Source organism: Manis javanica, chromosome 17 (assembly GCF_040802235.1).
Source record: "Manis javanica isolate MJ-LG chromosome 17, MJ_LKY, whole genome shotgun sequence".
Taxonomy (NCBI): domain Eukaryota; kingdom Metazoa; phylum Chordata; class Mammalia; order Pholidota; family Manidae; genus Manis; species Manis javanica.
The window spans coordinates 5,110,699-5,218,105 of record NC_133172.1 but is presented as its reverse complement, the minus strand read 5'-3'; the positions used below and the strand labels follow the sequence as shown (position 1 = coordinate 5,218,105).

General features: G+C 50.8%; 7 protein-coding genes and 3 long non-coding RNA genes across 25 annotated transcripts; 3 read left to right on the top strand and 7 right to left on the bottom strand.

The window, feature by feature from the left end:
• Positions 1-3,926: 3,926 nt before the first annotated feature.
• Positions 3,927-10,477, bottom strand: SIGLEC10 (sialic acid binding Ig like lectin 10). The gene is made up of 11 exons (XM_017680745.3): positions 10,179-10,477; positions 9,716-10,099; positions 9,290-9,574; positions 8,983-9,030; positions 8,610-8,873; positions 7,550-7,597; positions 7,179-7,436; positions 6,806-7,090; positions 6,411-6,501; positions 6,187-6,316; positions 3,927-4,629 (listed from the first exon to the last, which is right to left on the bottom strand). The coding sequence occupies exons 1-11, from the start codon at positions 10,213-10,215 to the stop codon at positions 4,369-4,371; spliced, it is 2,091 nt and encodes a 696-aa protein (XP_017536234.3). The 5' UTR covers positions 10,216-10,477; the 3' UTR covers positions 3,927-4,368.
• A 5,306-nt stretch (positions 10,478-15,783) lies between these two features.
• LOC108409927 (sialic acid-binding Ig-like lectin 14) lies at positions 15,784-20,896 on the bottom strand. 2 transcript variants are annotated; one of them, XM_037026011.2, is made up of 8 exons: positions 20,675-20,896; positions 20,323-20,377; positions 19,881-20,264; positions 19,400-19,678; positions 19,100-19,147; positions 17,763-18,020; positions 17,529-17,664; positions 15,784-17,420 (listed from the first exon to the last, which is right to left on the bottom strand). In XM_037026011.2, the coding sequence occupies exons 2-8, from the start codon at positions 20,351-20,353 to the stop codon at positions 17,363-17,365; spliced, it is 1,194 nt and encodes a 397-aa protein (XP_036881906.2). In that variant the 5' UTR covers positions 20,354-20,377; positions 20,675-20,896; the 3' UTR covers positions 15,784-17,362. The 2 variants fall into 2 exon arrangements, with proteins under 2 accessions (XP_036881906.2, XP_036881909.2); XM_037026014.2 differs by lacking the exon at positions 20,675-20,896 and having other exon boundaries at positions 15,785-17,420; positions 20,323-20,446.
• LOC118973828 (uncharacterized) lies at positions 18,673-21,063 on the top strand. 3 transcript variants are annotated; one of them, XR_005063347.2, is made up of 5 exons: positions 18,686-18,773; positions 19,078-19,133; positions 20,313-20,404; positions 20,512-20,650; positions 20,904-21,063. It is a non-coding gene; the product is annotated as an uncharacterized lncRNA (long non-coding RNA). The 3 variants fall into 3 exon arrangements; XR_012126575.1 differs by having other exon boundaries at positions 18,673-19,281; positions 20,904-21,060; XR_005063344.2 differs by having other exon boundaries at positions 18,674-19,133; positions 20,904-21,058.
• A 1,469-nt stretch (positions 21,064-22,532) lies between these two features.
• LOC140847010 (uncharacterized) lies at positions 22,533-33,875 on the bottom strand. 2 transcript variants are annotated; one of them, XR_012126576.1, is made up of 3 exons: positions 29,905-33,875; positions 25,368-25,415; positions 22,533-22,647 (listed from the first exon to the last, which is right to left on the bottom strand). It is a non-coding gene; the product is annotated as an uncharacterized lncRNA (long non-coding RNA). The 2 variants fall into 2 exon arrangements; XR_012126577.1 differs by having other exon boundaries at positions 22,558-22,647; positions 24,746-25,415.
• A 20-nt stretch (positions 33,876-33,895) lies between these two features.
• LOC108385571 (uncharacterized) lies at positions 33,896-36,344 on the bottom strand. The gene is made up of 5 exons (XM_073226362.1): positions 36,336-36,344; positions 36,069-36,191; positions 34,725-34,894; positions 34,307-34,648; positions 33,896-34,083 (listed from the first exon to the last, which is right to left on the bottom strand). Exons 1-5 carry the CDS (start codon positions 36,342-36,344, stop codon positions 34,026-34,028), a joined length of 702 nt encoding a protein of 233 aa, XP_073082463.1. The 3' UTR covers positions 33,896-34,025.
• A 6,643-nt stretch (positions 36,345-42,987) lies between these two features.
• On the bottom strand, positions 42,988-49,526 carry LOC108385578 (uncharacterized). The gene is made up of 3 exons (XR_005063343.2): positions 49,201-49,526; positions 48,894-48,960; positions 42,988-46,025 (listed from the first exon to the last, which is right to left on the bottom strand). It is a non-coding gene; the product is annotated as an uncharacterized lncRNA (long non-coding RNA).
• Positions 49,527-51,294: 1,768 nt separating this feature from the next.
• ZNF175 (zinc finger protein 175) lies at positions 51,295-58,465 on the top strand. 4 transcript variants are annotated; one of them, XM_073225842.1, is made up of 5 exons: positions 51,295-51,447; positions 52,658-52,829; positions 54,022-54,148; positions 54,410-54,505; positions 55,794-58,465. In XM_073225842.1, the coding sequence occupies exons 3-5, from the start codon at positions 54,049-54,051 to the stop codon at positions 57,665-57,667; spliced, it is 2,070 nt and encodes a 689-aa protein (XP_073081943.1). In that variant the 5' UTR covers positions 51,295-51,447; positions 52,658-52,829; positions 54,022-54,048; the 3' UTR covers positions 57,668-58,465. The 4 variants fall into 4 exon arrangements, with proteins under 4 accessions (XP_073081943.1, XP_017498553.3, XP_017498554.3 ...); XM_017643064.3 differs by having other exon boundaries at positions 52,658-52,917; XM_017643065.3 differs by having other exon boundaries at positions 52,658-52,917; positions 53,988-54,148.
• A 348-nt stretch (positions 58,466-58,813) lies between these two features.
• LOC108385572 (beta-1,4-galactosyltransferase 3-like) lies at positions 58,814-73,263 on the bottom strand. The gene is made up of 7 exons (XM_017643061.3): positions 73,109-73,263; positions 63,635-63,915; positions 61,883-62,118; positions 60,414-60,601; positions 59,733-59,855; positions 59,449-59,553; positions 58,814-59,357 (listed from the first exon to the last, which is right to left on the bottom strand). The coding sequence occupies exons 1-7, from the start codon at positions 73,261-73,263 to the stop codon at positions 59,204-59,206; spliced, it is 1,242 nt and encodes a 413-aa protein (XP_017498550.3). The 3' UTR covers positions 58,814-59,203.
• LOC108385576 (cytoplasmic tRNA 2-thiolation protein 1) lies at positions 73,253-77,489 on the top strand. Of its 8 annotated transcripts, none has more exons than XM_037025915.2 (5): positions 73,253-73,376; positions 73,667-74,059; positions 74,179-74,308; positions 74,629-75,163; positions 76,259-77,489. In XM_037025915.2, the coding sequence occupies exons 4-5, from the start codon at positions 74,656-74,658 to the stop codon at positions 76,786-76,788; spliced, it is 1,038 nt and encodes a 345-aa protein (XP_036881810.1). In that variant the 5' UTR covers positions 73,253-73,376; positions 73,667-74,059; positions 74,179-74,308; positions 74,629-74,655; the 3' UTR covers positions 76,789-77,489. The 8 variants fall into 8 exon arrangements, with proteins under 8 accessions (XP_036881810.1, XP_036881814.1, XP_036881813.1 ...); XM_037025918.2 differs by having other exon boundaries at positions 73,263-73,376; positions 73,825-74,059; XM_037025914.2 differs by having other exon boundaries at positions 73,329-73,497.
• Positions 77,490-80,906: 3,417 nt separating this feature from the next.
• SIGLEC5 (sialic acid binding Ig like lectin 5) lies at positions 80,907-92,621 on the bottom strand. 2 transcript variants are annotated; one of them, XM_037025912.2, is made up of 9 exons: positions 92,350-92,621; positions 91,890-92,270; positions 91,391-91,669; positions 91,131-91,175; positions 90,364-90,621; positions 89,988-90,275; positions 89,680-89,779; positions 88,883-88,964; positions 80,907-81,812 (listed from the first exon to the last, which is right to left on the bottom strand). In XM_037025912.2, the coding sequence occupies exons 1-9, from the start codon at positions 92,384-92,386 to the stop codon at positions 81,525-81,527; spliced, it is 1,758 nt and encodes a 585-aa protein (XP_036881807.2). In that variant the 5' UTR covers positions 92,387-92,621; the 3' UTR covers positions 80,907-81,524. The 2 variants fall into 2 exon arrangements, 1 of the variants encoding a protein (XP_036881807.2); XR_012126643.1 differs by lacking the exon at positions 80,907-81,812 and having other exon boundaries at positions 88,917-88,964; positions 89,680-89,861.
• Positions 92,622-107,407: the final 14,786 nt, after the last annotated feature.

Below are 107,407 nucleotides of genomic sequence, written 5' to 3'. Positions count from 1 at the left end.
CCTTCCTCCCCCAGCTTGTAGACCCTTGAGGATGGAGGAGGCACTCACCCACCTCCGGAGTTCAGCCGGGCCTCCTCTTAGCCCTGCCCATCTTTCTTTCAGACCCACTATTCCCGTGGGAAGTCCTTGAACCCTGCCATGTGGGGGACAGCCATATGAGGTCCCCCATTCCTCAGGAGACCCTAGGCATCCTTCAGTATCCAGGGGAGATGGCCTTCAGGGACACCTCTACTTTCAGATCCGTATTCCTTCCCCCTTCCTTTCCTCAACTCTTTGGGCCCAAACGCTCACTACTGTTCTCCCCTCCCCACCCCCGTCTTTTCAGGTGTTTTATTGGCACTTGAAATTCAGGAGGTCATCCTTAAGCCACCCTACGCTTTCAGTACCCCCAGCTGAGTGTCTTCCATGCCAGCAATTCCTGGGCTGGATGCCTTACCCTTAGGCCAGCAGTCACGGGTCAGGCCCAAGTCCCATCTGGAGCCTTGGAGCTGGGCAGTTCTGCCGCCACCTCGTGCAATGGCCCGGATGCTTGGCAAGAGGTTACTGGAGTTCAGGGGTCAGATGTTTGGGCTCCTTGGGAATGAGTCCCTCTAAGTTCACGTGGTTGTTATGAATGGATTTCAGACTGCTTGAAAGTCTGGATTTGCTAGTAGCTTCTGCTGAAGTGGCAGGGGGAATCTGGAGGCCAAAGGGAAGTGGAGAAAGACACTTTGACTTGCATTCTCTCATTGAAATTCTCCACCTTAAAAAGTGCTCAGTATAGCTTGTTTTCATGTTTATTTTTCATTCAGAGAAATACACTTTTTGGTGTGTAGTTCAGAGTTTTGATGAATGCATAGCCATGTCACCATCACCACAAACAACAGAATACCCCTGTCATGCCCTGAGATTCTCTTGTGCTGCCCCTGTGCCATATCTATAAAAAAAAACAAAAAACCCAGTACCTTCCCGGAGAATGATTTGGCATCATCTAGCAAGATTGACAAGGCTCATCCCTTTAGGACCTGAGTTTGAATTGCATTTCTGCTATTTTGCTGTGTGACCTTTGGCAAGACCCTGTCCCTCTCTTAGCCCTGGCTTATAAAATGAGATGATTGCATTGGATGACCCCACATCATGAGTCTGTTATTCTATTACACCATGTGTACTGACTTCTGGTGGCCAACTTCAGTCCTTGCAGCAGATTTGGTATTTTATTCAGTACCCAGAGGCCTTGGCACACAGGCAAAACCTGTCAGCCTGGGCCTCCTGACCACATTATCCACCAGTAACTACCAAACCGGGTTCCTGGGGTGACTGCAGGGAGAACAGGGGAGCAGAGAAGGGGTAAGTACAGCCCTGTCTTTGGTGTCTCATTCTCCGAAGCTGTCCGCATTCCCTGCAGCCCGGAGCACCAGGCTAATTAAACTGGGCTAGCCCATTAACACCACCTATAAGCTGAGAAAATTTAAGGCAAATTTTAATAAATTTTGTTAACAATAAAATTATATTTTATAACACATAACATTTATTATAATTTATAACAATAAAATTAAATATATTTATTCTAGATATAAATAATAGCCATGTGAGGCTGGGATCTTGGCACATTCTCTATCCTTCTGAATTGAAGGATACCCACCATACTTAGGTAATCATACTTAATGTCCAGGTAATGGTTTATAAAGGGCCTTCATCTGTGCTCTTATTCAGTCATTGCAAACATGCCTTTGAGTAGTATTCATCTTAATATAGAAGGATATCGAGGCTCACAGAGGGAGTCACTGGCCTCCACTTGTCCTGGCAACAAGCAGTAGAATGTGGATGCACTGTAAGTCCTTTGTCTTTCCTTTATACTGCACTTGCCACATCTCTGCTCAGCACCCTCTGTCCAACAGTCCACCTGGAGTCCAATGTAGGGTCATGGCTAAGAGCCTGGGCTCGGGGTCACATTGCCTGGGATTTTATCTTGTTAATCATGTGGCTTTGGGCATATCTGTAACCTTTCAGCACCCCTGTTTGCTGAACTGTAAAATAGAGATAATACCTGTGCAAAGGAACCCTTGGCAAATTCCAACTCAAAATCTTTGTTGTTGATTTTTCTGTCCTCTCCCCTCCTCCGCCTCCTTCGTTATTCGCTGTGTAGTGATCTTCATCTAAGAACCAGACTAATTTGTCAGATTGTCACCAGGAGAGCTTGGTACTACAGAGCTTGGGCCATTTCATCCGCAAAAGGGAATTTGTATAAGCTATGACTAATAAACGGAATCAAATTAGGAGCGTTCTTCAGCTTTCTCATCTGGCTGTATGCTGTAAGAATTTTTACATGGTAACTTTTTTTCGAATAGAGAAAAATCAGGATGTGTCTCCAAAGAGAAGAAAAGGTGTGGCTGGACCTAAGGCCTGTCAATCAGCTCAGATATAAAGAGAGGCTAATGGTCACCTCATCTCAGGAGGAAGCATCTTCTTTTTGTGTAGGATCATAGTTGGACTGGGTGTGGGGTCTTTACTTCTTATAATGATAAACACAATTAGATAAATAAATCATTGGTAGGGGCTAGGAAACCAGAGCAAGAATTAGCTCATTACTACTGATTATTATTTTAGGTAGACAGATTACAATTTTTTGTTGAACTCTTCTGGACTAACATCTGTCTCTCTTAACATTCTGAACCTTTTCTTGTTCCCTTATAAAAAGAACTAGTTCACTAGGGTTTGGCAAGATGAAGGGAGACTTCTCCATCTATGGTCAAAAATTCACTTAAGACTTTCTGTGAGTTCTAGTTTCAGCTTGAGTTTGGAAAATGCCAATGTCCACCCACCATCAGCTTTTTCCTCTCAGTCTAAATCATCACCTTTTGGAACTGAATGCCAAATCTCACTTCCACATCTTTGCCTGCTTTTTTGATCTTGATCCAATTGACTATAGCCCAGGTCGGAGAAGAGGACTTGAACACCTCGCGCTCAGGAGCCCGCTGAGTGCGCTGGGGTCTGCGTCCTTTTCACTCCCGAGCTCCGCCTGCAGGAGGGATTGCCCGGCAGTGGGGACTCCCGACACTGCCATGTCTCCTGTGCGGCTTTAGAGAAGTTAATTTACCTCTCTGTCTCAGATATCTTCACAATGGAGACAGTCTTTTTCATAGGCCAAGTCCTTATGGAATGAGATGGTTATAAATGGTTGGCTCACAGTGGGGATATGTGGTGGGTGCTCAAAAATATTAATTCCTTTCCATCTTTTCCTTCCTCTTACTGCATTGCCATTAGGTGCAGCGTGACCTGAGAAAACCCTATTTGACCTGCTTTTCCCATCTGTCTTCCACTTCACCCATAACCTCTTCTGGGTTTTTTTTCCTTTTCTTCAGCTCTTCCTGTCTTCCAGTTGCATAATTTATCGCTTAAAAAAAATGCAAAGTCCAGCATCTTTTCTGGGCCCCTCAGTTCTCTGCCTGAGAAGTGGGAACCATCCCCCAAAAGAGCTTTCTGCCAAGCAACTAGAACTCTGAGATCTGGGGAAGGAGAAGGGGAAGGAGCAGGCTCTGCCTTGAGAAAGAGGCCCCTCTTTGGGTGGATTCAGAGCATGCTGCTCCCTTCTCTTCATTCTGACTTGAGGGCCTTCTCCGCTGTGTGCCCGTGCGTCTTTGCTCTTCCTTAGAGGTGTGGGTCTAAGAACGCCTTTGCCCCAGCCTCCGCTTGGGGTCCTTGTCTTGCATGTCCTCGGCTTCGGAACTTCCCTCGAGTCCCAGAGCTAGTCATCTTTGCCTGTCCAGGTTGCTTTGACCTCTTTCTGTATCCCCACTGCTGTTTCCTCTTCTGTAAAAATAATCGGGTGAGTTTACTTTAGATTGAGATTCCGCAAAGTTTTCCTGCAAAGGACCAAAACGGTAAATATCTCAGACTCAACTCTGCGTGAAATCAGCCAGAGACACACAAAAGACCACGGAGGGCTATGCTCCAATAGTACTTTATTTGTAGAATTTCATATCATTTCCATATGTCACAAACCGTTCTTCTTTTCATTCCCCCCACATCCCCAAAAAAGCACTCTTGGCTCGTGGGTGGCAAATGGGCAGCGGGCCAGACAACCTGTGAGGTTAGCTTGCTGACCCCACACAGATTGGTTCATCATCTTTAAGAGCCTCCCGCCTTTGAGAAACCGCACCTAGGGTGGTGCCTGGGTATGTCGGAGGCAAAGCTTTCCTTGCTTCTCAGAACCATGTATTTGGAGAAGGCCATGCTGGAGGGGTTTGTGGAGCACTCAGGTCTGGGATGGGATGGCTCATCCTCCGAGGATTAAAAAGAACAAGAGAGAGGGCCTCCTGTTTTCCTCATCCCATCATTGCCCTGCCTTTGTCCCTGGCCTGGACGCCAGTCCCACAGCCCTGGGCACCCTCAGTGGAACTTGATTTCTGCGTAATCCGAGGGGGTATCCCTGGGCTCCTGGGTCTCCCGTGGTCTGAGGCCTGAGAAGTTGAGGGCAGCATAATGGGGCTCCTCATGGTTATTCTCTGGTTCTGGGGGCTGAGTGGATGATTTGGGTCCTGGGCCACCATGGGAAACAAAATATATCTCCTGGTTCTTCGCTTCTGGTGAGTGAGCACCCGGAGGATGGGGCTGGGAACGGCTGCTTGGCTTGGCTTTCCGATTTCGAGCCTAAGGGAACAGAGACCCGTCATTCATTCTTTCTTTCACTCACGTGTTCAACAAACACTTGAGTCCCTACCATGCCCCAGGCACCGATCGAAGGGCTGGGATTACTCCAGGGAGTGAAACAGTCTTTGCTCTCGCTGAGCTGGCATTCCATCTTGGGGCACGAACGAATAATAAACGTTTGCCCCCTAAGCCGCCCTGTCTCTGGCTCTTTGCTGTGGCAGCCCTAGCAGACGGACAGAGGTAGATTCATGGAACCACCACTGCGGTCAAGATGCAGAGCTGCTCTGTCACCATGAAGATCTCACCCTTGCTAACTTTAGAGTCCATCTCATCATCCTCCCATCCCTAAGCCCTGGCAGCTACGACCAGCCCTACAATTGCATCATTTCAAGAGTGTTATAAACAGGGGATCATGCGCATATGACCATTTGAGATTGGCTTTTTTCTTTCTCTTTTTTTGTCCCTGAGCTCTATTCAAACGGCCACAGGTATCAATCGCCTGTTCCTTATGATCTCTAAGGAGTACTCCGTGGGGTAAATGTACCTATTTGGTTCTTTAAAATGTCATGGGCAGAGAAAGCAGGCTGTGGGGGTGGGTGGCAAGAGTGGGGCACAGAGGACACGCAGAAGCTGGCGGTGGTGTGCAGGGGAGAGGTGTCGGTGCTCAGCCAGGGAGGCAGGGAGAGAAGGGGTTCGCGGGTATTTGGAAGGAGGTTTGCTGATGGACTGACTATAGGGTGATAGAGAAGAGAGCAGGAAAGGGTGTCTCCAAGGCCTCGGGCCTGAGCGGCTGGGCAGGTGTGGTGCTACTGACTCAGGTGGAGAGGGTGGGAAAGACTCCGTGGTATAAACAAGTCATGGGTTTGGTTTTGGACTGACTAAGTTTGAGATGCCAGTTAGATACCCAAATAGAGATGCTGCTAAGGCAGTTGGACCTGAGTCTAGAGTTTGGGAATAAGTCCGGGAGATGTAAATTTTGGAGTCATCGGCATATAAATGTTTTCTTATGAAAATATCCAGGATTTGCTGAACACTTATTAGGTGCCAGGTACTAGTCTAAATGTGCACAGGCATAACAGGAACATTTTGAAAACCTAGAATGCTCCTCAGTGATAGGTACTATTTTCTCCACTTCACAGTTAAAGAAATTAAGGCACAGAGACGTTAAAAGTCTGTCCAAGAACACACAGCCACAAAGGTGGGATCGAACCCTGGCAGGCTGATGTCAGAGTCCTGCTCTTAATCACTAAACACACTGCCTCTGAGTGATATTAATACTTACTGCATCACTAGGTATAATCAGTCATGCCATGGCTGGTGGTAATAATGGGATCACCACTACGTGTGGAGCAGTGTGTGTGTGTTTCAATCCTCAAACCAGCTCTCAGGAAATGGAAGAAGAAATGGAAGCTTTGAGGGGGAATGATTTGGTCTAGATAATGCCAGTTAGGATTTGAAGGCAACACCCTTTTCCACCCTGCTGCCCCTCAGGCACGAGGCCCTCGGCAGGGCAGGAGCCAGTGCAGGAGGGAAAGGGGCAGCTGCTGGGCCACTCACCAGGGCACCCGCGGCAGGGACCACGTTGATGTAATCCAGGATGGTGCTTCTCCGCGAGGCCCAGGGCCGTGGAGTCTCTGCCTGGGTCAGAGTCTCTGCCCGGGGCCGTTTCTTCCTCAGAGTCTTCACGCTGAGGAAACAGCCGGCCTAGGTGTGCACCCTGGCACCTGCCGGGCCCCGGGCCCCAGACCCCACACTCCCCCTGGCTCCTGTGCCCGACTCACATGATCAGGATGAGGCAGAGGAAAAGGAGGGTGGTGACGCCAGTTCCCAGAAACGCTCCGCTAGAGAAGGCTTTCGAGTTCAGTCCCTCGTCTGCACAGAAGTGGTCAGCTGCCCTGAACCTCTCTGTCAGCGCGGGGCCTCAAGCCGCCTGCCGCTGGGCACTCAGGCCCCCAGGGGTTTTACCTGCAACCCTCTTCCTTCTACTTCTTGGAAATCCTGTTGCTCCCCAGGCCCAGGTGCCAGGCCTTCTGATTTGGATTCTCCCGTCTACATCCCCAGCCACAGACTCCATGTCCTGCCCTCCACGTCCCCCCAGCTCCTGCACCAACCGCAGGACCCTGCCCTCAGCCCCACTCAGTCCCCACCTCCGGGGACATGCAGTTGGCCCCCTGACCTGGCAGCAGCAGGACAGCGCTGCTCCGGGCCCCGTGCGCGTTCCCTGCCTCGCAGCTGAGTCTGAGGCCGGAGCCGGGCGCCCCGCTGAGCCTCAGGGTGCTGTGGGCCCAGGGCCCCTGGGCGCTGGAGGTGACCGTCAGGGAGGCGTTGCTGTGGTTCCCCTGCAGCAGCGCCTCCCCCAGCCGCCAGCGCAGGGAGGGGGCTGGCAGGGCCCTGGAGGAGCAGTTGCAGTGCAGCCCCGGGTCCTCCCAGGAGCAGGAGGGGCCCAGCAGCCGCGGGGGGTCTGTGGGGAGGGGGGAGAGGGCTCAGGGGCACGCCTCCCTCCCCAGGACCCGGGTGTCCTGCCCCCCCGGTGGGAGGCCCACGCTCACGGTGCACAGAGAGGCTCAGAGAGACGTGCTGGGAGCCCAGCCGGTTCCGAGCGTGGCAGGTGAATCCGCCCCCGTGGCCCAGCTCCACCCGGGGCAGCTCCAGGAGCCCAGGGTCTGAGGGCTGCGAGGGGCTGAGAGTCTGTCCGCCCCGGGCCCAGCTCAGCCCGGCGGGGGGGTTGCTGTGGGTGACACAGAGCAGACGCAGGCTTTGGCCCTCCAGGACTGGGAGGGACGTGCCATTCACAAGGTTTTCCGGGACTGGGGGAAGAAGAGGCAGGACAGACGCAGAGCTGAGGGCGCAGCGACCCGCTCGCACACCGTGGTCCTGGGGCTGGTGCCTGGGGGCCCTGGGCCCTGTGTCCTATTCCCACCTGTCCTGTTTGCTCGTGAGACCACCACTGTCAAGTTCTCCGGGGCATCTGAAACAGAGACAGGGGACTGGCTCTAGACGGGCCAGGGCTTCCCTCCGGGCAAAGGGGCTGGTCCCTGGGACTGCTCGACCCCATGGCAGAGACGGGCAAGAAGGGCTGGTCCTTGTGACATTGTGATTCATAATAAGAAACACGTGTTCGGTCTTAGTCCCTGTTCTTCAATGGGGATCCTACAACCCTCGGAATTTCTCAAGTGCTGAGGGCAATAAAGGGCGTCCTGATATTCATGACAAGCCGCCGCTCTGTGAGGCGACTTTTGGAAAGCACCTGAGGATGGCGACTGGTCATCGGAGACCAAGCAGGTGATGAGATGACTGGAACTTTCAGTCCCACCCGTCCCACCCCCAACCTCCAAGGAGGGGAGAGGGGCTAGAGGTTGACTGAGTTCAATCACCAATGGCCAGTGCTTTAATCAATCATGCCTATGTACCGCCAGAAAACCCCGAAGGATGGGGTCATGGAGCTTCCAGATTGGAGAACAAGTGGAGATTTGGGGGCAGTGGCCCACTCAGAGAGTACAGAGGCCCCGTGCCCTCTCCCCTTCCCTGGTCCTGTGCATTTCTTGGATCTGGTTATTCCTGAATTATATCATTTTATAATAACTGGTAATCTAATAACTAAAAGGTTTTTCTGTGAGTCACTCCAGCGAATTAATTAAACACAGGGAAGGGGCCATGGGAACCTCTGATTTACAGCCAGTTGGTCAGAAGCACCGGAGTCTGAAGGGGAGTCGGGGACAGAGCCCTTCCTGGGAGGGATCTGATGAAACCTCCAGGCAGACAGTGTCAGAAATGTGTGGAATTTAAGACACCCAGCCGGTGTCAGAGATTTGCCTGGTGGTGTTGGGGGAAAAAACTCACATCGGAGATGGGATCAGAATCGTTAGCCCCCTAGGCCTGGGGTTCCAGGTCCCTTTAAATCTCTGGGTCCCCGCCTCCAGCCCCTGCCCAGCGCCCCCTTCCCCTCTCCCAGAAACCAGGCCCCTGCTGGCCACACTCACACTGCACAGAAAGGTCCAGCGAGCGACTCTGGGAGCCGAGCCTGTTCTCTGCGCAGCAGGTGTAGCGGCCTGAATCCCCAGGCTTCACCCCAGGCAATACCAGTGCCAGGGTTCTGGGGCCCCAGGGGTGGGACCAAGAAAGGACTCTGTCCTCCAGGGCCCAGCTTAGCGTGGCAGGGGGCATGCTATCGGCGGCACAGAGCAGCCGCAGGAGCTGGCCTTTCTGAGCTGCCAGATAGGGGCTGCTTCCCTGGGGCTCCGAGACTGCAGAGAGAGACAGCAAGACAAGGGGTGCAGGGCAGAACACCGTTTCCCTCACCCTCTTGACCCCAAAGAGGACCGGCCCCGCCCCGCCCCTGTAGACCCTCCGCACCTGACGAGTTGGCCCAGGAAATGCTGATGGCCAGGTCCCTGGGAGCATCTGCAACGAGACCGTGAGCTGGTTTTGCAGAGGAACATGGGGCCCCCACAGCCAGGGAGAGCCCCGTCAGGGAAATGACAGCATGACCATCCCCAGGGAAGATGTGTCTGTGGATGGAGGGCCTGCTGGCATCCAGAGCCCTCCCCAGGCTGAGGCGGCATGCCAGGACTCCACACCTCCCTCGGAACCATCATGTCTCCCCGCCACCCCATCCTGCCGTGCCTGCTCCCCCACCCTCATGTCCCGCCACCGAGCTCACAGGCCACGTTCAGTCGGATGGTTCTCTCTGCGCTCACACCCTTCCTGGGGAAGCCCACTCGGCAGGTGAGGTCGGCGCCATGGTCCTGGGCTTTCGGTGTGAGGTTGAGCACTGAGAAGTGGGAGGTAGTTGGCCTGGTCCCCTGGGAGGAGAGGATGGCCCCCATCCAGGAGAAAGTAGGGGCTGGACATTCCTCAAAGGAGCCATTAAACACACAGATGAGTGTGGCCTGATGCCCCGGCTCCAGCGTCTCTGGGACGAAGACATCTGGCTTCTGTGTCAGGGCTAGGACAGAAAGAGGGCACCATCCTAGCTGGACAGGGGCCCTCCAGGGGATGACCCATGGTCTGTTCCCAGTACGAGAAGCAGGGGATGGCAGAGAGGAGCAGAGGTTCCACCCAGACCCAGTTCAAGCCGGCTCCATACCTGTCACTTCCAGATAGAACTTGTTTTTTATGAAATTATATCGCACTCGTTGGCCTCTCTCCACCCGAAAGAAGTACATTGCCTGGTCCCCTCTCTGGGCCTCTCTGATCAGCAGGGAACAGCTCTGGTTCTGCGGGTGGCCAATGAGCTGGAATCGGCCCTGGGTCCCTGCTTGCACCTGTCGGTCCTGGTTATTGGTGGCCACCGGACTTCCAGCGGTCGTCTCAGTCATGTCCACGAACCAGTAGCCAAGAGCTGGGGTGGCGTCAGTCCAGCCTTCCAAGGGGTAGGAGACAGAGCAGGGGACGAACACACACAGGCCCTCCTGCACTGTCACCAGCTCCTGCACCTGCAGCCTGTATCTTGGGTCAGAAGCCCAAGAAGCTAGGGAGAGACAGAAGCTCAAGCTGTTGCCCAGCCCGAACCCACTCCCCCAGGCCCCTCCGGCCCTTGGCCCACTCACCGCCCCACAGCACTGCTGAGAGCAGCGGCAGGAGCATTCTGCCCCGGAGGCCTCAGACCAGCGCAAAGACAGGCTCGTGCCCAGAGGCTGAGACTGTGCTGGGCAGGCCCAGAAGGGGAAGCCGGGCAGCAGGCAGGTGGCGGAAGCTGAGCTCCAGGGAACTGATGCATAAAATGAGCTTCTGAGTCGGAGACCCACATGGCTTTCTCGCCACTCCCTACCCCCAGCTCGCCTACTCCTACTGGACTCGAGGTCTTTTGTGGGGAGGGAGGCTGCCTGGTGACTGGGGTCACTGAGCTGGCACTTCCTGAGTCACCCTGGTGGAAGGAGTGGAACGTCTGTGTCTAGCCATGGGGTCTGGGCCTGGTGGGGTGGAGAGCAGGGACTCTCCCACTGGGCCCTGGGCCACTGAGGAAGCAGAAGTGAAAGTCTGCAGTGAACCCTTCTTGCCAGGGCCCCTGGAGGTGGTGGGTGCAGAAGAGGGCAGATTTCGGGCAGGGGGCAGGGCTGGCCTCACCAGATAAGATTCAGAATGTCTCGTTCAAGTTGACTTTCAGATAAATAATAGGTTTTTTAGCATAAGTATATTCCGAATATTGCAGGGGACACACTTAAACTAAAATGACCTGTTACTGCTCTCTGAGATCCAAATTTAACCGGGCCCCTTGTGTTCTCATTTGCTACATCTGGTAACCCTAGGCTGGGCTCAGGACTGACCCTTCACCCTCCCTGCTGGGCTTGAGTGCCCCTGGGCCCCCAGGAGTACCGGAGTGAGGGGGACAAACTCTCCCAGCCCTTCTTGAAAGACTGCTTTGATCGGGTAGGGGGCACTGCTGGTCCACTGTGTTGCCATGTCCTGGGCCCTCGCGTGGGGCAGGTGCCAAGCTGAGCCCTGGGGACACACAGGTCAATCAGAAACAGTGGTGACTGGGGTCACTGAGCTGGCATTGGGGCCTGGGCCTGGGGGGTCTGACCTCCAGGGGGTCTGGTTTGGTAAAGGAACATTCTTGGAAACAGAAAAGCACCGGTGTGCACATACTCCCCACTCCCCCACATGCTGGGACAGATGTTTGTGATGCACCTGAGGAAGGAGTGGTCACTTCTTCCTGGTGAAGTCAGGAGAGCTCCCAGGAGGAGGTGACATCTAGTTGTCCCTCTGTTTGCTTTCACATCTGCTGTATGGGTTTGCGCAAGGGGTCGTAGCAAGGCGCCACAGGCTGGGGGCCTTCAACAGCAGAGATGTATTTCCTCACAGCTCTGGAGGCCGGAAGTCCACCATCAAAAAGCTGGCCTCTCTGTTTGGCTTGTAGATGCCGTCCCCCCTGCGTCTTCCCAGGGTCCCCCCTGTGTGCATGTCTGTGTCCCAACCTCTTCTTATAAGGACACCAGTGTTATTGGATTTGGGCTCACTCTAGGACCCCATTTTAGCTGAATTGCATCTTTAAAGGCTCTGTCCCATTCTAGGGTATTAGGGGTTAAGACCTCAGCATATGAATTGGGGGGCCACAATTCAGCTTATTGGCTGGGCTGTTGCCAGGGGAGGAGGAAACCCTCTTCCTCCTGCTTGGTCACAAAGTAGCAGTAAAGAGGCTTATGAACTGGCGGAATCCTCTCTTCCTTGGGGTCTGCAACTGACAAGGGGCAGGGCTGCCCAGCTCCCCCTGCAGCCTCTTGGCACCTCGCTGGGAAGATTCCCACCGTGAGTTTCCCCCACTCAGGCATCTGTACGGAGAACCTCCAACTGAACATGCTTCATGCAGCAGTTTGTCACCGCAAACCTTCCCGGTTGTCTAAATGCCACTCTTAAGTGGCACCACCCTGTGGTCACATCCTAGCGTCAATCTGATCCCGTCCTCTGCTTCCCTCCCATCTCCAACCTATCCACAAAACTCACCAGTGCAGCTTTTTAAACACTAAAACAAATCTGCCCACGTATCCCCATCCCCACTGCCATTCATTACTCTAGCCCAAGAATCTCAATATCAGCTCTGTTGGCGTTTTGAGTCAGATCATTTTGGGGGAAGGCGGGTACTGTAGCTGTTGAACAGCAGCCCTGGCCTCTGCTCCTAGATGCCCACAGCCCTCCCTCCAGTCTCCCGACATTGCCACCTGCCCCCTGGATGGCAAAATCACTCTCAATTGAGGATGCCTGTCCCGGCTCAAGCCGCCTCACCTCTCCCCGGGTTTTTGGTGCATTCTCCATGCAGCAGCCAGAGTTACATTTTAAATGGGAATCAGACCCAGTTCCTCTTTGAGTTACACATTTCAGTGGCTGCTTGTTATATTCAGGAGAAAATCCAAACTGCTTACCATAACCCATGAGGCTGGGCTGAGGTGGTGCCTGAGACCCCCCAAACCCACAGCGAACCCTCCTCCCTGGACTTCTGCATTCCCACGACCTCCACCCTGCCTCTCGCATTTACCAAGCTCTGCCCGCCTGGGAACAGGAGGCTTATTCTCTCTTCCTGCGTCTGGCTTTCCGCTCACAGGCTGTCTCTTCAGAAATGCCTTTCCTGTCCTTACTAACCAGGTCGCCCTCCACATTTCCCCACCCCTACCTCCTCCCAATGACCTGTGGTCTTTTCAGGCCACCTCTGCCCATCCCCCAGCCACTCACGAGGATCTTTGTGGGTCACCCTCACATCTGTCTTCTCTGCCTAAGAATGCTCAGATTTTCTGAGCTTATTCCTTTAAAAAACAAACTGCAAGGCCCATCGCTCTCATTCAACAGGTGTTGAGCACCTGCTCTGTGGTCCCAGACGTTCCCAGGAGGGCAAACGGGTGTGGGGAGGAAGTGAGGTGGGGGTGGGAGAGGGTGTGGAGAGAAGTTCTGGTGAAGTAGGTAGTTAGTCCGGGATTCCGCCCTGGGAGGGGTGCAGCGTGCAGGCCTGAGGGTAGGGTCGGGAGGAGGGCTGCACGAGGCTGGGCAAGTGGGGAAGGCTCCCAGCGGTGAATGAAGAGACCAGGTCTGGCTGGGCTGAGCCCCTGAGGGTGCTGAGGGGCCTTTATCAGGGGCACAGGGTATCTTAGACCAGCATCTTCTTGGCATCTGGGCCACGATGCCATGTGTTCCATGTCCCCTCCTTGGCCTCCTGTGCCGCAGTTCAGGATGCCGCCCTCAAGGGGCGGCCCGCATGGAGCCCCAGGCACCAGGCTCTGGGCAGTCCCTAGTCCCAGAGTGGGCCTCTCTCCAGGTACTCTTACGCAGGTTTTGGACTCATTTGCAAAAGCTCTTCCCAAAGGCGGCGTTCATTCATGTGGGGGCTGGCACAGCATAAGGCTGCACCGCAGAAGGGCTGCCTCCCGGCCAGGGGAGCATTGTTAAAGCCAGTCACCATCCCCTTGGCCACCCGACTTCCCTCAGGGCAAGCCCACCCTTCCCCAAAGGCAAAAAGCCCCCATATCCTCCGGCTCTCCCGCATCACCCAGGCACACTCACCAGCTGATGTCCATGTAAGAAAACGTGTTCCTGGGATGTCTTAGTAGTCCATTGGGGCTACTAGGACAGAAACAGCACGGACCTGGGTGCTAGAGCAACGCACATTCATTTCTCACGGTTCTGGAGGCTGGAAGTCCGAGATCACGGTGCCGGCAGATTTGGTGCCCGGTGAGAGCCCACTTCCTGGCTCCCGGAGGGCTGTCTTCTCACTGGGTCCTCAGATGGAAGAGGGGGTGAGGGAGCTCTCTGGGGTCTATTAGAGCATTGGTCCCCTGCGTGAGGCCCCACCCTCATGACCTGATCACTTCCCAAGGGCCCCACCTCCGAACACCATCACACTGAGGGTTAGGTTTCAATATATGGATCTGGGGGGCACTGTCTGTAGCCTGTGGGGTTACTCAGGGCACATCTTTGCATTGTCTGGGTTGGAGTTGTGTGATATTGCAGGAGCTCTTAGTTGGACCTCCACCCTTTCATCTTAACTCAAGACTGCATATTTCAAAGCAAGAAGGTGAATGAACTACCTACCATAGGAGACACTTGGATTCACTCTAACTTCTAGTAACGGGAAAATTTTGCAAGTTCAAAACTTCATTATCAGATGTAATTGCTACTAGCTGGTGCATGTTTTGACACTCCATGTGAGGTATTCATTTTCCCAAAGGAAATATCTATTCTTTATGTTAAAGCATAAGGCTGGCTGTGATCTGATCCCTACTTATTTTGCCAGCCTCCTATCTTTGTACTCCATTCTTAATTTTTTCCTTAAGAAAGAGGAAAGCGGGCCCTGCTGGCACTCAGAGCCAGGCGCTGGTGTTCTCCCAGTGAGCATAAACCACTGCACAGGGCGTCGCCCCAGACACGCCCACCCCGTGGCCTCGGTGGGACGAGGACCAGTCCGCTCCACAGTCCTGTGTCAGCACAGACACAATCAAGAACAGTGTCTAAGCCACGGCATGACCACATGCCCCGTGCAGGGCGGCACAACGCTGATTATTTACCAGCGACAGCTTTCGCCTGTGCCCTGGGCTCAATGCTGGATCGCCCTGACACTCAGATGGTGAAACCCTAACCCTCAGGGTGAAGGCATGTGGAGGTGGGGCATGTGGGAGGTGATGAAGTCATGACTGTGGAGCCCTCATGAGTGGAATTAGCTCCCTTATCAAAGAGACCCCAGAGAGCTCTCTCGCCCCTTCTGCCATGTGAGGACACAGGGAGAGGACAGCCCTCTGTGAACCAGGACGTGGACCCTCATCAGGCACCAAGTTTACTGGTGCCTTGATCTTGGAGTTCTCAGACTCCAGCGCTGTGAGAAAGGATTTCTGCTCGTTTATCAACCCCCCTGTCTGTAGTGTTTTGGTAGGGCAGCCTGAACTGATTCAGACAGACATCTGTGGGAGCTCAGAGACACTGCTTGGTGAGCCTGGCATATACTCACCTAGCTGAAGCCCTTGTCAAGATACGGAACATTTCCATCCCCTACCAAAGACTTCCACCATGTCCTCCCATACCAATCCCAGTATTCCCAGCATGCCATGTGTGAGTTGAAGCCTCTGCCTTATGGACAGGGGCAGCTTGGAGAAGAGAGCCCCCAACTTCTCAGCTGCATTCACCTAGAAGTCAACAGCTTCAGCACATAGCTGGCCGGGAAAGACATCCGCTGGTAATCTGCCCTCCTGGGAAGACACCATAGCCCTCAGCTTGGGACTTGGAGGAGAGGAAGCCGTGTGCTTTGGGCTCCACCCGCGTGGAATGGAGTTTCCCCCCGCTGAGCTGGGATGGAGGAGGGAGGAGCAGGTGGTAGCTCAAACGCCATTGGCTCTTATGGTTCCTACTGAGTTTCAGTAGATTTTCTTGGATACACGTTTCATCATTTGTTGCCTATCCTTAGGAGAGTTTCCAAAGAACTTAAATGGTTGTTTAAAAAAAAAAGATTTTCACCCGTTATGCTTGTTTGACTGAAGAGTGAGTCCATGAATCACGTCAGAAGTGGGAATGATGTACTTGTCCATCAAGGAGGAACAGATAAACACCATGTGCTGCATATCCACACAACAGAATAATACGGAGAACAATGTGATGAATCATTGACGTGCTCTAAACATGGTTGACCCTCAAAGACCTAATGCTCAGTGAAAGATATTATAGACACCACAGACTTTATATCACATGATTCTATGTTTATGAAATGATCATAGAAATGTTGCTGGAGGTTAAAAGCAGGTTAGTGACTTTTCTGGAGCTATGAAGGGAATGGGTATTGACTGTAAATGAGCACAAGGTGCCTCCCTAGGCTAAGTAAAATGTGTGACAGTGGTTATGCAAATCTATTAATTTCCCCCAAAAATCATTGAGCCACACACTTAGAATGAATTAATTTTATGTCATGTAAGTTATACCTTGATCAAACCATTTTTAAAAGTCTGCCGGGGACTTCTGCTTCTGAGCACGAGAGAGTGACAGGGTCCAGAACAATCTTTCTTACGTAAACAACTAGAATACTGAACACAGACAGGTAAGAATCATGACCTTTGAGAGAAGGAATAAATGAGGTGAGCCTTATGGACACCCAAGTTTTCTGCTAGGATGGCCAAGCAGGAAGGGGCGGCAGGTACCCTAATAAGGACTGAAATTTCACTGAGTTGAGGAGCCGGGCATTGCTGGTTAAAGAGGCTGACAAGACTCGAATGTACAGGTCAGGCCTGCAGACAGGAGACAGCATTGCAGAGAATGGTTCAAGGTCTCCATAAAGGCTCCTGGAACCATTGGCCAGATGTCAGGATGCACATGCACAAGGTGAAGCCCCAAGCAAGGACAATTTCCCAGGGAGAACAGTTTTCAGAGCTCTGTCAGATGGGAAATGCCCAGGGCTCACGACGTGCTTGGACTTGAGCATATTCCCTCCAGCCAGAGAGAAGAGACCTCCCTGAATACATGGGGCATTCAGAAAAAGCTCCCCAAATGCCATGGCATCCAAGTAAAAGAACCAGCCCTGGGATACAGGCACCACCAGAGCTGCCTTAGAAGAGGCTAAAAAGTAAACAGCCTTAAAACCACTGGCCTGATATGGAAGTCATGTACCCACAGAACTCTCATGAGAGACTAGGACAGTCAAGGGGAGTGAATAGCTGAACGGCAGGAAATGTGAGCCTCGAACTCCTTAGGCAATAAAAGTATCTTTCCAAAGTTAATGTAAAGGCAGCCTTTTCCAGACAAACCACAGCTGACAGAATCCATCCCCAGCATCTCTACACCACAAAAAGACACCTGCAAAGGTCTTCAGGTAAAAGGAAGATGGTGTTGTCGAGAAGCCTGAATGTGCACACAGGACTGATGAGCAATGAAATGGTTTCTATGTGGGTAAGTGTCAAACAGCCTGATTTTTCCAATCCAACAAATCTCTTTAAAATTCCCTGTTTTATAAAAATGTATTACGGGCTTCAAAACAATGTATTAGGGGGTTGAATTATGGGCTTATCCAGACCACGTGAAGGTAAGCACATGGCAACAAAATATTACATGGAGTATGATTCAAATGAATAATAACAAATCTGCCAATCTCCTGACTTGCCCTCCCAACCGTTCACATAGAGCTGCAGGGGAGAGTCCTGGAGGTCAGAGGTGGAGAGATGCTCTTTCCGGAGACGAGGCGGGGCCGGGGCGCCGGGCTGCACAGAGCTGTGCAGGGGTGAGCATCGGCCGACAGACCTGAGGCCAAAGCTCAGCAGCCCCCGAGGAACGCGGCTCAGTCCCACGTTGGGGCCTTAGCCCTTGGGGACCTCTGGACCGCACGGGGAGCTGCTCTGAAAGGAGAGACCAGCTCTGTGCAGGGTTTGCTCTGGAGAGGACAAGAGGGGTGAAGCCACCCGTGGTGTCCCCATGTCTAGGACACCTGGAGAAGGGCTGCTCACCTGCTGTAGTAGATCCAGGTGAGGCCGTAGGTGAGCAGGAAGCCAGCCCCCATGACGGCCCCTCTGATCAGGGTGAGGACCAGGGGCCAGGAGCCCTGCTGCTCCCCACAGATTTGGGAGCAGGAACAGGCGGCACCTGGGCGTGGAGGTAGAGGAGGGCGAGTGTCTGTAAGTGCACACCTTAGTCCCGCTCAGAGCCCCACCTGAGAACACAGGTGTCCTGTCTGTACTCACCCTGCACCACTAGGTTCAGGGATACATGGCAGAAGCCCCGCGGGTGCTGAGCTCGGCAGGTGAATTCTCCTCCATCCCCTAAGACCACCTGGGGCAGCTCCAGGACCCCAGGGTCTGAGGCCCGGGAGGGGCTCAGGGCCAGGCTTCCCCGGAACCAGCTCAGCCTGGCAGGGATGTTGCCATTGGCGCCACAGATGAGGCGTAGGGACTGGCCCTCCTGCACTCGCAGGGAGGTGGCATTGACCAGGTCCTCGGGGACTAGGGAGACAGAGAGCCAGAGGGCAGGGCTGAGACCCCTTTCTCTCCCTCCGACCTCCTGCAGACACAGGAATGGACAATAGTATCGCTGAGACCAGCGCTCCCAGCAAGGGCAGGGAAGGGGGAAGATCCGTGCAGCGAGGTGGGGAGGAAAGGCCCCCGATGATCCAGGGCAGGTGCACGGACACCTGAGGAACTGCAGCCAGGTGTAGGCCTGGGGGAGACCATCCCAGCAGGCAGACCGGACGGGTGGGACTGTGCAGGGCACTGGCCCAGGGAGGCCTGGCTGCTAGGAGGGGAAGCCCTGGATGCTTGCCCACAGGCAATGCGCTCAGCTTTTCCCCAAAGGCCACAGGAAGCCATAGGAGGTTCCAAGCAGGGAAGGAAGGGGGTCACACCTGGGGGATGTTGAGACCCCTCTGAGCCCTGGATTGTGGCAGGGGGTTTGCAGAGGAGAAGACTTGATATTGGGAGGCCGAGAAGAGGCCAGTCCAGCGCCCATTTCACTCATGTCCAATGAGAAAAGATGGAGGCCCGAGGTGGGGCTGTGGCCGTGGGGATGGAGGAAGAGTTATTGCAGAAGTTTTCAGGAAGTTGAGTTTGCAAAACTCATGAGTCACGGGGAGCCCTGGGTGAGACACAGGGCTGTGTAAGGGACCCAGGGTGCTTGGTGGGAGGGCCCTCCTTGGGCCGGGGGAGGGCGCTTGGCATGGCCTGGAGGGACAGGGATCTGTGAGGGTTTTCAGGACAGAGGTAGGACTGGGTCACGAGGGAGAGGAGCTCACGGGCTCCTCAGAAAGGGCGGAGGCCTGGTGCCTGGCTCTGGGAAGTCACGGATTTAATGCTCGGTCAGGGGCATGGCAGGGAATCAGGAAAAGGGAGTCAAGGGAAAGTGAAGGGGAGACAGGAAGAGGCCGGAGGGGACAGTGAGTGTCAACCAGGATTCAGAGCCCCTGGAGAGGTCCTGCCGGCAGACGGGGGCTCAGGACCAGAGAGGACGAGACGTGGGCTTCGTCCCTCCCTCACACCCCCTCCTCACTGGCCTCTGGGACCTCAGTTCTGCCCAGGGCCTTGCCCACCTGTGCTATTTCCCCAGAAGACACGGATGGTCAGGTAAGGTGGGGCGTCTGCAACAGAAACCAATGGTTGGCACCTGCCGCACAATGGGATGGCGGTGAGCAGGGCGGTGGGGTCCGGGTGTTCTCTCCAGTGTGTCTCTCCTCGGTGTCACCCCAGCCAGGCCTCCACGGAGAGCCCCCAAGTAAGCAGCCCCCGGGCCCTGCCTGCCCCCTCCCCACACCCACGGCCCCCAGGGGACCCCCTGCCCTGCCTGCACCCCCCATGGCCCCCAGGGGCCCTGGGCCCTGCCTGGAGCTCACAGGACACATTGAGCAGGATGGTTCTCTTGGCACCCACGTTGGCACCGGGGAAGGTCACCCGACAGGTGAGGTTGGTGCCGTGGTCCTGGGGCCCTGGAGTGAGGGTGAGCACCGAGGAGTGGAGAGTCTTGGGGTCCAGGGAGGTGAGGGAGACCCCGATCCAGGAGAAGGTGGGGGGCGTCCCCCTGCCACAGGCCCACGGCACTGCACAGGTGATGTTCTTGGGGTGGCCAGATTCTAGGGTCCCCTGGATGTGCACGTCAGGGGTCTTCATCAGAGCTGGGGAGGACACATAGAGACCCAGGGCCTGGAGACGGAGACCCCGAGTGTGCCCCTAAGAGCAGCCTCTGCCTCGGGCCAGCCAGCCCCAGCGTCCTGTCCCCTGGGTCCCTCCCAGGATGAGGAGCAGGGGGACCCACCCGCCCTGCCCTGTGGCCCTCAGCACCCACCCCTGTGTCCTCTCCTTGACCCCATTCCTTACCTGTCACACGCACATTTAGCTGGTTCGCTCTGTAACTAAATCTCACATAAGACCCTCTCTCTACCCTGAAGAAGTATGTCCCCGAGTCCCTTCTCTGTGCATCTCTGATGTCCAGGGAGCAGCTGTAGTCCCGGGGGTCCCCGAGGAGGCGGAATCGGCCCTGGGTCTCCTCCTGCACTTTACGGCCTGGGTTGTTTGTGGCCACGGGAGCATCCTGGGATTCATCAGCCACTTCCCGGAACCAGTAGCCATAAGCTGGGTTATACTCAGTGTAATTTCTCAGGGGGTAGGAGAAACTGCAGGGCACGTGCACGCACAGGCCCTCCTGCACCGTCACGGACCTCTGCACTCGCAGCTGGAATCTCGGGTCCTGAGCCAGGGACCCTGCGGGGAGACAGGGGTCAGCTGCGCCCCCCTCCCGCCCTCCCCCAGGGCCACTCACCTGCGCACAGCAGCGACAGCATCAGGAGCATCTCCGAGATGAGGCTCTGGGCTTCCTGTGGGGGAGAGAGAAGGGGAAGGCAGTGAGTGCGATACAGGTCACCCACGGGGAGCTGGGGAGGAGCCCGAGGCCTGGGCCAGCCCTGCGCAGAAGAGGAAGTGTGGGGCGAGACCTGTCCTCCCTCTGCAGGGAGCGGGACACCCACGCCCAGACCCAGGAGCTGCCCGGAGAGCCGACCGCACAGACGCGCCCCGCCCCCAGCTCGGCCCTTCCCTCCAGCCCCGGAACTGGGACCAGGGCTTCTGAGGACACCTGAGGCCCAGGACAGGTGAGGCTCCTAAGGCCCTCTCACCTGAGGTGCTCTTCTGAACACTTGTCTGCACGGAGGCGCTAGGCACTCCTGCCTTGACCCCTAAGGGTCACGGCCTCATCTAGCCCCTCGGTGGTGGGTCCTGCACAGGTCACAGGTCAGATTCTTTAGGGCCTGTGTGAGCCTCTGGGACAGAAGGAAAGAAGGGGTCCTGGGGAAGTGAAGGCAGCAGTTATTCATTCATTCATTCATTCATTCATTCCCCTTCTAGACATTGAGCCCCAATTGGTGGGGCTGAAAAGGGCCCTGCAACTGAGTTTGTGTTCATTTACCGCCTCCACACACTCCAGATGCAGAAAACCCACCCCAATGGGTCCCATGCTCTTAGTCTGTGTGGTTTTCCTCCAAACATGTTTCAATATCTGACAGATATTATTTTTTTCATTCTTGTCTCCATAATGACAGCACCTGGACGAGGGGGTACTTACTTCTTGTTCCCTTTTACTGGGGTAAAATGTCTGTAAAATAAAACTTGCCATTTTTAACCCTGTGTAAGGTACAGTTCAGTGGCCCTGAGCACATGCAGTGTTGTGTGACCATCACCATTATTTCCAAAACTTTACATCATCCCTAACAGACACTCCCAGTTACCCAACAGATCTTCACCACCCTGTCCCCAGCAGGGGACCGAGCCCGCCGGGGCTTCCAGCCCAGCCCGTCCGTGTGTTTGCCCCGGGTCTGGGCCTGGACGGCAGTGGGAGCCGTCTACGCTGTGCAGGAGGTGGACCTACGGTCTCTGGCGATGCCCGCGGAGGCCTGTGTTGGGGAGAGAGACGGAGCAGGGAGGTGGGTGCGTCCTGAGGCCCAGGGAGGGGATGAGGCGGCGGGAAGGACCCGGGCCAGGACTGCGAGGAGTCTGGCACCGCGGCGAGCTGTGCCCCGGAGGAAGGACGGACGTGACCCGGTGGTTTGTTGGATGGGGGGAGTGGAGGGAGGTCAAAGTGGGGAACCACACCCCGGTTCTGGCCTGAGAGGGGGGCGCCGGGTCACCCGTGTGACGGGGAACCCAGCAGAGCAGCAGTTCTGGGAGGAGGATGGCGGCTCAGCCTCGGCCACGCTGAGCGGAGCAACCCCGGGGCCGTCCTGGGGGAGGTGCTGGCGGGAGCTCGGGGCCCAGCAGCCCGCGCCGCTCACATGAGGGTCCGCCCGGGACGGGGCGGCGTCCTCCGCGCCCCCCGCCGGCCGGGCCCCCGCCCCCCCGCGGGCCGTCACCCTGAGCGCAGGACCAGGGTTCTCAGCCGGTCGGATCCGGGCGCAGCGCGCGCAGCCTCGCCCCGACCCCTGCCGGGGCCGCGAGCCGACTGAGAGGCCAGGGGCCGGGGCGCAGCAGGGACGCGGGGCCCGGACCCTCGCGGAACCTCCCCGGGCCGCCTGCCGCCCCGCCTTGACCTGCCCGCGCTGGTTCTGGGTCGGCCCGCGCCCCCAGGCCGCCCTCCCGGGGCGGCGCTCACAGGAGATCCAGGACGCAGAGGACCAGGAGCAGGGCCTTCACAGCTGCCCCCGCGACGGCCGCCAGAACCACCTCCGCGGGCTGCGATTTCCCTGCAGGCTCAGGAGGAGGACGGGGTCACGAGCTTGCGGGACCCTGGGCCTCGGCTCCCCGGGCTCCCGGAGAATTCCTCGGTTCCACCTGCTCCGGGCTCAGCCACCCCACACCCCGGCCTTCCAGCAGCTGGACAGAGGGCTCTGGGCTGCCTGCCCAGGACCAGTGGACTGAAGGCTCTGGGGTCCCTCTGCAGGGACAGGCTCCGACAGATGTGCTGGGAACGCATTCTGAGCTCAGCGCCGCCGTGAATACCTCTTCACCTCCCACCTGTACCGGGGGCAGCTGCAGCACTGCCCCTGAGCTCAGGTGGGGTGGTGGTGGGGAGGCGCCGCTGTTGATGGTGACACAACATCAGTGACTGGTCCTCCAGGACTGCAAGGGAGGAAGTAGTTCTCCAGGGCTCTGGGTGCTGGAGAAAAAGAGACAGAGGGTCAGAGAGACAGAGATCAGAGAAGGAGGAAAGATGCAGACAGAGACCAGTTGAGAGGAGCAGACAGACAGACTAGACTGAGAGAGACGGAGGCTCTGGCAGGGGGACCCAGAGAGAGTAAGCATGGGCCCAGAGCCCTGCTTCGCGCCGTGGTTTCTCTGAACTTGGCGGTGGTGATGCATCCCCGTCCTGCCGGGCTTTGTCTGGCTGGATTCAGGCCCCAGCAAACACAGTGAACGGTTTTGAGCTTCACAGGCTGCTCACGCATGTCATCAGCCTTGCCTTGGACTCCATGTCCCCTTCACTCAGAACCCAGACTGACCCTGAAAACTCTTGTCTTTTATTCATGTTTTCATTGGACACCAGTTTACTGATTTAACAAGGTGTCTCTGAGGGGCCTCGTAGTCTGGTGGGGAGTGGGGACCCAGGAACAGATCACCGCACCACTACACCACAGCACCACGTGGCACATGTCATGATGGTGGTGACACTGGGCTAGGCAAGCCCTGGGGATGGCAATGTAAATGAGACTGACAGGTCTGGGAGGGCTTCCTGGAGGAGGTGGCATCTGAAAGCAAGAGAGAGGGGCAAGCAGAGGCAGCAGAATGATGATGAGGATGTGGAAGGGCATTGCAGGAAGGAGGAAAAGAGAGTGCAAAGATGAAAAAGGCCTGAAGGGAAAACAACAGACCTGCAGGGTGGAGGGAGAGAGGGTGGGATGGGGGCTATCAGAGAGGAGGCCACCTGAGGAAAGGCATTGGTTTTCATCAGCTCAAACTGGGAAAAGAGGAGAGATTGGTAAAGACAGCTGCCGGTGTAAAGAGATCCCTAAACACTAAAAACCACCCCCAAAAAAGGGGTGATGGCATACAGAGTAAAACTGCTGTCACTCCCATTATGGAAAAACGGCTAATTCCTCTACCTTGAAAAAAATTTTCTATGAATGAGTAAGAAACAGTCAGTTTACCCAGTAGAAAACTGAGCAAAGGCTATGGGCAAGTCACAGAATAAAAGAAATACAAATGATTCTTCATCCTGTAAAATCATGCGCAGCATCTTTCGTAGGAGCAGCTTAAACCGACACGGGATTCCAGTTGTCGCCTGATCTCGTCAAGGATCTGAAGTCTTCGCCCACCCAGGTGTGGCAAGGCTGGGAGAACATCTGTACTTTCAGTCATTGCTGGGGTGATGTACACTTGTCCATACTCGGTGGAGAAAACTTGGGGCATATTTCTCAAAAACAGAGGGTGGAGAAAAGAGAACCCTTGGGCACTGTCGGTGGGAATGTAAATTTGTGCTCCCACTATGGAAGCAGCATGGAGGATCCTCAAAAAATTTAATCCAGAGCTACTATATGATGCAGCAATTCCATTCCTGGGTGTTTATATGAAGAAAATAGAAACACTAACTTGAAAAGATTCGTGCACCCCCATGTTTCACTGCATTACTTACAATAACCAAGATATGGAAGCAGCCTAAGTGTCCATCAACCTAAGTGTCCATCAGGCATAAAGAAGATGTGGTACATATACACAATGGAATATTATTGCTCAGCTGTAAAAAAAGAAACCTTGTCATTTGTCACAACATGGATGGACCTGGAGGGCACTATGCTCAGTGAAAAAGATCAGAGGAAGACAAATACTGTATGATCTCATTTACATGCGGAATCTAAAAGAAAACAAGCTGTAGATACGGAGAACAGACTGGTGGTTGCCAGAGGGGAGGGGTCGGCAGTGGGTGAAGGGGCAAAGTTAGTCTAGGGCCTCAAAAGGTACAAACCTGAAAATACCTAAGTCAGGGAATGTAATGTACAGCGTGGTGACGCTAGTTAACAATACAATATTGCATATTTGAAAGTTGCTAAGAGAATACATCTTAAAACTCCTCATCACAAGAAAAAAAAATTTTGTGTCTATGTATAGTGATGGGTGTTCACTAGACTGCGATCACTTTGGCACATATAAATATCAAACCATCATGTCGTACACGGAGGCTGATCTAATGGCGTATGTCAACTGGACCTCAACAAAGAAGTAGAGCGTATGACCCAGCTATTTAGTTTTTAGGAATGTACCCCAAAGGCACACACGTGCACAAGAAAGTCCTTCTGAGATGATTGATTGCAGAGCGTTCTTGTTGGTAGAGTAAACTGAGCTCCGTGGTCTCAGGTAGTAGAGACTGCGGACAGAATCAGGATCCATCCGGGCGGAGGACACGCCACAGTCGCGGAGAGAACAGGACCGCCGGCACCACCGAACTCTGAGGACCCTTAGACCCTCTAGGAGAGCAGACCAGGGCCCGGCGCAGCCTGTGGACCCGGGTCACCCCCCAGGGGACGGGCACCTGAGGACGGGCTGGGCTGTGCAGTTTGGATGTTTGCCCACATGAGTGTATTGGCTGCTCAACAGCACTTACACAGTAAGCGATTGTTAGGGAAATAAAACGATGGGGCAGGAGGGGTTGTCAGGGGATGGCTCACCCTGTGGGTGAGCTCGGAGGCCCTGTGTGTGAGTGCTACGCTATGGGGGGCACAAACGTCAGGATGGTGGTGGGCCCCTGGGGACAGCTGCTCACAGAGGCTGTGGGGGCTGAGGAGGACCTCCGGGCTCAGCCACAGGGGCCTGGTCACTGGTGAGGCCAGGATGAGCCAGGGACCCTGCCCCGCCCCTGGACCTCGGGAGGGGGCTGCTTCCTACCTGTACTGTTTCCTGGGAAGGCAGCCACCGTCAAGTTCTGTGGAGGGTCTGGGGCAGAGAGACGCGGATCAAGTCAGTGGAGAGGGCTGGGTGGGCACTAGCCCTCTGTCCCCAGGAGCTGTGTAAGTGGGGAAAGGGTGGAGGTGGGCAACCGGACACATGCAGGCCCTCCTGCGCTGTCACGGACTCCTGCACTCGCAGCTGGTAACCCTGGGGGGACCCCCCCCAGCCGTCAGGCCCCTCCCACCACCAGAGCAGCGCCACCATCAGCAGCAGCGGGAACATGTCTGGGTTGGGGGGGCAGCTTCCCCCGGGGAGTCTGTCTCTCAGGAACTAAAAGCTGCAAGATCAGAGGAGGCCCCAACAGGAAGGTGAGGGCGAGGTCAGGACAGTGACCCTCCTCGGGGGAGGAGCTTCAGGGCCTGGCTCCATCAGGGCCGACAGCGCCCCCACCCCAAGCCATCCACTCCTGGGAACCCCAAACCGGGTGAGGGGTGGGGCTCAGCACCTCTCCTGCCTCCCTGTCCTGCCCTCCCCCTCCAGGGTGGTTTCCCACAAAGCGAAAACGTGTCCCTCCGGCCAGACCCCTTGAGCACAGGCTGTAGATGTCTGTGGAAGCTGGTCCTGCCAGGGAAGGGCCGTGGGGCCGTGGGAGATGGGAGGCTGGGGAGGGGGAGGCCGACGGTCCTCGAGGCCACACAGCCAGCAGGGAGACAAGTGACCAACACCTGGAGCTGTAATTCTGTGAATATTGTGACAGGAGCTGTTGACCTGTGCTTCTGACCTACTGGCTACAGACTGGAGCTTCCCACAGCCTCCCCCTTGGGTCTGGTTAATTTGCTAAAGCAGCTCACAGAACTCAAGAAAACACTTTTATTTACCAGTCTAATAAAGAAGACAAGTTAACAGCCAGGTGAAGAGAGACACAGGGCAGGGTCCCAAATAAAGGAGCTTCTATCCTTGTGGAGCTTGGGGCCTGGCTCGGTGGCTCCTGGAGGCGCTCTGGTTCCCCAAGCATGGAAACTCTCTCCAACTGAGAATCAGGACCCCGTCAAGCAGAGCAGAGGTAAGCCCCTCTCAGGGCTTTTTGTGAGGCTTCATTGCATAGCCATGACCGACTAAATTTTTGACCATTGGCTGATTCAGCCTCCAGCCCCTCCCCCCACCCCCCGCTTGAGGGGTCCAAAAGTCTCTCATTAACATGACAAAACATCCACTTCACCTTTAAGGCTCTGCAGTGTTTTCTGGAACTGTGGACAAAGACCACATGTACCTGGGAAATATTTATTTGGTCATAAAAATGGCCAAATATGTAATGACCAAATATGGCTGTCTTATGACTCATTATATCACAGGTACCAACACCAACTTCATTTTGCTTAGTGCTTCATGGTATATCTTTTGACTTGTTGTGATTCCAATCTTCTGAAGCCTTAAGTTTTGTCATGTTTCTTGTAAACAGGGGGAGGCAGCCTTTCATCCAGTTATCCTGTTCTATCCTCCCAGTGCATGGGTATAAAAACACTCTGTCTTCTGAGGTGAGTTTGACAGGCCAGCACACTCTCTTTCCTGTCCGGGGGGAGCCGGACAAGGAACCAGGACCAGAAAATTAGAAAGAATGGGCAGAAGGGGTGTGAGCACGACTCATAAGGCGGAGGTCAGGGGAGTAGGTGGGAGAGCACGTTAGACAGCAGAGCACCTGGAACATGGTGAACACTCGCCCAGGGCAGCTGCGACCTTCTGAGGCATGAGGTTGAAGGGAGAATATAAGCAAAGGGAACAGGGGTCCCCCTGTGCCACAGCCACCCACTGGCCTCTGTGACTGATTTCTGCCCGGACTTCCCTTACTCAGCATTCCAGAGCCCTGCCTCTGGGGCTTTGCCCACGCAGACCCTTCTGCTGGTGTTTTGGTTTCCTCAGGACACGCGGAATGGGGACCACCAGACTGGGAAGGGTCCACCCCTGGGAACCATCAAGACTGGTCAGAAGGGTCTTACTCCTGAGCACGGAGAAAATACTTCTCCTGTGTAGCCACTGGCTGTGGAGGAAGCGGTAAAATCCTGGGAGAGCAGGACCAGCCCTGGAAGGGGTCTCTGCAAATGGATTTATTGCCAATTTTCAAAATTTGTTAGGACATTCTAATTGTTTGCTTGTTTACGTATATTTTAGAATCGGCTTGTCAGTTTTCTACAAAAGCTTTCACTGAGAATTTGAGATTGCACTGAACTTGTCAATCAATTTGGGAAAACCGACATCCTAATACTGACTCTTCCGATCCATGGATATGGTATGCATCTCCCTTTATTTAGGTCCTCTTTCATTTCTTTAAGCAATATTTTGTGTTGTAACATACAGGACTTGCATATTTCCATTTATTTCACATTTTCATGTTACTTAAAATTGCATCTTTAAAAAAAAATTCAACTACTGATTTCCTCAGCTAATACATAGAATTGCAAAGGAATTTTGTAATTTGAATGAGTGTCTTAACACCTTGCTAAACTCTTTTATTAGTTTTAGCAGCTTCTCTGTGGATAACTTTATTTCCCTATGCACACAGTATAAAGGCTGTCTTAATTCTTACTTCATGATCTGAATAGCTCATATTTCTATTTCTTGCATTCATTGCCCTGGGAAGGATCTACAATACAGTGTTTAATAGACATGGTAAGAGCAGCCGTCCTTGCCTGGTTTCTGATCCTAGAGGGGGGACATTCTGTGGCCTCTGGGACTGACCACTCCAAGCTTTAGGAGAAATTGTTAGCAGGAGCTTTCTGCAAAAACAGCTAACAAAAGTCCTGCCACAAGCACGCATTCCGAGTTCACAAAAAGCATTGTGTCAGGGCTTCCATTAGCTACGCTCTCTATGTACCCTTTCACTGACCCTTCACGTCTCCTTAGCTAGAGATGATCTCCCTGCTTCGTAGAACAGTAAAGGGACACACACAGTGAGAAGGTAACTCACTCAAGAAGCGGCATAGGTGGATTTGAACTCAGTTCTTTTGGACACAAGTCCTGTGGTTTTTCACATATACCAGGAGATGGATATGACTGGCAAGAAGGCCATTGATTTTAAAATAGGCTGAGGGTTATGGGCTAAAAAAATCATAAAATTAGTAAAAGTTGAAGTCCTAGCCCCCAGTACATCAGACTGTGGCCTGCTTAGGAGGCAGGACCTTTGAAAAGATACTTAAGGCAAAATGAGGTCACTAGCGTGGGCCTTAACCTGGTATGACTGGTGTCCTCACAAGAGATTAGGACACAAACTCGCACAGAGGGGAGGCTATGTGACTCAGGGAGGAGACGGCCGTCTAGAAGCGAAGGAGAGACCCCCCAGAAGGAACCAACCCAGCTGACGCGGTCATCTCAGACCTCCGGCCTCCGGAGCTGTGGGCAAATCATTCCCTACTTGCGTGTCTTGATCTCGCAGCACTCGGTGCTGGTGCCTTCCTGTTCCTGAGGCTTGGGAAATCTGGGGACGGTGTAGAGGAGCTCCCCCTCCTCTCTTGAGCAGGGACTGGTAGCCCCCTCAGGAGCTGGGCAGCCTGCAGGGCTGTCTGCCCCGGGGCGGTGCAGACAAGCCTGCCAGAAGGAGGAGGAGGGACTCTGTTCTGGCCAGCAGGGTCTGGGAGGAGGCAGCCAGGGCCCAGGATGGGATGGGGACTGATGGAGCTGTACTCCTTTACGCATTCCCGTATCTAAACATGTTTAATCATTAAGATCCACCAGCCCTTAGTGTTTATACTAATTGCATTGTATTCTTTACAAATATAATGGGAGTGGATCCTGCTATCATATTCCTCTTACAAAATGTAACACGAAGCCTAAGAGATCTTATATACGTGGGCCCTGAAGACACACGTCTATATAAATGCACCATTGAGCCAGGACTCAAAATCAGTTCTTTCAAACCGTAGTGCCAGCCTTTGTCCAGGTGGCATGCCAGAGCTCTATGTGGAGCGATGAAGAAAGCAGACACGTTCCTATACCGTGCAGCTTGCAGTTTTCTAGGAGAGGTGGTTACTCAACAAAGAGAAAAGAAATACTTTGCAGGTTCTAAATGTGTGATAAATATTCACGTCTAGATATTCTGAACTAGGAAGCAGGGGCAGCGGGTGGCATACCCACTAGAAGGCAGACTGGAGAGCAGCTCCTGCCATAAAGAGGGCAACCTGGCAGCGTGCTCCTTGCCGGCACCACCTTCACGCTGCGGGAGTGTGAAGCAGAAGCCCCACGCTGGAGCTCACAGAGACAGAGACAGAGACAGAGACAGAGGCAGAGGCAGACAGACAGTTCTCCAGCCGGAGGAAAGGGCTGTACTGCTGCAGGGCAAATGGAAGCTAGAAAGAAGGATGCCCGTAGTGAGCCAGAGCAGGATGACAATCAACGACAAGTCAACCACGCACGTCTACGGTAGCCAAGACGCAGGAGCGGAACGGATGGGTCTGTTAATACCCAGAGCCAGAATATTTGCAGATGGATGAACATGACCAACCAAAACCAGAGACATCGATTTTAACAGCAAATGAGACCCCACCGTATGATTATTCAATGAATTCGTCCAGGAATATTTATTGAGTCCCTGCTGTGGGAGAGGCACGCAGCATTCCTCGAGGTTCTGGGAACACAACACGAAATAAAACAGCAACAGCAAGCGGCCCATGGGACTTACCTGCGCGAAGAGGAATGATTCTGACTGGCAGCAGTGAGTACTGTGCTTAGTGGACGCCAGGTACTGTTTCAAGCATGTCTCATGGGGACTCTATGGTACAGGCAGTCTTAACACTCCCATGTCACAGAAGATAAACAGAGCTCAGAGAGAGGACATCATTTTCCCAAGGTCACACAGCTTCTAAGTCGGGAATGACGGGATTTGAATGCCAGTAGTCTAGCTCCAGAGTACATGTTTTAAACTCCTATACTATTCTGACGACAAGAGACATTCATTTAAAAAAAAAGTACGCTGAAAATTGGAAAGTAAAGTGGTGGAAAGGATATATCATGATTCCTGACCAGGTGGGAATTCAGCCCACACAAAGGGTTGCATTCCCTAAGATCAACCAAAGAGAAACAAAAAGGGGACTATGGAAATTAACTTTAAAAAAGTGATACTCTGTGTAGCTGTTCCCCCAGTTACTGAGAGAGGAGTTTTGAAATGGTCAACTATAATTGCAGAAATCTAATATATTTTTCCTGGCAGCTCTGCCACTTTTGTTCATTTATTTTGATAAATGATGCTCTGTTATTGGGGGCATACATGTTCAGGATTTTTATGTCTTTTAATGAAGTTGTAGAAGCTAGATGTACACAGTAAATATTGCATGATTCCATTCATATGAATATCCAGGACAGAGAAAACTAATGTATCGTGATAGAAGTCAGCGATTGCTGGACAGGGGGAATGACTGGGAAAGGAAATGAAGGAATTGGGGGGGCGTGATGGATGGAAATGTTCAGCATCTTGATCGGGGGACATGGTTACAGGGTGTATACACCTGCCAAAATTCATTTAACTGCACACTTAAAATGGGTGCATTTTATTCTATGTAAAGTATACCTCCATGACCTTAATCTGAAATAAACAAAGTCATACATTTGAAAACTGCAGGATGGAAATGACAACCTGATCTGCGTGGGGGACCGGACTCTCCAGCTTGGGGCTCATGTTCACCGCCCGCCTTGTACTCACTGGATCTGACCCAAAGTAAAGCCGTTTTCCGATGACCAACACCAGAGGGTAAGGTTCATCGTGCAGGGCAACGTGACCGTCTGGCAGAACAGGCAAAACACAACAGGCAAACCAGCGGAACTACATACACAGTCGCTCAGAAGCAGAAGAGTTAGAGCGGTCGAATCAATTATGTAAAATAACCACATGGGGAACTCGGGGGAGTATCCGATGTTAATGAGGAAATGCCTTAGGGTGCTTAAGTAGGGCGAGGGTGGCACCCTAAAGATAAAAGGCTGAGTGGGAGCTCGTGGCCTCCACTCCCCAGAGCCTGAGCCTTCCCCTGGGTTCCTCCGGACCACGCTTTGTGCTGCCTGGGCTGCTCTCTTCCTGAGGGAACAGCCGGGGCCCGTGAGCCTGGGTATTTGGGGCATGGAGTAGGCGTGCCACCCCCTGCTCCCTGGGAAGAGCGCAGCATGGGGTAGGTGGAGGGGGGTCCAGTCTGTAGGTTTCCCCCAACCCAAGTGCTGGACAGGGGCTGGGATGCTTGGCCCGGCTGGTGAAGGCCGATTCCCTCAGCGGGGTTGCCCCTGGGCTCAGGACTGAGGAACCTGTGAACTGGTGCCCCCAGCCTCTCTGGGCGGTGCCCCGGGGTGTGCCCGCCAGTCCAGAGTCCTCCAGGCCAGGGGTTCTGACCTTCGGCCACCTGAGGTCCTTGCCGCCCCGGGGCCTCCCCCCAACCTGCAGCCCACTCGCACCTGAAGATGGGGCGAAGGCAGAGAGAAAGCGGGGCCTTGATGCCCACTCCCCGACTGCCCCCAGGACCCTGCCAGCCCTGGGGTCTGGTTTACCTGCAGGTAATTCGAGTTTTATGTAAACTGTGACCTCAACACATGGCTCCTCCCAATCAGCCACTAGTGCCTCTCTGTTCCATGTGTGCACCCGCCCCCATTCCAGGACTCAGCCACTCTGTGCCCCACCGCCTGCAGGCCCCTGGCCTCAGGGCCCAGGACCTGTGGCCCCAGCCACTCCAGGTGGGGCCTGAGGTCCCTCTCCCCCAAGCTCCAGGCCTCTGGCGCTGTTATGGGTTGAACTGTGTCCAAAATCTGCATGTTGAAGCCCTAGCCCTCAGGTGCCTCCTCCCCCCAGGACCTCAGAACGTAACCTTGTTTGGAAACAGGGTCTTGCAGAAGTTGCAGAGTTGAAATGAGATCCCTAGGGTGGGCCCTGATCCGCGGACTGCGTCCTGCTTCAAGGGGGAAGTTCAGGCACAGAGGCGCCCAGGGAGTAGGCTGTGTGAACATGCGTCAGAGATGGACTGACGCCTCTACAAGCCGCCGAGGAACACCAGACGCCCAGGAGGCCTGGCCTGGAGTCTCAGGGCCTCAGTGTGGTGCCGGTGCTCTGCGCCTTGGAGGAACCGGGACTCAGGGCAGGCCGGAAAGTGACCGACGCCCAGTGGGAACTGTGAATGTGCCTTTGTTCAGGGCGTGCACGCAGCAGCAGAGCTTTCTGGGAAGCCTCCCTAGAGGGCTCCGGAATAAAGACCAGCGAGCACCTTTACTGCCATGCACCACACGGCAAGCAAGATATAACACTGAGTCATGCCTCTGGATGTCCTGGGTGAGGGAGCCTGGCAGACACCATGTTCTTGTCCACTTTCCCACATCAGGCTTCCAGCCTCTGGGACTGGGAGACATCAATCTCCTTTGCTCACCACCTGCTCCCTGCCCCAGTTAGAGGTACTGTGCTATGGCAGTGCCAGCAAACTCATGCAAGGGGCCAAGCTCCTCTTCCTCCCAGAACCACCCCTGTGCAGCCCCCTGACCTGGCAGCAGCAGGACGGCGTTGCTCCGGGCCCTGTGTGCGTTCCCAGCCTCGCAGCTGAGTCTGAGGCTGGAGCCAGGCGCCCCGCTGAGCCTCAGGGCGCTGTGGGCCCAGGGCCCCTGGGTGCTGGAGGTGACCGTCAGGGAGGTGTTGCTGTGGTTCCCCTGCAGCAGCGCCTCCCCCAGCCGCCAGCGCAGGGAGGGGGCTGGCAGGGCCCGGGAGGAGCAGTTGCAGTGCAGCCCCGGGTCCTCCCAGGAGCAGGAGGGGCCCAGCAGCCATGGGGGGTCTGTGGGGAGGGGGGAGAGGGCTCAGGGGCACGCCTCCCTCCCCAGGACCCGGGTGTCCTGCCCCCACAGTGAGGGGGCCCACGCTCACGGTGCACAGAGAGGCTCAGAGAGACGTGCTGGGAGCCCAGCCAGTTCCAAGCGTGGCAGGTGAATCCGCCCCCGTGGCCCAGCTCCACCCCGGGCAGCCCCAGGGTCTCAGTGCTGGAGACGGGGGTGGCGTTGAGGGCTGGGGGCCCCTGGAACCAGCTCAGCTCTGCAACAGGGTTGCTGTCAGCAGCACAGAGCAGCCACAGAGCCTGGCCCTCCAGGACCCGGAGGGAAGAGGTGGTCAGCAGAATCTTGGGGGTTTTGGGGAGATGCAGGGGGAACGAGAGAAGTGGGGTGGGTGAAGCCAGTACTTCTTTCCTCCTGCGATGTCCACTAGCTCTGAGGGGGGGACCGTCAGAGTCCAGGCCGCAGGCCTTCAGAAGAGCCCAGGATGATGTCCGCAGAGTTGCCCAGACTGCCCATCGGAGGGAGGGCAGGGGCTCGGGGCAGGGACTCGGTGGACTAAGGCAGCTGCGAGGCCAGAGAGGAGCCGATGGGAGCAGGAGGAGGCGGGGCACTGCTCCCTTCGGGTCTGACGGGTCTGACAGGAGGCTGCAGGGGGAACTCCAGGTAGCTGAGGTTCCTGGGGAGTTTCCCCCTTCTGCTCTCCCTGCCCTTGACCTCTGCAGTTGAATTCATCCTGTCACACAGCTTGTGGGGAACTTCACCTGACAGGTGAAGTGTGTGCCATGGTCCTGGGGCCGTGGGGTGAGGGTGAGCACCGAAGACAGGCAGCCCAGGGAAGTGAGGGTGGCTGACGTCCAGGAGAAGGTGGGGGGCACGCCCGGCTCACAGGCCCAGGGTGCAGAGCAGGTCAGGTTCTGGGGGCGGCCACACCGCAGGGTCCCTGGGAGGGGGAGATGGGGCGTGCAGGTCAGGGCTGGTGAGTGGGGGTGGAATTAGGGCCCTTTAGGGGGTGGAGTTCAGCCTGCCTCAAGGGCTCGTCACAGCTGTGCCCAGCACATCCCACCCCCAGGAGGAGCAGACCCTTCATTTTTCTATTCCAGGGCGCTATCCCCAAGACCTATCCCTGGGCCCCATACCTGTCATGCTTAGAGACGGCATCTTACCTAGGTAGGAGTGTTTCCTGAGGTATTTCCATTCGGAAGTAGTAACTCCCGCTGTCCCCCATGTTGATGTCTCTGATGCCCAGGGAGCAATTGTCAGCCTGGGGGTCCCCAACGAGGAAGAACCGGCCCTGGGTCCCCTCATGCTGCTTCTGTTCTGGTTTGTTTGTGGCCACTCGGGGATCATGGGTAATATCTGCCCCTTTCTGGAACCAAATCACGTGGGGAGCTCCATAGGCAGGCCCGGGGTAGGAAAATTCACAAGGCATCAGGACACACAGACCCTCCTGCACCGTCACAGGCCTCAGCAGTTCCAGCTGGTAGCTCGGCTCCTGAACGGGGACCCTGGGGAGAGGGAGAAACCTGGCCTGAGCTCTGGCACCTGCCCCGAGGGGGTCTGCCCGCCCCTAGGCCCGCTCACTTCCGCACCGCATGCGCACCAGCAGCAGCCAGAATGGCGTCCTCGGGGCCTGGGACAGTCCTTCTGGGCGCCCTCTGAGAGAAGACAAATCTGCATGTGTGGGAGGGGAGAGGAAGCATAGACAGGAAGCCTGTGGTGGCATCAAAAGGCCGCAAGCCCAGAAGGAGGAACTTCAGACGCAGGGAGAGTCAGCTGCAAATTGGCCCCTGAGATTGTCCAGCCCGTTTCTGTGTGCGGCAGACGAGCCCTGCGGCTCAGACCCGGGGTTTGCCCGAGAAAGCAGCAGGGGAGGACAAGAGCCCCCAGGTCCTGCCTTGTCGGCCTCCTCCCCGTCTCCAACCCACTGACAAAGGAGGCGACACGATGAGATACTGAAGACCTGAGTGGGCCAGCCGGGGGGACTCGAGGCACACCAGCTCAAGAGCGGTGCTGGAAAGGCGCCTCTCATATTTACTGATCAGGCATCACGTTCCTGAGTGGGTTAACAAGTTTCTAGACACAATGATTAACATGCTTTACTCCAGGAATGTAATTGTCCCCAGGGCAAGAGCCCCCAGGTCCTGCCTCCCGGGCTCGCGCACAGTCGTCTGTACGGGAGAAGCAGGTCCCACCTGGCCGGCTCCCAGACAGTCATGGCCTCGGGACCCCAGTGGGGGTGGCCTGCTATAGATTGGTCCCAGATTAGCCTGTCTGGGCACCAGATGCATAAAAGGGTCCGGAGGAGGCAAGAGAAACAACACATACCTTCACTCACTCATTCATTCATTCATTCATTCATTCAAAAACAAATGCAAAAAAGGATAGACCTGAATCAGTCCTGACCCTTAACTAGCTCCAGCAGTGGGGGAAGACAGGAAAGCTGAGCTTTATCTGGGGTCAGTGAGAAGCTGTGGGGGGCTCTTGAGCAGGAGAGAGCAGGGTCATAAAAGTATCACTGTGATCTCTCTGAGGCCAGGGTAGGAAGGATTGGAAGGGAGAGGCTGGCCAAGAGGCCAGAGAGGAAACTGTTGTGATCGTTCAGAAAGGTGAGAGCCAAGCTTTCATGGAGACAACAGCCTGGGTGGAGGAAGAAAAGAGCAATTTAAGACACTTTCAGGAAGTGAAATGTGAAGGGAGGTCAGGGAGGTCAGCGTCTACCATGGTTTCCGGAGCCCTGACTCTGATATCAGGGGGTTGGAGGTGCCGTGGCCAAAGCAGGGTGAATATGCAGGCAGGGCTGGGCAGAACGGGGTAGGAAAGCCCGCAGAGCTTTCCTGGTGTGGGTGTGTTCACCAATGGGGCACGGGGCCCTGGGGGGGGGGGCTCCAGCAGCACACACACACACACACACACACTTAACCTTACCTGTGGGATGAGGAGGCAGGTGACAGAGATCACCTGGCCAGGGAGATAGGAGGAGAACAGGTGGTTTTCAGCGACCTTGGTGAGAGTTTTGCCAGAAAGGGGCAGGAGGGGGCAGCAGCCCGACTAGGGCAGCAGAGGGGCAGTGTGTGTGTGGGGGGGAGCTCAGCTGGAAGTCTGTGGTCTCTCCCGTGGAGCTCTGAAACCCCACTCCTGCCCTGAGCGCCTACCCCCACCTCCATCACTGCCCCACAGGAGTTTCTTTCCTACCCACGCCATCCCTTGGACGGGGCCAATCGCCAGATCCTTGAAGCACATGGACCAGAGAAAGACAATACAGCTGACCCCTGAATGACACAGGTGTGAATTGCACGAGTCCACTTATGTGCAGATTTTTATTCAGTGAATATATTAGAAAACTTTTTGGAGAACTGCAACCATTTGAAAAAACATTTTCTTTTCTGTAGCTTACTTTACTGTAAGAACACAGTGTATATAAATACAACATACCAGCTATGGGTCAATCGACTGTTTCTGTCATCAGTAGGGCTCCCCGGTCAACAGTAAGCTAGTAGCAGTTAAGCCTTTGGGAAATCCGAAGTTCTATGGAGACTTCCGACTGCTTGGAGGGTCGCTCCCCTAACCCTTGCATTGAAAATACAAGGGTCAAGTGTATTTTCCACTTCGATGGTGGGGGAGAATGTGGCTTTAACTCTTTGGCTGCATCCACAGAAGGGTGATGAGGTGGGGACTGATTGCTTTCTCCTCCCTTCTCAGGCCAGGCATCAAGTCACACAGGCCCTCAGAGACTCGGGTGTCCTGACCAACCTCTGCTCGGGGGTGTCAGGCGCTCAGCTGAGCTCGGGGAGGGCCTGAGCTGCTAGGTGTTCAGGGGAGCTGATCAAGGCAATGAATCAAAATGAAAGTAGCAACTAAGCCTTTCATCACCTACTGTGAGGGTATGTCATATGCTGTATATTGTATATTGTATAAGCAAGAGTCTAAATGGAAGAAAGCCCTGACTCCCCCATGTTCCCTTTCCCCCCAGAGAACAGTGCATGGGTGTTAAAGAAAAATATGATTCTAACTGTCATGGAAAAATTGACTCATGACCTTTATTGAAGGACAGTAAGGCAGACTGTGTTCAGGACCATCAGAATAGGGGCAGGGGTCGCTGCAGTGGGGGGATTCTCGCTAAAACTGGGCAATGCAAACTGGTCAAGGATGAATGCAAAGAGCTCCGAAGAGCTTGGGTAGCGTTCAGCCAAGGAGAGAACCCCTGTCAGGGGCCAGGTGGAGCAGCAGAGGCGTGGGGGCGACCTCACCGACAGGGGAAGCCCAAACAGAAAGTTTCCCCAGTTCCATATACAGCCTGGGGTGAGGTGGGGAGGTAGGAGTGGGAGCACTGAGTCAGAAGAGGGGCAGCATCTTCAGGTTCCCCTCCTCCTCCCCAGAAGGAGGCCTCAGTAACGGTGCCTGAAGACCTCTGCCCGAGGCTTCAGAGAAAGGGGTCCATGAATGAAGGACCTGGGCTTGCCATGCAAACACACAAAGAGCATGACCTGCCAGGGGGCCTGAGTCATTGACAGGAGCAGCTCCCTGCAGAGATCTCTGTGCTCTGGCTGTTCCCCAAGCCTGGTGCAGAAGGACAGCTTTCCCCCATGATGCCTGCCCCCCAGGGGCAGTCTTCATATTTGCCTGTGATTAGGCTTGAAAAATCATATGTAAGTTTTTAACCACCAACTGACCTCCTCCTGTGGTTTTATCCACAGACATACAACCTCCTAGGAAGGTCACTGACAGGTATAGCTATTTGTCACATTTAGAGACAGTGTCATGTATTGGAAGCCATATTTCTCTTGAAGTACATCCACCTTCCCACGGCTTGGAAAATCTGATGTTCAGGGAGCGACTATGGACCCTTGCGTCCCCAAGGAGCACCTCTTCTAGGTTTTGATAGAGTCTGGGGCCAGGGGAGACTAGGGTGTCTGTCAGCCACCTCCAGCCTCTGAAAGTGGGCGTCCAGAGAGCTAAAGTCAGTCCAGGACGGAATAGGATGCATGGCCCTCCTTCACCGGCACTGACAGAAGGATACAGACCGGTCCGCACCATCCTCCGGGGGCCACTGTTAGCAAACAGCCTCTGCCTGGAATCCCGCCTGAGAACCTCTCTTTCAGACCCCTGCCTCCCTCGCAGTGTGGCCACAGGCAATGTCTCTGGTTGCAGAGGACAGTCTAAGTCCCTTCACACCATCTGAATCATCTCTCCCAGCTTGGAGGTGGGGGTGACTGTGCGTGGTAAGAGAGCTGGGGATGCCTTCTGGACCAAAATGTGTGGTTTCTGGCCCCAACTTCTCCGTCCCACAGGAATAGCCCTCTCTCCCTTGGGCCGCTGCCCGAGGAAGTCACAGCCCAACTCCCTCGCCCTGGACCGCGGCGTGGTGGGTGCATCCTTCCTCCTTTACCCTGAAACTACCTCTCACCTCCTGGAGACCAACCCTGCTACCCTAGAAAAATGTGGTGTTTGGGAGTCTATTTTTCCCAAAGAGGTTTGTTGGAGCCCCTCTCATGGGAAAGGGGTGGGAGACAAAGGCTCCCCTGGGCCTGAACCTTCTCTGTGTTGGACGCAGCCCAGGGCTGGAGCCCCCAGGGCCTCAGGAAGCACTGGGCGAACTCTTGAGTTCATCTGCAGGGAGGGACCCTGTGGACAGAGGCTGGTACTGAGCCTGGGACTCCAGACCCAATGAGTAGTTTGGGTTCAGGGTGACGCAGAACTTGCAACCGAACCTTTGCCCCCTCACCTTTCCTGTGAGTCCTGCACAGACACCTGCTGGATCTCTCTCTCTCCCTGGGCTCCCTGAGCAGCTCCAGCCTTTCTGTCCAGCTTCTAGGTCTCCACGGGCGGTGACCTTGCCTGAGGTCACGAAGCTCCTCCTAGTGTAAGCAAGGTCCCCAGAGGACCTAAGCATCGAATGTCTCCCGTCGCTTCCAAAGACAGGGCCTCAGTCAGCCTCCTGACGCCTCATTCCTTTGTTTAGCCGGCAGACACCGAGGCGTATGTTTTTTTACTCTCTCAGGACTGGGCACTGGCTAGCGTCAGAGAGGGACCATGGGTTCTCTGTCCCCCAGGGCTCCATTTGGAAGCCAGCAAAAGACTAGGCAAGAGGAAGAGAGAAAAAGAAAGGTGGGTGGAGAGGAGACAGGGAGAAGAGGAGGGAGGTGGGGAGAGGATGTTGGGAGAGGCCCTTCCTGTCTGCAGGAGGCCGAGGAGCAGGGGATGGGGGCTAATCCCGGGCAGGGAGGGATTTCTGAGATGGGGGAGGAGGCTGCCCTCAAGGCCAAGACACCCAGGGTGTGTGAGGAGCCCCGTACCACGGGCGGGACGGAACACAAGGCCCTATCTCCTGGGTGGCAAGGAGTCTGAGAAAGGAGACCTAGACTGCGAGACCCTTATGCGGGTCACACCCGACCCCCAGGCCTCTCCCGATTCTCCCATCAGGGTTTCCCCCTGCAGGGAGCTCTCCTTCCGGACCAGACAAGCTCCGGTCCTCGGTGAGCCCCAGAAAGCTGGGGGGTGGCGCTGTCCGTGGTGCTGAAGCAGGACTGGCTCCAGAGTTTAGGAATAGCCGCGCTGTGCGGAAGGGTCCGACTAGGCCGGAGCCAGACTTGGGCGTCAGGCAAGGAAATGACGCAGTCCGAAGGACCCCCCCGTCCAGGAGGGATAAAATGTGGGACGGGCCAGCCCTCCGGTCTGAGACCTGGGCTTCCCCTGTGCCCACATCCCTGTCCTCCTTCTTCATCCTGAGAAGGTTCTGAGGGCGACTCTGCCACACCATTGAACGAAAGCCAGCAGCACCCCACCTCTAGGCTTCCTGTGGTGAGAAAAATCGAGCCCTTTTTGCTAAGTTTATGAAAGCCTTTCTGTAGCGTAGAGCAAAATGCATTTCTAATTGATACAATTTATGGGGAGTGGCGATGATTCCTTCAATTCCATTTGAAACCGACAGCATTTTCCAAAAGTGTACTATTCATTTAAATCTCCTGACAACACATGACAGTGCCTTGTATGACTGACTTTTTCCACTAATTCAAGATTAGAGAAATACTATTATATCCTCTCTTCATCTTGCATCAATATTATAAACTACCTTTCTCATCTTTTTAATTTACCATACTCCTCTGTGAGTTATCTATTCAAAACGTTTACACAGAGGGATATTGGAAATCTCCTTATCAACTTTTCTGAAAGTAGTAAGCTCATCCCTCTTATTTACCTTGGAGAAAAACTTATTCTTACCCACAAAATATGCATCCCCAAATTTCAGAGCGTGTTTTACTCTTTTTGACTGTTGCCCCAGGATGAGGGGGTACCCCACTCTGCACAAGTTTGCTATGAATTCAGGAAGACCGAATAAAGACAAGGGCGAGTTGGGGGTGTTAAGAGGGGTGCATGCCGTGTGTATTCTTATGGTGGTCATCCAGCTCTGTACAAGCAGCAGACAGCTCAGTCTCTCCTGGCTCTGGCCCTGTTCCCTCCTGCACCCCAGCAAGGGCTTAATCCTCTCCTGGCACAGGGGCCCCACAGCCTCCCTCCACCAGTCTTCGTTCCCTCCTAGCTCTCTCTCTCGGCTTCTCTTCTCTCTTTCTCGTTCCCCTGTTTTCCTGCCCAGCACCGGGACGAACTCTGTGGGTGGGTCTCTGTGGCGGCTCATGGATGCCTGACCTATTACGTACCAGGAACTGAGGCCCGGAGACCGTGGCTGTTTCCCTTCCCAGGCTCCTCTAGGCCGGTACTCCTGTGACTGACCACCTGCTCCGTCCCTGGTAATCATCCCATAGACTGGCAGACAGGCTCTCTATGTACACAGTGGGCAATATTAAGGCCAGGTGGGTATCCTGGTGAGAAATTTCTATTTTCTCTACATTGACCTTTATGTAAATGACATCACACAGTATGCATTTTTTTCTGGCCACTTGCACTTAATATTAGTTTTTTCCATTTTTTTATTTTGAAGTATGTAACATGTAGAAGATACAAATGGCTAAGTGTGCAACTCAGTGATTTATCAGAAAGCAAGGGTCAGTCATGAAATAAGAATATTCCGAGCTCCCCAAATGCCTCAGCAGTCTATGGGATACAGCAAAGCATGAACTTCCTATTTCCTCCCATCTTTGCCACACTTGCTGTTAAATCTGACTTCTTGATTTTCTTATCTGATAAGTGCAGAATAGTATCTTGTTTCTCTGATTTTTTTCAACTACCAGTGAGTCTGAGCATCTCTTTGGACTTATTTTCCATTCATGTTTCCACATCTGTGCAACAAATTTTCATCTCCTTTGCTTGTTTATGTATGTTGGCTTGTTTTCCTTTCTTTTTGGTCTTTTGTTTTTGTACATTCTAGTTAAAAAGCACTTATGAGCTTAAATGAAGGAAATTATTTCTCCCATTCTGCCATTTCTCAGATCATCTTGTCAAAGGTGTCCTCTGTTTGAGAGAAACATTCATTTTGATACAATCAAATGTATCACATAAATTGGTCGTTTATTTTATCCAGTAGGTAAAACTATTTCTTGACATTTAAAAAATATTCTCTAATTTAAGAATATTTACAATATTATGAGTTACAAAACATACATATTTGGTCATTGACCAAATATATGTTTCCCAGGTAGATCTGGTCTTCATCCACATCTCCTGAAAACACTGCAGAGGCTTCCAGGTGAAATCGGTGTCTTGTCACGATAATGAGAGACTTTTGGAGCCACCCAAGGGCAGGGGCAGCCGGTGGCCCATGACTTAGTCAATTATGACTATGCAATGAAGCCTTCACAAAAACCCGAGAACATCTCTCTCTCTTGCATCCTGCTTCTCTGTCAGAGAGGGCTTCTATAAAAGAGCGTCCTCTCCTTTGTTCTCCCCACATTCTTGTCGTTTTGCCATTGCTTGCTTGTCCCAAATTACAATTCTCTGCTATTCCTGAATAAACACATTTTGCTGGTAAAATAAATGACCGTTTTATTTTTAAGGTTAACAGGCTGTAGGAAGAGTGTCAGAGCCTGAGGTACTTGGAGCTGGGTCCTAAATTCTGGAGTGGGGAGGGGGCTCAGGAGGATGCTCACCCTGAAGCCAACCTCCAAACCGAGGAGGGACGTCCTGTTTTCTGAATGTGGATGCTGCACAGAACCTGACCATCAGTGTCTTTCTTCCCCGGCAGCAATTCAGATGGGAGAGAACCTCTCCTTTGCTGGCCTGCAGCAACTCTGCACAGAGTCCAAGTCTCAGAGCTCGGATGGCAGGAGGGCTGAGATCGGAAGTGCAGAGCACAGGTACAGGAAGCCGCTAGCTCGCCTGTTCCTGTTATGAGCCCTCGCTCTTGCCACAAAGACAAAGACCTCCTTGTCAAATCTTACGGGGATTTTCCATCTTCTCTTCCCTGGACTGCTTGGAGGGATCTTTTGTTTTGGCAGCCGACTTCTTAAACTTCTCAGCTACCTCCCCCAGGGCCAAATGCAAGCATCAGAGGTTCCTTTGAAGAACCTGCGAAGCTATTGAACCCAGGAGGGCCAAGTCCTAAGTTCTCCCCAGTCCTCAGAGACTGGGGTCCTGGAGCTGCCCCCAGTGGAGTCTGGTGATGGAGCGGGGTTCATCTACCAAGCTGACGACCCCTTGGGCTCCCAATGCGCCTCTATTTGCCTCCCTGCAGAGTGAGTTGTGGGAGGGAAGAGGGGGCAAGATGCCTGGATTCCAAGGGTGGCGCTTAAAATTAGTGCAAAAACACAGAGAAAATGTACTTTTCAGAATATCCAAGTGCCGGAGTCCAGCTCCAGAGGGGGATGGTGGGGGTGGTGGTGGTGTGTGAAGCCCAAAAGGATGAGATGGAGTCGGCGCGTGGAGAGACAGGACACGGAGTCAGATGGAGGTGGTCTCTCGACAAAATGCTGATGACAGCTTTATTTATACCATTTTGCACAAGGATATGATTATTTTTTATTATTTTGATGATTAACTAGAATACACAGTTGTTTAATAAGTATAGGCAAGCTTTTTTCTTTCTTTTACTTTCTCATATATTCATGGTTGGTCAAGCGTTAGACAGGTGATTGTTTTTCTGTTCTTTGACCAAAACTTTTCTCATTAACATGTACTCTGTTGTGTTTTACGTTTCTATGCAACACAGTTTCTAAGAAGTGCATGTGACCACAGGAGCGTGCAGTATGTAGCAGCGACTATGGAGTCTATCAGCTCAGGGTGAAATACAGGTCACCTAGTGCCACAGTTAGCTAGGATTCTTTCCCACGAAAATTTTCTTAGAGGCTTTAATAAATTTATAATCAATCTAAAATCATAAACTCATATCTTTACTTTATACGCCTTTATAGGGCACAGTAGGCAGCAAACTAAATTTCTCCTTCTTATCTACATTTTTTCTTCTGTGTAGATACCAAAATCTCCTTGACATATGCTACACAGGTCTCCATGACTCCACTACTGCAGGGACTAAACAAGTTCTTACATGGTGAACAATGCAAGGGCACTCATATCACAGAAATTGTTTCTGTTTTAACTACAAACCTTAAACTATAAACAATCATGTCAAATATAATGTATGATTATTCATTTGATTTTTACACTTTATATGTGAATCTAATAAAATGTTAATGAAGTAGGTAAATGCAAGATGTAGATAGAAAGCATGATTTAGAACTGTAAGAAGGCAGGTGTAGATGATCAGGTTTGTGCTTACAGACCAGGTCTTAATCCAAGCTGAACAAGGGCAACAAAACATCCACAGGTGTAGAAGATTTCTCTCAAAACTGGGGGGGTGAGGTTCTAAGCCTCACCTCTGTTGGCCCCCTTTTTCTCACCTGATGGCCCCCTGCGACTGTGCCTGTCTTAGGTTGTTCCTCCCTTGAGGAATCTTACCCATCCCTGGCTAACCAGCCATCTTCCGGGGCCATACAGGGAGATGTAAAGCTGGTAAGTGAGAGAGAAGTAATATTCTTTGAAAAGGTTAGTTTTTCACTTCTTTGCAGATTTATGCTCCATGGCTTCTCTGCCCAGCACTTGTTTTGAGGTATCTTTACTTCCTGGAAAATAATGGTACTTGGTATTTCACGTATGAGGCACAAATTCTAGTAAAGGGCTGTGATTAGGAAAGAAGAAAAACAAACTATAGAAGTAGCAGAGGGAAGAAAACATGAAATGATTAATTGTCAACAGTTATTCTATTCAATATTTTCTCATGACTCTATTTCTATAAAACTTTCCATCACTAGTTTCACTAGCATAAACAAGGGGGGCATTCTCAGTGGAAATGGGGTGGTCAATGTTTGACTAACAGCAGGTTTCGGTACTTTATGCTAAGATCACCATTTGGCCCTGCGTGTTCTATTCTTCAGGAGCGCTGTCCTGAAGAGCTTCTGGGAAGTTTATGTTCTCATCTTTTCCGTGCTGCTTAGCAAAGGTTAGCTTAGTCTTTGGCAACAATGCAAGTAAAATCAAAGCCAATAGTATAATGGAAAATAACAAAATCAAGGTGGGTAATAGAGGGAGCCAACTGCGAAGACCCCTGATTTGTGGGGGTCTCCTCCAGCCTGAGCTTTGCTACACAACTTGAGTAGCATGGCTCCAGCATCTCCCCCTTTTTTTATTTTTTAAAGCAAGTTTTAAAGTCTTCAGTTTTAAATAGGTTTTTCTTACACTTTTGCTTAGCAGTCGGAGGAAGACTGGAAGAAATAAAACAAGAAAAAGAATTATTAAGGCTATAATTCTTAGATTAATAAAAGATGGAAACTAGGCTTTGGAGGTGGTATAATGCTGCAGAGTGGCAAGAAAAGTCTCGCTACTTCAGAGGCAGAAGAAGAGGATATGTGAGCAGTACTAATATCACTAATAGTTTGCTGCAACTGGCCTATATCTAGGGATAAATTGGTATCATCCCACACTCTTAATAAATGATTTTTTATTTTATCTCAGGAAATTTTTGTATCATTTTATAAATGAGGTGTAACACAAATCTATTTATAGCTACGGTGGCATCTGGTGGTTAAACGTGTCTTTAAATTTTGCACTTGGGTCTTTGCATAAAGCAGGGTCTCTTCTAGGGCATTAACTTTAGATTTTAATTTTTGATCAATAATCTTTTAAGTGGCTAAAGCTAATGATACATTCTTAGACAATGATCAAAAAGCGGCAATATGGATTTCTTGTTCTAGGGGCTACAAAACACTTTTTCTGAAATAAGAGAGTGCTGGTATCATGAAAGTCTTGTAGTTCATAATCATTAAACTACGTAAAATTTAAAGTAACAGGAATTATCAAATATGGGAGATGGTACACAATAGAAATAACCTTTGCATTATTTTTTACAGAAATACAGGTAGAAAGAGTACAATTATTACAATGTATAATGAATTTATAATTTTGCTAATATTCATAGATATATAATTCTAAAATAGCAAAAAGGCATATGAAGTTTGCAAACAGGCTTGAAGTTGATAAACAGCTTTTCTTGTGGGTTTATGCAGTGTTACTAGCTCGACAGAAGCTGCAACTTGCCATAATTCAGAATGTAGGAAAGATTTTTCATTTAGAGATGTAGTTAATATGGGTGGAACTTAAGCATGGCAATAAACAAAGTTTTACTAGTAATAGGCAAACCCTGAAGGCGATCTACAGCTTCGGCTTTTTCCGTCAACTTCTCTATCTGGTCTCAGGTCGTAGGGTTACTTTGTCCAGTTGACCTTGCTAATCACTGCTGCGAGGGAAGACCTGGTCATGACTGGCGAGCTTCTCAGGAATCTTGCAGAGCGAGGCTCTGTAAACGCTGTACTAGAAGTTCTTGAAGGTTTTTTCTTGGGCAGGGACTTTCACTCCGTCTCAGAAAGTTGTGTGGGGGAGGAGGTGGTGGTGGAAACTTGTCTGATGAATCTGTCCGGTACTCACGGGTGTATCTGAGTCCTGTTTAAAAATACAAGCATATCTTCTCCTACAGGTTATTAAAACATCAGGCCCTTTCTATTGCCCTGTAAGCAGGTGTTTCTATTTTACTACAGGTTTGAAATTAGTTGAAGACAAAAATCCGCAAAATCATTTTCTTTAGTTTACTTGATCTTACGTAACTAATACCTATTCTGCTAAAATCTAGTTCTTTACTAATTTAGGAGTAATCAGTGATTACAAATGATAACAGGCTTATAAATGACAATGTTTAAAGATTTGATGAGAGTTTACTGTAAGACAGTTGATATAAGGAAATTTGGATATTTCTGTAACATAAAACACTTAATAACAAAGTTTAGCATCATCTTCTTTGACAGTGCTTTCTAGGTAAATATATATATTAGGTAAATAAGCCAAATTAGCCAAATGTTTTCTCCAATGAGGACTAAAAATTCCTCTGACATGTTCCAGGGGCCCTCTGGAAAATATCAGAGTTAACTAGAGGTAAAAGCAACTTTTAAAATTTGATTTTGGGAAGCTGTCAAAAAGTTTTTAAGGCACTTGCCTAAATAATCTAAATAGAATCATAAATCACTATAAAACAATACTTATTTATTTAACTAAAATGACAATAAAAGATTTTAAAGGCAAATACAAAAGGCTTCATAATTGTTAACAAAATTTAGCTTTTTAGCTTTTAGTCCTTTTAATATTAAGATCTTATTTTTTCTAAATACTTTGACAACTCATTGAGACTTTAAGCATAAGAAACTGCATTGATAAAAACAATTAAAAAACTCTCTGCAATCTTTCAGCATTAAGAGCAGGCTAACAGTTTAAGAAAACTTTGTCCATTTATCTGAAAACAAAATTCTAATTTGCTGTGTACTTGATATCGAGACTCATTTACTTTAATTTCACATAGCATTGTGGTATCAGTTCTTCCATACACTTTCTCCAGCTTTCTTTTACATTAGGTGTTCTCCTTCTTTAAATAAACAGCTGTAAAAACCGAAAGTTTCTGTGATGAATGCCCTTGTACTGTTCACCATGTAAGAACTTATTCACTATTTAAGAACTTGTTCACCATGTAAGAACTTGTTCGTTATGCTTCAGAAGATTGGAGACTGATGAGAATTAGGCTTGGGGTGGATTAATGATTATGCATTGAGCATTGACCCCCCTATACAGAATTTTATTGTGGTTAACAACCATTTGATCAATAAATATGAGAGATGCCCTCTCAAAAAAAAAAAAGTACACACTTCCAATTGTAAAATAAATAAGTAACCGGGATGTAATGTATAGCATAAGGAATATAGTCAAAATATTGTAACAACTTGGTATGGTGATAGCTGGTAGCTAGAATTATCATGTACATAAATGTTGAATCACTGTGTTGTACACCTGAAACTAATGTAATACTGTGTGTCAACTACCCTTCAATAAAAAATAATTTTAATAAATAAATAAATAAATAAACAGCTGTACTTTAGAGGTTACCTTCTTTTACCTTCAACAAAATGAATTTCTATTCTTTATACCTTCTCTATTAAACACACATCTTTTCTAGCAAGCAGAGATATTTTCTTTATTACTTTAAGTAGTTTTATTTAGAATTTAAAATTATTAGGAACTTTAATTTTCAGTGGACACTGAGAAGTGGGCTATTGTAAACTGTTACACTAGCATTCTTAGATTGGCAAATTTATGAACACATTTTATAGTTTCTAGAACTATGTGCTTTATAGCACAATCTCTAAGCATACAGTATGTCTGCTTAATTTCACAAAACTGTAAGGTTTCAGGTTACTGTAAAGATTTTCAAGCTGTTTGTAAGTATACACACTGTAACACCTTAATACATTAACACACTATTATTAAGATGTTTACTTGCTACACTTATTTAGTTTAGTCATTCCTAACAACCATGCTCACAAAACTTATACCAAACAGTAGACAAAGTCAAGCCTCTCTTTAAGCATTTTTTTTGAAAGATTTAATAGATAATATTAACTTCAATGACTTTAGGTAAACTTAGGCAGCTGATAACTATACGGACATGTCCGTTTCAGTTTAATTTAAATTAGCATTAATGCTTAATATCTTTTATTAAAATTTTCTAGAAGTTTTAGAATGCCCAATTTTTATAAGCGCTTGTCTTTAAATCAATTTTTATTAATACCATCTGGAGGTAAAAAAATATTTCTCATTCACACACTTAGACAAACAAACATACAAACTGAGATGCAATGACTACAGTTAGCAACATTTTTCACAAAAGAACATACACACAGACAGACAAACTGACACAAAGATTTGAGTTATTAATATTCACTTGTCTTCTTTCTTTTTAGTTTACTTGATTACAGATACCTTAAAATCTGGAGGCTTTTTAACTAGTTGAGCAGCACTTATTCTAAAAGGATTACACTGGGCTGCAGTTTCTCTAAAATTTTCTTCTTTTTCTGGAGTTAATATTTCATCATAAGGGGAGGCAGAGGCCAGCATCACTTGAGATTTTGTTACAGAGAGTAGCGGTGTCATTCATCTATTAGATAAGGCCTCTAACAATGTCAAAGTGTAAGGTGTCAAGGGACCATAGTCTTTGCATGCAATTCTTTAATTCTTTTAATAATTTATATGGGATGGGGTCCCAGGATACACTTTCATCATCAAATTCTCCTCCAAAAATAATTGGGTAACACATCAATTCTATGCCTCCTTCTTGTTCTGTTTGCTTTAACGCAGTCCTTACTCCAGTAGGAGTCTTCTGATCAAATTTGTGCTGTTTAAGTTCTAAAACCTCCTTGATTAAATTCCACAATGCAAAGGCATCTGTAGGGACCTTCTCAGGTCCGTGATGATAATAATAGACCACCATACCTTCGCTTACTTCGTCCCAGATTTCCATATCCACAGATGTATCTTTAGGAAACCATGGGCAACACTCCTGCACAAAATGTAGAAATTTAGTCAGCTCCTGACGAGACTTTAATTCCTCTTTTTTCTTTCATATGCTTAATGATTTCAATGAAGAGACCTCTTTCTTTGGACTCTCCATGGCTCATCTTCTCAAGTAGTTCTGACTATCTGCCCTTCTTTACCCTTCCTTCACAGGGGGGTCTGCAGCACCCTTGAGCAGAGTCCTATCCGTCCTCGATTAGAGGGAAAGGGAAATGGGAGAACTTACCTTTGAGCCCCACGTTGGGCGCCACTTGCGGGAGTCCAGCTCCAGCCTAGGGGTGGGATGCCTGAAGGTGCAGGACGGACGCAGTCGGCGCATGGAGAGACAGGACACGGAGTCAGATGGAGGTGGTCTCTTGACAAAGTGCTGATGACAGCTTTATTTATACCATTTTGCACAAGGATATGATTATTTTTTAATATTTTGATGATTAACTAGAACACACAGTTGGTTAATAAGTATAGGCAAGCTTTTTTCTTTCTTTGACTTTCTCATATATTCATGGTTGGTCAAGCGTTAGACAGGTGATTGTTTTTCTGCTCTTTGACCAAAACTTTTCTCATTAACATGTACTCTGTTGTGTTTTACGTTTCTATGCAACACAGTTTCTAAGAAGTGCATGTGACCACAGGAGCGTGCAGTATGTAGCAGTGACTATGGAGTCTATCAGCTCAAGGTGAAATACAGGTCACCTAGTGCCACAGTTAGCTAGGATTCTTTCCCACAAAAATTTTCTTAGAGGCTTTAATAAATTTATAATCGATCTAAAATCATAAACTCATATCTTTACTTTATACGCCTTTATAGGGCACAGTAGGCAGCAAACTAAATTTCTCCTTCTTATCTACATTTCTCTTTCTTCTGTGTAGATACCAAAATCTCCCTGACATACGCTACACAGGTATGACTCCACTACTGCAGGGACTAAACAAGTTCTTACATGGTGAACAATGCAAGGGCATTCATATCACAGAAACTGTTTCTGTTTTAACTACAAACCTTAAACTATAAACAATCACGTCAAATATAATGTATGATTATTCATTTGATTTTTACACTTTATATGTGAATCTAATAAAATGTTGATGTAGTAGGTAAATGCAAGATATAGATAGAAAGCATGATTTAGAACTGTAAGAAGGCAGGTGTAGATGATCAGGTTTTGTGCTTACAGACCAGGTCTTAATCCAAGCTGAACAAGGGCAACAAAACATCCACAGGTGTAGAAGATTTCTCTCAAAACTGGGGGGGTGAGGTTCTAAGCCTCACCTCTGCTGGCCCCCTTTTTCTCACCTGATGGCCCCCTGCGACTGTGCCTGTCTTAGGTTGTTCCTCCCTTGAGGAATCTTACCCGTCTCTGGCTAACCAGCCATCTTCCGGGGCCATACAGGGAGATGTAAAGCTGGTAAGTGAGAGAGAAGTAATATTCTTTGAAAAGGTTAGTTTTTCACTTCTTTGCAGATTTATGCTCCATGGCTTCTATGCCCAGCACTTGTTTTGAGGTATCTTTACTTCCTAGAAAATCATGGTGCTTGGTATTTCACGTATGAGGCACAAATTCTAGTAAAGGGCTGTGATTAGGAAAGAAGAAAAACAAACTATAGAAGTAGTAGAGGGAAGAAAACATGAGATGATTAATTAAGTGTCAACAGGGTTATTCTATTCAATATTTTCTCATGACTCTGTTTCTATAAAACTTTCCATCACTAGTTTCACTAGCATAAACAAGGGGGGCATTCTCAGTGGAAATGGGGTGGTCAATGTTTGACTAACAGCAGGTTTCGGTACTTTATGCTAAGATCACCATTTGGCCCTGCGTGTTCTATTCTTCAGGAGCACCGTCCTGAAGAGCTTCTAGGAAGTTTATGTTCTCATCTTTTCCGTGCTGCTTAGCAAAGGTTAGCTTAGTCTTTGGCAACAATGCAAGTAAAAACAAAGCCAATAGTATCATGGAAAATAACAAAATCAAGGTGGGTAACAGAGGGAGCCAACTGCGAAGACCCCTGATTTGTGGGGGTCTTTCTCCAGCCTGAGCTTTGCTACACAGCTTGAGTAGCATGGCTCCAGCATCCAAGGCCAGTTTTCCCTGGGAGTATATATACACGAATATTTAATAGGTCTCCTGTCAACGTGGGACAACCCTAAGACAACTCTTTGAGTTTGCAAATGTTTTTATTGGCTGTACGGAATGGAAGGTCTCTGAAAATGGCGGCCTCCAGAAATATAATCCTCATGGGCGTGGCCATGTCGTCCGCCTGACACTGTCCTTGAAAGAAAAGGGGTGGGGGGAATTAACGTAAGCTGCAGTACGCCATGATAACTATTGTCAGGGAATGGCTTCAAAGATCTTACTGAGCATGCGCCAAAGAGATGATGCCCGAAGTCCGACCCAGACCGGAGATGTCCCAGAGCAGCCATTTCGCCCATGTTGTCTACTGTTTCTATCCCCTCTGTCGCAAACAGGACGCTGAGGTGATTTGGAATGTTGGCAGTGGGGATCCTGGGGGATCCGTGAGGGGAAATGGCCTTGGGGTGAGGGACGAGGGGGACTAGACGTGTGATGAGCGCCTGTGGAAGGGGTGATGGGGCTGTTTTCTGATGTGCTTTGGGAAACTGGCTCCTTGATTTTCACTCCTTCTTTGGGTATTTTCTGTATGTGTATAAATATTTTTGTGACCTAAATTCCAAGTGCATTTTAATACGATTTTATACTGTTGGCCAATGACATTTGCTCATTGAGGGCGGTGAACAGGTGTGTTAAGAGGGCTCCAGGAGATGGTACTGGGGGATATCAGCGGAGGCGATTCAGTGCGTGGGCCCCCGTGGGAGGCAGCGATTGGAGGTGGGATCTTCAGAGAAGGAGGACTTTGAGGTCACATTGTAACACCGGGAGCACAGACTGGAGAACTACAGAAATGAGGAGAGAGGGGTGCTGAGGGACGCAGATGGGAGCCCGTCAGGAGGCCTAGGGGCTCAGTGACGGGGATGGAGGCTGCGAGGCCTCTCTGTGCCCTTTGGACCCAGTAAGGGTCAGTGATTGGCAGTTGGGCAGGTCAACGACGATTTCCTACTAGGGTGCATTATTGGGAACCCCATGTTGGAGATTACTTGGGGTCCTGTGGAAACCACATTCCCAGGAAATGCTTGTGGGCAATTGGGAGTGATGATTTCAGGAGCCTGGCTGTGGTGGTGATGGGGAGGCATTTCGTGACCTCCTGGCAATCCTGCCAATGACTGTTAGGGTGTGCATGGGGTGGGGGGCCACTCATGCGGACAGGCCAGAAACTAAGTGATTGGGGTTCCTGGTGCATGTCTGTGGGTTTTCCAGGTGAAGGTGGGTTTTGAATACAGTGAACTGAAGTTTGTCAGGAAATTCTGGGCTATCTAGGCTATTATGGAGAAGTCCAGGAGCTTGGACTAGACTCACTAGATGTGGCCAGCAAGAACCTTCAGCTCTCTGAAGGCAGCAGGAAATGGAAATGTTGTTTCTGGAAGCTGACCAGTAGGAGACCACCTGGGATAGTGGTGACTGTGTACAGATGTGCAACCTTAAGGCAAATGAGGTAACGGCTTTCAGCCTTAGTTTGCCCATCCATAAAATGGGTATGATAATGGTCGTAATATTTACCCAAGGGTGTATGAAAATGTTAGATGAGGAACCATGTGGTCATTGCCTTTCCAGGACTTCCTAGTGTCTCTGCAGAATGCCTGGGTCAGGTCACAGCACGGAGGCTGCAGGATCTCCCCTCACAGTCCAGCCAGCATCTCCCCGGCAGCTCTGACTGGAGCCTCCAGATGCCCACCCAGCCTCAGGCTCCTGGACAAGTGGAGTTGTCAGCAAGAGCAACAAAGAGGTGAAGCCGGGGGATCATGCCTGCTGGTGTGACTTTACCCCAGAGGCCCCAGGTCCTGGGTGCAGAGGAGCAGGTTGGAGCATGTGAGGTAAGCAGGAACCCAGGGGCCGTTCTCCAGGACTCGACGGCAGACACAGGAAGCAGCAGATCCCAGCCTCCCAGTAGCTGAGACAGTCTGGGCCCTCTTGCTGAGAGTGGACGGCGGGGGCGGATGTCCCCTCACCCACAGGCCTTGTGTGTTAGAGTGTAAACTGGTGCAGAAGGATGTGTTGGAGGAGAGGGTTGGCCCCGGGTGAAGGAAAAAGAAAAGGTAGCCCCCGATGTGGGTGGGAAGCTCCAGGCCCAGGCGGGGAAATCCTCCCTCCCTGCTCAGCACCGGAGAGCCATCACCCTCCACGGTCTTTTCATATTCTCAGCTGGTCCCCACCTGGTTTTCCTTCCTGTTCTGTAGGGTTGGCTTGTTTTCCCTCTGCCCTCAGTTTATAGAGTCACAGGATGACAGAAGAACTGGCTTTTAAGGACTATATGGTTTTTCCTGTTTTAAAAGATGAATAAAAATATGCCACAGAATAGTGTTTCCAAATTGCCCACAGATATCATTATTTGATATTTGGGAACAAGAAAGCAGGATTCATGGGTATACTCAAAATTTCCTGAAATTCCAAGTTACTCTGTGTTTAAAGACACTCTCTTTGCATGTTTTAAAGTAATAATGAATGACCATACTTAATAAACAGTGCATTATTGTCCTGTGCTATGTTTATACTCAAAGTTACAGAGAGATTCTGTTCAAAAAAGATATAACACATGATTTATTAGCACTGTGAACCAGTATACTGTGAGAATATTAGGTCATGAAAATCCAATCACATGGTTGCTTCCCCTGGCAGCCCATCCTTAGGTGGGGGTCCAGAACTCACCTCATTAACATAACACGTTCATCACTCTATTACTTAGGAAATTCCAAGGCTCTTTTGAGTTCTGCCAAAAACAGATACGACCAGCATAATAGCAATGTAACCAATGTAATAAATATTCTTAATCCCCCTAAATACATAGGTATTTAGGAATAGGTAGGTTGTGGGAAGTATTATGTCATGATGAAAAATTTGTCAAAAATATGCCTCTCCATGTAACTTCCCCATTCACCACCGGTAGCTAATTCACGTTGAGCTGGGCTATGGTGTTACAGAGGTCGGTGTCATTCGAGGACATTTCCATGGACTTCAGCAGGGAGGAGTGGCAGCAGCTGGACCCTGCCCAGAGACGCCTGTACCAGGATGTGATGCGGGAGGTCTACAGCCACCTCTTCTCTGTGGGTAAGCACACCTTCTGGTGAGTTTTGGATGGGCCTTGTTGTTGAGACTGACTTTCTTCCTTGTGGAATGCGAAGGGGCACCTGAACTATGTAATCATTTTGCCTTTGGTTTGTCCCATATTGTTCATCCTTTCTGGGCACCTTTGAGTATTGCTTTGTTCCTAGTGAAAGAGGTTGACTTTTCGGGCATGAGCCACTGAAAAGCTTTGCTGGCTTCTAAAGCCAAAGACCGCATCCACATCTGCTCTTTTCTCATTTACAGGGTATCACATTCCCAACCCAGAGATCGTATTCAGGATAGAGAAAGGAAAGGAGCCATGGATGGGGAAGGCTGAACTCCTACATCAGAAGCATCCAGGTTGGTGACCATTACCCTGTGGGATGTGGATATATTTGGGGGCCATCATTCAACCTACCACACTTATCCATCCCCCAGTGGTGGGCATTTAGATTGTCTCCTACTCCAGTTTCTACAACTAATGGCTGTAGTCCATTATCTTGTGAATGTCCTGTGGGGGCCGGTATAAGAACTTCTCAGGTGAATTCTCAGGAGTGGGATTGCCTGATCACTAAATGTAAGTATACTTACTATAACTAAGGAAACCATATTGCTCTTCAGATGGGCTGCACACAGCCTACACTCCCATGTGAGAAAGTGCAAGGATCTGCATTTGTGCATCTTGCTTGCCAACACTCAGCATTTTTCATATTTTTCGTTTATGGCCCTTGTGATAGGTGATGCAACTATTTCATGTTTTAATTTCATTTTTCTCAGCCAAATAGAGCATCTCATATCTGTTATATGATTGGGTTTTCCAGCTGTACATTGCTTTTGTCGTCTTGTTTTATCCCTCTGTGTCCATGGAGTTTTCTTTTTGTTTTTTGTTGTCTTTAACTTTGAAGATCTAACTGGTCTTATTAAGCAATTCATGAATCGGGCAGCATGCCATCAAGCATATAGAGAAATGCTTCCCATGGAATTTTCTTAAGGCCTTTTAATTTTTCCCCTGAATTCAGTGATTTTTCTTTTCTGTCTCTAGATCTTTCTTCTTTTCCCCTAATTGTGGAGCCTCCAGCTTGGGGCCCTACACTTTCCTCTGGTCATGTCTTCATAAAGGAATTACCTTAAAGGGCTGCCCTTCAGCTCTGGACACTTCAGTCTCAACTTTTTTCTGATGATCCTTATATGTCTCCAGTCAGATGTTGCCTTATAGCACCCTCATCTGTGTCATCATGTAGTCATCCCATGGTCTGGGTATCTCTGGGTGTCTAGGCCGCCTACATAAGTGGAGTCAGGTTGCCTTTTCTCAAATATAATTTTTCCCACAGGCTAGCAAAGTGATTTTGGCCAGTTAACCATTCTATGCCTCACCTTTATCTGTAAAACAGGGATAATAGGTGTAGTTACCTCATGGAGTTGTGTGAGGATTAAGTGAGTTTATATATGCATCATGTAGAACACTGGCATATGCTAATGCTGTGTGCTATATAGACATGTGCTTGACATATAAGGGTAGTGAGACTGTTCCCTCTCATCATCACCATTATTATACAACCCAGCAGTTTCTCCATTCAATCTCAGTTGGTTCCATTGATTTCTCCTCTATCTCTGCTAACTTGTCTATTTCACCTTGTTTTTCTCCTAGAAGGAGAGCTTGGACTTGAAACCTCACAACAAGAAATTTTTGGGAAAACCTCATTTTATGACAGTAAGGCAGGTGAATTCAAAAGAGGTGGTTCATGGTGTTCCATCTTAGAAGAACAATGGCAAGATGTTGACCATACAAAGAGAGATCAGCTAAATCAAAATAAACCTTCACACCATGGGACTTGCCTCAACAGGAAAATACTGAGTACAGAGCAAGAGCATGAATATAAGGACCCTGGAAAAATCAGTCACGTGAGGCCCCACCTAGTTTCTTCACAAGAAAGACCTCATAAATGTTGCTTATTTGCAAAAAATGTGAAGCCTAATCTAGAAGTAAATGGTCAAAATCCAAGCAATGTCACAAAACACCTTGGGGAGGTCATTGGATCTGGTCAGCTGTTCACCCATAGCTCTTGCAGTGCTAGCTACAAGAATATTCATACAGGAGAGAACTTGCACAAAGGTAATCAATGTACTAAAGTCACCAACCATAAACAGCCACTCACCCAACATCAATATCATAGTCTAGAGAAACTGGATAAATGTACTGAATGTGGGAGGGATCTCACCCAAAAGTCACAATTCCTCAAGCAACAGAGATTCCATAGTGTGGAAAACCTACAGGAATGCAGCAAATGTGGAAAAGCCTTCACCTTACAACCAAAACTTGGTGTATATCTGACAGATCATACAGGTAGCATACCTTATTTATGTAAGGTATGTGGGAAAGTGTTCATTCAGAGGTCAGAACTGATTACACACCAGAAAACTCACACTAGAAAGAAGCCCCACAAATGCCATGAATGTGGAAAAGCCTTTTTCCAGATGTTATCTCTCTTCAGACATCAGAGAACTCACACTAGAGGAAAACTGTATGAATGCAGTGAATGTGGAAAAGGCTTCTCCCAGAACTCAACCCTTAGTATACATCAGAAAATTCACACTGGTGAGCAACAGCATGTATGCAGTGAATGTGGAAAGGCCTTCACCCAGAAGTCAACACTCAGCCTGCACCAAAGAATCCACTCAGGGCAGAAGTCCTATGTGTGTATTGAATGTGGGCAGGCCTTCATCCAGAAGGCCCACCTGACTGTGCATCAGAGAAGTCACACGGGGGAAAAACCGTATCAGTGCCACAACTGTGGGAAATCCTTCATTTCCAAGTCGCAACTCGATATACATCATCGAATTCATACTGGGGAGAAGCCTTATGAATGTAGTGACTGTGGAAAAACCTTCACCCAAAAGTCACACCTCAATATACACCAGAAAATCCATACTGGAGAAAGACACCATGTATGCAGTGAATGTGGGAAAGCCTTCAACCAGAAGTCAATACTCAGCATGCATCAAAGAATTCACACTGGAGAAAAACCTTACAAATGCAGGGAGTGTGGGAAAGCCTTCACTTCCAAGTCACAGTTCAAGGAGCACCAGAGAATTCACACTGGAGAGAAACCTTACGTGTGCACAGAATGTGGGAAGGCTTTCAACGGTAGGTCAAACTTTCATAAACATCAGATGACTCACACCCGAGAGAGAACTTTTGCCTGTTACAAATGTGGGGATGCCTTCATCCAGAAATCCCAGTTGATAACACATCAGAGAACTCATATTGGAGAGAAACCATATGAATGCTGTGACTGTGGGAAATCCTTCAGTAAGAAGCCACAACTCAAAGTGCATCAACGAATTCACACAGGAGAGAGGCCCTATGTGTGTTCTAAATGTGGGAAGGCCTTCAACAATAGATCAAATTTTAATAGACACCAAACAACTCATACCAGAGACAAGTCTTACAAAAGCAGTTACTCTGTGAAAGGCTGTACCAAGAAGTCAGTTCCTAGCATGCATCAACAGATACATAAGTGAAACAAACTCTCTCAATTTCTTAAAGAAAAGAATCTGATAAGAGTGGGGTTTAATTGTACCTTATAGAATTCATGCTTTAGAAAACTCTAGGAATGCATTGTATGTCACAAAATTATATATCTTATGTAAGGAAAGGAAATTATTTAGAACTTTTATGAATAGAATACCCATATTTGTACTAGCTGCATTAAGGATTATAAAATCCATCTGGGGAGGAAATCTGACTGCTGCATTGAGAGAAGTGTTTCTGTAGAAAGTGATACAAAGTAGGTTGTTACCGTGTTGTTTTTAGGAAAATTCCTGGGAAATTATATTAATAACCTAGTTTGGTTTAATGTGGGATATCAATATTTTTAAGGTGCCAGCAAACTGAATGATGACAGCATTACATGTGTGTGTGTGTATGTATATATATGTGTACATTTGTATGATCAGGTTATATATGTGCACATACACATGCTACAAATACACTGCATTAACAGAAGGTGTTGCATAGTCAATAATTATATTGACACATGAATGTACATTCTGGTAAATGCATAACTAATTCTGTAAGGTATACTGGTCCTCACAGTGTTATTTTGCTCTTTCATGATTAGCTGAGCTCTGCCCTCCCCTTTTTGCCTCCACCATCTATGGTGAGCCTCTCCATAGATAATCAGTGTCAACCTTTTAGTCTGGGTTCTTTCATATTTTTATACAGGCTCCTAAGCACATATACCACAATTCAGCAAACTGGCCAATAACCAAATCCGGCTGGCCACCAGTTTTGTTTTTAAATAAAGTTTTATCAACACAGTCATGTTCATTTGTTGATATGTTGTCTGGCTGCTTCCACACTACAATTGTAGAGCTGAGTGGTCGTAGCAAAGTTCCTATGGCCTGGAAGCCAAAAACACTTAATCTGGCCCTTTATGGGAGAAGTTTGCCAACACATGTTTATTCCTATGCTCATAATCATACACCTATGTAGGAACTCTTGCCTGTTTGCTTCATAAATACTGGATATCATACATGCGTGTGCATCTTGTTCTTTTCATTCTACAACATCTGTTCAGTGGCTGCATGGTGTCCTATCATTCAGACATGCTGTAATTGATTTAGCCATCCTCACATTCTTATTATTATTTACTCCACTTTTTTTTTTTTTTTTGGCTACAAGAAAGAAACAGAAGAGCATAGTCTTTAAGTGGACAGGCCCAGGAGCCAGGTCGCTATATTGGATTTTACATTAATCAGGCAAGTTATTAAACTCATCTGTCCTGGTTTTCAAAAGGAAGATGATAACAGTGCCTACCCCAAAAGTTTGCATGAGAAGTAAAGGGGTGTGTGTCAAGCACTTGGCACTGCTTGGAGAGAACCAGTGCGGGGTAGACTGAGTGGGAACCTGTGTGAATAAATGCATGGAAATGAAAGGGCGGGGGCAGAAGGGAGAAGCAAATAAACTCTCTTTTAATAAGAAACTAGGTGGGATGGGTGGGAGGGCCGCACCGCAGCCCTAGTCTCAAGGGCTCCTTTCCAGCCTTCAGATACCCCTCAGCTTGGCACTGGGGGTCCTGGGACTTGGACGCTGATGTCCACAGTGAGGTTGGTGTAGAGGGCCTGCAGCTCCTTGGAGAGCAGCCTGTAGCCCAGCGAGTTCACGCCGTCATAGCGCCACCTGTGCTGGATCGGGACCCGAAGGCCAGGACTGGGGGAAGGGGGCAGCCATGTGAGGCCAAGGCTCAGGAAGGAGCGGGACGGGGGGGGGACGGGCCATCCCCACTCCAACCCCGACTCACCTCTGGGGCCTCTGCTGGTGACTGGGGGTCTGCACCTCCTCCAGCATGTGGTAGCGGCCAAAGAGCCGATGCGGCCGGGAGAGGAGCATCCCGCTTAATTTCAGCCTTACAGGGGAGAAAGCAGGGAGGCCAGATGCCTGTCTCCTCTGATAGGGTCTCCGTGCCACAGCCCACCCTCAGGGGGAGGCCTGTGTCCCCCTTAGGCCAGGGTGGTCCATGTCCCCAGCATCAGGGAGGGACCTGCAGCCCCCTGTGCTAGGGTCTCCAGAGCAAGGCCCCCCCACCTGGCAGCGATGTCACTGTCCTCACGATCCCAGCCCCAGTGTGTGCTGGGGAAGCCGTTTATCCTCAGGTAGTGAACCGGGCGCAGAGCAAACACTCCTCCGAGGTAGCCTCCGTGAGGCAGCCTGGAGAGGCAGGGGGTTAGGGGTACAAGGAATCGGGCCAACAGGAATCTCTGCAGCCAGGATCTCCAAGCTTGCTCTGGGTTCGCCCTTCTCCCACCCCTGTGACGACCTCTCCCCTGACCCCTAGGGTGTCCCCTAGGAGTCCTCCCCTGTCTCCTTGAGATAGCCCCTCCCTTGACTCCTGGGATATCCCCTGAGTTACCTGACTGGTCCAACTTTTAACCCCACTGATGGGCTCTTCTGCCCAGACCCTGTGGATAACCCCTTCCTGACCCCTTGCCAACCCATCCTTATATGCATTTCTCTCTTCTCTGACCTCTTCTAATGACCCTCTCTGCCTACCACTGACCCTCAGCTGGTAACTATCCCCACCACACTGGACACCTGCAGCCAAGAGGAAGGTTCTTCACTGTCCACAGGGCCTGTCCCCAACCCCACCGTGCCCCCAACCTCAGCCCCAGGGATAAGGCCTGGATGGTACAGACGGGCAGGACAAGGTCAAGGGCAGGGCAGAGCCGGGCCAACCATCCCCCACAGGAGGTTGCCTCCCCCACCTACTTGTAGTTGAACTTATCAATGGCCACGGACACATGGGCGGGGAAGATGTCACAGACGTAGAGGTTGCGGTCGTCCTCCGGGAGGAGGTTCACATCATGGAAGATGACGCAGTCCCAGTCCTCCTCCTGCATGGCCTCCCAGAACCCCACATTGCGCAGCCTGCCCCGGTTGAAGGCGGTATTGTTCACCTGGGGTGGACAGGGTGGTTCTCGGGTGCCCACTCTCCCGGCACCTCAGACTGTCCTGCCCTCACCCGCAGGCAGTGGTGGCCACCTGCAGGGCTCACCCTCTCTCCCCTTTTCATTGGCATTCTCCCATCTGGAATCCCTTCTCATTCCCACTGTGCGTCTGGAAAGCCCTGATTTGTTCAGGAAGGCACAGGTCAAAGGTTGCCTCCCTGGGAAGCGTTTCATGGATTCCCAGCCCTGTCCGGGGCTGAGTCAGTATCCTCAGCCTTGAGAGGTTTTGTGGACATGACTCTCCCCTCCTCTGCCATCTTCAAAGTTCTCAGGAATCTCCAGAGGGGGCCGGAGGCTAGGGGAGATGTGGGACCACCTGTGTCCGTTCCTGCTCCTACCAGACAAAGACTGGATGGGATGCCCAGGAGCCTAGCGGGGTCTGCCTCTTCCCCTCCTCTGCGTCCTCCATCGTCACTGTCTTCATCGTTCTCACCACCTTAAGCATCACGACCCCCACTGGCCATCATCACCACCACCACTATCTTATCTTCAACCCCCTCAGCACAATCACCTCACCTCCAGCAGCAGCGTCACAACCGTCAGCGGCAGCAGCATCCTGATCATCATCATTGCCAGAATTGTCACCATCATCATTAGCTATCATTTCGTGAGCACCTACTACGTGCCAGGCACTGGCCTCACTGCTTTACATCCATTAACTCAATGAACTCTACCTACAACCCAATGATGCAGGTGTTATCATCATCCCTGTGTCATGAATGAGACAACCATGGCACAGAGGATAAATTCCCGAAGTTTATACCTAATTATGCTGAGTAACAGTGTGTTGAGAGGACGGATGCATGCATGATGGATGGACAGATGGATGGATGATGGATGAATGAATGGTTGGTCCTACACTCAGACTACACGGGTAGTAATGGGCAAGAACAGGATTCAAACAAACATCTACTCTGCTCCCAAACGCAGTGCTTTAACCTACCCCTTAGCTTCATTGTCCAATCTGGCCGGTCCCGGTCTCAGAGAGGCCCAGGCTCAGTAGAACAGACAGCCTCTCAAGCTGATCCCAGCCCTCGGCCACTCGAAACCAAACCTAGAGCCCTTCGCTCTGATGTCCTCCAATTCACCTTCTTCTTGACTCATACAGGTCCAGCCCTCCAGAAACTCCGTGGCCCAGACACTCTCAGCTCAGAGTGACAGCGTCAGCCATGCACGGCCATGGCCAGGCTCACACGGCCCTCCTGCCCCAGCCCCCCATGCCTGCCGCACCTGGTTCACCACGTAGATGGCATAGTGCAGCTGTTGGCGCTGCAGGAAGGGGTGCAGGTGGAAGAGCAGGTGCTGCAGGTGCTGGGCCTGCCCATAGTAGGGCACCACGATTGCCGTGTGGTGCCGGGTCCAGCAGTCTGGTGGCCGGTACTGGCCTCCCACCTCCACCAGTGGGTTCTTTTCCACCACCTGCTCCATCGTCAGGCTCTCTGGGATCATCACTTTCAAGGGGCCATCTGAGAGAGGCAAGAGGCCAGGGATGGTCAGGGACCTACCCCAGAAGCCCCATAACCCTGTTGTGCCGGGTTGAATCATGTCCCCCACTCACCCACCCACCTCCAGGTTCGTATACACCCAGAACTTCAGAATGTCGCCCACCCACCCACCCACCTCCAGGTTCGTATACACCCAGAACTTCAGAATGTGACCTTATCTGGTAATGGGCTCTTTGTAGACATAACTGGTTAAAATGCAGTCACACTGGATCAGGGTGGGCCCTAAATCCAATAACCAGTGTCCTTACAACAAAGCCACGTGGAGACCCACAGAGAAGGTGGCTGTGGAGGCAGAAATTAAAGTGGTGTGCCCACAAAGCTACGGATTGCCAGCAACCTCCAGCAGCTAAGAACGCAGGATAGCTCCTCTCCCGGAGTGTCCAGAGGAGCCAACCCTTGCCAACACCTTGATTTCAGACTTCTGGCCTCCACAACTGTGAGAAAGTACATTTCTGTTGTTCTAAGGCCCCCGGTTTGCGGCACTTTGTATGGCAGCCTGAGGACGCCAGGGCAGCACAAGGGCCTCCGAGCTGCCCACTTCCTGCCTTCCTGGTTCCCCCTCAGCCTCTTAGCACCCCCTGCTCTGATTCTTCCCTCACAGCCCCCCGGGGCCTGTTTCTCCCCGCCCACCCGGCCAAGCTCGTCACCTCCTGTTGTTTTTCTTCCTGGACCTCAGTGATCCTAAATCTGCCCCCAAGCCCCAGCTCTACCCTACCTCCTGGACGTCTCCTCCCGGGTGGATCTCAGGCTGCCCCCTCTCCCTGCACCTCAGACGGCCCTCCTCCTCAGTGCCCTCTCCCACCATCCACCTGCTCAACCCCAGCTGGGCCTCCTCTTTTCCTGTGGCAGGCTACGTTCTTTCCAAAGACAGGCACAATGTCGCTTATCCAACCTCCCTTCAGTGTGATTTTAAATTAACATCCTCCTATTGAGAGATAAGTCTGTGTCCCCACCCCTTAAAATCAGTGGGCTTTCATGCCTGCTTCAGTAAACGGAGTGCAGCAGAAGTGACACTATGTGGCTTTTGAGGGCAGATCATAAAAGGCCACATGGCTTCTGCCTGGTCTATGCAAATATGTGCTCTTGAAGCCCTGAGGCCACCACGTTGGGAAGAAGCCTGAACTAGCAATGTGGACAGACTGTGCAGAGAGAGCCTGAGATTACATGAAGAGCCTGAGGTGCCCAGCCAGCCCCCAGGTGCTAACACCACTGGCTCAGCCACATCTCACTGCAACTGCATGAGACGCTGCGCCTACAACCGTCCGGCTGAGCCCTTCCCAAATCCCCAGCTCGCAGAAACATTCAGAGTTAATGACCGTCTAAAGACACCACATCTGGGGAAGATGCGCTATGATGCAGCAACAGATAACCAGCACACTCTCCGTCACCCCAGCCTCCAGGCTCTACCTCTCCTCGGGGCCACCTGCCAGCTCCCCAGAGCCAAGGGGTTGGGGTACAGGCGGCTCCCCAGGCTTACTGATAAAGGGAGAGATGTCAGGACAGTTGGGCAGGTCCTCCTCACTGGTGTCCACGGGGCGGATCTGGCTGAGGTTGGAGTACACGTCCTGACGAGGGGCTCCTGGAGAGGAGACCTGGGCCGGGAAGGGCAGCTCTTCCCCTTCCCCTGGCCTGGCCCGGGTTAGGAGGCGCAAGAAGGAGGTGAGGCCCTGGCGGTAGTGGTTTTGGCGGAGGAACGCCCCCATGAGCAGCAGCTGCACCACCAGAAACAGGAGCAGGAGCGCCCTCTGCCGTGCCATTCTGGGAAAGGAAATAGGAGTCACTTCCCATTTGGCACAACCCTTGCTGTTACCCCTCATGGTGTAGCCTGGGACCTACGCCCACCCTTCCCTGGCTGGCTCTGCGCCCTCCAAGGTGGGAAGGCCGCTCTGGGCCCCTGTGAGGAGAACCTTCCCTGTGCTCGATTCTGGCCTGGCCTCCTCCAGCCAGGCCCCTTCCAAACCCTACAGTCACATGGATGCCAGGGCGAGCAACTCAAGTCTCTCTAAGGCTCGATGACCTTGTCTGTAAAATGGGGCCCCACTGGACAGGCCTGTTGGGTTGCTGGGCTGGCGCACACAATGTGCCCAGGTCAGGGTGCGACTCCACCCAGTGTTACACCAGGCCTGGGCCTGGCTGTAACACCTCCAGCAAGCTGCATGGAAGGGACCGGCCCCACTCTGGCACCTTCTGCGTGCCCTTCCCGACCACAAGCACCAAGCAGCCCCCAGTGGCTTCCACAGCCTCTCTGTCTCCCTCCACCCATTCTGGGTTGTGACTGTCCATGTCAACCTCACCCATCAGACTGGGAGCTTGCAGAGAGCAGAGGCCAGGACTGACTCAGCTCTAGGTGCCTGGCATTTCCCAGCACAGGAGGCCACAGAAATGGAAGATGACAAGTGAATGAGTCCAGGCAGATGCTATTCTCCCCCGGACAAACTCTGCTCATCCTCCCGAAGCCATCATGCGCACGTGGGCCGCCTGGGGTGTCGCCTCCCAGCCCTTTGCGCTGGGCTCTCCTGGTCCCTGGCTCTGTGTCACAGCTCTGGCCACCAGAACGGGGATGATCTGTGTCCAAGTCTCCGTCACCAGCAAGAAGGGCAGGCTTGGACATGATGCATCTCTGGCACAAGGGTCGAGTGCTCACGTATTTGTTCATCTAGTTATTAAGCACCCGCGTGATGCCAGGCACTACTGTGGGAACCAAGGAGATGGCCGCGGGCAAAATCAACACGCACCTCTACCCCTGTGTTCTGGTGGGGACGACAGGCAAGAAAACGGGTAATTTCAGAGAGTGATACAAACCTATAAATGAAAGGGCAGAGAAACGGGGCAGGGAGTAAAGAAACGGTGGGAGGCTATTTCTGCTGGGCTGCCTGGTGCCCTCACATTTAAATCAAGACCTTGAGGACAGCAAGCAGCCGCAGGAAGTTTCTGGCAGAGGGAACAGCGATGTAAAGGCCCTGAGGTAGGAAGGGGGAGAACATTAGGAAGAGGGCAGAATGGAGAGAGGGGAGATTGGGGAGGGTCTTCGGGTCTCGGTGAGAGTTGGGGAGCCATGCGACCTGACTCGCTGTAGAAACTATTGCTCTAGGGAGGTGTCCCCAGCTGGGGCAGTGCCTCCACCCCCAGGACATCTGGCAAGGAGGGACTTCTGTCAGGACTGGTGGGGGGTGTTGCTGTCAGGACCTGGCGGGCAGAGGCCAGGGCTGCCGCGGAACATCCTAGGGTAATGAGAGCCATGTGGCTGCACCCCTGCAAACCAAAGCGGCCCGGGCTCTACAGCAGCGGGGTCTGTTCTTCACCAACGGGAGGCGCGAAGGCAGGACGCCTCCCTCCCTCCCCTCCCCCTGGTCCTCTTTCCCCAAACTTCTTGGCCTTGGCCTGGGGCGGTGTCAGCATTGCTCCTAAGGACCAGGCAGAGTTCTGAATTCTTGACTTTCAAGAGACCCTCTGAAGGCCAGGACTAGACCCACGGTCCCAGAAAGCTTCCCTCCAGCCACAGCAGGAGAATGAATCCCGCGGTGGAGGGCTGGGGGGTTTCTGTGATTTTTTTTCCCTGTGCTTCAGGGGCTCTTAGCTGATGTGTGGAGTCCTGTTTTGCATTTACTGCTCGGAGCAAAGCGCGCTCTGTTTACAGTGGAAACTGGTGATCCCAGGGGAAGATGGCAGAGAATGGGATGGGTTCAGGGGAAGCCCTGCTGCCCAGGTTCCTCCCAGAGGCGCCTTTAGGCTGGAAGCTCGTGGGTCCCGTGAGCGGAAATGAGTAGGATTTGCGCTGCTCCCGATGATCATTCTGAAGGCAAAGGTGACAAATATGAAGAGAAGCGTGACAGACCTTGGCAAAGCGCCGACAGTCATACACGGGCTGGAGTCCTTGCCACTAAATCGACAAGTATATATTTGGATGACCTAAAAAATTATCTCATTACAGGAGCAGGCTCAGAACTGAATCTCCCAAGTGGGCCAAAGGCAGAATGCGATCAAGGAGAGAAAATCCTTACATTCTGGAGACTGGAAACAAGAATGCAATTTCTGCAGGGAATTCTCTGCTGGGGGACAGGCATGAGGAACAACCAGCTGGTGGGATTTCTTCCAGCTTTTCACCTGGAAAGGCAGCTTTGCAAAGGACGGAATTTGTAGAACACCGTGCAGGCTTTGGAGGGGGATTCCTAGTGTTGGACACGCTTCCTTCCAAGCAGAATGAGAAACACCTCCCCAACATATATGATGGAAATGCACCCAGTTCATGCGCAGAAGACAACCAATTGTCAAGTACATCTCAGGAGCCTCGGCTGGACGCGGTGCTGTCCTCTGGGACCGACACTAGTCTCTGAATGCCCTGGTGGAGTTGGCCCAGCAGCGACGCAGACGTGCTGAAGAGTGGGGCTCAGAATCATCCCCGTTTGCCAGCTTGAATGCTGAGGCTGGGGGCTGCCTGCGTCAGGCCACAGACCGGCCTCCTGCGAACAGGAGGTGCCAACAGGGCCGCGACGGTGACTGTTTCCCTTCCCCAGGCTGGGGGTGGGTGAGCGGGAGGCGTGCTGAGTCTGGGACGGTGCGCGTGTTCTGGGGAGCAGGATTCTTCATGTAGGGGGCCAGGTGCACGTGGTGGTCTCCGTGGACTCGCCAGCAGAGCGAGCGTGTGGGTCACACACACCAGTGCTGGGGCGCCCGGACCCGCATCGCTGCGCCAGGAGAGGCCGCTGCTCCCCGAGTGCGGTTTGTCTCCTGGGCAGACTGGCGGAACCGGCCCCTCCCAACACCACAGGCCACAGGAGAGGCGATTTCAGAGCCTGGGAGTTTGTAGATTGCAACAGACCATCTCTTCCTCCTCGTTTTTTATTTTGAAACTCCATTAATCTTATATTTTATAATTCCTCATTTTATAATCTCTCCTGAAACTCTAGGGTTTATGGTTTAAGTCATAGCCCTACTGTATTTGGGGCTCTTGAGAGTAAAAATCTAATTATGAACATTTTTTTAAATTTGGCAGTATAGTCATGTGACTATAGGGTGTGGAAGCATGAGGGTCTACTCTCGTTACTTCCTCCAAAAACAGATTCCATTTCCCTCCCGCTGAACCCAGTATGATAAGGTCAAATGTGTAATTTTTGTCTCCCAAAGTTACATAAGATTTCAAGATTTTGACACCTTAAAACTACAGCAACTCTCATGCACGTCACGATTCAAACTGGTAGTGCAGATGCCCACACTGCCCACGTGGCATGGCACGGTTTTGCCTAGGAAGTTATATTTTCATTTGTGGGAAGCGAGCTCCGTCCAGCGGTGTGAGGAGCCCACTGCGATCTGGGGGTTCCAGGAGGGTCTCCCTGAAGGAGCTGGGCGCCTGGTTCCCCGGGTTCCTAACACCCGCCCCCACCCCAGCTGTTTTCCGAGGCAGGCAAGGGGGGCAACGGTTAGAGGGGGCGACTGCCCACCGCACCCTCTGCCCCAACCAAGGACTCACGGCCCGTCTTTTCTCTGGGAAGGGGAGGAGGAGGTCAAGGGGCCGTCGGCCGGGCAATGTCACACACAGACTCTCCGAAGGCTGCACTGAACACACAGGACACGCATCAGAAAGGGGTGGGAAGGTGTGGAATCCAAACCGTCCAGAAGCCCATCTTCAAAAGAAAAGCTAACTAGAAACGTGTTTCTTCTTTAAGAATGAAACCCATTTTTTTCATCAGGAAAGTATGTTTCTGGCCAGATCTGTTAGGCTCAGAAATACATGCCCAAGTCAGACTGTTTTTGTTCTAAGGCAATCCTAAACTTCCTGCCTTCCAAGAAGGTAAGCAGTGTCTTTTGGGACCTAGAACCTGTTTCACGTAACAAAGCAGAGGTCCTTGACTGGCGTATGTCCGGGGGAGTCGGGACACTCCCTGCACAGCGACAGATGTTTCTACTCAACACATTTCAGCTAAGCTGAATCTTGGCTCATGTCAGGATGTCCTGTATTGAGACCAACCGAAGTACATAGGTCAGTGAAGCTAATTCTTTTTTAATTAACTGGAATGTTTTCAAGGATAAATTTTTCCAATTACACCGCATAAAATATCCAGGTAAAAATTAATGACCTCGATTAGAATTGGTGTGTATTCTCTAAGGTAATTAAAACCTATTTGATTTGAGTCATGTCATGAAATATTTTTCCCATTAACAGTCAATCCTCATCTCACGTCACCTTACAAAAAATATGCCTTCTCCCTCTAAGTAACAACAAAACCTTACTTAGTGTTGGAAAATTTTAAGTGTCAGCTCAAAATGGGTGACACAGTAGTGCCAAGTTTTCAAAAATGGTTGTAGTCTCCCCAGCAAGTGTTTTTTTTAAGGTATCATTGATATACAATCTTATGAAGATTTCACATGAGCAACATTGTGGTTACAACATTCACCCCTATTACCAAGTCCCCCCCACACCCCATTGCAGTCACTGTCCATCAGCGTAGTAAGATGCTATAGAGTCACTACTTGTCTTCTCCATGTCAAGAAAGTGTTTTAAGACTACACACACACACACACACACACACACAAATACACACTCAGCTCCTTTATGTCTTAGCCGGTTTCAATATTTATGACCATTGTTTTAATAATTTCTCAAGTCATAAAACAGTGGGCCATGGGAAAATTCTTATTGGATCAGAAGTACACATATAATGGTTCTTTGTTAAGGTCCCATGCCCTGGGCTGGAGGTGGGGGCGGGGGTGGGATGCGTGACTGCTATTTGCTGAGACTTGCTTGTGGTCTAGAGGAATTACACTGTCCATTAGAAACATAGGGTAAGTCACAGATGTAACTTAAAATTTTCTACTAGCCCCATTTATAAAGTAAAAATAAGCAGGTACAATTACTTTTAATGTTACACTTAGCCCAACTTATCAAAAATATTACCATTTAACATATAGTCAAAAGAAAAAGCTGCCAGATATTTTACATTTTCACATAAAGTCTTCTATCTGGTATATACATTTACAGCCACAGTTCAGGTGTTCATTAGCCACCCATGGCCAGCGGGTACTAACTGAACATCCACGCCTGCTACATCTGTACATACTGTATGTGCACCTGGCAAGAACATGTATCCTCAGACCATGGGGTAGGTGCTCCATTTCAGTCCATTAGTTGGTGGTCTTGTTCAAATTTTCCATAGCTTTATAACTCATGCTTGATTCACTACTGAGATGTATTAAAATGTCACAGTGCTTCTGGAATGCATCAAATTTCTTGTCATCCTGTTTTGTTTTCTTTTGAGACTATGTTGTTAGGTGCATCTAAATTTAGAGTTGTTTTGTCATCCTGTATTTTTCATTTGTGAAAACACTCTCTTCATTACTGATAGTGCTTTTTGACTCAAAATTTATCGTTTTGTGGTGAAAGCAGCTACACTTACATTTCTTTAACTTATTTTCCTGATGTACATTTTCCTTTCCCTTTACTGTCACACTTCATTCATTAGATGTTGGTCTTGCGTATATAGCACATTACATCGTTGTTCTTAACTCTCTCAGTGATGAGACAATTCTGCTAGTTTTTATTCTTTCCACAGCAAATCTTATTTAAAAACATATTTCTTAACAATTTCCCCCTATCTAAACCAATCCGATGCGTTTGGGTTTCATTGACTAATACATTCCACAAAGGGAGTCAGGATCCTAATCAAACACTTCCCAGGGCTGGCTCACTTCATCCTCAAAGCCACCCTTTGATTTCATAGATACGGCCTAAAGTTACTCAGGTTTAACAAAAAGAGCATGAGTCCAGGCCCAAGGTTCTTTCCACTGCCTGGTTTAGAGTGTCTAGGGAAATGAGGTAGTCAAGGAAGGCTTCCTGTCCCCGTTCTGGGTAGGTCCTGAAGGATGAGTAGGCATTCATGCAAAGTAGGGGAAAGACATTCTGGGCAGAGTTAGAGGCATCAGAGAGCTTCTTAGGTAGTGGCAAAAATAGTAGCTAATATCTACAGAGCACTTACTATGGCCCAAGAGCTATTCTAAGCACTCAACAAGTATTCTCTATCCTCAATCGCAGCATCACAGACATTTTGAGCAGATTAGTTCCTTGCTGCAGGGGGCTGTCCTGTGTGCTGAGATTTAGTAACACTGCTGGCCTCTCCCTGCTGGATGCCAGTACCCCCCAACCCCCAAACACAGTTGTGACAACCAAAAATGTCTCTGCCAAATGTCCCCCAGGGGCTCAAAACCATTTCAGCTTGAGAACCACTGCTCTAATGCTTGAGGGCTGTTTTATTATCTCTGTCTTACAAGGGAGGAAATGCAACTTGTCCAGTTACACAACTGGGAGGGGAAGGAAGGATCTGAACCAGGTCACCTCTGTCCTTAACCACCACACCCCATGGTGATACTTTCCTGCCTGAGTTTTGTGTTCACTGGGGTGCAGATAACAGTAGGAGACAAGAAAGGAGACATAAGCTAGAAGCAGCTCAGTGGGACCCTGAGTACTGTGTCTGCTCTGTATAAGGCCTCATGCCCCTGGATGCTGGGAACCCAGATTCAAATCCAACCAAACCCCTCCCTCAAGAAGCTTCCAACCCAAGGAGACACTGAAATCACTGGCGGCCACAGCCCAAGGTGACAAGGCCTGTGACAAAGTGACGGATGGTGGGGCTGAAGGAGCCAAGAGGCAGCTTATTAATCCATGTGGGAGAGGAGGGGTCCTAGAGGCTTCCTGGAGGAGGTTCACCCAAGTAGCTACTTGGATGAGATACAGAAATCAGTGTGGCGGCGGGGGAAGGGAGGGTCTTCTGGGAGAGGAGACAGCGTGTGCCAAACACCTGGCAGAAAATGTATTTTGCGGACAAACATGAGAACATGCCAGAGGTTGAGAGAGAAGGCTGAAAAGTCAGGTCAAAAACACCGGGCTGAGGGCCTTGACCTTTACCCTGTAACTGATGAGAAGCTACAGCCATTTGCCCTCTCCAGAAGCCCTCTGACACCCATTCACAGTATTTCCCCCAGAATATTAAGTTAATGTGTTGCAACAAATGGAAAGAAGAAGCCTCTGCCCACACTGTGCCAGCCTGCTGAGGGATGTGGCCTCTAAGGACTGGAAGAACTGGCCCAGTCCTCAGTACTGCCAATCACTGCGGCCCCAGGGAAGTGACAGAAGGAAAGAGAACACCACCCCTCCCCCACCACTCTTTTTTCAGCACTAGTCAAAGTTTTACATATACTGACTCATATTGTTCTCGCCACAACTGCTGTTACTATCCCCAGTGGATGGATGGGGACACCCAAGCACAGGAAGGTGACATCACTCACTAGACGTCCCACAATTAAGCAGTGGGACAGGCTTCCCCCTCTTCTTTCGCCTTGCTGACGCCCACGTTGGGGAGAATTCCTTTTTTCTGACTTCTCGAAAGTTATGTGAGTCCTGCTGAGATCTGCTTAAATATTTCAAACACTTTCAAAGCAACATAGACGAAGTATCAGGAAGCGGTTGTTAACAAACGAGCCCGGGGACTAGGGGTCAACCCTCAAGACTGATTCATCAGACACCCAAATGCCTCCCAACACCCTTCACTCTCAATCCTCCCTCTCAAGCCAACAGACGCACCTGAATTTACCTACGAGTTTTTGGGTAGAAAACCATTTAGGCCAGGGCTCCTCAGCTGCAGCACTACTGTTTTGGGCCAGGTAATTTTTTGCAGGAGGCCATTCTAGGCACAGTGTTTAGTGGTATCCCTGGCCTCTACCTACCAGATACCAATCACATCCCCTCTCTTGTCCCCCAGTTGTGACAACTAAAAACGCCTCTAGACATTGCCAAATGTCCTCTGGTGGACAAAACACCTCCCAGCTGAGAACCAACTTAGATTATCTGTAGGGTGCCTGAGTTTTTGAAACCCCCATCTCACTGCTTGCTTTAAAAGAAAACAGGTCTGGTCCAGAAAGGAAGCTATCTTTGATTATAGAATCAAATGAGGTAAAAATAATTAAAGTTTACTGTTTGATCAATAAACACTGTCCATGTTAACTCATTTACCTTCAGAATCTATCGGGAAGATTCTATTGTTACCCCCCTTTTATAGATGAGGAACTTGAGACGGTGCCTGGCAAGTGCAGAGTACAACGTCAAGTACATCCTAACTGCTCTTGTTTCCCCCATGTCCTGAAAGGCAGCACTTGCAACCTCTGGGCTCCTGCAGCCCTTGAATCAGGTAACCCCACATCAAGCTCTATCACCCTATCTCCCCACCCAGGCCTGATACACGTGTGTCTCAGAAGACGGGCCTAACATAGACGAAGTATCAGGAAGCGGTTGTTAACAAATGAGCCCGGGGACTAGGGGTCAACCCTCAAGACTGATTCATCAGACACCCAAATGCCTCCCAACACCCTTCACTCTCAATCCTCCCTCTCAAGGGTCTCACAGGATAGAGACAAGATCTCAGAATATAACGTGCGGGACATGGGGCGGTTTGGGGGCTGCAAGGGGTGGGTGAGGGCTTGGACATGGGGAGCAAGGCTCCAGCTCATTCTTGAAAGAGTGCAACGTTTTTGGTTTCGGGGACTTGTGCCCCGGGGAGCCCTCCATCTCCCGGGTCTCACCTGCCCTCCATCCCGAGCTCTGCCTTCAACTCCACCTGACTGGAAGCAGGCGCATTTGTCACCAACCCACACCAACGCCTAACTGCTCACCGAATTCTCGCCCCGAGACCCGCGCACGAGTAAAGAACCGCAAACCGCTGCCTATCAGATCCGCTCACTCACAGCCGTCGCGCCCGCACGGCCAGGGCCCTCGGGCTGGGAGCGCGCGCAAAAGCCCACCCAGGCCCTGGCACACGCTGATCATTCTCTCCCCGCAGCCCGACGACTCTCCATTCGCACACAAACTTTTATCATATCACAATAGCATAAAATCTGAAAAGCATCCACCGCATTTTTGTAACAAAGAGCTCGGGGCGGCGCCGCACGCAGAAATCAGATGCCGCACCTGTTCCTGCGCAGGCGCAGACGCAGGACGCGCCGGACTGACCCGGAGCACTCTGGGAGCGGTCGGCGGAAGCGTGACGTCACAGAGAGGCCCACAGGGAGTTGTAGGCCCAGCTGGTCCCAGAGCAGTGAGCTCTTCCGGCCTAGCCGCCGCATGCGCACCTGGGAGTCGTAGGCGGGTAGATCCAAAGCTTTCTGGGAGTTGTACTCCTTTTGCCCACTTCCGCATTTTTTCGGAGTGTGGTACTACCGTCGCTGGTTCTACTCCGGTGAGTACCCCGTCCCCCGGCGGCCAAGCCCGGCCCTCGCGCGGCAGTGTAGGAATCGAGCGTCTCCGTATCACTCCCACGCATTCCTGAAGGCATCCCTGGAGAGATGGCACGCCTCTCGGTGATTCCCCGACGCCCGTCTCCGGCGACCCTCCTGGCAGGAGTGCCCTAAGCTGCTAGTGTCCCTGCTGACCCGCTTTGAACTCTGCTACCCGGTCTGCCTCCCCGCTCGCACCTTGCAACCTGGGTGCGGTGCGAACTCAGCCCTCTCTATCCTGGTTACAACCTAGAATAGTCAAGACTGGCGTCGGAGGTGATCAGTCGGCCGTGGGAGCCCAGAGGAGGCGCCAGACCCAGCGCAGTATTCAGGAAAGACCTCTCACAGTATTTCCCCATCCTTCACCTCCTTCCCTCTAAATGGTGTGAGTGCCATCTGCTTTATCTCCAGAAGAGATCCAGAATCTGACCACTGAACCCTGCCTCCACTCCGCTGTGAGCCCCCATGATTGCTCACCCGGCTCATTGGAGAAGCCATCTCACCGGTCGGCTGTGTCTGCTCTTTGCCACTCTCCACCCTGTATTCACACCAGTAGCAGGATCCTGTTAAAATGTAAATCAGATCTTGCCACTCCACAGCTTAATAACGTCCAGTGGTTCTCATCTCATTAAGAATAACATCCAAGGTGCTCACCCTGCCAACCTCCAGCACCCCCTCCCCCATACCCCTCTCCCCATCCTCCACCGTCCCCGGTCTTCAGCCACTATACCCTGCAACTAACTCAACACAGGCCCTGCCTTTCAGGTCGTTTGGATTTGCTACCGACTCTATCTGGAACCTTCTCCCCACCGTGGTCATCTAATGCCCGATTCCTCCTCCATTCTGGCCTCAGCTCAGAGGATAATACCCTCACACGGCTGCTCAGATTTGTAAAGTATGTTGGTTGTTCACTTATCCGTGGGTTGGCTTTTCCACTAGAGCTTAGTGTCTGCAACCTTTCCTGTTTTGTCCACTGCTGTGTGCCCAATGCCGTGCACATACTGGGTACATAGGAGGCACTGAGAGGATTTTTGTTGAATGAACGAATGAATGAATGAAAGCTTAGGCTGAGACTTGAAGGTGCCAGGTTTACAAAGTCTGGGGGAGGAGTGTTCCAATGAGCCTATTCGAAGCGCTATCCAGGCAGCCTCCCCACAACCGCGGCCTAACAACCCGAGTCCACAGGTAACCCGCCTGCCCTCTCTCCCCATCCAGGAGAAGCCCGCCCGCCCGGCCCACGCGATGCCCGCCCCGCAGTGCGCCTCCTGCCACGCGGCCCGCGCCGCCCTCCGCCGCCCGCGCTCCGGTCAAGCCCTGTGCGGCGCCTGCTTCTGCACCGCCTTCGAGGCCGAGGTGCTGCACACGGTGCTGGCGGGCCGCCTGCTGCCGCCCGGCGCCGTGGTGGCCGTGGGCGCCTCGGGCGGCAAGGACTCCACGGTGCTGGCGCACGTGCTGCGCGCGCTGGCGCCGCGCCTGGGGGTGTCGCTGCAGCTGGTGGCGGTGGACGAGGGCATCGGCGGCTACCGGGACGCGGCGCTGGCGGCCGTGCGGCGCCAGGCGGCGCGCTGGGAGCTCCCGCTCACCGTGGTGGCCTACGCAGACCTCTTCGGCGGCTGGACGATGGACGCCGTGGCCCGCAGCACCGCCGGCTCCGGCCGCAGCCGCGCCTGCTGCACCTTCTGCGGGGTGCTGCGCCGCCGCGCGCTGGAGGAGGGGGCGCGCCTCGTGGGAGCCACGCACATCGTGACGGGTGGGCGCGGTGGGGCGTGTGCCCGAGAGGCAGAGGGGGGCTGGGGGTGCCCCAAGTGGGGGAGCCCTGTGAGGAGCAGGGGCTCTGCGTGCCCCCTGAAGTCCCTGGCGCCCGTCGCGGGTTGGGCGTGACACGCTTTTGAGTCGCCGTTTCATCTTGGCCCACACGCCCTGGCAGGTAGAGGGATGGGGGCCACACTCCAGGGCCTGGGCTGGGGGGTCTCTGCAGTTTTTCAAGCGCCACATCCTGTCTCTCTTCACAGGAGGAGGTGGGAGGATGTGTGGTCCGGTCTGAGCTTCCCCCCCCTCCGGCGCCGCTAACTCGCACCCTCCCCCAGTCGCCGCTTCAGCGAAGGCACTGGCATTCACTGTGTGCCCGACACAAGCTAGGAGCCCAGAGCAGGGCCGAGCCTGGGCTTCCCCTTTTGTGCCGTGGGCGTATTAACAATATCAAGGTCCTAGAGTGGCCGGGAATTGGGGGAGTTATGTGCGAGGCACTTAGACGGGAGCCTGAAACACTCACTGGACTTCATACAAACGTTTGCCCTTATGATGACGGACAGGACAGCCAGCCTCCGCACCTGCCCGCCTCTCACACACTAATGACGGCCTAATAAGCGCCGCTCAGGAAGGTCACACCGACTGCGGGGTGGAAACAGGGGGACCCAGAGCAGGGGGAGAGGTGGGGATCAAGGAAACGTTTCCTGGTGAGCGGGGCCTGGGCCCTTTGGCGGCTGTGCAGTCCGAGGTCGCTTCCAGCTGCGACGGAGATGGTGTTTGTGGCCGAGGCGCTCTGTCCCTCTGCACAGGGTCTGGGCTGCCGCGAGTGGGTGGCAGAGGAGGGCACCCAGGTTGCCCCGTGGGGCCCTGTGTGTGTTCCCCTCGCCTCTCCCGCTGTGCCCACCTTCAGCCTGGAGCCGGCTGCGCAGGCGACCCGGGAGCTGCGTGGTCGGGTCTCCCTTCTGCGGCCCTCGCCAGGCCCCCTCCCCGTCTCCCCGGCCGGCTGCCCCACTTGGCTTTGGTGGGCAGGGGCAGGGGTCTCCACGACCAGCCGCGCCTCGGTGCCCCTTCTCACCAGCCCCCCTCTCCCCCGCAGGCCACAACGCGGACGACATGGCGGAGACCGTGCTCATGAACTTCCTGCGCGGCGACGCGGGCCGCCTGGCCCGGGGCGGGGGCCTGGGCTCGCGGGGCGAGGGGGGCGCCCTGCCGCGCTGCCGCCCGCTGCAGCTGGCCTCGCAGAAGGAGGTGGTGCTGTACGCGCACTTCCGCCGCCTCGACTACTTCTCCGAGGAGTGCGTGTACGCGCCCGAGGCCTTCCGCGGCCACGCGCGCGAGCTGCTCAAGCTGCTGGAGGCGGCGCGGCCGTCGGCGGCGCTGGACCTGGTGCACTCGGCCGAGCGCCTGGCGCTCGCCCCGTCCGCGCGGCCCCCGGCCCCCGGCGCCTGCTCCCGCTGCGGGGCGCTGGCCAGCCGCGCGCTCTGCCAGGCCTGCGCGCTGCTGGACGGCCTGGCCCGCGGCCGGCCCCGCCTGGCCATCGGCAAGGGCCGCCGGGGCCTGGACGAGGCGGCACCGCCGCCCAGAGACGCGGGCCCTGCCGCGGGTGCAGAGCAGGGCGGCGAGTAAACAGTTCCCTGCGCCGGGCTGCGGGCGATTCTGGCGGATGGAGCCGGTTCCCTGTGGCCCCGCGGAAGCCGGGGGCGCGCCCGCTGAGGCCAGGGAGGAGGCGGCTGCGGCCGGAGCCCTGCGCCCCAGAGAGGGGCCCGAACAGTTTTCCGTCCCGGATCCAGTGGGAACCAGGGGGCTGCTTGTCCAGCCCCTCTGCGGTGTTCTCGGCTGCTAGGATGGACCTCACCCTTCCCGGGCACCTGCTGTGTGCCTGGTGTCATGTTTTCCTGCAGTGGGGTAAGCAGAATCCGAGACCTGAGGCATTGACCGACCACGATGCTTCCCTTGGAGTCTGCGCCGCCACCGGCTGGTTTCAGGCTCACCGCGACCTCGTTGGCTCTGCTGAGGTTCCCTGACTAGCCCGAGGCCCCCTAGCTGGAGAGGGTCTGGACTGGGGGCCACATCTGTCTGCCTGCAGCTCTTCGAAACGGTGGATTTGTTGCCCTCTCTCCTCCCACCCAATCTCCCCTGGTGTCTGTGTGACGGGTGGGGAGCACTGGTGACTCCGCAGGCCTCGGATCCTGGAGGCACAGCTGGGTGAGCCTGGGTCAGTGACTTAACCTCTCTGGTCTTTCATTTCCACCTCAGAAAATGGAATCAGAGCTCCCCATCTAAGCAGTTGTACTTGATAAAGTGCTTAATAAATGGGACCCACGTCATTGTTCCTAGTAAGGCTGAGCCACCAGGGGGCCCTGGGTTTCAGGGATGCCGTCCTCCCTGCCCTGGAAGGTGTGAGGCCCAGAAGCTGCCTGCCCGACCCCTTGGTGTTCTCAGTCCCACCTCCAAGCTTAGCTGGGTCGGCCCCTTGTCAGGAATGCCCTCCCTTTCCCATCTTCCAAATTCTCCAGGGTCCTCTTCCAGGCCTCCCTGTGCCCTCCTCCCACCCTGCCCAGCGCAGGACACAGGAGTCCCCCAAGCCCCAGCCCCTGGTCCTGCCCTTATGTATGGCTAGCCACACTCTTGAGTCTCATATTTCCTTATTAGATGGGGCTGAGGGGCAGCTCTCCCTCCCCACCCGATAACACAGTGTCATTCAGTTAACATTTATGGAGTCCCTAATGTGTGCAGAGGTACTTCTAGACATCGGGTGTGTGTTGGGTGGGGGGTGGACAAAGCCTCTCATTCGTGCAGCCGAGTCTTGTGGGACAGACGTAACAGACAAGTACATATGATGTAATATGAAGTCTGATGCTGAGGACTGTGAATAAGAAATAAGGCTACATAAGGGGAAAGGCTTTGAAAGGAAGGTTTAGTTTGGAAGGTAAGGGCCTTTCTGAGGGGGTGACTTGAAACAAAGCCAGGGAGGTTTCCAGCCGTGAGGGAGCATCCCATGTTAGAACACTTCCACTGAGACCAACTGGAAAAGAAAATAAATTATACATACATGAAGGCCTCCAAGAGCTCCCGAGGCCTCCAGGATTCCAGAGCAAAAAAGCTCATTCTGCTGGGGGGTGCGGGCAAGCTGAGGAAGCAGAGGCTGAGAGGCCGGGAGCCTGGGAAACTGGAGGCAGACATGGAGTCCAGGGCTACCAGGCAGGCAGGGCTCAAGGGGCCAGAACCCTGGGAAGAGGACAAGAGGCCGAGGTGAGCCCACCACTGTGCTCTTCTCCCCGGGCAGCCTCCTGGGGCAGGGCGAACAACATTTGATGTTCAAGGTATCGTTAAGGAGAATCCCTGTACTCACCTCCAGTTAGGACTCCAGTCAGGTTACAGGTTAGACGTGAGGGCCGCCGGGAAGCAGACTCAGCCACAAAAAGACCAGAACTCAGCTTCAAACTCACTCAATTCCAGACCGGGTTAAGAAAATCCCTACTCTAAGTGCTTGCCAGAAAGCAAAAACCAGGATAAGTCCTAAGCCACACACGTCTATTTACGTTTAAACTGATTAAATTTAAAACTTTGTCAGTCACATGAAACCCATTTAGACTCATGTGTGGTCACCGGGGCATCCAGGGGAGGGTGGCTCCTTCCCAAAACCAGTAGCCACGAACTGGATCTGAGTCCACCTGGGGTGGTGTGCCCATAGCCTACTGGATCCCCGCAACCAGAAGGGGTGTGCTGGGAAGGGGAGGGGACTCAGAGTGACCCTTGCCAGCAAAAGTTGTTGGGTGACCTTACCAGGCTGGGTGACTCATTACCTCTGAATACAGCCTCTCAACCAGTCTTCTGAGATACTTCCAGCCTTCGTTTGGGCTGAATCTGGACGTGGCGTAGCACCAGGTGCAGGAAAGGACCGCACATCATGTTCTCTGTCATCCGGAGCTCTGTGACAGTACAAGGAAGGGATTAGAATGCAAGATCAGGATATCCACCCACTGGGCAGTGAGGCGGGGAAGGGGAGGAGTCCGACCCAGAGGAAGTTTTCTGCACCAGGTTGAAAGTAGAGTCAGCCGAAGGGCAAGGAACCCAGTGGGCTATGCAAAATGCTCTGTGTCTCTGAAGCTAAGTCCCGTCTTCAGGGGAAACTGAGAAGGGGCGTGGGTGTCCTTTGACCAGCACCTCTGTCTTATAGGACAAGGTCACCAGTCCCATTCCCCAACCCTGTTACCTCTGCATCTGAGACAGGTCAGAGGTCTGCCCCCAGGGGGCGCTCCATCCACCGGGCCAGCCCTGGGGAGCTCCCCCACGCCCGAAGGTTGGCGCTGTCCATGGTTCTGGAGCATAGCTGAGCTCTGGGTTCAGGAAACCCCCAATGCTGCTAACAGGCCCCAGTCCACAGGCACAAGGTCCCGAGCCCTAAGGCGGGGCGGGGGGGGCTTCAGAAAGGCTGGGTCCCTCTTGGTAGGAGTCAGAAGAAGGGGTGGGAGTGGGCTGGGCTCATCTCTGTGCTTTTACATGTCTTGTTGCCTTAATGTTCTTTTGAACTTGTGCCAGCCTGGCTAAGGAACAGGAAAGAACAAGGTATTTTCTGAGGTTCCAGGTTATGCCGATGCTGTGGGCGCTCAGCGCGCACTGTAAGCAGCAAGTCTGTGCTTGACTCTCCCCTGGGATAAAGGATTAGGAAAGGGATGGTCGGTCACTGGACCTCCCCGCGTGCCAGGCTCAGGGCTGCTCCTTTCTATATATTGCTCCACTTAATCCTCACGACCAATCCAAGAAAGGGCCGTTTAACAATTCTCATTTAGCAGAGTGGGAAATTGAGACTTGATGTGATTGGTGACCTTCACAGGGTCTCACATCGTTGATGTACATTTGGGGGTATGACACCATAGAGTGCGCCCCTGACTAGCTACACTGGTCCCAGAAGATCAGGTGATAACGCAGTAGGCAGGTGTTTGTCTAAAAGGGATAGAGACGTTCGGACAATAATAGTCCAGGGCTGATGGCGGCAGCAGAGAGCAGAAGAGACCCCCGCGGGAGCGGGACTCCAGACCCATCAAGGTCTGTTGCCGAGGACCAGCCCCCACCGCCACCTGCTGCTGCTAGTGGACACAGCACGCAACCTTGGTGAAGCGGTGGGCTCGTCAGTATTTGCCACTGGACTGTCCCTAGAAGAGGACGTTCCTCCAGTGAATTTTGGCCCATGTTTTCTTTTCCAAAGGTAGAAGGGAGGTCATGAAGGACTTTGAATGCAGGGGCTGATGCCCGGGACATGTCCAAGGCCAGGGAGCCACGATGGGGTTGCACAGGAGAGTCAGGGTCAGCTCTCTGGCTGTTGTTAAGATCCCCATGGAATGAGTGTGAAAATAAGTAAAGGAAACCTCATTGAAAATGGATAGTAAGGCCCTGAGGGGGGCGCTCTCGCGCACGTGCCACTCCAGCAGGAGAAGGAAGACCACTCTTATCTTGACAAGGGAGAGCACTTTTCATGGGATTTCATCTGCTTTTAAGAGAAAACTAGAAAGATCCTCCAGCCCAGCAGCAACGCACTAACCAGGGCCGGCGGCCAGTGAGACGTCCACAACCTTGAACTCCTGTGCTGCTCCAATGAGCTTTTGCTCAAGACAACCCTCCTCAACCTCCTCCTCAAACCTAATAAAAGCTGACCTTCCCTTTGTCCCTTCGGACCTGTCTATGGCTTGCCACTGTTTGCTTGTCTCAAATTGCAAGTCCTCAGCTATTCTCCAGTGAGTTCATTTTGCTAGTAAAATAACCAAATAGTTTATTTTTTAAGGTTGACACCCATAAATGAGATAGGAAAGGGGCCTGGAGGTAAGGAGGTGAAGGAATGTGCTGCAAGAACTGACACGTGAAAGTGGGGCAGGGAGATGACGCCCGAAGATTCTAAGATGCCCCATCCTGAACTGAATGTCAGCTGAGGGGCTGGTCTTTTCCCGGGGAGGCTTTGACGAGTTCTGGGAAGGAGACTGACGCCAACAAGATGGCCTGCTGACCCCCAGCCTCAGGAGGACTTGCAGCAGGACCTTTCTGTTCAAGGGGGAGACCACGCTGTGCGACAGGGCCTCTGTTGCCTCATTTCTGAGTGTTGATCTCTTTAATGCTCACAGCCGCGTCTGAGGCAGGATGCTTGATCACTGGCTTACAGAACGGGAAACAGGTGCTGATGGCTCTGCCTTCGGGGGCACGGGAGTCTGCGTCTGAGCCCACGTCTGCTCTCCCTGGCGACGCTCCGACTCCCGCTAATGCCCGTATACTGCCACCAGGGTTCCTCAGGCCCCGTCCACTACCCCGACTTCTCCTTCCCCCGTACGTGCTGTGCTTCCTCCCGCCAGGACTGAGCTCCAGGCGAGTCCTCATTTGTTCATCCTAATCTCTGAGTACTCGGTGGTGCTGGGGGCCTCCTGGTCCCCAGGCTCCCTCGGCTTCTTCCCGGGAAAGCTGAGGGAGGCGTAGTGGACCTCCTGTGGCTCCCCCGAGGAAGGGGTGTAGGGGACCTCCTGTGGCTCCCCTGAGGAAGGGGTGTAGAGGACCTCCTGTGGCTCCGAGGAAGGGGTGTAGGGGACCTCCTGTGGCTCCCCCAAGGGAGAGGCATCCCCAGCTTGGTCTGGGGCGCTGTCTGGCCAGGGCCTTTGCCTGGAACCCTGAGTAAAGGGGAGAAAAGAGAGTCAGAGTAAGAATAAGGCTGGCGTGGTCCCCAGGGGGGAGCTAGACTGACGCGACACTTATTCATTTACCCTTTTATTTCATACACATTTCCTATGAACTCAGTTATTCGCTTATTCTTTGAAAAATTTGTAATACAACAACTGATGAAGCCATAGTGAGGGCTTACTAATTGTACTTGATCCCCGCAAACACCTAGTATGAAAGATGCCGTAGCACCATTATACAGACGGGGAAGCTGAGGTGGGGAGAGGTGAAGTGACCTGCCCAGGGCTACTCATCTAGTACATGGGGAGCCGGCAGTCAAGCCCAGGCCAGCGTGTTCTTGGCAGTGTCCCCTGTGCCAGGCCCCGGGTGAGGGGGCGGGCGGACTGTGGGAGACAGACAGGCCCTGGCCTCAGGCAGCTTACAGTCTGCTGGCAGGACCCAACTGTAGATAAGTAGGCAAAGCACATTTCTAACCTCCATGTGTGTCATGAGACATGCAGAGACCAGAAAAGAGAGAGCAATTCTGGATCCTGGACCTGGGTTCCATAAACCAAAAATAGAGCAGAAGCAAGGACCCAGCAAAGACGGTACCAGACCCTGGCAGGCAATTCCCTGTCCTCTCCCACATCTGCCACACCCCTCCACCATCAGGCCATAGAAAAGGGTGTTAAAAGCTGTCAAATAAGTAGCTCAGAAAGGGGGGAAGAAAAAGGAATTCCAGGTTAGGATAAAATAGTTTTGCCATGCCAGAAAGAACAGAACATTGGCCAGAGATGCCCTATTAGACATCACCAAGATGCCCTGACCACGTGCCAAAGTGGGGACCATAAGGACGCGTCCATTCACAGCCTTACCATATATAAAAAAAGGACTAAACTGAAATGCAGCTCACATTAATAAACAGAAGGCAGTCATATTCATTCTTCCGCTCAATACCTCTTTGCTGAGTGCATGCTATGAGTCAGGAGCCAGTCTTGCAAATGGGGACGTAACAGGGACTGAAACAGCACAAAATACCTGCCTTCATACAGTTCCTTGTGCAAGAGGAAAAACTAATATAATAGGAATAACAGCTGTAATCAATACCCCCATGAGCAAGGCACCCTTCTCAGCACTTCTTGTAACAACCCAGTGAGACTAGCCTACCGGTGGTCCTATTTCCAGAGTGAAAACAAAGAAACAGAGAGCTTAATTAACTCATCCCAAATAGCTCAGTAAAATACATAGCTGTGCTCATTCTGTGCCAGAATGAAAACCAGAGATCTGGAAAAAGTGCCCGCCTTTGTAGAAGGTGGAGGGAGAGGGAACCAAGAGATGGGAAAGCATAGTAACACTTTTTGTTAGGTGTAAGGCAGAGATATTCATTATTCAAATGAGACACGAGGAAACGAACTATTCAGAAAATGGAACCCGTGAATGAACCAACGAAAAAGGTAAAGCAGGAGAAAGAAACGCATGTGAATCACAATCAGCACAGAGTGAATGAGACAGAGGTTGTCAGGTGGGATTTAAAAACCTAGTTATGCTCTCTATAAAAATCACTGCTGAAGCATAAACAATAATTTTTGGGGAAAAAAGGATCAGTAAATATTAGGCTCCTTCCTAACCAGTGACAGACTGGTGTATCTCTATTAAGATCCAACCAAAAGGACTTTAAAGCAAAAAGTATCAATAGAGATATAGAAGATTACTATGCATGATAAGATGTTTGATTAACTGAGAAGGTCTGATGCTTCTAAAATAGACGTTTTTTAATTTATAAGTGCATCAACTATAAGAAACATTTGATAGAGCTACAGGGAAAAAATTTTAAATATGCTATGATAATGCAAGATTTCAACATGCCTCCCTCAATTATTGATGGGTTGGGAAGACCTATTTGTAAAGATTTGGGTATGAACAACACAATTAACACACTGGCCTATTGAGCTTACATAGAATTTAAGAAATAGAAAATATACATTCTATTTAAGCACAGAGGAACTATTCACAAAATTCATCACACACCAAGCCACAGATCAAGTCCCGACAAAGTTACAAAACAGAAGTCATAAAATCCAGGTATTTGGCCCCAAACCCAATCTAGTTAGAATTTAATTATGGAAAGACATTTTAAAAATCCCTATACCTGTGGTATTTTTTTAAAAATCCAAAAGGCCTTAAGATTCAATGGGGTTTTAATAATATTTAGAACTGATATTAAAATAGTCCAGGTAGGATGAAATTAGTGTTTTGAGAGAACTTTGTCCATAAATACTTTTATAATGAAGAAAGGGTGCCATACATTAATAAGCTAAGTGCCCAGCTTAGAAAGTTGGTGAAAAAAACACCAGAATAAAGCCAAAGTGAGTAGAAGGAAGATGCCTAGGTACTGAGAGTAAAAATAAGTAAGGGAGAAGACAAAGAGGGATAAAACTAACAATCCCAAAAGCTCATTTTTTTAAACTAACAATAAAATAGGGCAAACAATGAACAAAATTTGCTTGGAAAAAAAAAAGTCACAAATAACTAGCTAGTGTCAGGAATATGAAAGGGGGAGGACTCCTAGTTAAAATAAACATTATAATGTTGAGAACACTACCTGTAACTTGTTAAAAAATCCTAGAACTTGTTATAAGGACGAAGCAAAACTGAAGGAACAAAACAGCAGCAGACTCACAGACAACAAGAAGGGACTAGTGGTTACCAAAGGGGAGGGTGGGGAAGAAGGGAGGAGGGGATGGAGGGGTATTATGATTGGTATGCATGGTGTGTGGAGGTCACAGAGAAGACAGTGCAGCACAGAGATGACAAGTAGTGACTCTGTGGCATCTTACTACACTGAGGGACAGTGGCTGTAATGGAGCATGGGGGGTGCACTTGATAATATGGGTGAATATAGCGACTACATTGTTTTTCATGCGAAACCTTCATAAGAGTGTATATCAAAGATACCTTAATAAAAAATTATTTTTAAAAAAAATCCTACAAGTTAGGTGAAACAAACAAATGCCTAGAAAAATGCTCACTAAAAAACACACCAAATGACTGACATTAGAGAAATTGCATACGGGGACAACACTAGGCCCAGAGATTTTACAAATGACACCTATTAATCATTCAAGAAACAGGTCATTCCAATTTTATACACTGTCTTCCAGAGACTTGAACAAGCGAGAATGTTCTCCAGTTCCTCAATATTATCTTGATACTCAAACAAGCAAGCAACCGGCCCATTTTACCCCCGCAGACAGATGCCTAAATTCTCAACGGAAGACCAGCAAACGGAATCTGTTAGGGTGTAAAAATGCATATACAGATCATGAACCATGTTTTTCTCAGGAATACTAGCGTGGTTTCATATTAGAAAATCTTAAACTGTCACTCATAGTGGTAACACACTGGCGGCGGAAGTGGGAGATGGGGGGTGGAATTATATCAGTACACGCATTTGAAAAGTTCAACAGAAGTGTATGATAAAAACTTCAAGTTATTCAATGATAGGAAGGAATGTCCTTACCCTGAGGAAGGTTATCTATAAAAAAAACAAAGCCCTGCAACAAAACCTAACTTAAATGGTATGACTTGGGATGCTCCCCTCAAAAACAGGAGTTAATACAGGATGCCAGGGTCATGGCTTCCATCCAACTTTGACTGGTCTTAGCCAGGACGCTAAGACAAGGAGAAGGAAGTGCTGAGGATCAAAGGAAGAGATACAGTATTGTTATCTTGCAGATGATACGATCATCTAATTTGAGATCGCAACAGATTTGAGATTCTGAGAGACACCCAAGACAGATTTGTGATATTTTTTAAATTGAAAAAAGAACCTATTAAAGATACTCTGATGTCTATATTCACGTTACTAGAACAGGAGAGATTAGCAAGTTGGAAGACTACAAGATCAATACATATGTCACTGCATATTGCACGTTGCTGCATCGACAGAGAATGAGGATGTTTCTCAGCACTCAGCCAGCTGAGATCCCAGAAAAGGTGGGTGTCAGGATGAAGAGAACATTTACAGGGGGGCAGTTTAGGGGAAGCACAATATTCAGCCTCATCACTGTAGGATTGTGAAAGGAGAAGCTGTGGGGACAGATAAAGGAACCAGCTGTTGTTCAAACAATCTGCAGTCACCGTCTGCCCGCAACCCAAGGTGCTACAGGGACTTCTGCTGCCAAATGAGGTAGTCTGAGGGTGCACTTCCCTGTCACTGATTCCGGAGAGTGAGCCATTTGTTGAAATCTGAAATCTCATCAAAGACAAATATATATGCAGGGCAGGCACCAAGCCAGGTGTTTCAGGTTCTGCACCCGAAGCCCAAAAGGACGAGTTGATTCTCGAAGGAAATGACATTACCTTTGCATCAAACTCAGCTGCTGTGATCCAGCAAGCTGTGACCGTTAAAACAAGGACATCCATTTTGTCAGCTGGTATCTGTACCTCTGAAAAAGAACCGTTCCGCAGGTTTATGAGCACCATCAAAGAATTCTCCAGCTACCAAAGTAACAAGGGTCTAAAGGACACCCAAGACCAAGTTGCGATTTTTTTAAATTGCAAAACACATCTTATACTTTTTTAAAAAATGTTTTCATTCTGAATACAGCAGTGAGCAATCAGAAAATTCCCGTTTAGGAAGGTGGCATTTACAACTGTAACACAAACTAGGACTTAGGAAGTAAAAGAACAAATGATGCAAGACCTACGTGAAGAATATGACGTCTTTCTAGAAAACATTACAAATTAAGCCGAGAGACTGAGCCTGCTTCTGTGGACAAGAAGGTCTGAATTCATAAAAAGGTAAATTTTCTTCCCAAACTGATGTTTAGATTCCATGTAATTCCAACCAAAGCACCAACAGGAATATTACTGGGAGCTCGACAAACTGATTCGATCAGTTGAATAGAACAGTAAAGGGCCAAGAGCAGCGAGGACGCTACCGAAGAAGATTGAGGATGGGATCTCGCTCTGTCAGGTATCAGGACTCATTTTTGAGTCTATAGATGCTGTACTCTGTAGTCAGCCTGATTCAGAGACGGTAAATTAACCATTAGGACAGAATAGAGACCACAGCGAGAGGCCCATGCACGTGTAGAACTTCCATGTACTGCGGAAGTGGCAGATCAGATCAGCAGGGGAGGGATGAAGAGGGGCGGTTCTGTGAATTAAGGAAGAACAGATAGAGATCGAACACCGCACACAAAAAAACAACTCCAGGTAGATTACGTCTGTAAACGTCAAAAGGGAGACTTGAAACTCGCAGCTGAAACTATACTTGAATATCCTTCTAATCTTAGGATCAGTAAGATTTTTCTTAAATGAGACCCAGAAGGCACTCCATAGAAAAGACAAGACTGGTGAATATGGTATATTACAAGTAAGCAACTCACTGGGAAAAAGTTAACTTACAACACACAGTAACCACCACTAACAAAAAAAAAGCATAGAAATGTATAAAGCTCCCCAACAAATTTTAAACACCCAACAGGGAAGAGGGCTGCGGATGTGAGCAGGCATTTTACAGGGGAGGCGTTCCATGCCAGTGAAGCCGTCGAGAGAGATTCTCCCTCAAGGGCCATCAAGGAAATGCAATCAATACCATACTGAGACAAGAGACGACACAAAATTGGGAAAACCAAGTGCTGGGGAGGTTGCACATCAACAGAAGCTGATAGGCATAGACGGCAGTAAAAGTGGACACAATTGCCTCCGGAAACCATTTGTCACAACCTGGTAAACAGGAAGATTCACAGGCCCTATGACCTAGTAACTAAAATTTTAAGTACTGCTCAAGAAAAACACTCGTCTGTGAACACAATGAAGCATGAGTAAGAATGTTCATGATAGCGACCTGTGGAAACAACTCAAACGCCCATCAGTACGCGATCAGATCACAGGCATAATCATAAAACGAAATGTTACGCAACGGTGAATCGCAACTGTGCACAACATGGATGGATCTTCACCACACAATGCTGCCTTCTACAAAGCAAGTCCGAGAAGGGTTCACCAGAATGTGATGCCCTTTGCAGGCTGCAGAGCAGTTGAACTAAGCAGGGTATGATGGTTCAGGTATAGGTACCCGTGGTAACACCAGCAATTAGTTAGATTCAGAGCAGTGCCTCCTGGGGACAGGCCAGAGAGCAGATGGGCAGATGGAAGCTCTCGTCAATGTCTCAGTCTTAGGTTGGATGCTGGGCTCACGGGGTTATAACGCAAACAAAGGTGAGTAAGTAAGTGAATAAGGCACGTTCCAGTGGTCACAGCTCGTTCATGAACAGACCATTTGGGATCATTCCGTTTAGGAAAACATGGGCCCAATTTTATGAAAGGGGAGAGGGGTCATGCTGGACAGGGGCAAGAAGATCACAGCCCCTGCCCTCGAGGACTTCACGCACGCGAGGAGCGGGTGGAAACAGGTCATGCAGGGATGTCCCGTGACACGTCCCTCAGGACGGGGCTGGGAACTTGGGGGAGGGAGAGATGGACGCTGGCCGGGAGGGCGATGACAAAGGTGTCCCAGAGCAGGAGACGTGGGCTTAGGAGCCACAGGATGAAACGAGGTGGTCTGGCGGAAGTGGGCACAGGAGGGCAGATCAGGCGCAGGACATGGACATGCAAAGGCTCCAGGCTGAGGGGCCAGGTCCGTCGGAGACACGGGATGGCCAGCGCGGCTGGACCACAGGGCAGGCCTGAGGCCCGAGTGGCCATCAGGGGAGACCTCAAGAAGGCCTTTACATTACTGGCTGAGGGATGTACTGATCTGACTCCCTCAGCAATGGAGCCAACAGAAACCTCGCTGAAACTCCAGACTGGCTGGGAAGGAATCACTTCCGGGAGGCGGTTCTGGCGGCCTGTGTCTGGCAAGCCGGTGAGGGGAGCTCAGGGGTCAGCGGGGGTGGGCAGCGGAGTGAGCCGAGGGGCTCACTGCTCCGGGATATGAAGGGGAAGACGAGAAGGGACGTCCCAGGGTCCACACAGGCGACCGGGCACAAGCAGGCCTGGGAAACGCTGAGCTCAGTCTGGACTCAAGGAACGCACCCCCCCCCCGGGGCCCCTGAGACGCCACGTCACTCACCCAGGCGACTGTCCCCATGACAGGGTCTTCATCATCCATGCCCTCTCGTTTCCTGGCTGCTTGCTTCCTGCGGACTCTTACTCTAAGGGAAGAAACCAGCCTGCTGACAGGGGGGCAGGCCGCCCCGGCACCCTGAAAGATCACCAAGGAGGCATCCAGACCCCGGAACTGGCCTCGGACACCTTCCTGATGCACAGAGAGGACTCCATCCCCCGGATGATCAGAGGCTTGGCCAGCCTGATTTCCATCTGGAAAGACCTCCTTTACACACAAAACTCGCACACAAGTGATCATAGCAGTGTTAGTAGCAATGGCCAAAACGTAGAAATAACCCACATGTCCATCAGTGGGGGAAGTGTACAAAAAAAATGTGCCCCATCCATACAACAGGATACTCATTGGAAATAAAAAGGAACGGAGCACTGACTCCAGCCACCTCGTACATGACCCTTGCAAACATCACACTCTGTGAGAGAAGCAGACACAAAGGGGCACATATTGTATGATTCCACTTGCACAAAATAGAAGAGGCAAATCTAGAAAGGCAGAAAACAGATTCGTGGTTCCCTGGGACTGGCGCAGGGTGACACAGCTCCGTGAACGGACGAGAAGCCACGGGATCATATACTTTAAGTGTATGGGCATCATGTCTCAACAAAGCTGTTAACTCCCCTTCGCCCCAGCCCAAAACAATACTGCCTCTGGATTGACCCTACTCAGCTCCGTATTTCTGGAATGAAGTGACCTCTCGGCACCCTGACCAGCCCTCTCCGGGCTCCTCTGGGACAAAGGCTTACATGCAGAGGTAGAGGAGGCCCAGACACAGGAACAGCAGGGCCGTGACGCCAGCGCCTCCAAGAGCCCCGGGAACCACTCCTGACATGGACACCGAGCCTCCTGCGGAGAAGAGACCCGGGGGCAGCTCACCCCTGGTCCTGTCTCCGGCCTCCTCCTCCTCCCGCAGAGCTCGCTCCAGGCCCTGTGCAGGCACCAGAGGAACGTCCGGTGCTGCCGACCACCCTCTGTCTGGGCCCCGGCCCCGCCCCTAGCTTCTAGGATTGAGACTCCGTTGTCCCTCGGCCTGTGCCCCCAGCAGCCCCCTGACCTGGCAGCAGCAGGACGGCGCTGCTCCGGGCCCCGCCGTGCACGTTCCTGGCCTCGCAGCTGAGTCTGAGGCCGGAGCCGGGCGCCCCGCTGAGCCTCAGGGCGCTGTGGGCCCAGGGCCCCTGGGCGCTGGAGGTGACCGTCAGGGAGGCGTTGCTGTGGTTCCCCTGCAGCAGCGCCTCCCCCAGCCGCCAGCACAGAGAGGGGGCCGGCAGGGCCCGGGAGGAGCAGTTGCAGTGCAGCCCCCGGTCCTCCCAGGAGCAAGAGGGGCCCAGCAGCCGCGGGGGGTCTGTGGGGAGGGGGGAGAGGGCTCAGGGGCACGCCTCCCTCCCCAGGACCCGGGTGTCCTGCCCCCCCGGTGGGGGGCCCACGCTCACGGTGCACAGAGAGGCTCAGAGAGACGTGCTGGGAGCCCAGCCGGTTCCGAGCATGGCAGGTGAATTCACCCCCGTGGCCCAGCTCCACCCGGGGCAGCTCCAGGGTCTCGGTGCTGGAGAAGGGGGTGGTGTGGAGGGCTGGGGGCCCCCGGAACCAGCTCAGCTCTGCAACAGGGTTGCTGTCAGCAGCACAGAGCAGCCGCAGAGCCTGGCCCTCCACGACCAGGAGGGACGAAGTGGTCAGCAGAATCTCGGGAGCTTTGGGGAGAGAGATGCAGAGGAGCTTCGGCGTGCGCTGTGAGGGGTGGGCAGCTCCCATGCCCCCAGGAGAGGGGTTGGCATCTCCCTCTCTTCCCCGCCCAGGGGCTTGCTTCCCTCTGAGTCCAAAGGCTGGGCCTTCACACCCTAAGGATATTGGCCCTGAGTGTCTGGGCCTCACATCCTCGGGGCAGGCCCCCTCCCACTGGGACATGCCTGGACTGTTTGGCCAGTGGAGCAGAGAGCTCACGGCTATGGAAATGCACTAGGTGAAAGGAGCAGACAGGACATGGGGGGCTGGTGAGGAGGAGGGAACCAGAGCAGCACAGGTGGGCAGATATGGGCTGTGACAGGGCATGTGTCTGTGCCCACCCCCAGGGACCAGAGGCGGGCTGGTGACTCGCAGCCTTCTGCCCCCACACCCAATCCCATACAGGCTGTGAGGCCCCCTTCTGCATGGAGGCCGCTCAGGCGCAGCCCAGCCCCAGGCAGGACAAGTTGTTTCCTACCTGTGGCATTTTCCGAGACGCTGATGGTGAGGTTCTGCGGAGAGTCTGGGATAAAAAAACATGGCCCTGCTTCAGAGCTGAGGACCGGCATGGGGGCAGAGCTGGTCCTCTGAGGGGCAGGGGACACTTGGAGGGGGACAGCCGTACTCGCCCACTGGACACTGAGGCTGCCAAGGCTCAGACCACACACCGCTCTCCGCTGCCGTGCCCTCTCCTCCTCTGCGAATGTGCACGCGCCCAGCCACCCCGCCAGCACTCACAGGAGACATTGAGCCAGATGGTCCTCTCCGTGGCCACCTGAGGTCCTTGGAGTGTCACCTGGCACGTGAGGTTGGTGCCATGATCCTGGGGCCTCGGGGTGAGGGTGAGCACTGAGGAGGGGTCAGTCGTGGCGTCCAGAGAGTCAACAGCATCACCCACCCAGGCGACCAGGAGAGGCCCGCCCCCTTCACAGGATTCCGCCAGGCTGCAGGTCAGGTTCGCGGGGCTGCCCGCCTGCAGAGGCTCCGGAAGGTGGATGTCAGGTTTCTGGGTCAGGGCTGAGGAGGAGAGAGGGAGATGCCTGAAGCCCGGCGGGGCGGGGACCCGGAGGGTGACCTTGAGAGGGACCAGTGCCTCGGGGCCTGAAAGGACCCAGGTCCCGTATCCCTTCCGACCACCCCAGCCCCCGGATCTGGAACCAGGCATGATCTGATGCACCACTCCCGTCCTAAGACAGCGGTCCCACGTCCCAGGGCCCTGTCCCGGGCCCCTGCATACCTGTCACCTGCAAATTCAGCGTCTTATCTCTGTAACTGTATCTCACACGCTCTCCTCTCTCCACTCGGAAGTAGTAGGTGCCTGTGTCGCTCCTCCTGGCGTCTCGGATGCTCAGGGAGCAGTTGTTGGCCTCGGGGTCCCCGAGGAGGCGGAACCGGCCCCGGGTCTCTGCCTTCACTGCTCTCCGCTGGTTGTTTGTAGCCACAGCACCGAGGAACAGGCTGTCCCCCTCCCGGTACCAGTAGGCGTAGAGCTCTCCAGCGGGAGCCCACCGACTCCAGGGGTAGGAGAAGGAGCAGTTAACGAGGACGCACAGGCCCTCCTGCACCGTCACCAGGTCCTGCAGGTGCAGCTCATACCCTGAGTCCTCCTGCAGGGACCCTGGGGGGACACAGCGCTCAGCTGCAGCTCCAGCCCCGCCGCCCCCCACTCTGTGCCGCCCCTCCTCCTGGCCACTCACCGCCCCACAGCAGGGCGAGCAGCAGCGCAGTCACCATGTCTGCATCTGGCCCGGGGTCGGGTCCCTGTTGGGGAAGGAAACGCCCTGCATGCGAGGTGGGGCCAAGGAAGCCCCAGAGGAAGCCACGGCCACCACAGGGCTGTGGCCACCTAAAGGGGAACTGGGACACCACAGGCTATGGGGGAGAAACGGGGCTGAAGAATCACCCCGCCTCGTGCCATCCACACAGCAGGTGGCTATACAGGGCACCCCAGAGGCTGAGAGCTTGGACTGACGGGAACCTGGAAGTGACCGCCTTCCAAATGTTTAAGTTAAGAGCCAGGTCACTAGGGGGGCGGTGCAGTTCGAAAAGGGAAACAGGGACTACTCTGGAGATTCAATATGACTCACCCTCGCTGGAACACACAGAACATTCTAGAAGGGAATACTTTTAGATGTACTTAAAACCATTCAAGTGCTAAAAAGAACGAAAGGAATCTGCAGATGCAAATCCAGTGGCGGGTGGGACCTGGGTAGGGAAGGGATGGGGAGATGGGGAAGCGAGTGTTAAAGGCCGTTGGCTCCTGTGGGGCAGCGACTGGAGCACAGGCCCACACCAAACAGGACAGACGTGCAGGGATGGACCTTCGCCCCGTTCAGTGGGGACCCCAAAAAGCCTCGACCTCAGCACAGAAGCAAGTTGGCCACCATGAAGCGAATGAGGGTCCATCTTCAGGGTCTGTGGCAAGAGGTCAAGCGACATGTGGAAAAAACCTGCAGTCCTTCTGCTCTTCCGTGAAAGAAAACTTGACAGGCGTTTCCCCAAACTGCACAATGATCTTAAACGTTTAGAATTTCCCAGTAATGGGTTGTGTGACTGAAACAATGTGACCAGTTTCTTAAACTATAAAAGATGGAAAGAAATGTCAATCAACAGTACATATACATGTATATATAAGATTATAATGCTTCAATAATTATTAACAAATATAAAAATAAAAATAATATGAATCTTATAAATGTTTAATATAATATAGAACAAAATTATTCTCATATAAAGAGTCAAAGAATATCAGTCAAAACAGGTGTGCCAGACACATATTCCAAACTACTGATAAAACTAGTCTCTAATTTTTCTAAGTTCTTGTATTTTCCTTTTGCAATTTGATGTGATGTATTTTCTCATTTCAACACAATTTATACATGCGCCAAATTTTGTATTTCTTTCTTAAGGAGAAAGAATTTGTAGACGCGCCAGGCTCCATGGAACACAGGACTATCCCTGCCCAGGGGCTGGAGGTGGCGGGGCTCGGGGGGTGCAGATAAGCAGTACCAGCTACATCCCAACCCCAACCCCCTCCCCACTCCTCAGCTGTTGCAGGCAAGATTGCCTTTGGGCAAAGCAGGATCTAAAGACAGCAGGCTTCCTGTGGGTGTACAGCACAGATTCAGATCACCCTGAGGCCTAACAAATCTCACGCTGGGATTATCAGAAAGACAAGAGTTAACAAGTGTTGCTGAGGATGTGGACGTGGAGAAAAGGAAACCCTCTGCACTGCTGATGGAACTGCAAATTGGTGCAGCCACTATGGAAAGCAGTATGGCAGTTCCTAAAAAAGTTACGAATTATCATACAACACAGCAGTTCCACTTCTGGGTTTTTATATGAAGGAAATGAAAACACTAGCTTGAAAAGATATCTGTGACCCCCATGTTCGCCGCAGCATTATTTACAATATCCAGGACAGGGAAACAACCTAAGTGTCCATCGATGGATGAATGAACAGATAAAGAAAATGTGGTACATGTACAATGGAATATTATTCGGCCATAAAAAAGCAGGAAATCCTGCCATTTATGACAACACAGATGGACCTTGAGGGGATTTTGCTGAGTGAAATGAATCAGAGAAGACAAATACCAAATGATCTCAGTTATATGTGAACTCTAGAAAACAAAAACAAAAACTAAACTCACAGACACAGAGAACAGATTGGCGGTTGCCAGAGGCCACGGTGGGCAAAATGGGTGAGGGGGTCAGAAAGCATAAACTTCCAGTTACAAGACAAAGATGTCCAGCGGATGTAAGGTACAGCACGGCAACTGTATGAATAGTTACATATAGTTAACAGTTCTGTAGTGCATATTTATAACTTGCTGAAAGTAGATTCTTAAAAGTTTTCATCATAAGAAAAAAAGGGTAACAGTGTGGTGGTGGATGCTAACCAGACTTCTTGGGGTGATAATTTCTCAGGATCTATGTACAACAAATCATTATGTTGGACATTATGTTGAAACTAACAATGTTGTATGTTTAATATTATCTCGAGAAAAAATACACTTTTTTAAAAGACTAAAAAAAAAACTCTCCAGCTGGATACGCACAGTGACCCAAGACCTCTAGGCAGTGTCCCCTTGCTGCTCCATTCACCTCTCAATATCCGCATGACAGTTCCTTATATTAAATTCCCTCTGCTGAAATAGAGAAGGTGGCTCTTATTTTGATGATTGGCCCTTGACCGATTCAATCTCAAGAGATACAGGAGGGAGGGGGGGAAGATCTCTGGGTGGTTTCAAATGCCTTCATGATAAAACTCACAGGCAGCTAAAAATAAAGGAAAACTTCTCTAACAAGTTAATGGGTGTCTTCAGAAAACAGCATATCTAATAGAAGGGCATCAGGTCCTCATGTAGTAAGGAAATAAAAATACATAAAAGTATAAGAATTGAAAAGAAAGAAAAAAAAAGCAAAGACATCATTCCTTATAATTGATTATAATATAGAAAAATCCAAAGGTATATTCAGATACATTTCGGGACTTAATAAGAAAGTGAGATAGACAAAATTAAGTTAGCTGGAGACAAAATTAAACTACAAAAGTCAATTGCATTTCCATATATCACAGTAATAAACAGAAAGTGAGATTTTATAAAAGGTGCCATAGACAATAACATCGAAAATTGATATAGCTGGAATACATCTAACTACTTAGAGATGTATGTAACAAAAATGCAGTGTGTGTCACCTTGAAGGAGGAAATTATAAATCTGTGTTTAAGGACATTGAGAATGTCACTACATTGAAAAACATGCCATGTTAACGGGTTTGAAAACAATATTGTATTAATGTCCATTCTACCCAAATTAATACACAACAGAATCAAAACAATGTATCATCCAGCCCCCCAGGTGATTTTTCTGGAACTTAGTAGCTTGGTATTTTGCACTAGAAATTTCCAAGTAAAGCCAAGGCAATTATGAAGAAGAACCAGGTGCAAGGAGGGGCTCTGGAAGATATCTAAACATGTTACTGCATTAAAAGAGAATACGACAATGCTGTACTGACATAGGGACAGACCAACACACGAAATACAACAGAATGGGGAAGCTAGAAATGGACCTCAACCACCGGAAACATCCTAGGGGACAGAGGAGGTGAGAAAGAAAGGCAAGCTTTTCAATAATGCACGTGGGCTTGTGATCAAATGAAAATGCACCCCTAGCTCATGCCCTGTGGTGAAAATCAAGGGCTGATGGATTGCAGACCTATTGTCTCATGAGAGACAAATCTATAGAGCTCTTAGAAGATAATAGAGCAAGGGGGCTCTAAGTCATCAGCCAGTAAGTGTGAGAAGACAGTTCCCACACGTCTAACCACCTTTACCCAGAATGTAAGAAGAATTTCTACAACTACGTAAGAAAAGAAAAAACAGAAAAATGGGCTCACTTGAGCAAGTGTTTCATAAGAGCGTTCACCTTAAAAATAAATCAGTTAGCAGACCAGCAAAAATCCTTATTGGAAATCTAGTAACTGTTTGCTCAATAAAAAGAGAAGTCATTTATCTTTTTCTGGGTTCAACTGTTGGGCATCTCCAGTCGGTTTTTACAAATGGTCATTTGGGAGACCATCCCTTTGGACAAGGACAGAGGCTCAGCTGTTTGTTTTCTTGAGATCAGTGTTTTGAGTGGAAACATCAGCAAGGTGAATCCATTGGCCCCCAGGGTGTTGAGTCTATAATGTCAGGAACCTTAATGGCCAGAGCGAAAGTACGGCATCTAATCAGTTTTGGACATGGGGCCATTTTTCAATTTTATCCCCGTTGGAGGTTAGGAAACCTCATGATTTCCACAATATTCCAAAGTCATGAGTTACTCTAAAGGCACACTGACTGTCAGTATGAAGTCTGCAGTTCTGCCCTTGGCCAAGGTACAAGCTCCAAGGAGGGCATTTAACTCAGCTTCTGGCCCAAGGGGCCGAAGGTAGAGATGCTGCCTCGATGACTTCAAAAGGAGTCACAGAGCATACCGGGCATGATATTTACCATTTTCATTCTTTAAATAAGAACCATCAGGAAACCATGAAAAATCGGCCTTGGTTAGATTATCATGGGAGATCAAAAGGTGACCCGCCAGCACTAAGCAGCTAGGAGGGGCTTCATCTGGGTTCCAGCGGGATCCTATTCAGAGATTAGATACCTAAGAATGAACCTGAGCGTGCACAACTGCAATTGTTCTGAGATGACTTTTTGTCTCTTCAGGGCACAGAGTCTTAACAGGTGCAGTCTGAGAAGGGAACAGAGAAACAAATCACCTAGATACTGTAACAAAGTCAACCCTGCAGAAAAAGTTATATCATCCAAATCAGCTTTTAAGGTCTGTGGAAGTAAAAACTCTCTGGGAAACCCTAGGCACCGCTGTCCAGTTGTACTTTCATTCTTCCCAAATGAAAGCCAAAACAATTTGGCTTTCCTTTACCTGGCGTACCAACAGTGTCCTGCAGAGATCAAGTCGAGTGACAAATTTGCTTTCGGGGGTCAGCAGTTTATGGACTAGGGAAAAACAGGGTGCCAAGGGAAAGCGGTATCACTGATGGCTTGGAGGTCCAGGACAAACCTCCATCCTCAGCCATTCAGGGAATCACAGGGTCAAGCGCAGGCGGGAGGCCCTGAGCCTTATAATCTTCCATTATGGGTTTAATGCCTTGAAGGGCTTCTTTATTTATAGGGTATTGATTCTCTCCGAGGAGAGGTTTTAAGGGATCTATGTGAATCTTGATGGGAGGTGCCCTGTGGGTTCTGCCAATGTCAGCTGAAGGTTTTGCCTGTAAGGAGGACGATAACTGGTGCAAAAGGAATGAATGATCAGTGTCCCCAGACTCAGCTATAGGGTATTCAGAGACAGAGCAAAGAAGATGTCCCAGGGTCATTTAATCCCCCTGGCTGGTATACTTTGATTACTACTGTCAAATTCTAGAATCATTTCCCCCTTCTGGGAGAAATTCTGGTATGATATTTGCATTTTTAAGAACTCAGCCCAACAAATGAATAGGGCAGAGGAATTAAGGAGACAAGGGAGTGTATCTCTCAAAGGGCCTAAACAAAAGGGAATAGGTTCGGTGACAGAAGTCTATTGAGGTTTGAGAACCCCACTATTTTCTAGTATTCTGAGGCAGGGGCTGCTGTATAGCAGTGGGGTTGAGCAAGGAAAAAGCAGCTATAGTGTCAATAAGGACGGAGATTCATTCCAAATCTAGTGGGTGGTTCTTCGAGCTGGTTAAGAGGGAGGATTGGGAAGAGGCCCTGTAGTTCCTTGGGGCCTCACCGTTGGGAATTAGGAGGACGTTGGCGAGGCCGGCTAGAGGCTGAAGGCCCTGAAGAGCTCAAACTCATACCAATTTTTTTTTTAAACATTGTCCAGTCTCTTTGCAGTAACAGCAAAAACTGGAGGGGTTTTTTGTTTTATATTTTTATCTGTTTTGCTCAGGGGCTTTCCTTTGCCAGAGTTGAAAGTGAAGAATTTTAGCGATCTTTCTCATTTAGGTGCACACTAGCTGGTTTGCCAAATTACCTAAGTCTGGAGTGGACACCACATCCCATTCCACCCTGGGCCTTTTAACTAAAAAATGAAAGACCCCAGTCCAGCCTGTTACGAGTTAGAGTTCAAGGCTGTTCAAGTGGATTCAAACCATCTGAGGTCGACAGCAATAGTCACGAACGGCTCATCAGCTTTGTGTGCGGGCCTGAAGTTCATCCCAATCCTCAGGCTTCGGAGAAGCTACTGTAACTGCTCTGTACAGATTTCCAGCAAGTGTTCTAGCATTTTGCCAAAAATGAGGGGCTTTTATTCTAAATCCCTTCCAGGATATTCCCACTAAGCCAGTTTCATCCAACGCTTGGCCTGACCCTCACCAACAAGCCTGTGGATCAAATCATATAAATCTGAAAAACCAGGTTGGTAAAGTGTGAATTACTATGACAACAAATTCGTCACCCACCCAATGGACTCCTCAGTCACTTTAAGAAATTAATTATTGCTCACAATTCAGCCTTAGTCCAGGGAACGTAAGAAATGTGGGACTTATTTGGCTGCTCAGAAGACTTAAAGTGACGTTTTATGAGGGTCGGGAGAGGAAGGAACAGAGAGGGTTTCAGAGGACAGGGAAGTTCAACAGGAGGAATTAAAATGAGGGAGTGGCGGACAGAGAAGGGGGACAGCGCACAGGGAATAGAGGGAAATGGCACTGTAGGCAGGGCCAGACTGCGAGGGGGCTGCCACGTGTTTGGGGACAAAGACGGGCGAGGGAAGGAGAGGCTGCAGAAGCCATTTTGGCCTCTTCCGGCTGTTAGTCTTGTTAGCTTGCCTCAGTTAATTTAGAAACAGTATTTTGCAAAGAGGCGAGCTTAGAATCCTGGCAACATTTAGGAGCCCCGAGGTATCAATTCAAACAGGGAGGTGCCCTGTGGGTTCTCCCATTCCGGTTTCTTTTATTTTTATTTTTTTGAGTTGTAGCTTTTTAAATCTGAGAAAGACCCCATCGTGGCCATTACTTTTAGTTAAGTTGGTCATTTAGTGAGCGATGCGCACAAGGAGGGACCATAGTTTTTAAACACTAAACCGGCTGGGGTCCCAGGTGCATTCTATGATTGGGATCTCATTTCTTACGAGGTTTTTCTCACGAGCAGATGAAAACTCTTAAATAGCAGTTTCTCCGGGAGGAGTCCGGATGCAAACTAAGTCAGACCAACGGCCAGCACAGTTCGGCCGCAACAGCCCAGTTTCGAGAAGGAATCATAGCAAAGGCCAAACGGGTTCCGTCAGAAAGCGGATCCCAAATGAAGCCTGGAGAGCTCAAAAACGCCAAGACAGCAGAGCTCAAAATCGAGAAGGAAACTTCCCCTCCACCTGCAGGGCCGGCAAGAAGGTGGGCTCCGCGGCCCCGGCACCTGGTCGCCTACCAGCCACCAAGCTGTGTGTGTGGGAGGTGGGGGTGGGGGCGCGGGAGGTCTTCCCTGGGTCGCGCTTCTGATCACCAAGTAGTGCTAGCCTTCAAAATAAAACTGTCGGTTTTATTTTATCTTACCTGCAAAAGCAGGTTTATTCAGGAATGGCAGAGAACTGCAACTGGGAACATGCAAGTGACAACAGAACTGACCTCTGGCCCAGGGAACGAAGCAAGGGAACTTGCACAAAGAGGGTGGAGTTGGCGACTGTTCTAAGCAACAAGACCATTGGAGGAAACTGAGAGGCTCATGTATCGTAGCTGCTCATTGGCTTACTTTTGACAGTCTCTCATTGGCTGGGCCGTTGCTGGGAGGCAGAAGGTGGAAACCTTTCTTGCTCTGCCCGCTGGGAAAATAGCTGCAGCAGCAGGGTTCCCGGCCCTTCCGGGATCTGAGGTTTAGGAGGAGGGGTGGTGGGTGTGAGAGCTTCTCCTGCAGGCCTCCCCAGGCCATGTCAGTGAGTTTTCCCTTACTTAATTTGCACACCAGTAATGATAGTCCCCCCTTATCCGTGGTTCCCCTTTCCAGGGTTCCAGTGACCCACAGTCAACCGCAGTCCAGCAGCAGACATCCCCCATCAGACACGTGGTCAGCAGGTCAGTAGCAGCATGTCCAATGCCCACATCATCACCTCACTTCATCTCCCCGCTGGGACATTTTACCACCTCCCTGCATCCCAGGAAAGGTGAGTACAGCACAATAAGATAGGCACATTCACATGACTTTTGTTACAGAATATTGTTGTAACTGTTCTATTATATATGTACTATTTTATTATTGTTGTTAACGTCTTAACTGCGCTTAATTCATAAAGTTAACTTTACTGTAGGTGTGTGTGTACAGGTAAACAGCATATATAGGGTTAGGTACTATGCAGGGTTTCAGGCATCCACGGGGGGTCTTGGAAGGTATCCCCTGTAGGAAAGGAGGGACTCCTGTATTACACAAAGCAGGCTTGTATTTAGGGCTGGGGAATGTTCTCACGGTGAGGACATCAGCATACACATGACGATCACGCCTCACCACTGGGACCTCTCCCACCTGTTGTGTTAGGTTGGCAGCTCTGGATTTTCTGTAATTATTAAGCATGGGAAAGCCAGGCACTTTCTGTGGATATTAAAATCCGTAGGATGCAGGATCTATGGTACTGGTTTATATCATAAATACCAGAAATTTGCTGCTGTGATCCTAGAAGGTACCAGCCTCGTGCAGTACAATGTAGACAAAATTGAAACCAGAGGGAGAAGGTATTATGAACAATGTGTCAACCCCTGCGCCTGAGTGGATGGTGAGATTGGATGAGGCGGGAGGCACGTGGGGGCTGTTGTCAAGGGCCCCACCAGGACAGGAGGCACCACGGCCCCAGGACTAGCTCCAGGGCAGAAAGAAAGCTGAGGACTGTGAAGTTTCTCTTTGATTTGGCTTCCATAGCACAGCTTCTGTCTAGCTTGTATTCCTATTTTGTTTGAAAGTGTTTAAGAAAATTTTTTATCCTGGCAAAATAGACATAACACAGAAATTACCGTTTTAGCCTTTTGACCGTAGCAGAGTGTACACTTCAGTGGTAACAGGGACATTCACCTTGTTGTGAAACAATCACCGGCATCCATCTCCAGAATGTTTGCATCTTCCCAAACTGAAACTCTGTGCCCCGTGAACCCTAACTCCCCATTTTCCCATCACCCTGGGCTCTGGCCACTACCATTCTATTTTCTGTCCCTATGAATTTAACTATTCTATGTACCCCACTTAAGTAGAGTCATACAGTATTGGTCATGTTGTATCTGATTTGTTTCCCTTAGCATAGTGTCCTCATAAGGTTCATCCATGTTTGTAGCACATATTAGAATTTCCTTCCTTTTAGGGCTGAATTATATCCCATCATATGTGTGTACTGCATTTTGTTGTTCCATTCATCCTTGGGCAGATACTTGGGCTGCTTCCAGCTTAGGCTGCTGTGAACATGGGTGTGCCCAATCTATGGGAGCCCCTGGTTTTGATTCTTCTGGGTATCTACCTAGAAGTGGAATTGCTGCATTTTATGGTAATTCTGTGCCTAATTTTTTGACGAATCATCATATGGTCTTCCACACACAATTCCCCCACAACCTTGCCAATCCTGGTCATTTTCTCTGTTTGTGTGTGTTCTTTTAAGTATATATAAATAGCCATCCAAAGAGCTGTGACGTGATATCTCATTGTAGTTTTGATTTGCATTCCCCTAATAATCTCTATAAATTAGTTTTCAACATTTAAATATGGAGACATCTCTTGGCATTATAGGGAAGCCCAACTTTCCTTGAAAAATAGGAATATTTGGCACTCCCTCAGGACAGTGATCAACTGGGCCTCTTTTACCTTGCTACACTCCCCACCACCTGTGGTGGTCTCCCTTGGCCTGGACCCTGAAACTCAGGGGCTGTTTGTCACTCCACTTCCCCCATCCTTTTCCTTACACCAAGCCTGCTACACTTATTGACCATGCCTGCCTTGCGCTGGTAGGAATCTGACTGGGGGCTCCTGGAAAAAGTAATGCATTGATGCATCAGACAAATCCTACAGGCTAAAGGGTACCTCTAAGTCACTTTAGCAAGGTCTGGCTCCTCCAAAGCCTGGAAGGGAAACAAAGGCCAATGCCACCCTCTACTGGGCAAGGTGCATACAGCATTTTGTAAAAACATGACACGTCAAACTTAGACGACACACCTTTCCTGAAGTACAAGCGTGCATGGTCCAGCCTGCCTCTTCCAACAACAATTATCCAAAAAAAAAAAAAGGAAGGAGAAGGAAAATGTACATAAGAAAATATTAGACTCCAATTTCTTAAGGAAGGGAAGAGGAAAAAACCAAAGTATATAAAGTCGAAGGCATGGGGGAAAATATTGAGAAAATTATAAAATAAAAAAAGACATAAAATGATAAGCTACCTTAGATGGAGTCAAAATAATAAACATGACTGAGTTGTCACCTTGGAAGCCCCAAACACTGGAAAAATAACTCTCAAATGTCGAAAGAAAAATATTGCAAGGTTAGAATTCTAAATGCTGGGAAATTGTCTTCCAAAATGAATGACAGGGGGCTGTGTGTCCTTTATGGAGAAGGAAGCACCCCACAAGAAAAACAAAACTCAACAATATAAGTTTGGGGGAGGGGAGGAAACTACCTTTGGAAAGGAGCCTTAATGTGGGGGAAGGAACAAGGGGTAAATGACTTTGCCCCAGTGCAGGGCCAGAGCCACAGGGCAGAGCCAGGTGGCCTCAGTCCAGTAGAAAACCTGCCACCTTTCTGGCCTGAGGGACCATTGGGGAGGGACACTGGAGCATGAGGACCCCACAAAGAGAGCTGGAGAAGGGGAGTTCCAGTTTCTGCGTCTAAACTTACCCTGTGTCTATGACTGACCTCAGAACTCAGCATGAGCAGTGGAGATAAGGATGATATGAGGCTTCAGTTCTGGCCCATGACAGGAACAGTTTGCAATATGAGTTGAACCAAATTAATTGCCTCCTGAAAAAAACCAGCGCTCATTGTAGTATTATAATTGATTCCAGAGTCTCCCACAGCAACAAAACATCAGCAGCATTTAGGATCCAACCCCAAATTACTCAACATGTGACAAAACAGGAAAAAGAGACCCATTCTTGAGGTCACAATGCACAGGAAAGAGGAAAAGGGGAAAGACTGAAAAATTGGAAGACCTGGCATTTCCTCATGACAGCAATCATCTGGGCCTCTTTTACTTTGCTCTGCTCCCCACCATCTGCGGTGGTCTCCCTGGCATTGACCCCAAAACTCAGGGGCTGTTTATCAGTATCTCCCCCATCCATTTTTTTTTCATTAGCCCTCCTACACTCAGTACCATACCTGCCTTGCACTTATGGGAATCTGATTTGGGGGTTCCCAGAAAGATGAATGCACTGATGCATCAAACAAAAATCCCACGGATGTGTGCTTAGATCCAAGGAACTTTGCCCTAAGAAGAGCAAAGAACTGCCTATAGCACTGCCAGGATGCACATTACCAGCTCCTAACACGCCCTGTGCTCTGAGAGGGAAGATGTGTTCCCACCAGGGTAGAGCCCCAGGATGTTCTGAACTAATGCAGTTACAAGGTCTTCCCGGCCTTCGCCTGCTGCCTCAGACTGGAGCTGAAAATGCTGGAATCTGCTGCAAAGTGAGGTGTCCATCCCCCGACCAACACATCTCACCTCTCCTGGGACCATGCTAGGCTGTGTGGTTGCCTCTGTATTATCCCAGTTCCAGGAAATGGCACCTGAACAGTTAGGTTGCTTCCAAGCTCCTGGGGAACCATGGGGAAAGTGAGCACCAAGGGGCGGGGGGTCTCAGGTCCCTGGGAGGAGCAGAGGCCTCCCGTCCAAGAGAAAGTGATGTGCATTCCCCCACTGCAATTCCCAAGTGGCTGCTCTCCGCAGCATGAATAGTGGGGGGTCCTCTTAAATCTCTGCTTTGATATGACATGGGAATGGTAATTCCCAAACTTAAATTATAATGATACCAGCAAGAAGTATTTCCAAAAAGAAAGTTCAGTTCAATAAGAACATACAGTAATTCTAAATGTATAGGCAATTAATAACATAGTTTCAAAATATACAAAGCACAAGTTGATGGAGCCACCTTCCTCAGTAACTAATAGAGCAAGCAAAAATAAAATAAAATCAGTTAGGCAACGTGACCTAAGTTACAGATGGAACACTACACCCAAGAACTACAGAATATACAATATTCTCAAGCAAGCAGAGGGAAGGAATAATAAAGCAAAAATCAATAACATTGAAAACAGAAAATCAATTTTAAAACAATGAGTGCAAATACTGGCACTTGAAAAAAATCAACCAGTGGGAAAATTTCTAACAAGATTAACAAGATTTTTTTTAAAAAGTGAGAAGACACAAATTATCAATATCGTGAATGAAAGAAGGGACATCACTATGTACCCCACAGACAATGAAAGGGTAATAGGGGAGCTACCATCAGCAACTCCATGCACAGAACTTTAAAAACTTAAATAAGTGGACCAATTCCAGGAAAACCACAAACTACAGCTTGACAGTTTCTTATGAAGCAAAGTATAAGCTTACCATATGGCCCATTCCTAGGAATCCCTCCAAGAAAAGGAAAGCATATGTCCACACAAAGGTCTGTACATGAATGTTTGCAGCAGCGTTATTCATAATTGCCCCAAACTGAAGCAACCCAAATGTCCTTCACGGGTGACTGGATAAATAAATGTGATGCTTCTGTGCAATGGAATACTATTCAGCAATAAAAAATATGAACTATAATCAGTTTCAAAGGCATCATGCTAAGTGAAGGAGGCAGGTCTCAAGGTCACACACCATACATGACTCCATGTATATGACATTCTTGAAAAGACAACACTACAGCAATGCAGGACAGATTGGAGGTTTCCAGGGGCCAATGCTGGGTGCAAGGTGTAATTGTCAAGGAATACCACAAGGGAGTATTGGGGGTAATGGATCATTCTCTATTCTAATTTTGGTAGTGGTGGTTAAACACTGCTAACTCTTTAAAATTGAACTGTACAGCAAAAAGAAAAAATTACTATATGATAACTTAAAAATAAAATTGGTAGATGGAAATACATGATCAGGTCTTTAAGATACTGAGATATGCAAAGATTTCATAATTGGGACAGCAAGAACACTACACCCAAATGAAAAGATTGACAAGAGGGGTTTCATAAACATTTAAAAACTGCTCATCAAAAAGAGCACCAGTGAGGAGTGGGAAAAGACACTCACACTTTAAAGGACTCACACCCAAAATATAGAACTTGAAAAAAAAGCATTAAGCAAAACATAGCCCAATTTTATTTTTAAATGCGTGAGTGTCCAGGTCTTCCCTGCTCCCCAAAGTAGAATCATCCACGAAGCCTTTTGTCAGCCGAATGGCATAAAGCAAAGAAGCAATTACCATTAATTGACATGGAACTTTTTTTTTAATGTCCCCAAACCAAAAAATAACCTCTCTTGGCCTCTTCTGAGACCCCAGGACACATCTTGCTCAAGAATACACAAAGTAAATGGATATAAAGTACAGGTGCTCAGAGACACAGACCACAGCTCTGAAGGCCCAGTGCTGAGTCGCTGAGTGTGGCCCAGGGAAGCAGCTAGGTGGGCCGCCACCGACCACTGCTGCTTGGGGGTGGCCACGGCCTCTGTTAGGGCTCACCACCAGCCAACCTAAGCACTAGTTTCACTTTCCTTTTGAGTAGCACATCCAGGTACTGACGTAGGTCTTCAGTAAAAAGGCAAAGTAGCGCAGAACACAAACTTTTGAAAAGCAGGGGATACCTGTATTCAAATAGCCAATAAATGTCTGAAAAGGTGCCCATCGTCATTACTCCTGAGGGAAATGCAGACTCAAGGGACAATGAGATTCCGCCACGTGGAATGGGATGATTAACATCAGCTGTACAGGCAGTAACAGTGCTGTTGAGGAAATGGAGATTAGGGCTCTCAAAGCTGGCAGGGCTGGAAACTCACTGGGCGGCTCAGGAGATGGTATCTTGGGCCAAATACTTGCCTACTTTATGAGGGAGCCACCCCCAGCCACCGGGAAAAAAATGTGCTAGCGCTGCTGTGTATGGCAAAATTCCTGTCGAAAGGGGAAGCCAAGCAGAAAAGCAGAAACAGGCATGGTTGTTGTATTTTCGTTTTGAGGTGACTCACGTATGGAAAAGCACACGGCACCAAAACAACATGATCCCTGATCCCTGAAACAACACAGATGAATCTAAAACAAGTGTGAGTGAGAAAAGGAAACTGCACAGTAAAGGGTATTTAATGTTTGACTCCGCTTATATGAGGCAATAGGGATCTACTGGGGTGGAAAAGAGAGACGTGGTGCCTTCAGGCCTCTGCGGACCCGAAGGGGCACCAAACAAAGCCCAGTGCCCTCAGCCCGGCACTCAAGGCTCCGAACTTTCTGACCCGCTATCCCTCCCACCGTGACCTGGGCTTTGGCACTCGTGACCCTCTTGCCAGGTTGCAAAGGCAGGTGCTCTCCCCACACGCCAGGCTGTGTCCGCTCTCAGCTCACCCCACCCAAGCAGCCCCCCAACTCCTCCTCTTCCAACCTCAGCTCGCCCCCCTACCCCCCATCTTTCTGGGACCTGACCTGGGTGGGGTGGGGGGAGAATCTGTATGTGGACTTGCAGGTAGAAGCAAGGATGTGCACGTGGATAAACAGTCATGGAGTTGTACCCTTTAGATTTGCATATTGCGCTCAATTCACCGAAAACCCGAGCTGAAGCATCTTCAACCAAAAACACTAGAAGATGAAGACGTACCTTCCCCACGTTGCTCTCACAGACGCATTGAATGGTAAGAAGCAATGTTTACATTGTATTTTTTAATAAAACTTTATTTCTCATTAAATGTGATGTCTTATAATAATTTTTAGGAGATAGGCATCTTAACACCAGGAAAGAAAAGCCGTGTCCCTGCCTGCCTTGTGCGTTGAGGTCTCCACGGATAGGGAGGTTTGGGAGCCAAGACACTCAAAGGGTGACTTCTGGGAAATGGGAGGCTAAGGCCCAAAGTTCATTCCCCAGTGGGGCTGGGCTGGAGGGCGAGGAGAAGCAGGGAAGCAGTGGGGGGCCTGGACCAGCAAGAGGTTGGGTAAGGATGCGGCGTGGCTGAGCGAGAAGCCAGGAGGCAGGCAGGGGCAGCCTGTTAGGCAGGCTTCTTGATTTCTGTGTTTTATGATGTGTTGATTTCCTAAAAAGTTTGCTGGCCGGAGAGACCACCCCTGCCAATT

What these genes read in the sequence shown, in the direction of transcription:
- SIGLEC5 (XM_037025912.2), bottom strand. Translation starts at nt 92,386, where the DNA reads ATGGTGACTGCGCTGCTGCTCGCCCTGCTGTGGGGCG. An exon ending in CGTCTCGGAAAATGCCACAG is followed by an intron (nt 90,622 to 91,130) that starts GTAGGAAACAAC and finishes CTCTCCCCAAAG; the next exon opens with CTCCCGAGATTCTGCTGACC. An exon ending in CGCCGTCCTGCTGCTGCCAG is followed by an intron (nt 89,780 to 89,987) that starts GTCAGGGGGCTG and finishes TCTTCTCCGCAG; the next exon opens with GAGGCTCGGTGTCCATGTCA.
- LOC108385572 (XM_017643061.3), bottom strand. Translation starts at nt 73,263, where the DNA reads ATGCGGCGGCTAGGCCGGAAGAGCTCACTGCTCTGGGACCAGCTGGGC. An exon ending in TGACATCTCTCCCTTTATCA is followed by an intron (nt 62,119 to 63,634) that starts GTAAGCCTGGGG and finishes TGCCTCTCTCAG; the next exon opens with ATGGCCCCTTGAAAGTGATG. An exon ending in ATTGATAAGTTCAACTACAA is followed by an intron (nt 59,856 to 60,413) that starts GTAGGTGGGGGA and finishes CTGCCTCTCCAG; the next exon opens with GCTGCCTCACGGAGGCTACC.
- LOC108385571 (XM_073226362.1), bottom strand. An exon ending in CCTGCCTCCTCATCCCACAG is followed by an intron (nt 34,895 to 36,068) that starts GTAAGGTTAAGT and finishes CTGCGTCTGAAG; the next exon opens with TTCCTCCTTCTGGGCTTGCG. An exon ending in GGTGCGCATGCGGTGCGGAA is followed by an intron (nt 34,649 to 34,724) that starts GTGAGCGGGCCT and finishes CCCTCTCCCCAG; the next exon opens with GGTCCCCGTTCAGGAGCCGA.
- SIGLEC10 (XM_017680745.3), bottom strand. Translation starts at nt 10,215, where the DNA reads ATGCTCCTGCCGCTGCTCTCAGCAGTGCTGTGGGGCG. An exon ending in CATCCGACTGAACGTGGCCT is followed by an intron (nt 9,031 to 9,289) that starts GTGAGCTCGGTG and finishes GTCTCGTTGCAG; the next exon opens with ATGCTCCCAGGGACCTGGCC. An exon ending in CTCACGAGCAAACAGGACAG is followed by an intron (nt 7,437 to 7,549) that starts GTGGGAATAGGA and finishes TTCTTCCCCCAG; the next exon opens with TCCCGGAAAACCTTGTGAAT.
- LOC108409927 (XM_037026011.2), bottom strand. Translation starts at nt 20,353, where the DNA reads ATGCTCCTGATGCTGTCGCTGCTGTGCGCAG. An exon ending in GCTAAATGTGCGTGTGACAG is followed by an intron (nt 19,679 to 19,880) that starts GTAAGGAATGGG and finishes TGTCCTCCCCAG; the next exon opens with CTCTGATGAAGACCCCTGAC. An exon ending in CTTCTGGGGAAATAGCACAG is followed by an intron (nt 18,021 to 19,099) that starts GTGGGCAAGGCC and finishes CTGTCTCCCTAG; the next exon opens with TCCCCGAGGACCTGGTCAAT.
- LOC108385576 (XM_037025915.2), top strand. Translation starts at nt 74,656, where the DNA reads ATGCCCGCCCCGCAGTGCGCCTCCTGCCACGCGGCCCGCGCCGCCCTC. An exon ending in AGCCACGCACATCGTGACGG is followed by an intron (nt 75,164 to 76,258) that starts GTGGGCGCGGTG and finishes TCTCCCCCGCAG; the next exon opens with GCCACAACGCGGACGACATG.
- ZNF175 (XM_017643064.3), top strand. Translation starts at nt 52,846, where the DNA reads ATGCCTGCTGGTGTGACTTTACCCCAGAGGCCCCAGGTCCTGGGTGCA. An exon ending in AGCAGGTTGGAGCATGTGAG is followed by an intron (nt 52,918 to 54,021) that starts GTAAGCAGGAAC and finishes ATGGTGTTACAG; the next exon opens with AGGTCGGTGTCATTCGAGGA. An exon ending in CAGCCACCTCTTCTCTGTGG is followed by an intron (nt 54,149 to 54,409) that starts GTAAGCACACCT and finishes TCTCATTTACAG; the next exon opens with GGTATCACATTCCCAACCCA.